The sequence below is a fragment of the Colletes latitarsis genome, chromosome 12 (assembly GCF_051014445.1).
Source record: "Colletes latitarsis isolate SP2378_abdomen chromosome 12, iyColLati1, whole genome shotgun sequence".
Taxonomy (NCBI): Eukaryota; Metazoa; Arthropoda; class Insecta; order Hymenoptera; family Colletidae; genus Colletes; species Colletes latitarsis.
The window spans coordinates 11,017,995-11,162,173 of record NC_135145.1 but is presented as its reverse complement, the minus strand read 5'-3'; positions in this window follow the sequence as shown (position 1 = coordinate 11,162,173).

Here is a 144,179-nt window from a genome sequence, read left to right as displayed (position 1 = left end):
GGCAATGGTCCAGTCGGTGGCCCTATACGGGGCCCCCGTCTGGGCGGACGACCTGGCTGCCTCCCGGCGCGGCATGACTATGCTGCGTCGGGTGCAGAGGCGCATGGCGCTCAGGGTCGTCCGCGGGTATCGGACCATGTCACATGAGGCGGCGACGGTTCTAGCGGGGATGCCGCCCATGGACCTGCTCGCGCGGTCGCACGCGGTGATGTACCGGCACCGCGTCGACCGTCGCGCGGGGGTGGGGGCGGTCCCGGGCGGGCAGGAACCTGCTTGGGGCGATTTGAAGCGCCAGGCCCGGCAGTCCGTGTTGCTCGCGTGGCAGGAGCAGCTCGCTTTGCCAACCGCGGGGCACCGGACTGTCGGGGCGGTTCGGCCACTCCTGAAGGAGTGGCTGGACAGAGGCCATGGCAGCCTCACCTACCGGATGGCACAGGTATTTTCCGGGCATGGCAGCTTCGGAAGATACCTGTGCCGGATAGGGAAGGAGCCGACGGCGCGTTGCTGCCACTGCGACGCTGAGCAGGACACGGCGGATCATACCCTGGAGGTATGCCCCGCGTGGGAGGGGGAGCGCCGTGTCCTGGTCGGCGTCGTCGGGCGGGATGTCTCGCTGCCGGGCGTGGTGCGCGCCATACTCGGCAGCGAGGAGAAGTGGAGGGCCGTGGCCTCCTTCTGCGAGAACGTAATGTTGCAGAAGGAGGCCGCGGGGAGGGAGCGCGAGCTTCAGCGGCGCGCTGAAGCTCGCGCTCGTGCGGTGGCCCGAGGTCGTCGCCCGGTCGCGAGGCGTCGCGGGCGGCCGCCTCGGCGTGGCGGATGACCTAGGCTGGGAGGGGGGTCCTGAGGGGACCCTCCTCCCGCCAGGCGGCGCCGGGTCGGACCGGTTGGGGGTAGGAGTGCCTCCCCCTACCGGTCCGACGCAAGGGGAGGCACCCTCGGCGGTCTGGTGCGGCCATGAGCGCCCGGCCGCCGAGGGGTGGAAACGGGGTCGCGGGCGGTTGCGAGTTGGGGCTCGCAGCCGCCACTAAACGCGGCCCCGGGACGGATAGCGGCGGGATGGAGTGGCCCCGTCCCGCCGCTATGAGGCAGTGTGTCTACTGGGGGGACCGATTGTCCCCCCGGGGGATGGGCGCGAAAGCGCGGGCACGGGGAGGATACCGGAAGAATGCTTCGAGCGATTCCCGGTGTCCTCCCAAAGCGTGCCGAAGGGTCACCGTGGGGTTTTTAGTGGGTAGGTCCCGCGCCTGTCGTTGTACGGGCGCGGGGAATCCCACACACCCCTCCCACCTCTCCCCAAGGAGGTGGGAGGGAGTCTTTCGAAGATTTTCCCCACGACAAAAAAAAAAAAAAAAAAAAAAATCATCAGGCTCATACTTTCGCATTTCTCGCATACTTGATGGCCAGATCCTGGGTTTTTTCTGGTTTGGATCACGTAGTAATATGGTACCACACTGCAACAGTCAATTAAACCTGGATACGATCAATATTTTGGAGGATAGCACAGGTTAGGCCTGGGTTAGGTCTGAGATTTGCCCTTATCTAGCTCATACTTTCGCATTCTTCACATACTTGTTGGCCAGATCCTGGGTTTTTTCAGGTTTGGATCACGTAGTAATGTGGTACCACACTGAAACAGTCGATTAAACCTGGTTTCGATCAATATTTTAGAGGATAACGCCGGTTAGGCCTGGGTTAGGTCTGGGATTTTTCCTCATCTAGCTCATACTTTCGCATTTTTCACATACATGTTGAACAGATCCTGGGTTTTTCCTGTTTTGCATCACGTAGTAATGTGGTACCACACTGAAACTGTCGATTAAACCTGGTTTCGATCAATATTTTAGAGGCTAACGCATGTTAGGTCTGGGTTAGGTCTGGGATTTGCCCAAATCTGGCTCATACTTTCGCATTTTTAGCAAACATGTTGACCAGATCGTGGGTTTTTTCTGGTTTGGATCACGTGGTAATATGGTACCACACTAAAACAGTCGATTAAACCTGGTTTCGATCAATATTTTAGAGGATAACGCATGTTAGGTCTGGGTTAGGTCTGGGATATGCCCTCATCAGACTAATACTTTAGCATTTGTCGCATACTTGTTAGTCAGATCCTGGGCTTTGTCTGGATTGGATCACGTAGTAATGTGGTACCACACTGAAAGAGTCGATTAAACGTGGTCTCGATCAATATTTTAGAGGGGAACGCAAGCTAGGGGTAGGTCTGGGATTTGCTCCCTCAGGGGCTGTGTCCGGCCAGGTGTCCGGCGCAGTACTGCGCAAATACTGCGGCTGCCAGCAAGAGGATGGTTGGTGCTCAGCCTGCGGCGGTCAAGCTACCGAGGCTGCCGAAAAATGCGGCAGTTTCGGTGACCGCCGCCACTGGGCGCGAAAAGGATTTGGGCCCCCTTGTGAATAGGGTGATGCCCGGGATATGCCAGGACCTTGGCATCACCGGGATGCGTCCAACCAGGGCGGTCACCGGGGCGCTCTTGTTAGCGATCCCCGGTGAGAAAGGGAAAGAGAAGGCGACCGCCTTGAGGGCGCGTCTCGAGGGGGCCCTGGAAGTGGAAGGTGTTCGGGTGGCTTGCCCCCAAAAACAGGCCGAGTTGCAGGTGTCTGGCCTGTCGGAGGCAGCCACCCAGCAGGCTGTTAGGGAGGCCGGGGGTTGCGGCGCTGCGGAGGTCAACGTTGGTGACCTCCGCCGGGACAGCTCGGGCATGTTTACTGCCTGGGCCCGCTGTCCCCTTCGCGCCGCAACCAAGCTCGCGAAGTCCGGCCGATTGATGGTCGGCTTCTTCGAGGCCCGGCTAGCGGTGCTTGCCGCGAGGCCGCTGCAGTGTCACCGCTGCCTAGAGTTCGACCATGTCCGGCAGCGGTGTACCAGCACCGTTGATCGCAGCGGCCTCTGCTACCGCTGCGGAGGGGCCTCCCACACCGCAAGGGAGTGCACGGCCGCCCCTAAATGCCCCCTTTGTGTGGGCGTGGGGCGGCCAGCGGATCACCGCATGGGTGGGGCGGCGTGCCGTCCCCCCACGCGGAAGGGGAAGAAGGGGAAGGGTGCGGTTGTGCCACCATCCACGGTGCCGACTGGTGTTGAGCCGGCACCGATGCCCGTCGCAATGGAGGTCTAAGGGGCGGCGTGTCCCCAGCCGTCCCCAGCTGTGGTGTCGGGTGCTATACCCGCCCCAGCCTCCGTTGTGACGGGAGGGGAGGTGGTGGCGGGTGTACCCGCCCCGCAGCCAGTGACGGAGATGATGGAGGTGGATGTGGCGCCTTGCGACTCGGCGCCCTTCACCTCCACGAAATCGGAAGGAGTTTTGTCCGGTGGGGGTGATGCACAGCCCCCACCACGAGCGGCAGACCAGTCGCCGTGCGGGTCAGAGCTCCTTAGTAGGGTGGTGATGTCCTCGTACGGCGGCAAAGATCCGGGACGCACAGAGGCGCCCCTAAGCGCTGAAAGGGGAGGCCTGGAGGAGGCCGCGGCTGAGACCCAATAATGTCTCAACGCCTCCTCCAGGTAAATTTGAACCACTGCCGGGGGGCCCAAGATCTCATGCTCCAAACCCTCCGGCAGTGGAACATCGGGATAGCGGTTATCGCCGAGCCCTATCGTGTCCCCAAACACCCCGCTTGGGTGGGGGACCTTAACGGGGTCTCGGCGATCACTTGGCAGTACGGACGCGGCACGCTGTCGTGCTCCGTAGTTGGGAGGGGCCACGGGATTGTGGTTGGGTGAAGTGGGGGGAACTGCTGGTTGCCGGGTGTTACGCGTCGCCCGCTATGGGCCTCAGCGAATTTGAGGCGTACCTCGACGAGGTGGGGAGATACATCACCCCACATCTCGCCAGTGGGGTACTAGTCCTGGGCGATTTTAATGCCCACGCTGCAGCGTGGGGTTGCCCCAGGACGACCGTGAAGGTCGACGCGATGCTCGTATGGGCGGCGGTCACGGCCTCGTAGTGTTGAATGAGGGGGCCGTGAGCACGTGCGTGCACGCGCGGGGCGAGTCGATCGTCGACATTTCGTTGGCGAGCCCCGCCATAGCGCGCCGTGTGTCCGACTGGAGGGTCGCGGAAGAGGTGGCCACGTTAAGCGACCACCTCTATATTACGTTTTCCGTATCCGCGACCCCCGGTGTAAATGGACCCCGCCAACCGGGCAGGGAGGCACACCCGGCGCCACGCTGGTCCGCCAAAAGGCTGGACCCGGACGCCCTAGCGATGGCAGCCTCCGTTGTGGCATGGCAGGAGATGCCACGCCGGACCCTCGGCAATCCTTCTGCCGGGGCACGTTGGTTCCGCGAGACTATGACGTCGTTGTGTGACGCAGTCATGGCGCGGGCCGCCGCCCCGAGCCGCGGGGTGTCCGTGTACTGGTGGTCGGGCGAGATCGAGGACCTACGCACTCGGTGCGTTGTCGCCCGACGCCGGTACACCCGCGCCAGGAGACGGCGCGGGGCGACGGAGGCAGAGGTGGTGGGGTTGCGCGGGGAATTTTCCCTGGCGCGAAGAACCCTCCGCCGGGCCATCGCGACTGCGAAAGCCCAGGCATGGACGGAGCTCCTCGGCTCTCTGGATGCAAACCCATGGAGGCGCTCCTGTCATATGGTCGCAAGATGCGATCATGGGCGCCCCCGATCACAGAGAGCCCCGACCCCCAGCTGCTCGGGGAAACTATGCGCGTCCTCTTCCCCGTTGGGGGAGAGGCGTTCCTGCATCCCCCCGGGCCACAGCCGGACCACCTGCCTTGGTGATCCGACGAACTGGGGGTCACCGAGGAGGAGCTAGCTAGGGCCGTCCGGAGAATGGCTGCCAAGAAGACGGCGCCAGGGCCGGACGGCATACCTGGCAGGGCCTGGGCTATAGCCGTGGGCTCTCTGGGGGCCGGATTAATATGCGTCTTTGACGCGTGCCTGCGGACCGGTCTGTTCCCCCCCATATGGAAGGTGCTGGAGCCGGGGTGTCCATGAGGATTTCACCACGTTAAAAAAAAGAAAAAAAAAAAAAAAGGTCTGGGATTTGCCCTCATCAGGCTCATACTTTCGCATTCTTCACATACTTGTTGGCCAGATCCTGGGCTTTATCTGGTTTGGGTGACGTAGTAATGTGGTACTACACTGAAACAGTCGATTAAACCTGGACACGATCAATATTCTAGAGGATAACGCATGTTAGGTCTGGGTTAGGTGTGGTATTTGCCATCATCAGGCTCATATTTTCGCATTTTTCGCATAGTCGTTGGCCAGATCCTGGGCTTTGTATGGTTTGGATCACGTAGTAATGTGGTACCACACTGAACCAGTCGATTAAACCTGGATACTATCAATATTTTGGAGGATAGCACAGGCTAGGTCTGGGTTAGGTCTGGGATTTTCCCTCATCTGGCTCATACATTTGCATTTGTCGCACACTTGTTAGCCAGATACTGGGCTTTTTCTGGTTTGGATCACGTAGTAATGTGGTACCACACTGAAACAGTGGATTAAACCTGGTCTCGATGAATATTTTAGAGGGTAACGCATGTTAGGTCTGGGTTAGGTCTCGGATTTGCCCTCATCTGGCTCGTACTTTCGCATTCTTCACATACTTGTTGGCCAGATACTCGGTTTTTTCTGGTTTGGATCGGGTAGTAATATAGTATCACACTGAAACATTCGATTAAACCTGGTCTCGATCAATATTTTAGAGGATAACGCAAGTTAGGTGCGGGGTAGAGGTTTGGGATTTGCCCCCATCAGGCTCATACTTTCGCATTTTTAACATACTTGTTGACCAGATCCTGGGTTTTTTCTGGCTTGGATCACGTGGTAATGTGGTACCACACTGAAACAGTCGATTAAACCGGGTTTCGATGAATATTTTAGAGGATAACGCATGATAGGTCAGGGCTAGGTCTGGTATTTGGCATCATCTGGCTCCTACTTTCACATTTTTCGCATACTTGTTGGCCAGATCCTGGCCTATTTCTGGTTTGGATCACGTTATAATGTGATACCACACTGAAACAGTGAATTAAACCTGGATTCGATCTATATTATAGAGGATAACAACAGTTAGGTCTGGGTGAGGCCTGGGAATCGCCCTCTTACTTTCGCATTTTTCGCATACTTCTTGGCCAGATCCTGGGCATTGTATGGTTTGGATCACGTAGTAACGTGGTACCTCACTGAAACTGTCGATTAAACCTGGTCTCGATCAATATTTTACAGGATAACGCAAGTTAGGTCGGGTGCAAGTCTGGGATTTGCCCTCATCAGGCCCATACTTTCGCATTTTTCGCATAGTCGTTGGCCAGATCCTGGGCTTTGTATGGTTTGGATCACGTAGTAATGTGGTACCACACTGAACCAGTCGAATAAACCTGGTTTCGATCAATATTTTAGAGGCTAACGCATGGTAGGTCTGGGTTAGGTCTGGGATTTACCCAAATCTGGCTGATGCCTTCGAATTTGTCGCATACTTGTTGAGCAGATCCTGGGCTTTTGTTGGATTGTATCACGGAGTAATGTGCTACCACACAGAAACAGCAAATTAAACCTGGTTTCCATGTATATTATAGAGGATACCGCATGATTGGCGGGGGGGGGGGGGGGGGGGGGGGGTCTGGGATTTGCCCTCATATGGCTCATACTTTCGCATTTTTCGCATAGTTGTTGGCCTGATCCTGGGCTCTTTCTCGTTTGCATCACGTAAGGATGTGGTACCACACTGAAACAGTCGACTAAACCTGGTATCGATCAATATTTTAGAGGATGACGCATGTTAGGTCTGGGTTAGGTCTGCGATTTGCCCTCATCTGGCTCATACTTTCGCATTTTTGCACACTTGTTGGCGAGATACTGACCTATTCCTGCTTGGATCATGTTGTAATGAGGTACGACGCTGAAACAGAGAAATAAACCCGGATTCGATCTATACGTTAGAGGACAACACCGGTTAGGTCAGGGTTAGGTCTGGTATTTGCGGTATCTGGCTCATACCATCGCATTTTTCGCATACTTGTTGGCGAGATCCTGACCTATTCCTGCTTGGATCATGTTGTAATGAGGTACGACACTGAAACAGAGAAATAAACCTGGATTCGATCTATAATTTAGAGGACAACACCGGTTAGGACAGGGTTAGGTCTGGTATTTGCCATCGTCAGGCTCATACCTTCGCATTTTTCGCATACTTGTTGGCCAGATCCTGGGCTTTTTCTGGTTTGGATCACGTTGTAATGTGGTACCTCACTGAAACAGTGAATTAAACGTGGATTCGATGTATATTTTAGACGATAACACCGGTTAGGTCTGGTTTAGGTCTGGTATTTGCCGTCATCTGGCTCATACTTTCGCATTTTTCGCATACTGGTTGGACAGATCCTGGCCAATTTCTGGTCTGTATCACGTTGTAATGTGGTACCACACAGTAACAGTCAATTAATCCCTGTTCCGATTAATATTTTACAGGATAACTCCGGTTAGGTGTGGACTAGGTCTGGAATCTGCCATCATCTAGACCATACGTTCGTATTTTTCGCATAATTGTTTGCCAGATCCTGAGCTCGTTCTGGTTTGGGTCACATAGTAATGTGTTACCACACTGAAACAGTGAGTTAAACCTGGGATCAATCAATAACTTAGAGGATAACTCCGGTTTGGTCTGGCTCAGATCCTGTATTTGCCATTATCTGGCTCATACTTCCTCATTTTTCGTATACTTGTTGCCTGATCGTTGGTTTTTTCTGGAATGCATCACTTATATATGTGGTACCACGGTGAAACGGTGAGTTAAGCCAGGATGCGATCAATATTTTAGATGATAAGACCGGTTATGTCTGGGTTAGGTCTGGTATTTGCCGCCATCTGGCTCATAATTTCGCATTTTTCGCATACTTGTTGGCCAGATACTGGGCTTTTTCTGGTTTGGATCACGCTGTAATGTGGTACCACACTGAAACATTGAATTAAACCTGGATTCGATCTATATTAAAGGGGATAACACCAGTTGGGTCTGGTTTTGGCCTGGGGTTTGCCCTCATATGGCTCATACTTTCGCATTTTTCGCACACTTGTTGGCGAGACACTGACCTATTCCTGCTTGGATCATGTTGTAATGTGGTACGACGCTGGAACAGAGAAATAAACCTGGATTCGATCTATAATTTAGAGGACAACACCGGTTAGGTCAGGGTTAGGTCTGGTATTTGCCGTTATCTGGCTCATACCTTCGCATTTTTCGCATACTTGATGGCGTGATCCTGACCTATTCCTGTTTGGATCATGTTGTAATGAGGTACGACGCTGAAACAGAGAAATAAATCTGGATTCGATCTATAATTTAGAGGACAACACCGGTTAGGTCTGGGTTAGGTCTGGTATTTGCCATCATCAGGCTCATACCTTCGCATTTTTCGCATACTTGTTGGCCAGATCCTGGGCTTTTTCTGGTTTGGATCACGTTGTAATGTGGTACCTCATAGAAACAGTGCATTAAACGTGGAGTCGATGTATATTTTAGACGATAACACCGGTTAGTTCAGGATTAGGTCTGGTATTTGCCATCATCAGGCTCATACCTTCGCATTTTTCGCATACTTGTTGTCCAGATCCTGGGCTTTTTCTGGTTTGGATCATTTGTAATGTGGTACCACACTGAAACACTGAATTAAGCCTGGATTCGTGCAATACCTTAGAGGCTAACTCCAGTCAGGTCTGGGTTTGGCCTGGGATTTGCCCTCATCTGGCTCATACTTTCGCATAATTCGCATACTGGTTGGACAGATCCTGGCCAATTTCTGGTCTGGATCACGTTGTAATGTGGTACCACACAGAAACAGTGAATTCCCTTTGGATTCGGTCTATATTATAGAGGATAACGCCAGTTAGGTAAGGGTTAGGTCTGGTATTTGCCATCATCTGGCTCATACTTTCGCATTTTTCGCATACTTGTAGGCCAGATCCTGGCCTATTTCTGGTTTGGATCACGATGTAATGTGGTACCACACTGAAACAGTGAATTAAACCTGGATTCGATCTATATTTTAACGGGTAACACCGGTTAGGTCAGGGTTAGGTCTGGTATTTGCCATCATCTGGCTCATACTTTCGCATTTTTCGCATACTGGTTGGACAGATCCTGGTCAATTTCTGGTCTGGATCACGTTGTAATGTGGTACCACACAGAAACAGTGAATTCCCTTTGGATTCGGTCTATATTTATAGAGGATAACACCAGTTAGGTAGGGGTTAGGTCTGGTATTTGCCATCATCTGGCTTGTACTTTCGCATATTTCGCATACTGGTTGGCCAGATCCTGGGCTTTTTATGGTTTGGCTAATTTGTAATGTGGTACCACACTGAAACACTGAATTAAACCTGTATACGATCTATATTTTAGAGGATAACACCGGTTATGACTGGGTTAGGTCTGGTATTTGCCATCATCAGGCTCATACCTTCGCATTTTTCGTATACTTGTTGGCCAGATCCTGGGCTTTTTCTGGTTTGGATCACGTTGTAATGTGGTACCTCACTGAAACAGTGAATTAAACGTGGATTCGATCTATGTTTTAGAGGATAACACCGATTTGTTCAGGGTTAGGTCTGGTATTTGCCATCATCTGGCACGTACTCTCGCATATTTCGCATACTGGTTGGCCAGATCCTGGGCTTTTTCTGGTTTGGATCATTTGTAATGTGGTACCACACAGAAACACTGAATTAAGCCAGTATTCGATGTATATTTTAGAGGATCACACCGGTAGTGTCTGGGTTAGGTCTGGTACTTGCCGTCATCTGGCTCATACTGTCGCATTTTTCGCATACTTGTTGGCAGGATCCTGGCCTATTTCTAGTTTGGATCACGTTGTAATGTGGAACCACACTGAAACAGTGAATTAAACGAGAATTCGATCTATATTTTAGAGGGTAACACCGGTTAGGTCAGGGTTAGGTCTGGTATTTGCCATCATCTGGCTCATACTTTCGCATTTTTCGCATACTGGTTGGACAGATCCTGGGCTTTTTCTGGTTTGGATCACGTTGTAATGTGGTACCTCACTGAAACAGTGAATTAAACGTGGATTCGATCTATATTTTAGAGGATAACACCGGTTAGGTCTGGTTTAGGTCTGGTATTTGCCGTCATCTGGCTCATACTTTCGCATTTTTCGCATACTGGTTTGCCAGATCCTGGGCATTTTCTGGTTTGGATCATTTGTAATGTGCTACCACACTGCAACACTGAATTAAGCCTGTATTCGATCTATATTTTAGAGGGTAACACCAGTTAGTTCAAGGTTAGGTCTGGTATTTGCCATCATCTGGCTTGTACTTTCGCATATTTCGCATACTGGTTTGCCAGATCCTGGGCTTTTTATGGTTTGGAAAATTTGTAATGTGGTACCACACTGAAACACTGAATTAAACCTGTATACGATCTATATTTTAGAGGATAACACCGGTTATGACTGGGTTAGGTCTGGTATTTGCCATCATCAGGCTCATACCTTCGCATTTTTCGCATACTTGTAGGCCAGATCCTGGCCTATTTCTGGTTTGGATCACGTTGTAATGTGGTACCACACTGAAGCAGTGAATTAAACCTGGATTCGATCTATATTAAAGAGGATAACACCAGTTAGGTCTGGGTTTGGCCTGGTATTTGCCATCATCTGGCCTCTACTTTCGCATATTTCGCATACTGGCTGGCCAGATCCTGGGCTTTTTCTGGTTTGGATCATTTGCAATGTGGTACCACACTGAAACACTGAATTAAGCCTGTATTCGATCTATATTTTAGAGGGTAACACCGGTTAGGTCAGCGTTAGTTCTGGTATTTGCCATCATCTGGCTCGTACTTTCGCATTTTTCGCAAACTTCTTGGCCAGATCCTGGGCTTTTTCCGGTTCGGATCACGTAGTAATGTGTTAGCACACTGAAACAGTGAATATAAACCTTGATTCGATCATTATTAGAGGGGATAACACCAGTTAGTTGAAGGTTAGGTCTGGTACTTGCCATCATCTGGCATGCACATTCGCATATTTCGCATACTGTTTGGCCAGATCCAGGGCTTTTTCTCGTTTGGCTCATTTGTAATGTGGTAACACACAGAAACACTGAATTAAACCAGTATACGATCTATACTTTAGAGGATAACACCGGTTATGTCTGGGTTAGGTCTGGTATTTGCCATTATCTGGCTCATTCTTCCTCATTTTTCGTATACTTCTTGCCTGATCGTTGGTTTTTTCTGGAATGCATCACTTATATATGTGGTACCACGGTAAAGCAGTGAGTTAAACCAGCATTCGATCATTATTTTAGAGGATAAGACCGGTTATGTCTGGGTTAGGTCTGGTATTTGCCGTCATCTGGCTCATACTTTCGCATTTTTGCACACCTGTTGGCGAGATACTGACCTATTCCTGCTTGGATCATGTTGTAATGAGGTACGACGCTGAAACAAAGAAATAATCCTGGATTCGATCTATAATTTAGAGGACAACACCGGTTAGGTCAGGGTTAGGTCTGGTATTTGCCATCATCAGGCTCATACCCTCGCATTTTTCGCATACATATTGGCCAGATCCCGGGCTTTTTCTGGTTTGGATCACGTTGTAATGTGGTACCTCACTGAAACAGTGAATTAAACGTGGATTCGATGTATATTTTAGACAACATCACCGGTTAGTTCAGGGTTAGGTCTGGTATTTGCCATCATCTGGCTCATACTTTCGCATTTTTCGCATACTGGTTGGCCAGATCCTGGGCTTTTTCTGGTTTGGATCATTTGTAATGTGTTACCACACTGAAACACTGAATTAAGCCTGTATTCGATCTATATTTTAGAGGGTAACACTGGTTATGTCTGGGTTAGTTCTGGTATTTGCCGTCATCTGGCTCATACTTTGGCATTTTTCGCATACTTGTTGGCGAGATCCTCGGCTTATTCTGGTTTGGATCATGTTGTAATGTGGCACCACACTGAAACACTGAGTTAAACCTGGATTCGAGCAATATTTTAGAGGCTAACTCCAGTCAGGTCTGGGTTTCGCCTGGGATTGGCCCTCATCTGGCTCATACTTTCGCATTTTTCGCACACTTGGTGGCGAGATACTGACCTATTCCTGGTTTGGATCATGTTGTAATGAAGTACGACACTGAAACAGAGAAATAAACCTGGATTCGGTCTATATTAAAGAGGATAACACCGGTTAGGTCAGGGTTAGGTCAGGTATTTGCCCTCATCTAGCTCATACCTCCGCATTTTTGCACACATTTTGGCGAGATCCTGGGCTTTCTCTGGTTTGGATCACGTTGTAATGTGGTACCTCACTGAAACAGTGAATTAAACGTGGATTCGATGTATATTTTAGACGATAACACAGGTTAGTTCAGGGTTAGGTCTGGTATTTGCCATCATCTGGCTCGTACTTTCGGTTATTTCGCATACTGGTTGGCCAGATCCTGGGCTTTTTCCTGTTCGGATCACGTAGTAATGTGGTACCACACTGAAACAGTGAATAATACCTGGATTCGAACTATATTTTAGAGGATAACACCGGTTAGCCTGGGTGAGGTCTGGTATTTGCCCTCGCCTAGCTCATACATTCGCATTCTTCGCATACTTGTTGGCCATATCCTGGGCTTTTTCTGGTTTGGATCACGTTGTAGTGTGGTACCACACTGAAACAGTGAATTAAACCTGGATTCGGTCAATATTTTAGAGGATAACACCGGTTAGGTAAGGCTTAGGTCTGGGATTTGCCCTCATCTAGCTCATACTTTCGCATTTTTCGCATACTTGTTGGCCAGATCCTGGACTTTCTCTGGTTTAGATCACGTCGTAATGTGGTACCACACTGAAACAGTGAATTAAACCTGGATTCGATCATTATTTTAGAGGATAACACCGGTTAGGTCAGGCTTAGGTCTGGCATTTGCCTTTATCTAGCTGATACTGTCGCATTTTTCGCATACTTGTTGGCCAGATCCTGGGCTTTTTCTGGTTCGGGTCACGTAGTAATTTGGTACCACACTGAAACAGTGAGTAAATCCTAGGTTCGATCTATATCTTAGAGGATAATACCGGTTATGTTTGTGTTAGGTCTGTTATTTGCAATCATCTCGCTCATACTTTCGCATTTTTCCCACACTTGTTGGCGTGATCCTGGGCTTCTTCTGGTTTGGATCACGAAGTAATGTGGCACTACACTGAAACGGTGAATTAAACCTGGATTCGATCTATATTTTAGAGGATAATACCGGTTACGTTTGTGTTAGGTCTGTTATTTGCAATCATCTGGCTCATACTTTCGCATTCTTCGCATACTTGTTGGCCAGATCCTGGGCTTTTTCCTGTTCGGATCAGGTAGTAATGTGGTACCACACTGAAGCAGTGAATTATACCTGGATTCGATCTATATTTTAGAGGATAACACCGGTTAGCCTGGGTTAGGTCTGGTATTTGGCATCATCTCGCTCACACTGACGCATATTTCGCATACTGGTTGGCCAGATCCTGGTCTATTTCTGGTTTGGATCACGTTGTAATGTGGTACCACACTGAAACAGTGAATTAAACCTGGATTCGGTCTATATTATAGAGGATAACACCAGCTACGTCTGGGTTTGGCCTGGGATTTGCCCTCATCTGGCTCATACTTTCGCATTTTTCGCAAACTTGTTGGCCTAATCCTTGGCTTTCTCTGGTTTGGATCACGTTGTAATGTGGTATCACACTGAAACAGTGAATTAAACCTGGATTCGATCTATATTATAGGGGATAAGACCAGTGAGGTCAGGGTCTGGCCTGGGAATTGCCATTATCTGGCACATACTTTCGCATTTTTCGCATACTTGTTGCCAGATCGTGGGTTTTTTCTGGATTGCATCACTTAGTAATGTGTTACCACACTGAAACAGTGAGTAAAACCTGGGCTCGATCAATATTTTAGAGGAAAACAGCGGTTCGGTCTGGCTTAGATCTTGTATTTGCCATTATCATGGTGATACTTCCTCATTCTTCGTATGCTTGTTGCCAGATTGTTGGTTTTTTTCTGGACTGCATCACTTAGATATGTGGTACCACGGTGAAGCAGTGAATTAAACCAGGATTCGATCAATATATTACAGGATAACACCGGTTAGGTCAGGGTTGGGTTTGGTATTTGGCATCATCTGGCTCATACATTCGCATTTTTCGTATACTTCTTGGCCAGATCCTGGACTTTCTCTGGTTTGGATCACGTCGTAGTGTGGACCACACTGAAATAGTGAGTTAAACCTGGTTTCGATCAATATTTTAGAGTATAACACCGGTTATGTCTGGGTTAGGTCTGGGACTTGCACTCATCTGGCTGATACTATCGTATTTTTCGCATACTTGTTGCCAGATCGTGGGTTGTCTCTGGATTGCATTACGAAGTGATGTGGTACCACACCGATACAGTCAATTAATACTTGTGCCGATTGAGATCTTAGAGGATTTCTCCGGTTAGGTGTGAGTTAGGTCTGGTATTTGCCATCATCCAGCTCATACCTTCGCATTGTTCGCATAGTTGTTGGCCATATCCTGGGCTATTTCTGGTTTGGAAGACGTTGTAATGTGGTACCACACTGTAACTGTGAATTAAACCTGGATTCGATCTATATTTTAGCGGATAACACCGGTCATGTCTGAGTTAGGCCTGGTCTTTGCCATTATCTGGCTCACACTTTCCCATTTTTCGCATAAATGTTGGCCATATCCTGGACTTTTTCTGGTTTGGATCACGTTGTAGTGTGGCACCACACTGAAATAGTGAATTATACCTGGATTCGATCTATATTTTAGAGGATAACACCGGTTATCCTGTGTTATGTCTGGTATTTGCCATTATCTGGCTCACACTTTCGCATTTTTCTCATAATTGTTGGCCAGATCCTGGGCTTTTTCTGGTTTGGGTCACGTGGTAATGTGGTACCACACTGAAACAGTGAGTAAATCCTGGATTCGATCTATATTTTAGAGGATAACACCGGTTAGGTCAGGCTAAGGTCTGGTATTTGCCCTCATCTGGCTCATACTTTCGCATCTTTCGCATACATGTTGGCCAGATCCTGGGCTTTTTCTGGTTTTGATGACGTTGTAATGTGGTACCACACTGAAACTGTTAATTAAACCTGGATTCGATCTATATTTTAGCGGAGAACACCGGTTGGGTCAGGCTTAGGTCTGGTATTTGCTATCATCTGGCTCATACTTTCGCATCTTTCGCATACTTGTTGGCCAGATCCTGGGCTTTTTCTGGTTTGGGTCACGTAGTAATGTGGTACCACACTGAAACAGTGAGTAAATCCTGGATTCGATCTTTATTTTAGAGGATAATACCGGTTTTGTTTGTGTTAGGTCTGGTATTTGCAATCATCTGGCTCATACTTTTTTTTTTTTTTTTTTTTTTTTTTTTTTGTCGTGGGGAAAATCTTCGAAAGACTCCCTCCCACCTCCTTGGGGAGAGGTGGGAGGCGTGTGTGGGATTCCCCGCGCCTGTACAACGACAGGCGCGGGACCTACCCACTAAAAACCCCACGGTGACCCTTCGGCACGCTTTGGGAGGATACCGGGAATCGCTCGAAGCATTCTTCCGGTATCCTCCCCGTGCTCGCGCTTTCGCGCCCATCCCCCGGGGGGACAATCGGTCCCCCCAGTAGACACACTGCCTCGTAGCGGCGGGACGGGGCCACTCCATCCCGCCGCTATCCGTTCCGGGGCCGCGTTTAGTGGCGGCTGCGAGCCCCAACTCGCAACCGCCCGCGACCCCGTTTCCATCCCTCGGCGGCCGGGCGTTCATGGCCGCACCAGACCGCCGAGGGTGCCTCCCCTTGCGTCGGACCGGTAGGGGAAGGCACTCCTACCCCCAACCGGTCCGACCCGGCGCCGCCTGGCGGGAGGAGGGTCCCCTCAGGACCCCCCTCCCAGCCTAGGTCATCCGCCACGCCGAGGCGGCCGCCCGCGACGCCTCGCGACCGGGCGACGACCTCGGGCCACCGCACGAGCGCGCGCTTCAGCACGCCGCTGAAGCTCGCGCTCCCTCCCCGCGGCCTCCTTCTGCAACATTACGTTCTCGCAGAAGGAGGCCACGGCCCTCCACTTCTCCTCGCTGCCGAGCATGGCGCGCACCACGCCCGGCAGCGAGACATCCCGCCCGACGACGCCGACCAGGACACGGCGCTCCCCCTCCCACGCGGGGCATACCTCCAGGGTATGATCCGCCGTGTCCTGCTCAGCGTCGCAGTGGCAGCAACGCGCCGTCGGCTCCTTCCCTATCCGGCACAGGTATCTTCCGAAGCTGCCATGCCCGGAAAATACCTGTGCCAGCCGGTAGGTGAGGCTGCCATGGCCTCTGTCCAGCCACTCCTTCAGGAGTGGCCGAACAGCCCCGACAGTCCGGTGCCCCGCGGTTGGCAGAGCCAGCCGCTCCTGCCACGCGAGCAACACGGACTGCCGGGCCTGGCGCTTCAAATCGCCCCAAGCAGGTTCCTGCCCGCCCGGGACCGCCCCCACCCCCGCGCGACGGTCGACGCGGTGCCGGTACATCACCGCGTGCGACCGCGCGAGCAGGTCCATGGGCGGCATCCCCGCTAGAACCGTCGCCGCCTCATGTGACATGGTCCGATACCCGCGGACGACCCTGAGCGCCATGCGCCTCTGCACCCGACGCAACATAGTCATGCTGCGCCGGGAGGCAGCCAGGTCGTCCGCCCAGACGGGGGCCCCGTATAGGGCCACCGACTGGACCATTGCCACATAGAGGCGACGAACTCGGCCCGCCGGGCCCCCCAGGTTGGGCAGGATCCGGCCCAGAGCCGCAACCATCCTTTCCAACCGGGGGACCAGGCAGCGGAAATGCTTCTCGAAACGCCAGTGGCTATCGAGGATCAGCCCTAGATACCTGATCTGGGGCTTCACCTCGATGTCAGCCCCACCCACCCGAATCAGAGGGGGTGGCGGATCCTGCCGAGGTGAATGAAACGCAATCACCTCGGTCTTATGGACCGCCACCGTCATCCCCATCCCCCTGATCCGGTCGACGACGCGTTGCGACCCCTCCTCCGCGCGACGCATGGCCCTCCCCCAGTGCGCCCCGACGGCCAGCACCAGTGTGTCATCCGCATAACACACCGTGCTGACGCCGTCGGGGAGGCCGGCCCGCAACACCGAGTCGTACGCGATGTTCCACAGGAGTGGCCCGAGGACCGACCCCTGCGGAACACCGCAGTACACCTCCCTCCGCATATCACCATCCCGGCCCGGATACTCGATCCACCTGCCGCGGAGATAATCCCCGACGACCGCCCTGAGACAAGGGGGGACTCGATGATATTCGAGCCCCCTCCTTATCTCTTCCCAGGGGAGGGTGTTAAAGGCATTGGCAATATCCAAGGATATTGCCAATGCCACACCTCCCCGGGAGACGGCCGCCTCCGAGAGGGCCCTCACACGACCTATCGCGTCGATAGTCGATCGGCCCCCCCGGAAACCGAACTGGCAGTCGGCCAGACCGGGATCACCCCGCGACAGGTGCTCGACGAGGCGGGCAGCAATCACACGCTCGAAGAGCTTGCCCACCTCGTCGAGGAGACAAATGGGCCGGTATGCGGAGGGAGACTCCGCGGGCCGACCCTCCTTCCGGAGGAGGACCATCCTCGCCACCTTCCAACTGGGGGGGAATCGCCCGTCCCTCAGGCAGCGGTCGAACAACCGCCTGAGGTCGGCCCCAAGGACGCCCTGGGTCAAGACCCAAACCCGGCCGGGCACACCATCCGGACCCGGGGCCGTGTTACGAACCCCGAGCCGTCTGATGGCCGCTGCCAGCTCCTCCTGCGTGACCCCCAGCTCGGCCGTCCACTCCACTGGGACAGCCGCCGCCGCCGGAGGACGCGGTCCCCTCTCCCCAATTGGGAAGAGTGTATTGACCACGTCCTCCAGCAGCCGGGGGTCAAGACCCTCGGTGATGGGGGGCGCCCACGGGCGGAGCTTATTCAGCACCACCTTATATGGGCGCCCCCATGGATCGTCATCAAGGGTCTGGAGGAGCTCCTTCCATGACTGGGTCTTGGCCCGTTTGATGGCGACCTGCAGAGCAACCCGCGCCACGCGGTATGCTCCATACAGGTCATCAGCTGCCCTCGCTCGCGCCACGCCGTCGCCTGTACGTTGACGACGGCGCGCGCGGGTGTACTGGCGTCGGGCGCGGACAGTCGCGACTCGCAACTCCGCGATCGCGTCCGACCACCAGTACACCGCCCGGCGAGGAGAAGCCCGCCCGACCCGAGGCATCGCCGCGTCGCAAATACCCGCGACCAATGCTCCGAGCCGGGCGACCTCCTCCTCTATGCTCGGCAACTCGGCCGCTCCCTGCGGCCAAGTTGCAGCGAGGGCAGCTGCCATCAGGGCGTCCTTGTCCAGGCGCCGAAGCGCCCAGCGGCGCGGTGGGGTGCCACGCAGGCGCCCGTGTCGGGATGCACTCGCGGCGGCAGAGACCTCCATCCGGATGTACCGGTGATCGGAGAGTGTCTCTGCCCCCGCGACCACGTGCCAACCCGACACCATGCGCACGGCGTTGGGGGTCGCGAATCCAACATCCACGATGGACCCCCCATATCGCCGCACGCATGTGTTCTCCGACCCCCGGTTCAATACCCGGAGGTCGAGCCCCGCCGCCCAATCGCCCAGGATCCCGCCGCGAACGGAGGTCCTGGGGGATCCCCAAGCCACCGACTTGGCATTAAAATCCCCCAGGACCAGCACCGGCCGGGCCGCGTAGCGCTGCACGCATGCCGCGACCTCGGCCAAGTACAGCTCGAACGCAGCGTGACCGCTACGGGGCGAAATGTAGCACCCCACCACAGCGACTCCCCCCCAGTCCACGGCGACGAATCCCCGACCGCGCTCCAACAAGGAGAACGGTGGGGACCCGTCGCCCCCTCCCCATACCGTCGCCACCAAGCCGTCCGCGTCGCCCACCCAATGAGGGTGATCAGGGACGCGGTACGGCTCGGCGGCGACCGCCAGGCCAACCCCCCACTCCGCGAGGACTTGGGACATCAAGTCCTGTGCCGCGCGGCAGTGGTTGAGGTTGGCCTGGAGGAGGAGGCGGGGCGGCATTAATTAATGGCCGCGCCAGCCTCCTCCCGGCCGTCCGTCCCCGTAGCACCGTCCACCTCCATGGAGGACGATGCCACCGCCCTCGGCACCGGAGCCGGTGCAGCCCGCCTCTTCCTCTCCTTCCGGGAGGGGGGGGAGCACTTCTTGCTCCCCACCCTGTGATCGGCTGGCCTCCCCATGTCCGCACACAGCGGGCAGTGGGGGGCCGCCGAGCACTGGCTCGCACGGTGCTCTTTGGCACCGCAGCGGTAACACTGACCGCTGCGGTCCACCGGCGAGGTGCACCACTGCCTCACGTGCCCCAATTCGAGGCAGCGGTGACACTGGAGCGGGCGCGGCGCGAGGATTTCCACTCGCGCCGAAACCCACCCCACCAACACCCTCCCGGATTCCGCCACCTTACGGGCGGCGGAGAGGGGGCACCGGGCCCACACCGACCCGAGGCCGGAGGGCGACCTGCGGATCTCTCCGATCCGCAGGTCCTCCACAGGACAGTCCCCCGCCCTCGCAAGGGCACGGGACACATCCTGTGCGCTGACCGAGTCGTCCAGCCCACAAATGCGCATCTCCGTGCGCTTCGTGGGCCGGGCGACCCGGACACCTCGCTCGCCCAGCTGCTCCCGGAGCCTCTGGGCGAGACGATCCGCCTTCGCGCCGCCTTCTGCACCGGGGATCTCCAGCAAGAGACCCCCGGTCACGGCCCTCTTCGCCCTCACGGAGGCGATGCCCAGCTCTTCCAGGGAGATATTCTCCCTGACGAGCCGCATCGCCTCCGCGAGGGTCAGGTCGCCCCCCTGCGCAAGGGTCAGCGTCACCGCTGCCGTTTTTGGGGGACGACCTGGTCGTGCCTTCCCGACCTTCGCGGCCTTTACCTTGGCCGCCGGCGGCGGAGGCGGAGGCTGCGGTTGCGAGGCCTTCCTCGCCGCCCGCTTCGCCTTCCGCCCCACCACCTCACTCCACGCCACCCCCCCTTGGGAGGGTGCTGTGGAGGACGCGACCACCGCGACCACGGGTACACCACCCCCCTTGGGGGTCGCGACCCGGGGCCCTGGTGCCGCAACGCTGGGCGGAGCCTTCACTCCGCCCTTCTTTGCCTTCCCCGACTGTACCGGAACAGGTCGGGGAGGCACCGCCTTCCTGCTGACCGCTCTTCCGGCGAGGAGCTCCTCCCGGAAGGCGGCCAGCTTGTCATCAATCATGTCCCCAATCCTCCTCAGAAGATCGTCTTCTGAGGAGGACGGGGACTTCTTCACGGGCGGAGTGCGGGTGGAGGGGCCCGCGGTGCCCCGCACCACTGCCGCCGCACCCCGTTTATTTACCTCCGCCGAGGGACGCGGCGGTGGAGGAGGAGGGAGGATGGGAGGGAGGGCCGCGCTGTTCCACAGCGCCTCTGCCCTCCTCCTCCCCTGTCGCTCCTCCTCCAACAGGAGCTGCAGACGGGCGTTCCGCCCTCTGAGCTCCCGCGCCGCCTCCCTCATTTCCTCCGCCGCGGCCTTCAGGGCCTCCGCGCCACCGCTTTTCTGCCCCTTAAAGGCGCAGGCAGCGGCGACTTTCTCCACCCGCCTCAGGGACGAGGAGATCCTCTCCGATATCTCCTCGGTCACCTCGTCCCTGAGGCAACTCAGCCTCACCGACGGGCTCATCGCCCCGCCCACCTCGACGACGGCCTGCCCCGTCCTCCCGATCTGGCTCATACTTCCGCATTCTTCGCATACTTGTTGGCCAGATCCTGGGCTTTTTCCGGTTTGGGTCACGTAGTAATGAGGTACCACACTGAAACAGTGAGTAAATCCTGGATTCGATCTATATTTTAGAGGATAACACCGGTTTTGTTTGTGTTAGGTCTGGTATTTGCAATCATCTGGATCATACTTCCGCATTCTTCGCATACTTGTTGGCCAGATACTGGGCTTCTTCTTGTTCGGATCACGTAGTAATGTGGTACCACACTGAAACAGTGAATTAAACCTGGTTTCGATGTATATTTTAGATCATAAGACCGGTTAGGCCAGAGTTAGGTCTGGTTTTTGCCATCATCTGGCTCATACTTTCGCATTTTTCGCATACGTGTTGGCCAGATCCTGGGTTTTCTGTGGTTTGGATCACGTTGTAGAGTGGTACCACACTGAAACAGTGAATTATACCTGGATTCGATGTATATTTTAGAGGATAATACCGTTTGGGTCTGGGTTAGGTATGGTATTTGCCTTTATCTGGCTCACACTTTCCCATTTTTCGCATAATTGTTGGCCATATCGTGGGCTTTTTCTGGTTTGGATGACGTTGTAATGTGGTACCACACTGAAACTGTGAATTAAACCTGGATTCGATCTATATTTTAGCTGATAACACCGGTCATGTCTGAGTTAGGTCTGGTCTTTGCCATTATCTGGCTCACACTTTCCCATTTTTCGCATAAATGTTGGCCATATCCTGGACTTTTTCTGGTTTGGATCATTTGTAATGTGGTACCACACTGAAACACTGAATTAAGCCTGTATTCGATCTATATTTTAGAGGATAACACCGGTTATGTCTGGGTTAGGTCTGGTATTTGCCTTCATCTGGCTCATACTTTCGCATTTTTCGCATACTTGTTGGCCGCATCCTGGGCTTTTTCTGGTTTGGATCACGATGAAATGTGGTACCACACTGAAGCAGTAAATTAAACCTGGATTCGATCTATATTTTAGGGGATAACACCGGTTAGTTCAGGGTTAGGTCTGGTATTTGCCATCATCTGGCTTGTACTTTCGCATATTTCGCATACTGGTTGGCCAGATCCTGGGCTTTTTCTGGTTTGGACCATTTGTAATGTGGTACCACACTGAAATACTGATTTAAATCTATATTCGATCTATATTTTAGAGGATAACACCGGTTATGTCTGGGTTAGGTCTGGTATTTGCCTTCATCTGGCTCATACTTTCGCATTTTTCGCATACTTGTTGGCCGCATCCTGGGCTTTTTCTGGTTTGGATCACGTTGAAATGTGGTACCACACTGAAGCAGTAAATTAAACCTGGATTCGATCTACATTTTAGAGGATAACTCCAGTTAGGTCTGGGTTTGGCCTGTGATTTGCCCTCATCTGGCACATACTTTCGCATTTTTCGCATACTTGTTGCCAGGTCGAGGGTTTTTTCCGCATTGCATCACGAAGTAATGTGGTACCACATCGAGACAGTCAATTAATACTTGTGCCGATTAATATCTTAGAGGATAACTCCGCTTAGGTGTGGGTTAGGTCTGGTATTTGCCATCATCCAGCTCATACTTTCGCATTTTTCGCATACTTGTTGACCAGATCCTGGGCTTTTTATGGTTTGGATAAGGTAGTAATGTGGTACAACAATGAAATAGTGAGTTAAACCTGTATTCGACTAATATTTTACAGGATAAGACCGGTTAGGTCTGGCTTAGGTCTGGTATTTGCGTTCAACCGGCTCATACTTTCGCATTTTTCGCATACTTCTTGGTCAGATCCTGAACTTTCTCTGGTTTGGATCACGATGTAATGTAGTACCACACTGAAACTGTGAATTAGACCTGGATTCGATCTATATTTTAGCGGATAACACCGGTCATGTCTGGGTTAGGGCTGGTATTTGCACTCATCTGGCACATACTTTCGCATATTTCGCATACTTGTTGGCCAGATCCTGGACTTTCTCTGGTTTGGATCACGTCGTAGTGTGGTACCACACTGAAACAGTGAATTAAACCAGGGTTCGATCAATATTTTGGAGGATAACACCGGTTAGGTCAGGCTTAGGTCTGGTATTTGCCCTCATCTGGCACATAGTTTCGAATTTCTCGCATACTTGTTGGCCAGATCCTGGGCTTTTTATGGTTTAGATCACGTAGTAATGTGGTACCACACTGAAACAGTGAGTTAAACCTGGATTCGATCAATATATTACAGGATAACACCGGTTAGGTCAGGGTCAGGTCTGGTATTTGCCATCATATGGCTCATACTTTCACAGTTTTCGCATACTTGTTGGCTAGATCCTGTATTTTTTCTGGTTTGGATATGGTAGTAATGTGGTACCGCACTGAAAGAGTGAATTAAACCTGGGTTCGATCAATATTTTAGAGGATAATACCGGCTATGTTTGTGTTAGGTCTGTTATTTGCAATCATCTGGCTCATACTTTCGCATTCTTCGCATACTTGTTGGCCAGATCCTGGGCTTTTTCCTGTCCGGATCATGTAGTAATGTGGTACCACACTGAAAGAGTGAATTATACCTGGATCCGATCTATATTTTAGAGGATAACACCGGTTAGCCTGGGTTAGGTCTGGCATTTGCCCTTATCTAGCTTATACTTTCGCAATTTTCGCATACTTGTTGGCTAGATCCTGGGTTTTTTCTGGTTTGGATATGGTAGTAATGTGGTACCACACTGAAACAGTGAGTTAATCCTGGATTCGATAAGCATTTCAGAGGATAACACTGTTTAGGTCTGGGTTAGGTCTGGTATTTGCCACTATCTGGCACATACTTTCGTATTTTTCGCAAACTTGTTGGCGAGATCCTCGGCTTTCTCTGGTTTGGATCATGTTGTAATGTGGTACCCCACTGAAACAGTGTTATTTAGCCTGGATTCGAACTATATTTTAGAAGATAACACCGGTTCGGTTTGTGTTAGATCTGGTATTTGCAATGATCTGGCTCATTCATTCGCATACTTCGCATACTTGATGGCCAGGTTCATGGGTTTTTTCTGGTTTGGATGACGTAGTAATGTGGTACCACACTGAAACAGTGAATTAATCCTGTTTTCGATGGATACTTTGGACCATAACACCGGTTAGGCCAGGGTTAGGTCTGGTATTTGCCATCATCTGGCTCATACTTTCGCATTCTTCGCATACTTGTGGGCCAGATCCTGGGCTTTTTCAGGTATGGGTCATGTAATAATATGGTACCTCACTGAAACAGAGAATTAAACCCGGATACGATCAATATTTTACAGGATAACACCGGTTAGGTCTAGGTTAGGTCTGGCATTTCCCATCATCTCGCTCATACTTTGGCATTATTCGCATATTTGTTGGCCAGATCCTGTGCTTTTTCTGGTTTGGATCTCGTTGTAATGTGGTACCACACTGAAACAGTGAGTTAAACCTGGGCTCGATCAATATTTTAGCGGATAACGCCGGTTAGGTCTGGCTTAGATCTTGTATTTGCCATTATCTGGCTCATACTTCCTCATTTTTCGTATACTTGTTGCCTGATCGTTGGTTTTTTCTGGAATGCATCACCTATATATGTGGTACCACGGTGATGCAGTGAGTTAAACCAGCATTCGATCAATATTTTAGAGGATAACACCGGTTAGGTCTGGCATTTGCCATTATCTGGTTCATACTTTCGCATTTTTCGCATACTTGTTGGCGAGATCCTGGGCTTATTCTGGTTTGGATCACGTTGCAATGTGGTAGCACACTGGAACAGTGAACTAAACCTGGATTCGATCAATATTTTAGACGATAACACCGGTTAGGTCAGGGTTAGGTCTGGTATTTGCCATCATCTGGCTCATACTTTCGCATTCTTCGCATACTTGTGGGCCAGATCCTGGGCTTTTTCAGTTATGGGTCATGTAATAAAATGGTACCTCACTGAAACAGAGAATTAAACCCGGATACGATCAATATTTTAAAGGATAACACCGGTTAGGTCTAGGTTAGGTCTGGCATTTGCCATCATCTGACTCATACTTTTGAATTTCTCCATTACTTGTTGGCCAGATCCTGGGCTCTTTCTGGTTTGGATCACGTAGTAATGTGGTACCACACTGAAACTGTCAATTAAACCTGGATTCGATCTATATCTTAGAGGATAACACCGGTCATGTCTGGTTTAGGTCTGGTATTTGCCCTCATCTGGCACATACTTTCGCATATTTCGCATACTTGTTGGCCAGAACCTGGACTTTCTCTGGTTTGGATCACGTGGTAGTGTGGTTCACACTGAAACAGTGAATTAAACCTGGGTTCGATCAATATTTTAGAGGATAATACCGGTTATATTTGTGTTAGGTCTGTTATTTGCAATCATCTGGCTCATACTTTCGCATTCTTCGCATACTTGTTGGCCAGATCCTGGGCTTTTTCCTGTCCGGATCATGGAGTAATGTGGTACGACACTTAAAGAGTGAATTATACCTGGATTCGATGTATATTTTAGAGGATAACACCGGTTAGCCTGGGTTAGGTCTGGTATTTGCCCTAATCTGGCTCATACTTTCGCATTTTTCCCGCACTTGTTGGCGAGATCCTGGGCTTCTTCCGGTGTGCATCACGTTGAAATGTGGTACCACACTGAAACAGTGAATTATACCTGGATTCGATCTATATTTTAGAGGATAACACCGGTTAGCCTGGGTTAGGTCTGGTATTTGGCATTATCTGGCTCATACTATCGCATTTTTCGCATACTTGTTGGCCAGATCCTGGGCTTTTTCTGGTTTGGATCACTTAGTAATGTGGTACCACACTGAAACAGTGAGTTGTACCCGGATTCGATCAATAAATTAGAGGATAACACCGGTTAGGTCAGGGTTAGGTCTGGTATTTGGCATTATCTGGCTCATACTTTCGCATTTTTCGCATACTTGTTGGCCAGATCCTGGGCTTTTTCTGGTTTGGATAACGTAGTAATGCGGTAGCACACTGAAACAGTGAACTAAACCTGGATTCGATCAATATTTTAGACGATAACACCGGTTAGCTCAGGGTTAGGTCTGGTATTTGCCATCATCTGGCTCATGCTTTGGCGTTTTTCGCATACTTGATTGCAAGATCCTGGGCTTTTTCTGGTTTGGATCACGTTGCAATGTAGTACCACACCGAAACAGTCAATTAATCCCTGTTCCGAATAATATTTTAGAGGATATCTCCGGTTAGGTGTGGATTAGGTCTGGAATCTGCCATCATCTAGCTCATACGTTCGCATTTTCCGCATACTTGTTGGCCAGATCATGTGCTTTATCCGGTTTGGATCACTTAGTAATGCGGTACCACACCGAAACAGTGTATCAAACCTGGATTCGATCTATATTTTAGAGGATAACACAGGTTAGGTCTGGGTTAGATCTGGTATTTGCCATCATCTGGCTCATACTTTCACAGTTTTCGCATACTTGTTAGCAAGATGCTGGGTGTTTTCTGGTTTGGATAAGGTAGTAATGTGGTACAACACTAAAACAGTGAGTTAAACCTGTATTCGATCTATATATTACAGGATAACACCGGTTAGGTCTGGGTCAGGTCTGGTATTTGGCATCATCTGGCTCATACTTTCACAGTTTTCGCATACTTGTTAGCAAGATTCTGGGTGTTTCCTGGTTTGGATAAGGTAGTAATGAGATACAACAATGAAATAGTGAGATAAACCTGTATTCGACTAATATTTTACAGAATAACAACGGTTAGGTCTGGGTTTGGTCTGGTATTTGCCCTCATCCGGCTCATACTTTCGCATTTTTCGTATACTTGTTGGCCAAATCCTTTTCCTTCTCTGGCTTGGATCACGTAGTAGTGTTGTACTACACTGATTCAGAGAATTAAACCTGGATTCGATCTATAATTTAGAGGGTAGCACCGGTTAGTTCTGCGTTAGGTCTGGCATTTGCCCTTATCTAGCTGATACTTTCTCATTTTTCGCATACTAGTTGGCCAGATCCTGGGCTTTTTCTGGTTCGGGTCACGCAGCAATGTGGTACCACACTGTAACAGTGAGTAAATCCTGGATTCGACCTATATTTTAGAGGATAATACCGGTTATGTTTGTGTTAGGTCTGTTATTTGCAATCATCTGGCTCAGACTTTCGCATTCTTCGCATACTTGTTGGCCAGATCCTGGGCTTTTTCCTGTTCGGATCACGTAGTAATGTGGTACCACACTGAAACAGTGAATAATACCTGGATTCGAACTATATTTTAGAGGATAACACCGGTTAGCCTGGGTTAGGTCTTAGCATTTTAGGTTAGCATTTGCCCTTATCTAGATTATACTTTCGCATTCTTCGCATACTTGTGGGCCAGATCCTGGGCTTTTTCAGGTATGGGTCATGTAATAATATGGTACCTCACTGAAACAGAGCATTAAACCCGGATACGTTCAATATTTTACAGGATAACACCGGTTAGGTCTAGGTTAGGTCTGGCATTTGCCATCATCTGGCTCATACTTTAGAATTTTTCCATTACTTGTTGGCCACATCCTTGGCTTTTTCTGGTTTGGATCACGTAGTAATGTGGCACCACACTGAAACTGTGAATTAAACTTGGATTCGATCTATATCTTAGAGGATAACACCGTTTAGGTCAGGGTTAGATCTGGCATTTGCCATCATCTGGCTCATGCTTTCACAGTTTTCGCATACTTGTTAGCAAGATGCTGGGTGTTTTCAGGTTTGGATAAGGTAGTAATGTGGTACAACACTAAAACAGTGAATTAAACCTGGTTTCGATGAAAATTTTAGACCATAACACCGGTTAGGTCAGGGTTAGGTCTGATATTTACCATCGTCAGGCTCATACTTTCGCATTCTTCGCATACTTGTTGGCCTGATCCTGGGCTTTTTCTGGTTTGGATAACGTAGTGATGTGGTAGCACACTGAAACAGTGAATTAAACGTGCATTCGATCTATATTTTAGTGGATAACACCGGTTAGTTCAGGGTTAGGTCTGATATTTGCCATCATCTCGCTCATACTTTCTCATATTTCGCATGCTGGTTGGCCAGATCCTGTGCTTTTTCTGGTTTGGATCTCGTTGTAATGTGGTACCACACTGAAACAGTGAGTTAAACCTGGTCTCGATCAATATTTTAGCGGATAACGCCGGTTAGGTCTGGCTTAGATCTTGTATTTGCCATTATCTGGCTCATACTTCCTCATTTTTCGTATACTTGTTGCCTGATCGTTGGTTTTTTCTGGAATGCATCACTTATATATGTGGTACCACGGTGATGCAGTGAGTTAAACCAGCATTCGATCAATATTTTAGAGGATAACACCGGTTAGGTCTGGTTTAGGTCTGGCATTTGCCATTATCTGGTTCATACTTTCGCATTTTTCGCATACTTGTTGGCGAGATCCTGGGCTTATTCTGGTTTGGATCACGTTGCAATGTGGTAGCACACTGGAACAGTGAACTAAACCTGGATTCGATCAATATTTTAGACGATAACACCGGTTAGGTCAGGGTTAGGTCTGGTATTTGCCATCATCTGGCTCATACTTTCGCATTCTTCGCATACTTGTGGGCCAGATCCTGGGCTTTTTCAGTTATGGGTCATGTAATAAAATGGTACCTCACTGAAACAGAGAATTAAACCCGGATACGATCAATATTTTAAAGGATAACACCGGTTAGGTCTAGGTTAGGTCTGGCATTTGCCATCATCTGACTCATACTTTTGAATTTCTCCATTACTTGTTGGCCAGATCCTGGGCTCTTTCTGGTTTGGATCACGTAGTAATGTGGTACCACACTGAAACTGTCAATTAAACCTGGATTCGATCTATATCTTAGAGGATAACACCGGTCATGTCTGGTTTAGGTCTGGTATTTGCCCTCATCTGGCACATACTTTCGCATATTTCGCATACTTGTTGGCCAGAACCTGGACTTTCTCTGGTTTGGATCACGTGGTAGTGTGGTTCACACTGAAACAGTGAATTAAACCTGGGTTCGATCAATATTTTAGAGGATAATACCGGTTATATTTGTGTTAGGTCTGTTATTTGCAATCATCTGGCTCATACTTTCGCATTCTTCGCATACTTGTTGGCCAGATCCTGGGCTTTTTCCTGTCCGGATCATGGAGTAATGTGGTACGACACTTAAAGAGTGAATTATACCTGGATTCGATGTATATTTTAGAGGATAACACCGGTTAGCCTGGGTTAGGTCTGGTATTTGCCCTAATCTGGCTCATACTTTCGCATTTTTCCCGCACTTGTTGGCGAGATCCTGGGCTTCTTCCGGTGTGGATCACGTTGAAATGTGGTACCACACTGAAACAGTGAATTATACCTGGATTCGATCTATATTTTAGAGGATAACACCGGTTAGCCTGGGTTAGGTCTGGTATTTGGCATTATCTGGCTCATACTATCGCATTTTTCGCATACTTGTTGGCCAGATCCTGGGCTTTTTCTGGTTTGGATCACTTAGTAATGTGGTACCACACTGAAACAGTGAGTTGTACCCGGATTCGATCAATACATTAGAGGATAACACCGGTTAGGTCAGGGTTAGGTCTGGTATTTGGCATTATCTGGCTCATACTTTCGCATTTTTCGCATACTTGTTGGCCAGATCCTGGGCTTTTTCTGGTTTGGATAACGTAGTAATGCGGTAGCACACTGAAACAGTGAACTAAACCTGGATTCGATCAATATTTTAGACGATAACACCGGTTAGCTCAGGGTTAGGTCTGGTATTTGCCATCATCTGGCTCATGCTTTGGCGTTTTTCGCATACTTGATTGCAAGATCCTGGGCTTTTTCTGGTTTGGATCACGTTGCAATGTAGTACCACACCGAAACAGTCAATTAATCCCTGTTCCGAATAATATTTTAGAGGATATCTCCGGTTAGGTGTGGATTAGGTCTGGAATCTGCCATCATCTAGCTCATACGTTCGCATTTTCCGCATACTTGTTGGCCAGATCATGTGCTTTATCCGGTTTGGATCACTTAGTAATGCGGTACCACACCGAAACAGTGTATCAAACCTGGATTCGATCTATATTTTAGAGGATAACACAGGTTAGGTCTGGGTTAGATCTGGTATTTGCCATCATCTGGCTCATACTTTCACAGTCTTCGCATACTTGTTAGCAAGATGCTGGGTGTTTTCTGGTTTGGATAAGGTAGTAATGTGGTACAACACTAAAACAGTGAGTTAAACCTGTATTCGATCTATATATTACAGGATAACACCGGTTAGGTCTGGGTCAGGTCTGGTATTTGGCATCATCTGGCTCATACTTTCACAGTTTTCGCATACTTGTTAGCAAGATGCTGGGTGTTTCCTGGTTTGGATAAGGTAGTAATGAGATACAACAATGAAATAGTGAGATAAACCTGTATTCGACTAATATTTTACAGAATAACAACGGTTAGGTCTGGGTTTGGTCTGGTATTTGCCCTCATCCGGCTCATACTTTCGCATTTTTCGTATACTTGTTGGCCAAATCCTTTTCCTTCTCTGGCTTGGATCACGTAGTAGTGTTGTACTACACTGATTCAGAGAATTAAACCTGGATTCGATCTATAATTTAGAGGGTAACACCGGTTAGTTCTGTGTTAGGTCTGGCATTTGCCCTTATCTAGCTGATACTTTCTCATTTTTCGCATACTAGTTGGCCAGATCCTGGGCTTTTTCTGGTTCGGGTCACGTAGCAATGTGGTACCACACTGTAACAGTGAGTAAATCCTGGATTCGACCTATATTTTAGAGGATAATACCGGTTATGTTTGTGTTAGGTCTGTTATTTGCAATCATCTGGCTCATACTTTCGCATTCTTCGCATACTTGTTGGCCAGATCCTGGGCTTTTTCCTGTTCGGATCACGTAGTAATGTGGTACCACACTGAAACAGTGAATAATACCTGGATTCGAACTATATTTTAGAGGATAACACCGGTTAGCCTAAGTTAGGTCTTAGCATTTTAGGTTAGCATTTGCCCTTATCTAGATTATACTTTCGCATTCTTCGCATACTTGTGGGCCAGATCCTGGGCTTTTTCAGGTATGGGTCATGTAATAATATGGTACCTCACTGAAACAGAGCATTAAACCCGGATACGTTCAATATTTTACAGGATAACACCGGTTAGGTCTAGGTTAGGTCTGGCATTTGCCATCATCTGGCTCATACTTTAGAATTTTTCCATTACTTGTTGGCCACATCCTTGGCTTTTTCTGGTTTGGATCACGTAGTAATGTGGCACCACACTGAAACTGTGAATTAAACTTGGATTCGATCTATATCTTAGAGGATAACACCGTTTAGGTCAGGGTTAGATCTGGTATTTGCCATCATCTGGCTCATGCTTTCACAGTTTTCGCATACTTGTTAGCAAGATGCTGGGTGTTTTCAGGTTTGGATAAGGTAGTAATGTGGTACAACACTAAAACAGTGAATTAAACCTGGTTTCGATGAAAATTTTAGACCATAACACCGGTTAGGTCAGGGTTAGGTCTGATATTTACCATCGTCAGGCTCATACTTTCGCATTCTTCGCATACTTGTTGGCCTGATCCTGGGCTTTTTCTGGTTTGGATAACGTAGTGATGTGGTAGCACACTGAAACAGTGAATTAAACGTGCATTCGATCTATATTTTAGTGGATAACACCGGTTAGTTCAGGGTTAGGTCTGATATTTGCCATCATCTCGCTCATACTTTCTCATATTTCGCATGCTGGTTGGCCAGATCCTGGCCTATTTCTGGTTTGGATCACTTTGTAATGTGGTACCACAATGAAACAGTGAATTAAACCTGGATTCGGTGTATATTATAGAGGATAACAACAGTGAGGTCATGGTTAGGTCTGGTATTTGCCCTGATCTGGCTCATACTTTCGCATTTTTCGCATATTTGTTGGCCAGATCCTGGGCTTTTTCTGGTTTGGATAACGTAGTAATGCGGTAGCACACTGAAACAGTGAACTAAACCTGGATTCGATGAATATTTTAGACGATAACACCGGTTAGGTCAGGGTTAGGTCTGGTATTTGCCATCATCTGGCTCATGCTTTCGCATTTCTCGCATACTTGTTATGCAAAATCCTGGGTTCTTTCTGGTTTGAATCACGTTGAAATGTGGTACGACACTGAAACAGAGAAAGAAACCTGGATTCGATCTATATTAAAGAGGATAACACCAGTTAGGACAGGGTTATGTTTGGTATTTGCCATCATCTGGCTCATAGTTTCGCATTTTTCCCATACTTGATTGCAAGATCCTGGGCTTTATCCGGTTTGGATCACTTAGTAATGTGTTACCACACTGAAACAGTGAGTTAAACCTGGGTTCGATCAATATTTTAGAGGATAACACCGGTTAGGTCAGGCTTAGGTCTGGTATTTGCCCTCATCTGCCACATACTTTCGCATTTTTCGCACACCTGTTGGCGATATCCTGGGCTTTTGCTGGCTTGGATCACGTAGTAATGTCGTACTACACTGAAACAGTGAGTTAAACCTGGATTCGATCAATATTTTACAGGATAACACCAGTTAGGTCAGGCTTAGATCTGGTATTTGCAATCATCTGGATCATACATTCGCTTTCTTCGCATACCTGTTGGCCAGATGCTGGGCTTTTTATGGTTTGGATCACGCTGTGATGAGGTACCACACCGAAACAGTGAGTTAAACCTGGATTCGATCAATATATTACAGGATAACACCGGTTTGGTCTGGGTTAGGTCTGGTATTTGCCATCATCTGGCTCATACTTTCGCATTCTTCGCATACTTGTGGGCCAGATCCTGGGCTTTTTCAGGTATGGGTCATGTAATAATATGGTACCTCACTGAAACAGAGAATTAAACCCGGATACGATCAATATTTTACAGGATAACACCGGTTAGGTCTAGGTTAGGTCTGGCATTTCCCATCATCTCGCTCATACTTTGGCATTATTCGCATATTTGTTGGCCAGATCCTGTGCTTTTTCTGGTTTGGATCTCGTTGTAATGTGGTACCACACTGAAACAGTGAGTTAAACCTGGGCTCGATCAATATTTTAGCGGATAACGCCGGTTAGGTCTGGCTTAGATCTTGTATTTGCCATTATCTGGCTCATACTTCCTCATTTTTCGTATACTTGTTGCCTGATCGTTGGTTTTTTCTGGAATGCATCACTTATATATGTGGTACCACGGTGATGCAGTGAGTTAAACCAGCATTCGATCAATATTTTAGAGGATAACACCGGTTAGGTCTGGTTTAGGTCTGGCATTTGCCATTATCTGGTTCATACTTTCGCATTTTTCGCATACTTGTTGGCGAGATCCTGGGCTTATTCTGGTTTGGATCACGTTGCAATGTGGTAGCACACTGGAACAGTGAACTAAACCTAGATTCGATCAATATTTTAGACGATAACACCGGTTAGGTCAGGGTTAGGTCTGGTATTTGCCATCATCTGGCTCATACTTTTTTTTTTTTTTTTTTTTTTTTTTTTTTTTTTTGTCGTGGGGAAAATCTTCGAAAGACTCCCTCCCACCTCCTTGGGGAGAGGTGGGTGGGGTGTGTGGGATTCCCCGCGCCCGTACAACGACAGGCGCGGGACCTACCCACTAAAAACCCCACGGTGACCCTTCGGCACGCTTTGGGAGGATACCGGGAATCGCTCGAAGCATTCTTCCGGTATCCTCCCCGTGCCCGCGCTTTCGCGCCCATCCCCCGGGGGGACAATCGGTCCCCCCAGTAGACACACTGCCTCATAGCGGCGGGACGGGGCCACTCCATCCCGCCGCTATCCGTCCCGGGGCCGCGTTCAGTGGCGGCTGCGAGCCCCAACTCGCAACCGCCCGCGACCCCGTTTCCACCCCTCGGCGGCCGGGCGTTCATGGCCGCACCAGACCGCCGAGGGTGCCTCCCCTTGCGTCGGACCGGTAGGGGGAGGCACTCCTACCCCCAACCGGTCCGACCCGGTGCCGCCTGGCGGGAGGAGGGTCCCCTCAGGACCCCCCTCCCAGCCCAGGTCATCCGCCACGCCGAGGCGGCCGCCCGCGACGCCTCGCGACCGGGCGACGACCTCGGGCCACCGCACGAGCGCGAGCTTCAGCGCGCCGCTGAAGCTCGCGCTCCCTCCCCGCGGCCTCCTTCTGCAACATTACGTTCTCGCAGAAGGAGGCCACGGCCCTCCACTTCTCCTCGCTGCCGAGCATGGCGCGCACCACGCCCGGCAGCGAGACATCCCGCCCGACGACGCCGACCAGGACACGGCGCTCCCCGTCCCACGCGGGGCATACCTCCAGGGTATGATCCGCCGTGTCCTGCTCAGCGTCGCAGTGGCAGCAACGCGCCGTCGGCTCCTTCCCTATCCGGCACAGGTATCTTCCGAAGCTGCCATGCCCGGAAAATACCTGTGCCAGCCGGTAGGTGAGGCTGCCATGGCCTCTGTCCAGCCACTCCTTCAGGAGTGGCCGAACAGCCCCGACAGTCCGGTGCCCCGCGGTTGGCAGAGCCAGCCGCTCCTGCCACGCGAGCAACACGGACTGCCGGGCCTGGCGCTTCAAACCGCCCCAAGGAGGTTCCTGCCCGCCCGGGACCGCCCCCACCCCCGCGCGACGGTCGACGCGGTGCCGGTACATCACCGCGTGCGACCGCGCGAGCAGGTCCATGGGCGGCATCCCCGCTAGAACCGTCGCCGCCTCATGTGACATGGTCCGATACCCGCGGACGACCCTGAGCGCCATGCGCCTCTGCACCCGTCGCAGCATAGTCATGCTGCGCCGGGAGGCAGCCAGGTCGTCCGCCCAGACGGGGGCCCCGTATAGGGCCACCGACTGGACCATTGCCACATAGAGGCGACGAACTCGGCCCGCCGGGCCCCCCAGGTTGGGCAGGATCCGGATCTGGCTCATACTTTCGCATTCTTCGCATACTTGTGGGCCAGATCCTGGGCTTTTTCAGTTATGGGTCATGTAATAAAATGGTACCTCACTGAAACAGAGAATTAAACCCGGATACGATCAATATTTTAAAGGATAACACCGGTTAGGTCTAGGTTAGGTCTGGCATTTGCCATCATCTGACTCATACTTTTGAATTTCTCCATTACTTGTTGGCCAGATCCTGGGCTCTTTCTGGTTTGGATCACGTAGTAATGTGGTACCACACTGAAACTGTCAATTAAACCTGGATTCGATCTATATCTTAGAGGATAACACCGGTCATGTCTGGTTTAGGTCTGGTATTTGCCCTCATCTGGCACATACTTTCGCATATTTCGCATACTTGTTGGCCAGAACCTGGACTTTCTCTGGTTTGGATCACGTGGTAGTGTGGTTCACACTGAAACAGTGAATTAAACCTGGGTTCGATCAATATTTTAGAGGATAATACCGGTTATATTTGTGTTAGGTCTGTTATTTGCAATCATCTGGCTCATACTTTCGCATTCTTCGCATACTTGTTGGCCAGATCCTGGGCTTTTTCCTGTCCGGATCATGGAGTAATGTGGTACGACACTTAAAGAGTGAATTATACCTGGATTCGATGTATATTTTAGAGGATAACACCGGTTAGCCTGGGTTAGGTCTGGTATTTGCCCTAATCTGGCTCATACTTTCGCATTTTTCCCGCACTTGTTGGCGAGATCCTGGGCTTCTTCCGGTGTGGATCACGTTGAAATGTGGTACCACACTGAAACAGTGAATTATACCTGGATTCGATCTATATTTTAGAGGATAACACCGGTTAGCCTGGGTTAGGTCTGGTATTTGGCATTATCTGGCTCATACTATCGCATTTTTCGCATACTTGTTGGCCAGATCCTGGGCTTTTTCTGGTTTGGATCACTTAGTAATGTGGTACCACACTGAAACAGTGAGTTGTACCCGGATTCGATCAATAAATTAGAGGATAACACCGGTTAGGTCAGGGTTAGGTCTGGTATTTGGCATTATCTGGCTCATACTTTCGCATTTTTCGCATACTTCTTGGCCAGATCCTGGACTTTCTCTGGTTTGGATCACGTTGTAATGTGATACCACACTGAAACAGTGAATTAAACCTGGATTCGGTCTATATTATAGAGGATAACACCAGCAAGGTCTGGGTTTGGCCTGGGATTTGCCCTCATCTGGCTCATACTTTCGCATTTTTCGCATACTTGTTGGCCAGATCCTGGGCTTTTTCTGGTTCGGGTCACGTGGTAATGTGGTACCACACTGAAACAGTGAATTAAACCTGGATTCGATCAATATTTTAGACGATAACACCGGTTAGCTCAGGGTTAGGTCTGGTATTTGCCATCATCTGGCTCATGCTTTGGCGTTTTTCGCATACTTGATTGCAAGATCCTGGGCTTTTTCTGGTTTGGATCACGTTGCAATGTAGTACCACACCGAAACAGTCAATTAATCCCTGTTCCGAATAATATTTTAGAGGATATCTCCGGTTAGGTGTGGATTAGGTCTGGAATCTGCCATCATCTAGCTCATACGTTCGCATTTTCCGCATACTTGTTGGCCAGATCATGTGCTTTATCCGGTTTGGATCACTTAGTAATGCGGTACCACACCGAAACAGTGTATCAAACCTGGATTCGATCTATATTTTAGAGGATAACACAGGTTAGGTCTGGGTTAGATCTGGTATTTGCCATCATCTGGCTCATACTTTCACAGTCTTCGCATACTTGTTAGCAAGATGCTGGGTGTTTTCTGGTTTGGATAAGGTAGTAATGTGGTACAACACTAAAACAGTGAGTTAAACCTGTATTCGATCTATATATTACAGGATAACACCGGTTAGGTCTGGGTCAGGTCTGGTATTTGGCATCATCTGGCTCATACTTTCACAGTTTTCGCATACTTGTTAGCAAGATGCTGGGTGTTTCCTGGTTTGGATAAGGTAGTAATGAGATACAACAATGAAATAGTGAGATAAACCTGTATTCGACTAATATTTTACAGAATAACAACGGTTAGGTCTGGGTTTGGTCTGGTATTTGCCCTCATCCGGCTCATACTTTCGCATTTTTCGTATACTTGTTGGCCAAATCCTTTTCCTTCTCTGGCTTGGATCACGTAGTAGTGTTGTACTACACTGATTCAGAGAATTAAACCTGGATTCGATCTATAATTTAGAGGGTAACACCGGTTAGTTCTGTGTTAGGTCTGGCATTTGCCCTTATCTAGCTGATACTTTCTCATTTTTCGCATACTAGTTGGCCAGATCCTGGGCTTTTTCTGGTTCGGGTCACGTAGCAATGTGGTACCACACTGTAACAGTGAGTAAATCCTGGATTCGACCTATATTTTAGAGGATAATACCGGTTATGTTTGTGTTAGGTCTGTTATTTGCAATCATCTGGCTCATACTTTCGCATTCTTCGCATACTTGTTGGCCAGATCCTGGGCTTTTTCCTGTTCGGATCACGTAGTAATGTGGTACCACACTGAAACAGTGAATAATACCTGGATTCGAACTATATTTTAGAGGATAACACCGGTTAGCCTAAGTTAGGTCTTAGCATTTTAGGTTAGCATTTGCCCTTATCTAGATTATACTTTCGCATTCTTCGCATACTTGTGGGCCAGATCCTGGGCTTTTTCAGGTATGGGTCATGTAATAATATGGTACCTCACTGAAACAGAGCATTAAACCCGGATACGTTCAATATTTTACAGGATAACACCGGTTAGGTCTAGGTTAGGTCTGGCATTTGCCATCATCTGGCTCATACTTTAGAATTTTTCCATTACTTGTTGGCCACATCCTTGGCTTTTTCTGGTTTGGATCACGTAGTAATGTGGCACCACACTGAAACTGTGAATTAAACTTGGATTCGATCTATATCTTAGAGGATAACACCGTTTAGGTCAGGGTTAGATCTGGTATTTGCCATCATCTGGCTCATGCTTTCACAGTTTTCGCATACTTGTTAGCAAGATGCTGGGTGTTTTCAGGTTTGGATAAGGTAGTAATGTGGTACAACACTAAAACAGTGAATTAAACCTGGTTTCGATGAAAATTTTAGACCATAACACCGGTTAGGTCAGGGTTAGGTCTGATATTTACCATCGTCAGGCTCATACTTTCGCATTCTTCGCATACTTGTTGGCCTGATCCTGGGCTTTTTCTGGTTTGGATAACGTAGTGATGTGGTAGCACACTGAAACAGTGAATTAAACGTGCATTCGATCTATATTTTAGTGGATAACACCGGTTAGTTCAGGGTTAGGTCTGATATTTGCCATCATCTCGCTCATACTTTCTCATATTTCGCATGCTGGTTGGCCAGATCCTGGCCTATTTCTGGTTTGGATCACTTTGTAATGTGGTACCACAATGAAACAGTGAATTAAACCTGGATTCGGTGTATATTATAGAGGATAACAACAGTGAGGTCATGGTTAGGTCTGGTATTTGCCCTGATCTGGCTCATACTTTCGCATTTTTCGCATATTTGTTGGCCAGATCCTGGGCTTTTTCTGGTTTGGATAACGTAGTAATGCGGTAGCACACTGAAACAGTGAACTAAACCTGGATTCGATGAATATTTTAGACGATAACACCGGTTAGGTCAGGGTTAGGTCTGGTATTTGCCATCATCTGGCTCATGCTTTCGCATTTCTCGCATACTTGTTATGCAAAATCCTGGGTTCTTTCTGGTTTGAATCACGTTGAAATGTGGTACGACACTGAAACAGAGAAAGAAACCTGGATTCGATCTATATTAAAGAGGATAACACCAGTTAGGACAGGGTTATGTTTGGTATTTGCCATCATCTGGCTCATAGTTTCGCATTTTTCCCATACTTGATTGCAAGATCCTGGGCTTTATCCGGTTTGGATCACTTAGTAATGTGTTACCACACTGAAACAGTGAGTTAAACCTGGGTTCGATCAATATTTTAGAGGATAACACCGGTTAGGTCAGGCTTAGGTCTGGTATTTGCCCTCATCTGCCACATACTTTCGCATTTTTCGCACACCTGTTGGCGATATCCTGGGCTTTTGCTGGCTTGGATCACGTAGTAATGTCGTACTACACTGAAACAGTGAGTTAAACCTGGATTCGATCAATATTTTACAGGATAACACCAGTTAGGTCAGGCTTAGATCTGGTATTTGCAATCATCTGGATCATACATTCGCTTTCTTCGCATACCTGTTGGCCAGATGCTGGGCTTTTTATGGTTTGGATCACGCTGTAATGAGGTACCACACCGAAACAGTGAGTTAAACCTGGATTCGATCAATATATTACAGGATAACACCGGTTTGGTCTGGGCTAGGTCTGGTATTTGCCATCATCTGGCTCATACTTTCGCATTCTTCGCATACTTGTGGGCCAGATCCTGGGCTTTTTCAGGTATGGGTCATGTAATAATATGGTACCTCACTGAAACAGAGAATTAAACCCGGATACGATCAATATTTTACAGGATAACACCGGTTAGGTCTAGGTTAGGTCTGGCATTTCCCATCATCTCGCTCATACTTTGGCATTATTCGCATATTTGTTGGCCAGATCCTGTGCTTTTTCTGGTTTGGATCTCGTTGTAATGTGGTACCACACTGAAACAGTGAGTTAAACCTGGGCTCGATCAATATTTTAGCGGATAACGCCGGTTAGGTCTGGCTTAGATCTTGTATTTGCCATTATCTGGCTCATACTTCCTCATTTTTCGTATACTTGTTGCCTGATCGTTGGTTTTTTCTGGAATGCATCACTTATATATGTGGTACCACGGTGATGCAGTGAGTTAAACCAGCATTCGATCAATATTTTAGAGGATAACACCGGTTAGGTCTGGTTTAGGTCTGGCATTTGCCATTATCTGGTTCATACTTTCGCATTTTTCGCATACTTGTTGGCGAGATCCTGGGCTTATTCTGGTTTGGATCACGTTGCAATGTGGTAGCACACTGGAACAGTGAACTAAACCTGGATTCGATCAATATTTTAGACGATAACACCGGTTAGGTCAGGGTTAGGTCTGGTATTTGCCATCATCTGGCTCATACTTTCGCATTCTTCGCATACTTGTGGGCCAGATCCTGGGCTTTTTCAGTTATGGGTCATGTAATAAAATGGTACCTCACTGAAACAGAGAATTAAACCCGGATACGATCAATATTTTAAAGGATAACACCGGTTAGGTCTAGGTTAGGTCTGGCATTTGCCATCATCTGACTCATACTTTTGAATTTCTCCATTACTTGTTGGCCAGATCCTGGGCTCTTTCTGGTTTGGATCACGTAGTAATGTGGTACCACACTGAAACTGTCAATTAAACCTGGATTCGATCTATATCTTAGAGGATAACACCGGTCATGTCTGGTTTAGGTCTGGTATTTGCCCTCATCTGGCACATACTTTCGCATATTTCGCATACTTGTTGGCCAGAACCTGGACTTTCTCTGGTTTGGATCACGTGGTAGTGTGGTTCACACTGAAACAGTGAATTAAACCTGGGTTCGATCAATATTTTAGAGGATAATACCGGTTATATTTGTGTTAGGTCTGTTATTTGCAATCATCTGGCTCATACTTTCGCATTCTTCGCATACTTGTTGGCCAGATCCTGGGCTTTTTCCTGTCCGGATCATGGAGTAATGTGGTACGACACTTAAAGAGTGAATTATACCTGGATTCGATGTATATTTTAGAGGATAACACCGGTTAGCCTGGGTTAGGTCTGGTATTTGCCCTAATCTGGCTCATACTTTCGCATTTTTCCCGCACTTGTTGGCGAGATCCTGGGCTTCTTCCGGTGTGGATCACGTTGAAATGTGGTACCACACTGAAACAGTGAATTATACCTGGATTCGATCTATATTTTAGAGGATAACACCGGTTAGCCTGGGTTAGGTCTGGTATTTGGCATTATCTGGCTCATACTATCGCATTTTTCGCATACTTGTTGGCCAGATCCTGGGCTTTTTCTGGTTTGGATCACTTAGTAATGTGGTACCACACTGAAACAGTGAGTTGTACCCGGATTCGATCAATAAATTAGAGGATAACACCGGTTAGGTCAGGGTTAGGTCTGGTATTTGGCATTATCTGGCTCATACTTTCGCATTTTTCGCATACTTGTTGGCCAGATCCTGGGCTTTTTCTGGTTTGGATAACGTAGTAATGCGGTAGCACACTGAAACAGTGAACTAAACCTGGATTCGATCAATATTTTAGACGATAACACCGGTTAGCTCAGGGTTAGGTCTGGTATTTGCCATCATCTGGCTCATGCTTTGGCGTTTTTCGCATACTTGATTGCAAGATCCTGGGCTTTTTCTGGTTTGGATCACGTTGCAATGTAGTACCACACCGAAACAGTCAATTAATCCCTGTTCCGAATAATATTTTAGAGGATATCTCCGGTTAGGTGTGGATTAGGTCTGGAATCTGCCATCATCTAGCTCATACGTTCGCATTTTCCGCATACTTGTTGGCCAGATCATGTGCTTTATCCGGTTTGGATCACTTAGTAATGCGGTACCACACCGAAACAGTGTATCAAACCTGGATTCGATCTATATTTTAGAGGATAACACAGGTTAGGTCTGGGTTAGATCTGGTATTTGCCATCATCTGGCTCATACTTTCACAGTTTTCGCATACTTGTTAGCAAGATGCTGGGTGTTTTCTGGTTTGGATAAGGTAGTAATGTGGTACAACACTAAAACAGTGAGTTAAACCTGTATTCGATCTATATATTACAGGATAACACCGGTTAGGTCAGGGTCAGGTCTGGTATTTGCCATCATCTGGCTCATACTTTCACAGTTTTCGCATACTTGTTAGCAAGATGCTGGGTGTTTCCTGGTTTGGATAAGGTAGTAATGAGACACAACAATGAAATAGTGAGATAAACCTGTATTCGACTAATATTTTACAGAATAACAACGGTTAGGTCTGGGTTTGGTCTGGTATTTGCCCTCATCCGGCTCATACTTTCGCATTTTTCGTATACTTGTTGGCCAAATCCTTTTCCTTCTCTGGCTTGGATCACGTAGTAGTGTTGTACTACACTGATTCAGAGAATTAAACCTGGATTCGATCTATAATTTAGAGGGTAACACCGGTTAGTTCTGCGTTAGGTCTGGCATTTGCCCTTATCTAGCTGATACTTTCTCATTTTTCGCATACTAGTTGGCCAGATCCTGGGCTTTTTCTGGTTCGGGTCACGTAGCAATGTGGTACCACACTGTAACAGTGAGTAAATCCTGGATTCGACCTATATTTTAGAGGATAATACCGGTTATGTTTGTGTTAGGTCTGTTATTTGCAATCATCTGGCTCAGACTTTCGCATTCTTCGCATACTTGTTGGCCAGATCCTGGGCTTTTCCCTGTTCGGATCACGTAGTAATGTGGTACCACACTGAAACAGTGAATAATACCTGGATTCGAACTATATTTTAGAGGATAACACCGGTTAGCCTGGGTTAGGTCTTAGCATTTTAGGTTAGCATTTGCCCTTATCTAGATTATACTTTCGCATTCTTCGCATACTTGTGGGCCAGATCCTGGGCTTTTTCAGGTATGGGTCATGTAATAATATGGTACCTCACTGAAACAGAGCATTAAACCCGGATACGTTCAATATTTTACAGGATAACACCGGTTAGGTCTAGGTTAGGTCTGGCATTTGCCATCATCTGGCTCATACTTTAGAATTTTTCCATTACTTGTTGGCCACATCCTTGGCTTTTTCTGGTTTGGATCACGTAGTAATGTGGCACCACACTGAAACTGTGAATTAAACTTGGATTCGATCTATATCTTAGAGGATAACACCGTTTAGGTCAGGGTTAGATCTGGTATTTGCCATCATCTGGCTCATGCTTTCACAGTTTTCGCATACTTGTTAGCAAGATGCTGGGTGTTTTCAGGTTTGGATAAGGTAGTAATGTGGTACAACACTAAAACAGTGAATTAAACCTGGTTTCGATGAAAATTTTAGACCATAACACCGGTTAGGTCAGGGTTAGGTCTGATATTTACCATCGTCAGGCTCATACTTTCGCATTCTTCGCATACTTGTTGGCCTGATCCTGGGCTTTTTCTGGTTTGGATAACGTAGTGATGTGGTAGCACACTGAAACAGTGAATTAAACGTGCATTCGATCTATATTTTAGTGGATAACACCGGTTAGTTCAGGGTTAGGTCTGATATTTGCCATCATCTCGCTCATACTTTCTCATATTTCGCATGCTGGTTGGCCAGATCCTGGCCTATTTCTGGTTTGGATCACTTTGTAATGTGGTACCACAATGAAACAGTGAATTAAACCTGGATTCGGTGTATATTATAGAGGATAACAACAGTGAGGTCATGGTTAGGTCTGGTATTTGCCCTGATCTGGCTCATACTTTCGCATTTTTCGCATATTTGTTGGCCAGATCCTGGGCTTTTTCTGGTTTGGATAACGTAGTAATGCGGTAGCACACTGAAACAGTGAACTAAACCTGGATTCGATGAATATTTTAGACGATAACACCGGTTAGGTCAGGGTTAGGTCTGGTATTTGCCATCATCTGGCTCATGCTTTCGCATTTCTCGCATACTTGTTATGCAAAATCCTGGGTTCTTTCTGGTTTGAATCACGTTGAAATGTGGTACGACACTGAAACAGAGAAAGAAACCTGGATTCGATCTATATTAAAGAGGATAACACCAGTTAGGACAGGGTTATGTTTGGTATTTGCCATCATCTGGCTCATAGTTTCGCATTTTTCCCATACTTGATTGCAAGATCCTGGGCTTTATCCGGTTTGGATCACTTAGTAATGTGTTACCACACTGAAACAGTGAGTTAAACCTGGGTTCGATCAATATTTTAGAGGATAACACCGGTTAGGTCAGGCTTAGGTCTGGTATTTGCCCTCATCTGCCACATACTTTCGCATTCTTCGCATACTTGTGGGCCAGATCCTGGGCTTTTTCAGGTATGGGTCATGTAATAATATGGTACCTCACTGAAACAGAGAATTAAACCCGGATACGTTCAATATTTTACAGGATAACACCGGTTAGGTCTAGGTTAGATCTGGTATTTGCAATCATCTGGATCATACATTCGCATTCTTCGCATATGTGTTGGCCAGATCCTCGGCTTTTTCAGGTTTGGATCACATTGAAATGTGGTACCACACTGAAATAGTGAGTTAAACCTGGATTCGATCAATATTTTAGCGGATAACACCGGTCATGTCAGGGTTAGGTCTGGTATTTGCCCTCGCCTAGCTCATACATTCGCATTCTTGGCATACTTGTTGGCCATATCCTGGGCTTTTTCTGGTTTGGATCACGTTGTAGTGTGGTACCACTCTGAAACAGTGAATTAAACCTGGATTCGATCAATATTTTAGAGGATAACTCCGGTTAGGTAAGGCTTAGGTCTGGGATTTGCCCTCATCTAGCTCATACTTTCGCATTACTCGCATACTTGTTGGCCAAATCCTGGGCTTTTTCTGGTTTGGATCACGATGTAATGTAGTACCACACTGAAACTGTGAATTAGACCTGGATTCGATCTATATTTTAGCGGATAACACCGGTCATGTCTGGGTTAGGTCTGTTATTTGCAATCATCTGGCTCATACTTTCGCATTCTTCGCATACTTGTTGGCCAGATCCTGGGCTTTTTCCTGTTTGGATCACGTAGTAATGTGGTACCACACTGAAACAGTGAATTATACCTGGATTCGATCTATATTTTAGAGGATAACACCGGTTAGCCTGAGTTAGGTCTGGTATTTGGTATTATCTGGCTCATACTTTCGCATTTTTCGCATACTTGTTGTCAGATCCGGGGCTTTTTCTGGTTTGGATCACGTTGTTATGTGCTACCACACTGAAACAGTGAATTAAACCTGGATTCGGTGTATATTATAGAGGATAACAACAGTGAGGTCATGGTTAGGTCTGGTATTTGCCTTATCTAGCTTATACTTTCGCATTTTTCGCATGCTTGTTGGCCAGATCCTGGGCTTTTTATGTTTTGGATCACGTAGTAATGTGGTACCACACTGAAACCGTGAGTTAAACCTGTATTCGATCAATATTCTACAGGATAACACCGGTTAGGTCTGGGTCAGGTCTGTTATTTGCCATCATCCGGCTCATACTTTCGCATTTTTGCATACTTCTTGGCCAGATCCTGGACTTTCTCTGGTTTGGATCACGTTGTAATGTGATACCACACTGAAACAGTGAATTAAACCTGGATTCGGTCTATATTATAGAGGATAACACCAGCAAGGTCTGGGTTTGGCCTGGGATTTGCCCTCATCTGGCTCATACTTTCGCATTTTTCGCATACTTGTTGGCCAGATCCTGGGCTTTTTCTGGTTCGGGTCACGTGGTAATGTGGTACCACACTGAAACAGTGAATTAAACCTGGATTCGATCTATATTTTAGAGCATAACACCGGTTAGTTCTGGGTTAGGTCTGTCATTTGCCTTTATCTAGCTGATACATTCGCATTTTTCGCATACTTGTTGGCCAGAACCTGGGCTTTTTCTGGTTCGGGTCACGTAGTAATGTGGTACGACACTGAAACAGTGAGTAAATCCTGGATTCAATCTATATTTTAGAGGACAATACCGGTCATGTCAGGGTTAGGTCTGGTATTTGGCCACGCCTGGCTCATACTTTCGCATTTTTGCGCACTTATTGGCGAGATCCTGACCTATTCATGGTTTGGATCATGTTGTAATGAGGTACGACACTGAAGCAGAGAAATAAACCTGGATTCGATGTATATTAAAGAGGATAACACCAGTTAGGACAGGGATAGGTCTGGTATTTGCCATCATCTGGCTCATACTTTCGCATTTTTCGCATACCTGATTGCGAGGTCCTAGGCTTTCTCTGGTTTGGATCACGTTGTAATGTGGTACCACACCGAAACAGTCAATTAATCCCTGTTCCGATTAATATTTTAGAGGATAACTCCGGTTTCGTGTGGATTAGGTCTGGTATTTGACATCGTCAGGCTCATACTTTCGCATTCTTCGCATACTTGTATGCCTGATCCTGTCTTTTTTCTGGTTTGGATCACGTTGCAATGCGGTACCGCAATGAAACAGTCAACTAAACCAGGTTTCGATGAAAATTTTAAAGTATAACACCGGTTGGCCTGGGTTAGGTCTGGTGTTTGCCTTATCTAGCTTATACTTTCGCATTTTTCGCATACTTGTTGGCCAGATCCTGGGCTTTTTATGTTATGGATCACGTAGTAATGTGGTACCTCACTGAAACCGTGAGTTAAACCTGTATTCGATCAATATCCTACAGGATAACACCGGTTAGGTCTGGGTCAGGTCTGGTATTTGCCATCATCTGGCTCATACTTTCGCATTTTTGCACACTTTTTGGCGAGATCCTGGGCTTTCTCTGGTTCGGATCTCGTTGTAATGTGGTAGCACACTGAAACAGTGAACTAAACCTGGATTCGGTCAATATTTTAGACGATAACACCGGTTAGGTCAGGGTTAAGTCTGGTATTTGCCATCATTTGGCTCATACTTTCGCATTCTTCGCATACTTCTTGGCGAGGTCCTGACCTATTCCTGGTTTGGATCACGTTGTAATGTGGTACCACACTGAAACAGTGAATTAAACGTGCATTCGATCTATATTTTAGTGGATAACACCGGCTAGTCCAGGGTTAGGTCTGGTATTTGGCGTCATCTCGCTCACACTAACGCATATTTCGCATACTGGTTGGCCAGATCCTGGTCTATTTCTGGTTTGGATCACGTTGTAATGTGTTACCACACTCAAACAGTGAATTAAACCTGGATTCGGTCTATATTATAGAGGATAACACCGGTTAGGTCTGGGTCAGGTCTGGTATTTGCCATCATCCGGCTCATACTTTCGCATTTTTGCATACTTCTTGGCCAGATCCTGGACTTTCTCTGGTTTGGATCACGTTGTAATGTAGTACCACACTGAAACAGTGAGTTAAACCTGGATTTGAGCAATATTTTAGAGGATAACTCCAGTTAGGTCTGGGTTAGGTCTGCTTACTGCTCTCATCTTGCTCATACTTTCGCATTTCTCGCATACTTGTTGGCAAAATCCTGGGTTCCTTCTGGTTTGGATCATGTTGAAATGTGGTACCACACTGAAGCAGTAAATTAAACCTGGATTCGATCTATATTTTAGCGGATAACACCGGTCCTGTCAGGGTTAGGTCTGGTATTTGCCCTCGTCTGGCTCATACTTTCGCATTTTTGCACACTTTTTGGCGAGATCCTGGGCTTTCTCTGGTTCAGATCTCGTTGTAATGTGGTAGCACACTGAAACAGTGAACTAAAACTGGATTCGGTCAATATTTTAGACGATAACACCGGTTAGGTCAGGGTTCGGTGTGGTATTTGCCATCATCTGGCTCAGGCTTTCGCAATTTCCGCATACTTGTTGGCCAGATCCGGGGATTTTTCTGGTATGGATCACGTTGTAATGTGGTGCCACACTGAAACAATGAGATAACCTGGGTCCGATCAATATTTTAGGGGATAACACCGATTAGGTTTTTGTTAGGTCTAGTATTTGCAGTCATCTGGCTCATACTCTCACAATCATCGCATACTTGTTGGCCAGATCCTGGGCTTTTTCTGGTTTGGATGAGGTAGTAATGTGGTACCGCATTCAAACAGTGAGTTAAACCTGGTTCCAATCAATATTTAACAGGATAACACCGTTTAGGTCAGGGTTAGGTCTAGTCTTTGCCATCATCTGGCTCATACTTCCTCATTTTTCGTATACTTGTTGCCTGATCGTTGGTTTTTTCTGGAATGCATCACTTATATATGTGGTACCACGGTGATGCAGTGAGTTAAACCAGCATTCGATCAATATTTTAGAGGATAACACCGGTTAGGTCTGGTTTAGGTCTGGCATTTGCCATTATCTGGTTCATACTTTCGCATTTTTCGCATACTTGTTGGCGAGATCCTGGGCTTATTCTGGTTTGGATCACGTTGCAATGTGGTAGCACACTGGAACAGTGAACTAAACCTGGATTCGATCAATATTTTAGACGATAACACCGGTTAGGTCAGGGTTAGGTCTGGTATTTGCCATCATCTGGCTCATACTTTCGCATTCTTCGCATACTTGTGGGCCAGATCCTGGGCTTTTTCAGTTATGGGTCATGTAATAAAATGGTACCTCACTGAAACAGAGAATTAAACCCGGATACGATCAATGTTTTAAAGGATAACACCGGTTAGGTCTAGGTTAGGTCTGGCATTTGCCATCATCTGACTCATACTTTTGAATTTCTCCATTACTTGTTGGCCAGATCCTGGGCTCTTTCTGGTTTGGATCACGTAGTAATGTGGTACCACACTGAAACTGTCAATTAAACCTGGATTCGATCTATATCTTAGAGGATAACACCGGTCATGTCTGGTTTAGGTCTGGTATTTGCCCTCATCTGGCACATACTTTCGCATATTTCGCATACTTGTTGGCCAGAACCTGGACTTTCTCTGGTTTGGATCACGTGGTAGTGTGGTTCACACTGAAACAGTGAATTAAACCTGGGTTCGATCAATATTTTAGAGGATAATACCGGTTATATTTGTGTTAGGTCTGTTATTTGCAATCATCTGGCTCATACTTTCGCATTCTTCGCATACTTGTTGGCCAGATCCTGGGCTTTTTCCTGTCCGGATCATGGAGTAATGTGGTACGACACTTAAAGAGTGAATTATACCTGGATTCGATCTATATTTTAGAGGATAACACCGGTTAGCCTGGGTTAGGTCTGGTATTTGCCCTAATCTGGCTCATACTTTCGCATTTTTCCCGCACTTGTTGGCGAGATCCTGGGCTTCTTCTGGTGTGGATCACGTTGAAATGTGGTACCACACTGAAACAGTGAATTATACCTGGATTCGATCTATATTTTAGAGGATAACACCGGTTAGCCTGGGTTAGGTCTGGTATTTGGCATTATCTGGCTCATACTATCGCATTTTTCGCATACTTGTTGGCCAGATCCTGGGCTTTTTCTGGTTTGGATCACTTAGTAATGTGGTACCACACTGAAACAGTGAGTTGTACACGGATTCGATCAATAAATTAGAGGATAACACCGGTTAGGTCAGGGTTAGGTCTGGTATTTGGCATTATCTGGCTCATACTTTCGCATTTTTCGCATACTTGTTGGCCAGATCCTGGGCTTTTTCTGGTTTGGATAACGTAGTAATGCGGTAGCACACTGAAACAGTGAACTAAACCTGGATTCGATCAATATTTTAGACGATAACACCGGTTAGCTCAGGGTTAGGTCTGGTATTTGCCATCATCTGGCTCATGCTTTGGCGTTTTTCGCATACTTGATTGCAAGATCCTGGGCTTTTTCTGGTTTGGATCACGTTGCAATGTAGTACCACACCGAAACAGTCAATTAATCCCTGTTCCGAATAATATTTTAGAGGATATCTCCGGTTAGGTGTGGATTAGGTCTGGAATCTGCCATCATCTAGCTCATACGTTCGCATTTTCCGCATACTTGTTGGCCAGATCATGTGCTTTATCCGGTTTGGATCACTTAGTAATGCGGTACCACACCGAAACAGTGTATCAAACCTGGATTCGATCTATATTTTAGAGGATAACACAGGTTAGGTCTGGGTTAGATCTGGTATTTGCCATCATCTGGCTCATACTTTCACAGTTTTCGCATACTTGTTAGCAAGATGCTGGGTGTTTTCTGGTTTGGATAAGGTAGTAATGTGGTACAACACTAAAACAGTGAGTTAAACCTGTATTCGATCTATATATTACAGGATAACACCGGTTAGGTCTGGGTCAGGTCTGGTATTTGGCATCATCTGGCTCATACTTTCACAGTTTTCGCATACTTGTTAGCAAGATGCTGGGTGTTTCCTGGTTTGGATAAGGTAGTAATGAGATACAACAATGAAATAGTGAGATAAACCTGTATTCGACTAATATTTTACAGAATAACAACGGTTAGGTCTGGGTTTGGTCTGGTATTTGCCCTCATCCGGCTCATACTTTCGCATTTTTCGTATACTTGTTGGCCAAATCCTTTTCCTTCTCTGGCTTGGATCACGTAGTAGTGTTGTACTACACTGATTCAGAGAATTAAACCTGGATTCGATCTATAATTTAGAGGGTAACACCGGTTAGTTCTGTGTTAGGTCTGGCATTTGCCCTTATCTAGCTGATACTTTCTCATTTTTCGCATACTAGTTGGCCAGATCCTGGGCTTTTTCTGGTTCGGGTCACGTAGCAATGTGGTACCACACTGTAACAGTGAGTAAATCCTGGATTCGACCTATATTTTAGAGGATAATACCGGTTATGTTTGTGTTAGGTCTGTTATTTGCAATCATCTGGCTCATACTTTCGCATTCTTCGCATACTTGTTGGCCAGATCCTGGGCTTTTTCCTGTTCGGATCACGTAGTAATGTGGTACCACACTGAAACAGTGAATAATACCTGGATTCGAACTATATTTTAGAGGATAACACCGGTTAGCCTGGGTTAGGTCTTAGCATTTTAGGTTAGCATTTGCCCTTATCTAGATTATACTTTCGCATTCTTCGCATACTTGTGGGCCAGATCCTGGGCTTTTTCAGGTATGGGTCATGTAATAATATGGTACCTCACTGAAACAGAGCATTAAACCCGGATACGTTCAATATTTTACAGGATAACACCGGTTAGGTCTAGGTTAGGTCTGGCATTTGCCATCATCTGGCTCATACTTTAGAATTTTTCCATTACTTGTTGGCCACATCCTTGGCTTTTTCTGGTTTGGATCACGTAGTAATGTGGCACCACACTGAAACTGTGAATTAAACTTGGATTCGATCTATATCTTAGAGGATAACACCGTTTAGGTCAGGGTTAGATCTGGTATTTGCCATCATCTGGCTCATGCTTTCACAGTTTTCGCATACTTGTTAGCAAGATGCTGGGTGTTTTCAGGTTTGGATAAGGTAGTAATGTGGTACAACACTAAAACAGTGAATTAAACCTGGTTTCGATGAAAATTTTAGACCATAACACCGGTTAGGTCAGGGTTAGGTCTGATATTTACCATCGTCAGGCTCATACTTTCGCATTCTTCGCATACTTGTTGGCCTGATCCTGGGCTTTTTCTGGTTTGGATAACGTAGTGATGTGGTAGCACACTGAAACAGTGAATTAAACGTGCATTCGATCTATATTTTAGTGGATAACACCGGTTAGTTCAGGGTTAGGTCTGATATTTGCCATCATCTCGCTCATACTTTCTCATATTTCGCATGCTGGTTGGCCAGATCCTGGCCTATTTCTGGTTTGGATCACTTTGTAATGTGGTACCACAATGAAACAGTGAATTAAACCTGGATTCGGTGTATATTATAGAGGATAACAACAGTGAGGTCATGGTTAGGTCTGGTATTTGCCCTCATCTGGCTCATACTTTCGCATTTTTCGCATATTTGTTGGCCAGATCCTGGGCTTTTTCTGGTTTGGATAACGTAGTAATGCGGTAGCACACTGAAACAGTGAACTAAACCTGGATTCGATGAATATTTTAGACGATAACACCGGTTAGGTCAGGGTTAGGTCTGGTATTTGCCATCATCTGGCTCATGCTTTCGCATTTCTCGCATACATGTTATGCAAAATCCTGGGTTCTTTCTGGTTTGAATCACGTTGAAATGTGGTACGACACTGAAACAGAGAAAGAAACCTGGATTCGATCTATATTAAAGAGGATAACACCAGTTAGGACAGGGTTATGTTTGCATTTTTGCACACTTTTTGGCGAGATCCTGGGCTTTCTCTGGTTCGGATCTCGTTGTAATGTGGTAGCACACTGAAACAGTGAACTAAACCTGGATTCGGTCAATATTTTAGACGATAACACCGGTTAGGTCAGGGTTAAGTCTGGTATTTGCCATCATTTGGCTCATACTTTCGCATTCTTCGCATACTTCTTGGCGAGGTCCTGACCTATTCCTGGTTTGGATCACGTTGTAATGTGGTACCACACTGAAACAGTGAATTAAACGTGCATTCGATCTATATTTTAGTGGATAACACCGGCTAGTCCAGGGTTAGGTCTGGTATTTGGCGTCATCTCGCTCACACTAACGCATATTTCGCATACTGGTTGGCCAGATCCTGGTCTATTTCTGGTTTGGATCACGTTGTAATGTGTTACCACACTCAAACAGTGAATTAAACCTGGATTCGGTCTATATTATAGAGGATAACACCGGTTAGGTCTGGGTCAGGTCTGGTATTTGCCATCATCCGGCTCATACTTTCGCATTTTTGCATACTTCTTGGCCAGATCCTGGACTTTCTCTGGTTTGGATCACGTTGTAATGTAGTACCACACTGAAACAGTGAGTTAAACCTGGATTTGAGCAATATTTTAGAGGATAACTCCAGTTAGGTCTGGGTTAGGTCTGCTTACTGCTCTCATCTTGCTCATACTTTCGCATTTCTCGCATACTTGTTGGCAAAATCCTGGGTTCCTTCTGGTTTGGATTATGTTGAAATGTGGTACCACACTGAAGCAGTAAATTAAACCTGGATTCGATCTATATTTTAGCGGATAACACCGGTCCTGTCAGGGTTAGGTCTGGTATTTGCCCTCGTCTGGCTCATACTTTCGCATTTTTGCACACTTTTTGGCGAGATCCTGGGCTTTCTCTGGTTCAGATCTCGTTGTAATGTGGTAGCACACTGAAACAGTGAACTAAAACTGGATTCGGTCAATATTTTAGACGATAACACCGGTTAGGTCAGGGTTCGGTGTGGTATTTGCCATCATCTGTCTCAGGCTTTCGCAATTTCCGCATACTTGTTGGCCAGATCCGGGGATTTTTCTGGTATGGATCACGTTGTAATGTGGTGCCACACTGAAACAATGAGATAACCTGGGTCCGATCAATATTTTAGGGGATAACACCGATTAGGTTTTTGTTAGGTCTAGTATTTGCAGTCATCTGGCTCATACTCTCACAATCATCGCATACTTGTTGGCCAGATCCTGGGCTTTTTCTGGTTTGGATGAGGTAGTAATGTGGTACCGCATTCAAACAGTGAGTTAAACCTGGTTCCAATCAATATTTAACAGGATAACACCGTTTAGGTCAGGGTTAGGTCTAGTCTTTGCCATCATCTGGCTCATACTTTCACAGTTTTCGCATACTTGTTAGCTAGATCCTGGGCTTCTTCTGGTTTGGATCACGTAGTAATGTGGTACCACACTGAAACAGTGAATTAAACCTGGTTTCGATCAATATTTTAGAGGATAACACCGGTTAGGTCAGGCTTAGGTCTGGTATTTGCCCTCATCTGGCTCATGCTTTCGCATTTTTCGCACACCTGTTGGCGATATCCTGGGCTATTGCTGGTTTGGGTCACGTAGTATTGTGGTACCACACTGAAACTGTGAGTAAATCCTGGATTCGATCAATATTTTAGAGGATAACACCGGTTAGGTCAGGCTTAGGTCTGGTATTTGCCCTCATCTGGCTCATGCTTTCGCATTTTTCGCACACCTGTTGGCGATATCCTGGGCTATTGCTGGTTTGGGTCACGTAGTATTGTGGTACCTCACTGAAACTGTGAGTAAATCCTGGATTCTGTCAATATTTTACAGGATAACACCGGTTAGGATTGTGTTAGGTCTGACATTTGCCCCTATCTAGCTTATACTTTCGCATTTTTCGCATACTTGTTGGCCAGATCCTGGGCTTTTTATGGTTTGGATCACGCTGTAATGTGGTACCACACTGAAACAGTGAGTTAAACCTGGATTCGATCGATATTTTACAGGATAACACCGGTTAGGTCAGGCTGAGGTCTGGTATTTGCCATCATCAGGCTCATACTTTCGCATTTTTCGCATACTTCTTGGCCAGATCCTGGACTTTCTCTGGTTTGGATCACGCCGTAGTGTGGTACCACACTGGAACAGTGAGATAAACCTGGTTGAGATCAATATTTTAGAGGATAACACCGGTTAGGTCAGGCTTAGGTCTGGTATTTGCCATCATCTGGCTCATACTTTCGCATCTTTCGCATACTTGTTGGCCAGATCCTGGGCTTTCTCTTGTTTGGGTCACGTAGTATTGTGGTACCACACTGAAACAGTGAGTTAAACCTGGACTCGATCAATATTTTACAGGATAACACCGGTTAGGTCAGACTTAGGTCTGGTATTTGCCATCATCTGGCTCATACTTTCGCATCTTTCGCATACTTGTTGGCCAGATCCTGCGCTTTTTCTGGTTTGGGTCACGTAGTAATGTGGTAACACACTGAATCAGTGAGTAAATCCTGGATTCGATCTATGTTTTAGAGGATAATACCGGTTTTGTTTGTGTTAGATCTCGTATTTGCGATCATCTGGCTCATACATTCGCATTCTTCGCATAGTTGTTGGTCAGAGCATGGGTTTTTTCTGGTTTGTATCACTTAGTAATGTGGCACCACACAGAAACAATGAGTTAAACCTGTACTCGATCAATATTTTACAGGATAATACCGGTTTGGTCTGGGGTAGGGCTGGCATTTGCCCTTATCTAGCTTATACTTTCGCATTTTTCGCATACTTGTTGGCCAGATCCTGGACTTTCTCTGGTTTGGATCACGTCGTAGTGTGGTACCACACTGAAACAGCGAGTTAAACCTGGTTTAGATCAATATTTTAGAGGATAACGCCGGTAAGGTCGGGCTTAGGTCTGGTATTTGCCATCATCTGGCTCATAGTTTCGTATCTTTCGCATACTTGTTGGCCAGATCCTGGGCTTTCTCTTGTTGGGGTCACATAGTATTGTGGTACCACACTGAAACTGTCAGTAAATCCTGGATTCGATCAATATTTTAGAGGATAGCACCGGTTAGGTCAGGCTTAGGTCTGGTATTTGCCATCATCTGGCTCATACTTTCGCATCTTTCGCATACTTGTTGGCCAGATCCTGGGCTTTCTCTTGTTTGGGTCACGTAGTATTGTGGTACCACACTGAAACAGTGAGTTAAACCTGGACTCGATCAATATTTTACAGGATAACACCGGTTAGGTCAGACTTAGGTCTGGTATTTGCCATCATCTGGCTCATACTTTCGCATCTTTCGCATACTTGTTGGCCAGATCCTGGGCTTTTTCTGGTTTGGGTCACGTAGTAATGTGGTAACACACTGAAACAGTGAGTAAATCCTGGATTCGATCTATGTTTTAGAGGATAATACCAGTTTTGTTTGTGTTAGATCTCGTATTTGCGATCATCTGGCTCATACATTCGCATTCTTCGCATAGTTGTTGGTCAGAGCATGGGTTTTTTCTGGTTTGTATCACTTAGTAATGTGGCACCACACAGAAACAATGAGTTAAACCTGTACTCGATCAATATTTTAGAGGATAATACCGGTTTGGTCTGGGGTAGGGCTGGCATTTGCCCTTATCTAGCTTATACTTTCGCATTTTTCGCATACTTGTTGGCCAGATCCTGGACTTTCTCTGGTTTGGATCACGTCGTAGTGTGGTACCACACTGAAACAGCGAGTTAAACCTGGTTTAGATCAATATTTTAGAGGATAACGCCGGTAAGGTCAGGCTTAGGTCTGGTATTTGCCATCATCTGGCTCATAGTTTCGTATCTTTCGCATACTTGTTGGCCAGATCCTGGGCTTTCTCTTGTTGGGGTCACATAGTATTGTGGTACCACACTGAAACTGTGAGTAAATCCTGGATTCGATCAATATTTTACAGGATAACACCGGTTAGGTCAGGCTTAGGTCTGGTATTTGCCCTCATCTGGCTCATACTTTCGCATTTTTCGCACACCTGTTGGCGATATCCTGGGCTTTTGCTGGTTTGGATCACGTTGTAATGTGGTACCAGACTGAAACAGTGAGTTAAACCTGGTTTAGATCATTATATTAGAGGATAGCACGGGTTTGGTCAGACTTAGGTCTGGTATTTGCCATCATCTGGCTCATACTTTCGCATTCTTCGCATAGTTGTTGGCCAGATCATGGGTTTTTTTCTGGTTTGTATCACTTAGTAATGTGGCACCACACTGAAACAGTGAGTTAAACCTGGATTCGATCGATATTTTACAGGATAACACCGCTTAGGTCAGGCTGAGGTCTGGTATTTGCCATCATCAGGCTCTTACCTTCGCATTTTTCGCATACTTCTTGGCCAGATCCTGGACTTTCTCTGGTTTGGATCACGTCGTAGTGTGGTACCACACTGAAACAGTGAGTTAAACCTGGTTTAGATCAGTATATTAGAGGATAACACGGGTTTGGTCAGACTTAGGTCTGGTATTTGCCATCATCTGGCTCATACTTTCGCATCTTTCGCATACTTGTTGGCCAGATCCTGGGCTTTCTCTTGTTTGAGTCACGTAGTATTGTGGTACCACACCGAAACAGTGAGTTAAACCTAGTTTGGAACAATATTTTAGAGGATAACACCGGGTAGGTCAGGCTTAGGTCTGGTATTTGCCCTCATCTGGCTGATACTTTCGCATTTTTCGCACACCTGTCGGCGATATCCTGGGCTTTTGCTGGTTTGGTTCACCTGGATTCGATCTTCATTTTAGAGGATAACACCGGTTCGGTTTGTGTTAGATCTGGTATTTGCAATCATCTGGCTCATACATTCGCATTCTTCGCATAGTTGTTGGCCAGATCATGAGTTTTTTTTCTGGTTTGGATCACTTAGTAATGTGGCACCACAGAGAAACAATGAGTTAAACCTGGACTCGATCAATATTTTAGAGGATAACACCGGTTAGGTCAGACTTAGGTCTGGTATTTGCCATCATCTGGCTCATACTTTCGCATCTTTCGCATACTTGTTGGCCAGATCCTGGGCTTTCTCTTGTTTGGATCACGCTGTAATGTGGTTCCACACTGAAACAGTGAGTTAAACCTGGATTCGACCAATATATTACAGGATAACACCGGTTAAGTCAGGGTTAGGTCTGGTATTTGCACTCATCTGGCACATACTTTCGCATTTTTCGCACACCTGTTGGCGATATCCTGGGCTTTTGCTGGTTTGGATCACGTTGTAATGTGGTACCACACTGAAGCAGTGAATTTCACTTGGATTTGATCTTCATTTTAGAGGATAACACCGCTTAGGTCAGGCTGAGGTCTGGTATTTGCCATCATCAGGCTCTTACCTTCGCATTTTTCGCATACTTCTTGGCCAGATCCTGGACTTTCTCTGGTTTGGATCACGTCGTAGTGTGGCACCACACAGAAACAATGAGATAAACCTGTACTCGATCAATATTTTAGAGGATAACACCGGTTAGGTCTGGGGTAGGGCTGGCATTTGCCGTTATCTAGCTTATACTTTCGCATTTTTCGCATACTTGTTGGCCAGATCCTGGACTTTCTCTGGTTTGGATCACGTCGTAGTGTGGTACCACACTGAAACAGTGAGTTGAACCTGGTTTAGATCAATATTTTAGAGGATAACACCGGTTAGGCCAGGCTTAGATCTGGTATTTGCAATCATCTGGATCATACATTCGCTTTCTTCGCATAGTTGTTGGCCAGATCATGAGTTTTTTTCTAGTTTGGATCACTTAGTAATGTGGCACCACACAGAAACAATGAGTTAAACCTAGACTCGATCAATATTTTAGAGCGTAACACCGGTTAGGTCTGGGTTAGGTCTGGTATTTGCCATCATCTGGCTCATACTTTCGCATCTTTCGCATACTTGTCGGCCAGATCCTGGGCTTTTTCTGGTTTGGGTCACGTAGTAATGTGGTACCACACTGAAACAGTGAGTAAATCCTGGATTCGATCTATATTTTGGAGGATAATACCGGTTTTGTTTGTGTTAGGTCTGGTATTTGCAATCATCTGGCTCATACTTTCGCATTTTTCGCATACTTCTTGGCCAGATCCTGGACTTTCTCTGGTTTGGATCACGTCGTAGTGTGGTACCACACTGAAACAGTGAGTTAAACATGGTTTCGATCAATATTTTAGAGGATAACACCGGTTAGGTCAAGCTTAGGTCTGGTATTTGCCCACATCTGGCTCATACTTTTTTTTTTTTTTTTTTTTTTTTTTTGTCGTGGGGAAAATCTTCGAAAGACTCCCTCCCACCTCCTTGGGGAGAGGTGGGAGGGGTGTGTGGGATTCCCCGCGCCCGTACAACGACAGGCGCGGGACCTACCCACTAAAAACCCCACGGTGACCCTTCGGCACGCTTTAGGAGGATACCGGGAATCGCTCGAAGCATTCTTCCGGTATCCTCCCCGTGTCCGCGCTTTCGCGCCCATCCCCCGGGGGGACAATCGGTCCCCCCAGTAGACACACTGCCTCATAGCGGCGGGACGGGGCCACTCCATCCCGCCGCTATCCGTCCCGGGGCCGCGTTTAGTGGCGGCTGCGAGCCCCAACTCGCAACCGCCCGCGACCCCGTTTCCACCCCTCGGCGGCCGGGCGTTCATGGCCGCACCAGACCGCCGAGGGTGCCTCCCCTTGCGTCGGACCGGTAGGGGGAGGCACTCCTACCCCCAACCGGTCCGACCCGGCGCCGCCTGGCCCGAGGACCGACCCCTGCGGAACACCGCAGTACACCTCCCTCCGCATATCACCATCCCGGCCCGGATACTCGATCCACCTGCCGCGGAGATAATCCCCGACGACCGCCCTGAGACAAGGGGGGACTCGATGATATTCGAGCCCCCTCCTTATCCCTTCCCAGGGGAGGGTGTTAAAGGCATTGGCAATATCCAAGGATATTGCCAATGCCACCCCTCCCCGGGAGACGGCCGCCTCCGAGAGGGCCCTCACACGACCTATCGCGTCGATAGTCGATCGGCCCGCCCGGAAACCGAACTGGCAGTCGGCCAGACCGGGATCACCCCGCGACAGGTGCTCGACGAGGCGGGCAGCAATCACACGCTCGAAGAGCTTGCCCACCTCATCGAGGAGACAAATGGGCCGGTATGCGGAGGGAGACTCCGCGGGCCGACCCTCCTTCCGGAGGAGGACCATCCTCGCCACCTTCCAACTGGGGGGGAATCGCCCGTCCCTCAGGCAGCGGTCGAACAACCGCCTGAGGTCGGCCCCAAGGACGCCCTGGGTCAAGACCCAAACCCGGCCGGGCACACCATCCGGACCCGGGGCCGTGTTACGAACCCCGAGCCGTCTGATGGCCGCTGCCAGCTCCTCCTGCGTGACCCCCAGCTCGGCCGTCCACTCCACTGGGACAGCCTCCGCCGCCGGAGGACGCGGTCCCCTCTCCCCAATTGGGAAGAGTGTATTGACCACGTCCTCCAGCAGCCGGGGGTCAAGACCCTCGGTGACGGGTGGCGCCCACGGGCGGAGCTTATTCAGCACCACCTTATATGGGCGCCCCCATGGATCGTCATCAAGGGTCTGGAGGAGCTCCTTCCATGCCTGGGTCTTGGCCCGTTTGATGGCGACCTGCAGAGCAACCCGCGCCACGCGGTATGCTCCATACAGGTCATCAGCTGCCCTCGCTCGCGCCACGCCGTCGCCTGTACGTTGACGACGGCGCGCGCGGGTGTACTGGCGTCGGGCGCGGACAGTCGCGACTCGCAACTCCGCGATCGCGTCCGACCACCAGTACACCGCCCGGCGAGGGGAAGCCCGCCCGACCCGAGGCATCGCCGCGTCGCAAATACCCGCGACCAATGCTCCGAGTCGGGCGACCTCCTCCTCTATGCTCGGCAACTCGGCCGCTCCCTGCGGCCAAGTTGCAGCGAGGGCAGCTGCCATCAGGGCGTCCTTGTCCAGGCGCCGAAGCGCCCAGCGGCGTGGTGGGGTGCCACGCAAGCGGCCGTGTCGGGATGCACTCGCGGCGGCAGAGACCTCCATCCGGATGTACCGGTGATCGGAGAGTGTCTCTGCCCCCGCGACCACGTGCCAACCCGTCACCATGCGCACGGCGTTGGGGGTCGCGAATCCAACATCCACGATGGACTCCCCATATCGCCGCACGCATGTGTGCTCCGACCCCCGGTTCAATACCCGGAGGTCGAGCCCCGCCGCCCAATCGCCCAGGATCCCGCCGCGAACGGTGGTCCTGGGGGACTGTACTGGTGGTCGGACGCGATCGCGGAGTTGCGAGACGCGACTGTCCGCGCCCGACGCCAGTGCACCCGCGCGCGCCGTCGTCAACGTACAGGCGACGGCGTGGCGCGAGCGAGGGCAGCTGATGACCTGTATGGAGCATACCGCGTGGCGCGGGTTGCTCTGCAGGTCGCCATCAAACGGGCCAAGACCCGGGCATGGAAGGAGCTCCTCCAGACCCTTGATGACGATCCATGGGGGCGCCCATATAAGGTGGTGCTGAATAAGCTCCGCCCGTGGGCGCCCCCCGTTACCGAGGGTCTTGACCCCCGGCTGCTGGAGGACGTGGTCAATACACTCTTCCCAATTGGGGAGAGGGGACCGCGTCCTCCGGCGGCGGCGGCTGTCCCAGTGGAGTGGACGGCCGAGCTGGGGGTCACGCAGGAGGAGCTGGCAGCGGCCATCAGACGGCTCGGGGTTCGTAACACGGCCCCGGGTCCGGATGGTGTGCCCGGCCGGGTTTGGGTCTTGACCCAGGGCGTCCTTGGGGCCGACCTCAGGCGGTTGTTCGACCGCTGCCTGAGGGACGGGCGATTCCCCCCCAGTTGGAAGGTGGCGAGGATGGTCCTCCTCCGGAAGGAGGGTCGGCCCGCGGAGTCTCCCTCCGCATACCGGCCCATTTGTCTCCTCGACGAGGTGGGCAAGCTCTTCGAGCGGGTGATTGCTGCCCGCCTCGTCGAGCACCTGTCGCGGGGTGATCCCGGTCTGGCCGACTGCCAGTTCGGTTTCCGGGGGGGCCGATCGACTATCGACGCGATAGGTCGTGTGAGGGCCCTCTCGGGGGCGGCCGTCTCCCGGGGAGGGGTGGCATTGGCAATATCCTTGGATATTGCTAATGCCTTTAACACCCTCCCCTGGGAAGAGATAAGGAGGGGACTCGAATATCATCGGGTCCCCCCTTGTCTCAGGGCGGTCGTCGGGGATTATCTCCGCGGCAGGTGGATCGAGTATCCGGGCCGGGATGGTGATATGCGGAGGGAGGTGTACTGCGGTGTTCCGCAGGGGTCGGTCCTCGGGCCACTCCTGTGGAACATCGCGTACGACTCGGTGTTGCGGGCCGGCCTCCCCGACGGCGTCAGCACGGTGTGTTATGCGGATGACACACTGGTGCTGGCCGTCGGGGCGCACTGGGGGAGGGCCATGCGTCGCGCGGAGGAGGGGTCGCAACGCGTCGTCAACCGGATCAGGGGGATGGGGTTGACGGTGGCGGTCCATAAGACCGAGGTGATTGCGTTTCATTCACCTCGGCAGGATCCGCCACCCCCTCTGATCCGGGTGGGTGGGGCTGACATCGAGGTGAAGCCCCAGATCAGGTATCTAGGGCTGATCCTCGATAGCCACTGGCGCTTCGAGGAGCATTTCCGCTGCCTGGTCCCCCGGTTGGAAAGGATGGTTGCGGCTCTGGGCCGGATCCTGCCCAACCTGGGGGGCCCGGTGGGCCGAGTTCGTCGCCTCTATGTGGCAATGGTCCAGTCGGTGGCCCTATACGGGGCCCCCGTCTGGGCGGACGACCTGGCTGCCTCCCGGCGCGGCATGACTATGCTGCGTCGGGTGCAGAGGCGCATGGCGCTCAGGGTCGTCCGCGGGTATCGGACCGTGTCACATGAGGCGGCGACGGTTCTAGCGGGGATGCCGCCCATGGACCTGCTCGCGCGGTCGCACGCGGTGATGTACCGGCACCGCGTCGACCGTCGCGCGGGGGTGGGGGCGGTCCCGGGCGGGCAGGAACCTGCTTGGAGCGATTTGAAGCGCCAGGCCCGGCAGTCCGTGTTGCTCGCGTGGCAGGAGCGGCTGGCTCTGCCAACCGCGGGGCACCGGACTGTCGGGGCGGTTCGGCCACTCCTGAAGGAGTGGCTGGACAGAGGCCATGGCAGCCTCACCTACCGGATGGCACAGGTATTTTCCGGGCATGGCAGCTTCGGAAGATACCTGTGCCGGATAGGGAAGGAGCCGACGGCGCGTTGCTGCCACTGCGACGCTGAGCAGGACACGGCGGATCATACCCTGGAGGTATGCCCCGCGTGGGAGGGGGAGCGCCGTGTCCTGGTCGGCGTCGTCGGGCGGGATGTCTCGCTGCCGGGCGTGGTGCGCGCCATGCTCGGCAGCGAGGAGAAGTGGAGGGCCGTGGCCTCCTTCTGCGAGAACGTAATGTTGCAGAAGGAGGCCGCGGGGAGGGAGGTGCGGTGGCCCGAGGTCGTCGCCCGGTCGCGAGGCGTCGCGGGCGGCCGCCTCGGCGTGGCGGATGACCTAGGCTGGGAGGGGGGTCCTGAGGGGACCCTCCTCCCGCCAGGCGGCGCCGGGTTGGACCGGTTGGGGGTAGGAGTGCCTCCCCCTACCGGTCCGACGCAAGGGGAGGCACCCTCGGCGGTCTGGTGCGGCCATGAACGCCCGGCCGCCGAGGGGTGGAAACGGGGTCGCGGGCGGTTGCGAGTTAGGGCTCGCAGCCGCCACTAAACGCGGCCCCGGGACGGCTAGCGGCGGGATGGAGTGGCCCCGTCCCGCCGCTATGAGGCAGTGTGTCTACTGGGGGGACCGATTGTCCCCCCGGGGGATGGGCGCGAAAGCGCGGGCACGGGGAGGATACCGGAAGAATGCTTCGAGCGATTCCCGGTATCCTCCCAAAGCGTGCCGAAGGGTCACCGTGGGGTTTTTAGTGGGTAGGTCCCGCGCCTGTCGTTGTACGGGCGCGGGGAATCCCACACACCCCTCCCACCTCTCCCCAAGGAGGTCGGAGGGAGTCTTTCGAAGATTTTCCCCACGACAAAAAAAAAAAAAAAAAAAGAAAAGGTCCTGGGGGATCCCCAAGCCACCGACTTGGCATTAAAATCTCCCAGGACCAGCACCGGCCGGGCCGCGTAGCGCTGCACGCATGCCGCGACCTCGGCCAAGTACAGCTCGAACGCAGCGTGACCGCTACGGGGCGAAATGTAGCACCCCACCACAGCGACTCCCCCCCAGTCCACGGCGACGAATCCCCGACCGCGCTCCAACAAGGAGAACGGTGGGGACCCGTCGCCCCCTCCCCATACCGTCGCCACCAAGCCGTCCGCGTCGCCCACCCAATGAGGGTGATCAGGGACGCGGTACGGCTCGGCGGCGACCGCCAGGCCAACCCCCCACTCCGCGAGGACTTGGGACATCAAGTCCTGTGCCGCGCGGCAGTGGCTGAGGTTGGCCTGGAGGAGGAGGCGGGGCGGCATTAATTAATGGCCGCGCCAGCCTCCTCCCGGCCGTCCGTCCCCGTAGCACCGTCCACCTCCATGGAGGACGATGCCACCGCCCTCGGCACCGGAGCCGGTGCAGCCCGCCTCTTCCTCTCCTTCCGGGAGGGGGGGGGGAGCACTTCTTGCTCCCCACCCTGTGATCGGCTGGCCTCCCCATGTCCGCACACAGCGGGCAGTGGGGGGCCGCCGAGCACTGGCTCGCACGGTGCTCTTTGGCACCGCAGCGGTAACACTGACCGCTGCGGTCCACCGGCGAGGTGCACCACTGCCTCACGTGCCCCAATTCGAGGCAGCGGTGACACTGGAGCGGGCGCGGCGCGAGGATTTCCACTCGCGCCGAAACCCACCCCACCAACACCCTCCCGGATTCCGCCACCTTACGGGCGGCGGAGAGGGGGCACCGGGCCCACACCGACCCGAGGCCGGAGGGCGACCTGCGGATCTCTCCGATCCGCAGGTCCTCCACAGGACAGTCCCCCGCCCTCGCAAGGGCACGGGACACATCCTGTGCGCTGACCGAGTCGTCCAGCCCACAAACGCGCATCTCCGTGCGCTTCGTGGGCCGGGCGACCCGGACACCTCGCTCGCCCAGCTGCTCCCGGAGCCTCTGGGCGAGACGATCCGCCTTCGCGCCGCCTTCTGCACCGGGGATCTCCAGCAAGAGACCCCCGGTCACGGCCCTCTTCGCCCTCACGGAGGCGATGCCCAGCTCTTCCAGGGAGATATTCTCCCTGGCGAGCCGCATCGCCTCCGCGAGGGTCAGGTCGCCCCCCTGCGCAACGGTCAGCGTCACCGCTGCCGTTTTTGGGGGACGACCTGGTCGTGCCTTCCCGACCTTCGCGGCCTTTACCTTGGCCGCCGGCGGCGGAGGCGGAGGCTGCGGTTGCGAGGCCTTCCTCGCCGCCCGCTTCGCCTTCCGCCCCACCACCTCACTCCACGCCACCCCCCCTTGGGAAGGTGCTGTGGAGGACGCGACCACCGCGACCACGGGTACACCACCCCCCTTGGGGGTCGCGACCCGGGGCCCTGGTGCCGCAACGCTGGGCGGAGCCTTCACTCCGCCCTTCTTTGCCTTCCCCGACTGTACCGGAACAGGTCGGGGAGGCACCGCCTTCCTGCTGACCGCTCTTCCGGCGAGGAGCTCCTCCCGGAAGGCGGCCAGCTTGCCATCAATCATGTCCCCAATCCTCCTCAGAAGATCGTCTTCTGAGGAGGACGGGGACTTCTTCACGGGCGGAGTGCGGGTGGAGGGGCCCGCGGTGCCCCGCACCACTGCCGCCGCACTCCGCTTATTTACCTCCGCCGAGGGACGCGGCGGTGGAGGAGGAGGGAGGATGGGAGGGAGGGCCGCGCTGTTCCACAGCGCCTCTGCCCTCCTCCTCCCCTGTCGCTCCTCCTCCAACAGGAGCTGCAGACGGGCGTTCCGCCCTCTGAGCTCCCGCGCCGCCTCCCTCATTTCCTCCGCCGCGGCCTTCAGGGCCTCCGCGCCACCGCTTTTCTGCCCCTTAAAGGCGCAGGCAGCGGCGACTTTCTCCACCCGCCTCAGGGACGAGGAGATCCTCTCCGATATCTCCTCGGTCACCTCGTCCCTGAGGCAACTCAGCCTCACCGACGGGCTCATCGCCCCGCCCACCTCGACGACGGCCTGCCCCGTCCTCTTCCTCTTAGAGCCTATGTGGCTCGTGCTGGAGGAGAAGGACGAGACCGACGCCGTCTCGTCGTCCTCCTCCACCCTCCACGAAGCTGGACCTGGCGCTGAGTGGGGCGCGAGCGCCGCCACCCTAACCCCAACCCCGTCTCCGTCCTCCCCAACCGACAAAACCCGCCCCATCCCCATTTTATTTTCTGTGTCCATAAAAATCCCACGAGATGGTCGGAAATAAAGGTCCACCCGGGCAGAGCCGCCTTACCCGGGTAAGCCTAATACTCCGGGGGTTCGGCAGGTTCCCCGGAGGTGGTCGCTTGGGATTGGGCCTTCTCCCCCAACCATGCATCCCATCGCCGCGCACCATAGCTTAGGATTGGAGGGCGATTTTATAGAGTCGCCATACTCGTGGCCCAGGCGGTTAAGACAAGACCCCCGTTCCTCCTGCCGTCACGTACCATTCACAAAACCAATAGGGAATTGTGAATGGGTCGTTGTGACGACCAACAGGAGGCTTACGGTGTGTGTATGACTCGGGTACCCCGGGTTCGTTAAGCCCGTACTGCAGCTGAAAGGCTGGCAGCCCCTGAGGGAACATCTGGCTCATACTTTCGCATTTTACGCATACTTGTTGGCCAGATCCTGGACTTTCTCTGGTTTGGATCACGACGTAGTGTGGTACCACACTGAAACAGTGAGTTAAACCTGGTTTCGATCAATATTTTAAAGGATAACACCGGTTAGGTCAGGCTTAGGTCTGGTATTTGCAATCATCTGGCTCATACTTTCGCATTCTTCGCATACTTGATGGCCAGATCCTGGGCTTTTTCTTGTTCGGATCACGTAGTAATGTGGTACCACACTGAAACAGTGAATTTAACCTGGTTTCGATGAATATTTTAGATCATAAGACCGGTTAGGCCAGGGTTAGGTCTGGTATTTGCCATCATCTGGCTCATACTTTCGCATTTTTCGCATACGTGTTGGCCAGATTCTCGGCTTTTTCTGGTTTGGATCACGCAGTAATGTCGTAATACACTGAAACAGTGAGTTAAACCTGGATTCGATCAATATTTTACAGGATAACACCGGTTAGGTCAGGCTGAGGTCTGGTATTTGCCATCATCTGGCTCATACTTTCGCATTTTTCGCATACTTGTTGCCAGATCGTGGGTTGTTTCTGGATTGCATCACGAAGTATTGTGGTACCACACCGATACAGTCCATTAATACTTGTGCCGATTAATATCTTAGAGGATAACACTGGTTAGGTCAGGCTTAGGTCTGGTATTTGCCAACATCTTGCTCATACTTTCGCATTTTTCGCCTACGTGTTGGCCAGATCCTGGGCTTTCTGTGGTTTGGATCACGTTGTAGTGTGGTACCACACTGAAGCAGTGAGTTAAACCTGGATTCGATCAATATTTTAGATCATAAGACCGGTTAGGTCTGGGTTAGGTCTGGGATTTGCCGTCATCTGGCCCATAGTATCGCATTTTTCGCATACTTGTTGCCAGATCGTGGGTTGTTTCTGGATTGCATCACGAAGTATTGTGGTACCACACCGATACAGTCCATTAATACTTGTGCCGATTAATATCTTAGAGGATAACACTGGTTAGGTCAGGCTTAGGTCTGGTATTTGCCAACATCTTGCTCATACTTTCGCATTTTTCGCCTACGTGTTGGCCAGATCCTGGGCTTTCTGTGGTTTGGATCACGTTGTAGTGTGGTACCACACTGAAACAGTGAATTATACCTGGATTCGATCTATATTTTAGAGGATATCACCGGTTAGCCTGGGTTAGGTCTGGTATTTGCCCTCATCCGGCTCATACTTTCGCATTTTTCGCACACCTGTTGGCGATATCCTGGGCTTTTGCTTGTTTGGATCACGTTGTTATGTGGTACCACACTGAAGCAGTGAATTTCACCTGGATTCGATCTTCATTTTAGAGGATAACACCGTTTAGGTCTGAGTTAGGTCTGGTATTTGCCATTATCTGGCTCACACTTTCCCATTTTTCGCATAATTGTTGGCCACATCCTGGGCTTTTTCTGGTTTGGATCACTTAGTAATGTGGCACCACACAGAAGCAATGAGTTATACCTGGACTCGATCAATATTTTACAGGATAACACCGGTTAGGTCTGAGATAGGTCTGGCATTTCCCCTTATCTAGCTTATACTTTCGCATTTTTCGCATACTTGGGGCCAGATCCTCGGCTTTTTCTGGGTTGGATCACGTAGTAACGTGGTACTACACTGAAACAGTGAGTTAAACCTGGATTCGATCAATATTTTAAAGGATAACACCGGTTAGGTCAGGCTTAGGTCTGGTATTTGCCATCATCTGGCTCATACTTTCGCATTCTTCGCATAATTGTTGGCGATATCCTGGGCTTTTTCTGGTTTGGATCATGTTGTAATGTCGTGCCACACTGAAACAGTGTTATTAAACCTGGATTCGAGCTATATTTTAGAGGATAACACCGTATAGGTCTGAGTTAGGTCTGGTATTTGCCATCATCGGGCTCATACTTTCGCATTCTTGCATACTTGTTGGCCATATCCCGGGATTTTTCTGGTTCGGATCACGTAGTAATGTGGTACCACACTGATACAGTGAATTAAACCTGGTTTCGATGAATACTTTAGACCATAACACCGGTAAGGCCAGGGTTAGGTCTGGTATTTGCCATTATCTGGCTCACACTTTCCCATTTTTCGCACAATTGTAGGCGAGATCCTGGGCTTCTTCTGGTTTGGATCACGTAGTAATGTCGTACCACACTGAAACAGTGTTATTAAACCTGGATTCGACCTATATTTTAGAAGGTAACACCGGTTCGGTTTGCGTTAGATCTGGTATTTGCAATGATCTGACCCATTCATTCGCATTCTTCGCATACTTGTTGGCCATATCCTGGAATTTTTCTGGTTCGGATCACGTAGTAATGTGGTACCACACCGAAACAGTGAATTAAACCTGGTTTCGATGAATACTTTAGACCATAACACCGGTTAGGCCAGGTATTTGCCATCATCTGGCTCATACTTTCGCATTCTCCGCATACTTGAGGGCCAGATCCTGGGCTTTTTCAGGTATGGATCAGGTAGTAATATAGTGCCTCACTGAAACAGAGAGTTAAACTCGGATTCGATCAATATTTTACAGGATTTCACCGGTTAGGTCTAGGCTAGGTCTGGTATTTGCCAACATCTGGCTCATACTTTTGAATTTTTCCATTATGTGTTGGCCAGATCCTGGGCTTTTTCCGGTTTGGATCACGTAGTAATGTGGCACCACACTGAAACTGTGAATTAAACCTGGATTCGATCTATATTTTAGAGGATAACACCGTTTAGGTCTGGGATAGGTCCGGTATTTGCCGTTATCTGGCTCACACTTTCCCATTTTTCGCATAATTGTTGGCCATATCCTGGGCTTTATCAGGTTTGGATCACGTTGTAATGTGGTACCACACTGAAACTGTGAATTAAACCTGGATTCGATGTATATTTTAGCGGATATCACCGGTCATGTCTGGGTTAGGTCTGGTATTTGCCATCATCTGGCTCATATTTTCGCATTTTGCGCATACTTGTTGGCCAGGTCCTGGGCTCTTTCTGGTTTGGATCACGCTGTAATGTGGTACCACACTGAAACAGTGAAATAAACCTGGATTCGTTGAACATGTTAGAGACAATCACCGGTTAAGTATGGGATAGGTCTGGTATTTGTCCTCATCTGGCTCATACTTTCACAGTTTTCGCATACTTGTTAGCTAGATCCTGGGTTTTGGCTAGTTTGGATAAGGTAGTAATGTGGTACCACACTGAAACAGTGAGTTAAACCTGGATTCGATCAATATATTAAAAAATAACACCGGTTAGGTCAGGGTTAGGAATGGTATTTGGGGTCACCTGGCTCATACTTTTGAATTTTTCCATTACTTGTTAACCAGATCCTGGGCTTTTTCTGGTCTGGATCACGTAGTAATGTGGCACCACACTGAAACTGTGAATTAAACCTGGATTCGATCTATATTTTAGAGGATAACACCGTTTAGGTCTGGGATAGGTCCGGTATTTGCCATTATCTGGCTCACACTTTCCCATTTTTCGCATAATTGTTGGCCATATCCTGGAATTTTTCTGGTTCGGATCAAGTTGTAATGTCGTACCACACTGAAACAGTGTTATTAAACCTGGATTCCAGCTATATTTTAGAGGATAACACCGTTTAGGTCTGAGTTATGTCTGGTATTTGCCATTATCTGGTTCATACTTTCGCATTTTTCGCATACGTGTTGGCCAGATACTGGGCTTTCTGTGGTTTGGATCACGTTGTAGCGTGGTACCACACTGAAACATTGAGTTAAACCTGAATTCGATCAATATTTCACAGGATAACGCCGGTTAGGTCTGGGTTAGGTCTGGCGTTTGCCATCATCTGGCCCATACATTCGCATTTTTCGCATACTTGTTGGCCAGATCCTGGGCTTTATCTGGTTTGGATCACGTTGTAATGTGGTCCCACACTGAAAACTGTTGTGAGTTAAACCTGGATTCGAGCTATATATTAGAGGATAACACCGGTGAGGTATGGGTTAGGTCTGGTATTTGCCATTGCCTGGCTCGTACTTTCGCATTTTTCACATACTTGTTGTCCAGATCCTAACCCAGACATCACCGGTGTTATCCGCTAAAATATAGATCGAATCCAGGTTTAATTCACAGTTTCAGTGTGGTATCACATTACAACATGATCCAAACCAGCAAAAGCCCAGGATATCGCCAACAGGTGTGCGAAAAATGCGAAAGTATGAGCCAGATGAGGGCAAATAACAGACCTAAGCTTGACCTAACCGGTGCTATCCTCTAAAATATTGATCGGACCCTGGTTTAACTCACTGTTTCTGTGTGGTACCACATCACTACGTGATCCACACCTGAAATAGCCCAGGAACTGAACAACAAGTATGTGACAAATGCGAAAGTATAAGACAGATGATGGCAAAGACCAGACAAACCCTGACCTAACCGGTGTTATCCTCTTAAACATTGATCGGACCCATGTTTAGCTCACTGTTTCAATGTGGTACCACATTACTACGTCATCCAATCCGGAAAATCCCAGGATCTGGCCAACAAGTATGCGAAAATTGCGAAAGTATGAGCCAGATGATGACAAATACCAGACCGAAGCCTGACCTAAACGGTGTTATCCTCTAAAATATCGATCGTAACCAGGTTAAATTGCCTGTTTGGGTGTGGTACCACAATACGACATGCACGAAAGCAGTAAATGCCCTGGATCTGGACAACAAGTATGCGAAAAATGCGAAAGTATGAGCCAGATCATGGCACATACCAGACCTAACCGTGACCTAACCTGTGCTATCCTCCCAAATGTTGATCGAAATCAGGTTTAATTGCCTGTTTGGGTGTGGCACCACATTTCAACATGCTCAAAAGCAGAAAATGCCCAGGACCTGGCCGACAAGTATGCGAAGAATGCGAAACTGTGAGCCAGATGAAGGCAAATACCAGACCCTGACCTAAAAGGTGTTACCCTCTAAAATATTGATCGTACCCAGGTGTAACTCACTGTTTCAGTGTGGTACCTCATTACTACGTGGTCCAAACCAGAAAAAGCCAGGACCTGGCCGACAAGTATGCGAAAATTGCGAAAGTATGAGCCAGATGATGGCAAAGACCAGACCTAACCCTGACCTAAACGGTGTTATCCTGTTAAATATTGATTGGAACCAGGTTGAACTCACTGTTTCAATGTGGTACCACATTACTACCTCATCCAAACCAGAAAAAGCCCAGGATCTGGCCAACAAGTATGCGAAAATTGCGAAAGTATGAGCCAGATGATGGCAAAGGCCAGACCTAACCATGACCTAACCTGTGCTATCCTCCCAAATGTTGATCGAAACCAGGTTTTTATTGCCTGTATGGGTGTGGTACCACATTACAACATGCTCAAAAGCAGAAAGTGCCCTGGGTCTGGACAACAAGTATGCGAAAAATGCGAAAGTATGAGCCAGATCATGGCACATACCAGACCAAACCATAACCTAACCTGTGCTATCCTGCCAAATGTTAATCGGAACCAGGTTTAACTCACTGTTTGAATGCGGTACCACATTACTACCTCATCCAAACCAGAAAAAGCCCAGGATCTGGCCAACAAGTATGCGATGAATGTGAGAGTATGAGCCAGATGACTGCAAATACTAGACCTAACAAAAACCTAATCGGTGTTATCCCCTAAAATATTGATCGGACCCAGGTTATCTCATTGTTTCAGTGTGGCACCACATTACAACGTGATCCAAACCAGAAAAATCCCCGGATCTGGCCAACAAGTATGCGAAAATTGCGAAAGTATGAGCCAGATGATGGTAAATACCACACCGAACCCTGACCTAAACGGTGTTATCCACTAAAATATCGATCGAAACCAGGTTTACTTGCCTGTTTGGGTGTGGTACCACATTACAACATGCTCAAAAGCAGAAAATGCCCAGGATCCGGCCAACAAGTATGCGAAAAATGCGAAAGTATGAGACAGATGAAGGCAAATACCAGACCTAACCCTGACCTAACCGGTGCTATCCTCTAAAATATTAATCGAACCCAGGTTTAACTCACTGTTTCAATGTGGTACCACATTACTACGTCATCCAATCCAGATTAAGCCCTGGATCTGGCCAGCAAGTATGCGATGAATGCGAAAGTATGAGCCAGATAATGGCAAAGACCAGACCTAACTCAGACCTAAACGGTGTTATCCTCTAAAATATTGATCGAATCCAGGTTTAACTCACTGCTTCAGTGTGGTACCTCATTACTAGCGTGATCCAAACCAGAAAAAGAACAGGATCTGGCCAACAAGTATGCGAATACTGCGAAAGTGTGGGCCAGGTGATGGCAAATACCAGAACTAACCCTGACCTAACCGGTGTTATCCTCTAAAATATTAATCGAACCCAGGTTTAACTCATTGCTTCAGTGTCCTACCTCATTACTACGTGATCCAAACCAGAAAAAGGACAGGATCTGGCCAGCAAGTATGCGAAAAATGCGAAAGTATGTGCCAGATGATCGCAAATACCAGACCTAACCCTGACCTAACCGGTGCTATCCTCTAAAATATTAATCGAACCCAGGTTTAATTGCCTGTCTCTGTGTGGCACCACATTACCACGTGTTCGAAACCAGAAGAAGCCCAGGATCGGGCCAACAAGTATACGAAAAATCCGAAAGTTATGGCCAGATGATGGCAAATACCAGACCTAACCCTGACCTAACCGGTGTTATCCTCTGAAATATTGATCGAATCCAGGTTTAACTCACTGTTTCTGCATGGTACCTCATTACTACGTGATCCAAACCAGAAAAAGAATGGGATCTGGCCAACAAGTATGCGAAAACTGCGAAAGTGTGGGTCAGGTGATAGCAAATACTAGACCTAACCCTGACCTAACCGGTGTTATCCTCTAAAATATTGATCGAATCCAGGTATAACTCACTATCTCAGTGTGATACCACGTTACTACGTGATCCAAACCAGAAAAAGCCCAGGACCTGGCCAACAAGTATGCGAAAAATGCGAAAATATGAGCCAGATGAAGGCAAATACCAGACCTAACCCGGCCCTAACCGGTGTTATCCTTTACAATATTGATCAAATCCAGGTTTAACGCACTGTTTCTGTGTGGTACCTCATTACTACGTGATCCAAACCAGACAAAACCCAGAACCTGACCAACAGGTATGCGAAAATTGCGAAAGTTTGGGCCAGATGATGGCAAATACCAGACCTAACCCTGACCTAACCGGTGTTATCCTCTAAAATATTGACCGAATCCAGGCTTAACTCACTGTTTCTGTGTGGTACCTCATTACAACGTGTTCCAAACCAGAAGAAGCCCAGGATCGGTCCAACATGTATACGAAAAATGCGAAAGTTTGGGCCAGATGATGGCAAATACCAGACCTAACCCTGACCTAACCGGTGTTATCCTCTAAAATATTAATCGAATCCAGGTATAGCTCACTGTTGCAGTGTGGTACCTCATTAGTACGTGATCCAAACCAGGAAATGGACAGGATCTGGCCAACAAGTTTGAGAAAAATGCCAAAGTATGAGCCAGATGAGGGCAAATCTCAGATCTGACACACACCTAACCGGTGTTATCCTGTAAAATATAGATCGAATCCATGTTTCATTGAGTGCTTCAGTGTGGTACCACATTACAACGTGCCCTAAAGCAGAAAAAGCCCAGAATCTGGCCAACAAGTGTGCGAAAAATGCGGAAGTATGTGCCAGATGATGTCAAATACCAGACCTAGCCCTGACCTAACCGGTGTTATCCTCTAAAATATTGATTGAATCCAGGTTTACCTCACTGTTTCTGTGTGGTACCTCATTACTACGTGATCGAAACCAGAAAACACCCAGGACCTGGCCAACAGGTATGCGAAAACTGCGAAAGTGTGGGCCAGGTGATGGCAAATACCAGACCTAACCCTGACCTAACCGGTGTTATCCTCTAAAATATTGATCGAATTCAGGTTTAACTCACTGTTTCTGTGTGGTACTTCATTACTACGTGTTCCAAACCAGAAGAAGCCCAGGATCGGTCCAACAAGTATACGAAAAATGCGAAAGTTTGGGCCAGATGATGGCAAATACCAGACCTAACCCTGACCTAACCGGTGTTATCCTCTAAAATATTAATCGAATCCAGGTATAGCTCACTGTTGCAGTGTGGTACCTCATTAGTACGTGATCCAAACCAGGAAATGGACAGGATCTGACCAACAAGTTTGAGAAAAATGCCAAAGTATGAGCCAGATGAGGGCCAATCCCAGATCTGACACACACCTAACCGGTGTTATCCTGTAAAATATAGATCGAATCCATGTTTCATTGAGTGCTTCAGTGTGGTACCACATTACAACGTGCCCTAAAGCAGAAAAAGCCCAGAATCTGGCCAACAAGTGTGCGAAAAATGCGAAAGTATGTGTCAGATGATGGCAAATACCAGACCTAACCCGGCCCTAACCGGTGTTATCCTCTACAATATTGATCAAATCCAGGTTTAACTCACTGTTTCAGTGTGATACCTGGTTACTACGTGATCCAAAGCAGAAATAGCCCAGGATCTGGCCAACAAGTATGCGAAAACTGCGAAAGTGTGGGCCAGGTGATGGCAAATACCAGACCAAACCCTGACCTAACCGGTGTTATCCTCTAAAATATTTATCGAACCCAGATTTAGCTCACTGTTTCAGTGTCCTACCTCATTACTACGTGATCGAAACCAGAAAAAGTACAGGATCTGGCCAACAAGTATGCGAAAAATGCGAAAGTATGAGCCAGATGAAGGCAAATACCAGACCTAACCCTGACCTAACCGGTGCTATCCTCTAAAATATTAATCGAACCCAGGTTTAATTGCCTGTTTCTGTGTGGCACCACATTACCACGTGTTCGAAACCAGAAGAAGCCCAGGATCGGGCCAACAAGTATACGAAAAATCCGAAAGTTATGGCCAGATGATGGCAAATACCAGACCTAACCCTGACCTAACCGGTGTTATCCTCTGAAATATTGATCGAATCCAGGTTTAACTCACTGGTTCTGCATGGTACCTCATTACTACGTGATCCAAACCAGAAAAAGAACGGGATCTGGCCAACAAGTATGCGAAAACTGCGAAAGTGTGGGCCAGGTGATAGCAAATACTAGACCTAACCCTGACCTAACCGGTGTTATCCTCTAAAATATTGATCGAATCCAGGTATAACTCACTATCTCAGTGTGATACCACGTTACTACGTGATCCAAACCAGAAAAAGCCCAGGACCTGGCCAACAAGTATGCGAAAAATGCGAAAATATGAGCCAGATGAAGGCAAATACCAGACCTAACCCGGCCCTAACCGGTGTTATCCTTTACAATATTGATCAAATCCAGGTTTAACGCACTGTTTCTGTGTGGTACCTCATTACTACGTGATCCAAACCAGACAAAACCCAGAACCTGACCAACAGGTATGCGAAAATTGCGAAAGTTTGGGCCAGATGATGGCAAATACCAGACCTAACCCTGACCTAACCGGTGTTATCCTCTAAAATATTGACCGAATCCAGGCTTAACTCACTGTTTCTGTGTGGTACCTCATTACAACGTGTTCCAAACCAGAAGAAGCCCAGGATCGGTCCAACATGTATACGAAAAATGCGAAAGTTTGGGCCAGATGATGGCAAATACCAGACCTAACCCTGACCTAACCGGTGTTATCCTCTAAAATATTAATCGAATCCAGGTATAGCTCACTGTTGCAGTGTGGTACCTCATTAGTACGTGATCCAAACCAGGAAATGGACAGGATCTGGCCAACAAGTTTGAGAAAAATGCGAAAGTATGAGCCAGATGAAGGCAAATACCAGACCTAACCCTGACCTAACCGGTGCTATCCTCTAAAATATTAATCGAACCCAGGTTTAATTGCCTGTTTCTGTGTGGCACCACATTACTACGTGTTCGAAACCAGAAGAAGCCCAGGATCGGGCCAACAAGTATACGAAAGATGCGAATGTATGAGCCAGATGATGGCAAATACCAGAGCTGACCCTGACGTAACCGGAGCTATCCTCCAAAATATTGATCGAATCCAGGTTTAACTCACTGTTTCTGCATGGTACCTCAATACTACGTGATCCAAACCAGAAAAAGAACGGGATCTGGCCAACAAGTATACGAAAAATCCGAAAGTTATGGCCAGATGATGGCAAATACCAGACCTAACCCTGACCTAACCGGTGTTATCCTCTGAAATATTGATCGAATCCAAGTTTAACTCACTGTCTTTGTGTGGTACCTCATTACTACATGATCCAAACCAGAAAAAACACAGGACCTGAGCAACAGGTATGCGATAATTGCGAAGGTATGAGCCAAATGATGAAAAATACCAGACCCAACCGGTGTTATCCACTACAATATTGATCGAATCCAGGTTTAACTCACTGTTTCAGTGTGATACCTCATTACTACGTGATCCAAACCAGAAAAAGAACGGGATCTGGCCAACAAGTATGCGAAAACTACGAAAGTGTGGCCAGGTGATGGCAAATACCAGACCTAACCCGGCCCTAACCGGTGTTATCCTCTACAATATTGATCGAATCCAGGTTTAACTCACTGCTTCAGTGTGGTACCTCATTACTACGTGATCCAAACCAGAAAAAGAACGGGATCTGGCCAACAAGTATGCGAAAACTGCGAAAGTGTGGGCCAGGTGATGGCAAATACCAGACCTAACCCTGACCTAACCGGTGTTATCCTCTAAAATATTATCGAATCCAGGTTTAACTCACTGTTTCAGTGTGATACCTCGTTACTACGTGATCCAAACCAGAAAAAGCCCAGGATCTGGCCAACAAGTATGCGAAAACTGCGAAAGTGTGGCCAGGTGATGGCAAATACCAGACCTAACCCTGACCTAACCGGTGTTATCCTCTAAAATATTAATCGAACCCAGGTTTAACTCACTGTTTCAGTGTTCTACCTCATTATTACGAGATCCAAACCAGAAAAAGAACAGGATCTGGCCAACAAGTATGCGAAAAATGCGAAAGTATGAGCCAGATGAAGGCAAATACCAGACCTAACCCCGACCTAACCGGTGCTATCCTCTAAAATATTAATCGAACCCAGGTTTAACTCACTGTTTCTGTGTGGTACCTCATTACTACGTGATCCAAACCAGAAAAAACCATGGACCTGGCCAACAGGTATGCGAAAATTGCGAAAGTGTGGGCCAGATGATGGCAAATACCAGACCTAACCCTGACCTAACCGGTGTTATCCTCTAAAATATTGATCGAATCCAGGTTTAACTCACTGTTTCTGTATGGTACCTCATTACTACGTGATCCAAACCAGTAACAGCCCAGGATCTGGCCAACAAGTATGCGAAAAATGCGAAAATATGAGCCAGATGAAGGCAATTACCAGACCTGACCCTGACGTAACCGGAGCCATCCTCCAAAATATTGATCGAATCCAGGTTTAACTCACTGTTTCTGTATGGTACCTCATTACTACGTGATCCAAACCAGAAAAAACCTAGGACCTGGCCAACAGGTATGCGAAGATTACGAAAGTATGAGCCAGATGATGGCAAATACCAGACCTAACCCTGACCTAACCGGTGTTATCCTCTAAAATATTGATCGAATCCAGGTTTAACTCACTGCTTCAGTGTGGTACCTCATTACTAGCGTGATCCAAACCAGAAAAAGGACAGGATCTGGCCAACAAGTATGCGAAAAATGTGAATGTATGTGCCACATGATGGCAAATACCAGACCTAACCCTGACCTAACCGGTGTTATCCTCTAAAATATTGATCGAATCCAGGTTTAACTCACTGTTTCAGTGTGATACCTCGTTACTACGTGATCCAAACCAGAAACAGCCCAGGATCTGGCCAACAAGTATGCGAAAACTGCGAAAGTGTGGGCCAGATGATGGCAAATACCAGACCTAACCCTGACCTAACCGGTGTTATCCTCTAAAATATTAATCGAACCCAGGTTTAACTCACTGCTTCAGTGTGGTACCTCATTACTACGTGATCCACACCAGAAAAAGCCAAGGACCTGGCCAACAAGTATGCGAAAAATGCGAAAATATGAGCCAGATGGAGGCAAATACCAGACCTAACCCTGACCTAACCGGAGCTATCCTCTAAAATATTAATCGAACCTAGGTTTAATACCTGTTTCTGTGTGGCACCACGTTACTACGTGATCCAAACCAGATAAAGCCCAGAATCTGGCCAACAAGTATGCGAAAAATGCGGAAGTATGTGCCAGATGATGGCAAATACCAGACCTAGCCCTGACCTAACCGGTGTTATCCTCTAAAATATTGATTGAATCCAGGTTTAACTCACTGTTTCTGTGTGGTACCTCATTACTACGTGATCGAACCCAGAAAACACCCAGGACCTGGCCAACAGGTATGCGAAAACTGCGAAAGTGTGGGCCAGGTGATGGCAAATACCAGACCTAACCCTGACCTAACCGGTGTTATCCTCTAAAATATTGATCGAATTCAGGTTTAACTCACTGTTTCTGTGTGGTACCTCATTACTACGTGTTCCAAACCAGAAGAAGCCCAGGATCGGTCCAACAAGTATACGAAAAATGCGAAAGTTTGGGCCAGATGGTGGCAAATACCAGACCTAACCCTGACCTAACCGGTGTTATCCTCTAAAATATTAATCGAATCCAGGTATAGCTCACTGTTGCAGTGTGGTACCTCATTAGTACGTGATCCAAACCAGGAAATGGACAGGATCTGCCCAACAAGTTTGAGAAAAATGCCAAAGTATGAGCCAGATGAGGGCCAATCCCAGATCTGACACACACCTAACCGGTGGTATCCTGTAAAATATAGATCGAATCCATGTTTCATTGAGTGCTTCAGTGTGGTACCACATTACAACGTGCCCTAAAGCAGGAAAAGCCCAGAATCTGGCCAACAAGTGTGCGAAAAATGCGAAAGTATGTGTCAGATGATGGCAAATACCAGACCTAACCCGGCCCTAACCGGTGTTATCCTCTACAATATTGATCAAATCCAGGTTTAACTCACTGTTTCAGTGTGATACCTGGTTACTACGTGATCCAAAGCAGAAATCGCCCAGGATCTGGCCAACAAGTATGCGAAAACTGCGAAAGTGTGGGCCAGGTGATGGCAAATACCAGACCAAACCCTGACCTAACCGGTGTTATCCTCTAAAATATTTATCGAACCCAGATTTAGGTCACTGTTTCAGTGTCCTACCTCATTACTACGTGATCGAAACCAGAAAAAGTACAGGATCTGGCCAACAAGTATGCGAAAAATGCGAAAGTATGAGCCAGATGAAGGCAAATACCAGACCTAACCCTGACCTAACCGGTGCTATCCTCTAAAATATTAATCGAACCCAGGTTTAATTGCCTGTTTCTGTGTGGCACCACATTACCACGTGTTCGAAACCAGAAGAAGCCCAGGATCGGGCCAACAAGTACACGAAAAATCCGAAAGTTATGGCCAGATGATGGCAAATACCAGACCTAACCCTGACCTAACCGGTGTTATCCTCTGAAATATTGATCGAATCCAAGTTTAACTCACTGTCTCTGTGTGGTACCTCATTACTACGTGATCCAAACCAGAAAAAACCCAGGACCTGAGCAACAGGTATGCGAAAATTGCGAAGGTATGAGCCAAATGATGAAAAATACCAGACCCAACCGGTGTTATCCACTACAATATTGATCGAATCCAGGTTTGACTCACTGTTTCAGTGTGATACCACGTTACTACGTGACACAAGCCAGAGAAAGCCCAGAATCTGGCCAACAAGTATGCGAAAAATGCGAAAGTATGAGCCAGATGGTGGCAAATACCAGACCTAACCCGGCCCTAACCGGTGTTATCCTCTACAATATTGATCGAATCCAGGTTTAACTCACTGCTTCAGTGTGGTACCTCATTACTACGTGATCCAAACCAGAAAAAGAACGGGATCTGGCCAACAAGTATGCGAAAACTGCGAAAGTGTGGGTCAGGTGATAGCAAATACTAGACCTAACCCTGACCTAACCGGTGTTATCCTCTAAAATATTGATCGAATCCAGGTATAACTCACTATCTCAGTGTGATACCACGTTACTAAGTGATCCACACCAGAAAAAGCCCAGGACCTGGCCAACAAGTATGCGAAAAATGCGAAAGTATGAGCCAGATGATGGCAAATACCAGACCTAACCCTGACCTAACCGGTGATATCCTCTAAAATATTGATCGAATCTAGGTTTAACTCACTGCTTCAGTGTGGTACCTCATTACTACGTGATCCAAACCAGAAAAAGAACAGGATCTGGCCAACAAGTATGCGAAAAATGCGAAAGTATGTGCCAGATTATGGCAAATACCAGACCTAACCCTGACCTAACCGGTGTTATCCTCTAAAATATTGATCGAATCCAGGTTTAACTCACTGTTTCAGTGTGATACCTCGTTACTACGTGATCCAAACCAGAAAAAGCCCAGGATCTGGCCAACAAGTATGCGAAAACTGCGAAAGTGTGGCCAGGTGATGGCAAATACCAGACCTAACCCTGACCTAACCGGTGTTATCCTCTAAAATATTAATCGAACCCAGGTTTAACTCACTCTTTCAGTGTCCTACCTCATTACTACGTGATCCAAACCAGAAAAAGAACAGGATCTGGCCAACAAGTATGCGAAAAATGCGAAAATATGAGCCAGATGAAGGCAAATACCAGACCTAACCCGGCCCTAACCGGTGTTATCCTCTACAATATTGATCAAATCCAGGTTTAACGCACTGTTTCTGTGTGGTACCTCATTACTACGTGATCCAAACCAGACAAAACCCAGAACCTGACCAACAGGTATGCGAAAATTGCGAAAGTATGAGCCAGATGATGGCAAATACCAGACCTAACCCTGACCTAACCGGTGTTATCCTCTAAAATATTAATCGAATCCAGGTATAGCTCACTGTTGCAGTGTGATACCTGGTTACTACGTGATCCAAAGCAGAAATAGCCCAGGATCTGGCCAACAAGTATGCGAAAACTGCGAAAGTGTGGGCCAGATGATGGCAAATACCAGATCTGACACACACCTAACCGGTGTTATCCTGTGAAATATTGATCGAATCTAGGTTTAACTCACTGCTTCAGTGTGATACCTCGTTACTACGTGATCCAAACCAGAAAAAGCCCTGGATCTGGCCAACAAGTATGCGAAAACTGCGAAAGTGTGGCCAGGTGATGGCAAATACCAGACCTAACCCTGAACTAACCGGTGTTATCCTCTAAAATATTAATCGAACCCAGGTTTAACTCACTGCTTCAGTGTCCTACCTCATTACTACGTGATCGAAACCAGAAAAAGAACAGGATCTGGCCAACAAGTATGCGAAAAATGCGAAAGTATGAGCCAGATGAAGGCAAATACCAGACCTAACCCTGACCTAACCGGTGCTATCCTCTAAAATATTAATCGAACCCAGGTTTAATTGCCTGTTTCTGTGTGGCACCACATTACTACGTGTTCGCAACCCGAAGAAGCCCAGGATCGGGCCAACAAGTATACGAAAGATGCGAATGTATGAGCCAGATGATGGCAAATACCAGACCTGACCCTGACGTAACCGGAGCTATCCTCCAAAATATTGATCGAATCCAGGTTTAACTCACTGTTTCTGCATGGTACTTCATTACTACGTGATCCAAACCAGAAAAAGAATGGGATCTGGCCAACAAGTATACGAAAAATCCGAAAGTTATGGCCAGATGATGGCAAATACCAGACCTAACCCTGACCTAACCGGTGTTATCCTCTGAAATATTGATCGAATCCAAGTTTAACTCACTGTCATTGTGTGGTACCTCATTACTACATGATCCAAACCAGAAAAAACACAGGACCTGAGCAACAGGTATGCGAAAATTGCGATGGTATGAGCCAAATGATGAAAAATACCAGACCCAACCGGTGTTATCCACTACAATATTGATCGAATCCAGGTTTAACTCACTGTTTCAGTGTGATACCACGTTACTACGTGATACAAGCCAGAGAAAGCCCAGAATCTGGCCAACAAGTATGCGAAAAATGCGAAAGTATGAGCCAGATGGTGGCAAATACCAGACCTAACCCGGCCCTAACCGGTGTTATCCTCTACAATATTGATCGAATCCAGGTTTAACTCACTGCTTCAGTGTGGTACCTCATTACTACGTGATCCAAACCAGAAAAAGAACGGGATCTGGCCAACAAGTATGCGAAAACTGCGGAAGTGTGGGCCAGGTGATGGCAAATACCAGACCTAACCCTGACCTAACCGGTGTTATCCTCTAAAATATTATCGAATCCAGGTTTAACTCACTGTTTCAGTGTCCTACCTCATTATTACGAGATCCAAACCAGAAAAAGAACAGGATCTGGCCAACAAGTATGCGAAAAATGCGAAAGTGTGGGCCAGATGATGGCAAATACCAGACCTAACCCTCACCTAACCGGTGTTATCCTCTAAAATATTATCGAATCCAGGTTTAACTCACTGTTTCAGTGTCCTACCTCATTATTACGAGATCCAAACCAGAAAAAGAACAGGATCTGGCCAACAAGTATGCGAAAAATGCGAAAGTGTGGGCCAGATGATGGCAAATACCAGACCTAACCCCGACCTAACCGGTGCTATCCTCTAAAATATTAATCGAACCCAGCTTTAACTCACTGTTTCTGTGGGGTACCTCATTACTACGTGATCCAAACCAGAAAAAACCATGGACCTGGCCAACAGGTATGCGAAAATTGCGAAAGTGTGGGCCAGATGATGGCAAATACCAGACCTAACCCTCACCTAACCGGTGTTATCCTCTAAAATATTGATCGAATCCAGGTTTAACTCACTGTTTCTGTATGGTACCTCATTACTACGTGATCCAAACCAGTAACAGCCCAGGATCTGGCCAACAAGTATGCGAAAAATGCGAAAATATGAGCCAGATGAAGGCAAATACCAGACCTGACCCTGACGTATCCGGAGCTATCCTCCAAAATATTGATCGAATCCAGGTTTAACTCACTGTTTCTGTATGGTACCTCATTACTACGTGATCCAAACCAGAAAAAACCTAGGACCTGGCCAACAGGTATGCGAAAATTGCGAAAGTATGAGCCAGATGATGGCAAATACCAGACCTAACCCTGACCTAACCGGTGTTATCCTCTAAAATATTGATCGAATCCAGATTTAACTCACTGCTTCAGTGTGGTACCTCATTACTACGTGATCCAAACCAGAAAAAGGACAGGATCTGGCCAACAAGTATGCGAAAAATGTGAATGTATGTGCCACATGATGGCAAATACCAGACCTAACCCTGACCTAACCGGTGTTATCCTCTAAAATATTGATCGAATCCAGGTTTAACTCACTGTTTCAGTATGATACCTCGTTACTACGTGATCCAAACCAGAAACAGCCCAGGATCTGGCCAACAAGTATGCGAAAACTGCGAAAGTGTGGGCCAGATGATGGCAAATACCAGACCTAACCCTGACCTAACCGGTGTTATCCTCTAAAATATTGATCGAATCCAGGTTTAACTCACTGTTTCAGTGTGATACCTCGTTACGACGTGATCCGAACCAGAGAAAGCCCAGGTTCTGTCCAACAAGTATGCGAAAACTGCGAAAGTGTGGGCCAGGTTATGGCAAATACCAGAACTAACCCTGACCTAACCGGTGTTATCCTCTAAAATATTAATCGAACCCAGGTTTAACTCACTGCTTCAGTGTGGTACCTCATTACTACGTGATCCACACCAGAAAAAGCCAAGGACCTGGCCAACAAGTATGCGAAAGATGCGAAAATATGAGCCAGATGGAGGCAAATACCAGACCTAACCCTGACCTAACCGGAGCTATCCTCTAAAATATTAATCGAACCCAGGTTTAATACCTGTTTCTGTGTGGCACCACATTACTACGTGTTCCAAACCAGAAGAAGCCCAGGATCGGGCCAACAAGTATGCGAAAATTGCGAAAATATGAGCCAGATGATGGCAAATACCAGACCTAACCCTGACCTAACCGGTGTTATCCTCTAAAATATTGATTGAATCCAGGTTTAACTCACTGTTTCTGTGTGGTACCTCATTACTACGTGATCGAAACCAGAAAAAACCCAGGACCTGGCCGACAGGTATGCGAAAATTGCGAAAGTATGAGCCAGATGATGGCAAATACCAGTCCTAACCCTGACCTAACCGGTGTTATCCTCTAAAATATTTGATCGAATCCTGGTTTAACTCACTATCTCAGAGTGATACAACGTTACTACGTGATCCAAACCAGAGATAGCCCAGGATCTGTCCAACAAGTATGCGAAAACTGCGAAAGTGTGGGCCAGGTAATGGCAAATACCAGAACTAACCCTGACCTAACCGGTGTTATCCTCTAAAATATTAATCGAACCCAGGTTTAACTCACTGCTTCAGTGTGGTACCTCATTACTGCGTGATCCAAACCAGAAAAAGAACAGGATCTGGCCAACAAATATGCGAAAAATGCGGAAGTATGTGCCAGATGATGGCAAATACCAGACCTAGCCCTGACCTAACCGGTGTTATCCTCTAAAATATTGATTGAATCCAGGTTTACCTCACTGTTTCTGTGTGGTACCTCATTACTACGTGATCGAAACCAGAAAACACCCAGGACCTGGCCAACAGGTATGCGAAAACTGCGAAAGTGTGGGCCAGGTGATGGCAAATACCAGACCTAACCCTGACCTAACCGGTGTTATCCTCTAAAATATTGATCGAATTCAGGTTTAACTCACTGTTTCTGTGTGGTACCTCATTACTACGTGATCCAAACCAGAAAAAACCCAGGACATGGGCAACAGGTCTGCGAAAATTGCGAAGGTATGAGCCAAATGATGGCAAATACCAGACCTATCCGGTGTTATCCTCTACAATATTGATCGAATCCAGGTTTAACTCACTGTTTCAGTGTGATACCACGTTACTACGTGATCCAACCCAGAGAAAGCCCAGGATCTGGCCAACAAGTATGCGAAAACTGCGAAAGTGTGGGCCAGGTGATGGGAAATACCAGACCTAACCCTGACCTAACCGGTGTTATCCTCTAAAATATTAATCGAACCCAGGTTTAACTCACTGCTTCAATGTTGTACCTCATTACTACGTGATCCAAACCAGAAAAAGAACAGGTTCTGGCCAACAAGTATGCGAAAAATGCGAAAGTATGTGCCAGATGATGGCAATTACCAGACCTAACCCTGACCTAACCGGTGTAATCCTCTAAAATATTGATTGATTCCAGGTTTAACTCACTGTTTCTGTGTGGTACCTCATTACTACGTGATCCAAACCAGAAAAAGAACAGGATCTGGCCAACAAGTATGCAAAAAATGCGAAAGTATGTGCCAGATGATGGCAATTACCAGACCTAACCCTGGCCTAACCGATGTTATCCTCTAAAATATTAATCGAATCCAGGTAGAACTCATTATCTCAGAGTGATACCACGTTACTACGTGATCCAAACCAGAAAAAGCCCAGAACCTGGCCAACAAGTATGCGAAAAATGCGAAAGTGTGGGCCAGGTGATGGCAAATACCAGACCTAACCCTGACCTAACCGGTGTTATCCTCTAAAATATTAATCGTACCCAGGTTTAATTGCCTGTTTCTGTGTGGCACCACATGACTACGTGTTCCAAACCAGAAGAAGCCCAGGATCGGGCCAACAAGTATGCGAAAAATGCGAAGGTATGTGCCAGATGATGGCAAATACCAGACCTAACCCTGGCCTAACCGGTGTTATCCTCTAAAATATTAATCGAATCCAGGTATAACTCATTATCTCAGAGTGATACCACGTTACTACGTGATCCAAACCAGAAAAAGGCCAGGGCCTGGCCAGCAAGTATGCGAAAAATGCGAAAATATGAGCCAGATGAAGGCAAATACCAGACCTAACCCTGACCTAGCCGGAGCTATCCTCTAAAATATTAAACGAACCCAGGTTTAGTACCTGTTTCTGTGTGGCACCACATTACTACGTGTTCCAAACCAGAAGAAGCCCAGGATCTGGCCAACAAGTATACGAAATATGCGAAAGTATGAGCCAGATGATGGCAAATACCAGACCTAACCCTGACCTAACCGGTGTTATCCTCTAAAATATTGATCGAATCCAGGTTTAACTCACTGTTTCAGTGTGATACCACGTTACTACGTGATCCAAACCAGAGAAAGCCCAGGATCTGCCCAACAAGTATGCGAAAACTGCGAAAGTGTGGGCCAGGTGATGACAAATACCAGAACTAACCCTGACCTAACCGGTGTTATCCTCTAAAATATTGATCGAATCCAGGTTTAACTCACTGTTTCAGTGTGATACCACGTTACTACGTGATCCAAACCAGAGAAAGCCCAGGATCTGCCCAACAAGTATGCGAAAACTGCGAAAGTGTGGGCCTGGTGATGACAAATACCAGAACTAACCCTGACCTAACCGGTGATATTCTCTAAAATATTAATCGAACCCAGGTTTAACTCACTGCTTCAGTGTGGTACCTCATTACTACGTGATCCAAACCAGAAAAAACCCAGAACCTGGCCAACAAGTGTGCGAAAAATGCGAAAGTGTGGGCCAGGTGATGGCAAATACCAGACCTAACCCTGACCTAACCGGTGTTATCCTCTAAAATATTAATCGAACCCAGGTTTAACTCACTGTTTCAGTGTCTTACCTCATTACTACGTGATCCAAACCTGAAAAAGAACAGGATCTGGCTAACGAGTATGTGAAAAATGCGAAAGTGTGGGCCAGGTGATGGCAAATACCAGACCTAACCCTGACCTAACCGGTGTTATCCTCTAAAATATTAATCGTACCCAGGTTTAATTGCTTGTTTCAGTGTGGCACCACATGACTACGTGTTCCAAACCAGAAGAAGCCCAGGATCGGGCCAACAAGTATGCGAAAAATGCGAAGGTATGTGCCAGATGATGGCAAATACCAGACCTAACCCTGGCCTAACCGGTGTTATCCTCTAAAATATTAATCGAATCCAGGTATAACTCATTATCTCAGAGTGATACCACGTTACTACGTGATCCAAACCAGAAAAAGGCCAGGGCCTGGCCAGCAAGTATGCGAAAAATGCGAAAATATGAGCCAGATGAAGGCAAATACCAGACCTAACCCTGACCTAGCCGGAGCTATCCTCTAAAATATTAAACGAACCCAGGTTTAGTACCTGTTTCTGTGTGGCACCACATTACTACGTGTTCCAAACCAGAAAAAGCCCAGGATCAGGCCAACAAGTATACGAAATATGCGAAAGTATGAGCCAGATGATGGCTAATACCATACCTAACCCTGACCTAACCGGTGTTATCCTCTAAAATATTGATCGAAACCAGGATTAACTCACTGTTTCAGTGTCGTACCTCATTACTACGTGATTCAAACCAGAAAAAACCCAGGACCTGGCCAACAGGTATGCGAAAATTGCGAAAGTATGGGCCAGGTGATGGCAAATACCAGACTTAACCCTGACCTAACCGGTGTTATCCTCTAAAATATTAATCGAACCCAGGTTTAACTCACTGCTTCAGTGTGGTACCTCATTACTACGTGATCCAAACCAGAAAAAGAACAGGATCTGGCCAACAAGTATGCAAAAAATGCGAAAGTATGTGCCAGATGATGGCAATTACCAGACCTAACCCTGGCCTAACCGATGTTATCCTCTAAAATATTAATCGAATCCAGGTATAACTCATTATCTCAGAGTGATTCCACGTTACTACGTGATCCAAACCAGAAAAAGGCCAGGGCCTGGCCAGCAAGTATGCGAAAAATGCGAAAGTATGTGCCAGGTGCTGGCAAATACCAGACCTAACCCTGACCTAACCGGTGTTATCCTCTAAAATATTGATCAAAACCAGTGTTAACTCACTGTTTCAGTGTCCTACCTCATTACTACGTGATCCAAACCAGAAAAAGCCCAGAACCTGGCCAACAAGTATGCGAAAAATGCGAAAGTGTGGGCCATGTGATGGCAAATACCAGACCTAACCCTGACCTAACCGGTGTTATCCTCTAAAATATAAATCGTACCCAGGTTTAATTGCCTGTTTCTGTGTGGCACCACATGACTACGTGTTCCAAACCAGAAGAAGCCCAGGATCGGGCCAACAAGTATGCGAAAAATGCGAAGGTATGTGCCAGATGATGGCAAATACCAGACCTAACCCTGGCCTAACCGGTGTTATCCTCTAAAATATTAATCGAATCCAGGTATAACTCATTATCTCAGAGTGATACCACGTTACTACGTGATCCAAACCAGAAAAAGGCCAGGGCCTGGCCAGCAAGTATGCGAAAAATGCGAAAATATGAGCCAGATGAAGGCAAATACCAGACCTAACCCTGACCTAGCCGGAGCTATCCTCTAAAATATTAAACGAACCCAGGTTTAGTACCTGTTTCTGTGTGGCACCACATTACTACGTGTTCCAAACCAGAAGAAGCCCAGGATCTGGCCAACAAGTATACGAAATATGCGAAAGTATGAGCCAGATGATGGCAAATACCAGACCTAACCCTGACCTAACCGATGTTATCCTCTAAAATATTAATCGAATCCAGGTATAACTCATTATCTCAGAGTGATACCACGTTACTACGTGATCCAAACCAGAAAAAGGCCAGGGCCTGGCCAGCAAGTATGCGAAAAATGCGAAAGTATGTGCCAGGTGCTGGCAAATACCAGACCTAACCCTGACCTAACCGGTGTTATCCTCTAAAATATTGATCAAAACCAGTGTTAACTCACTGTTTCAGTGTCCTACCTCATTACTACGTGATCCAAACCAGAAAAAGCCCAGAACCTGGCCAACAAGTATGCGAAAAATGCGAAAGTGTGGGCCAGGTGATGGCAAATACCAGACCTAACCCTGACCTAACCGGTGTTATCCTCTAAAATATTAATCGTACCCAGGTTTAATTGCCTGTTTCTGTGTGGCACCACATGACTACGTGTTCCAAACCAGAAGAAGCCCAGGATCGGGCCAACAAGTATGCGAAAAATGCGAAGGTATGTGCCAGAAGATGGCAAATACCAGACCTAACCCTGGCCTAACCGGTGTTATCCTCTAAAATATTAATCGAATCCAGGTATAACTCATTATCTGAGAGTGACACCACGTTACTACGTGATCCAAACCAGAAAAAGGCCAGGGCCTGGCCAGCAAGTATGCGAAAAATGCGAAAATATGGGCCAGATGATGGCAAATACCAGACCTAACCCTGACCTAACCGGTGTTATCCTCTAAAATATTGATCAAATCCACGTTTAACTCACTGTTTCAGTGTGATACCACGTTACTACGTGATCCAAACCAGAGAAAGCCCAGGATCTGCCCAACAAGTATGCGAAAACTGCGAAAGTATGTGCCAGGTGATGGCAAATACCAGACCTAACCCTGACCTAACCGGTGTTATCCTCTAAAATATTGATCGAAACCAGGATTAACTCACTGTTTCAGTGTCCTACCTCATTACTACGTGATCCAAACCAGAAAAAGCCCAGAACCTGGCCAACAAGTATGCGAAAAATGCGAAAGTGTGGGCCTGGTGATGGCAAATACCAGACCTAACCCTGACCTAACCGGTGTTATCCTCTAAAATATTAATCGAACCCAGGTTTAACTCACTGTTTCAGTGTCTTACCTCATTACTACGTGATCCAAACCTGAAAAAGAACAGGATCTGGCCAACGAGTATGCGAAAAATGCGAAAGTGTGGGCCCGGTGATGGCAAATACCAGACCTAACCCTGACCTAACCGGTGTTATCCTCTAAAATATTAATCGTACCCAGGTTTAATTGCCTGTTTCTGTGTGGCACCACATGACTACGTGTTCCAAACCAGAAGAAGCCCAGGATCGGGCCAACAAGTATGCGAAAAATGCGAAAATATGAGCCAGATAAAGGCAAACACCAGACCTAACCCTGACCTAGCCGGAGCTATCCTCTAAAATATTAAACGAACCCAGGTTTAGTACCTGTTTCTGTGTGGCACCACATTACTACGTGTTCCAAACCAGAAGAAGCCCAGGATCGGGCCAACAAGTATACGAAATATGCGAAAGTATGAGCCAGATAAGGGCAAATCCGAGATCTGACACACACCTAACCGGTGTTATCCTGCAAAATATAGATCGAATCCATGTTTAATTGAGTGTTTCAGTGTGGTACCACGTTACTACGTGGTCGAAACCAGAAAAAGCCCAGGATCTGGCCAACAAGTATGCGAAAACTGTGAAATTATGGGCCAGATGAAGGCAAATACCAGACCTAACCGGTGCTATCCTCTAAAATATTAATCGAACCCTGGTTTAATTGCCTGTTTCTGTGTGGCACCACATTACTACGTGTTCCAAACCAGAAGAAGCCCAGGATCGGGCCAACAAGTATGCGAAAAATGCGAAAGTATGTGCCAGATGAAGGCAAATACCAGACCTAACCCTGACCTAACCGGTGTTATCCTTTAAAATATTGATCGAATCCAGGTATAACTCACTATCTCAGTGTGATACTACGTTACTACGTGATCCAAACCAGAAAAAGGCCAGGACCTGGCCAACAAGTATGCGAAAAATGCGAAAGTATGTGCCAGATGATGGTAAATACCAGACCTAACCCTGACCTAACCGGTGTTATCCTCTAAAATATTGATCGAATCCAGGTTTAGCTCACTGTTTCAGTGTGATACCTCGTTACTACGTGATCCAAACCAGAAAAAGCCCAGGATCTGGCCAACAAGTATGCGAAAACTGCGAAAGTGTGGGCCAGGTGATGGTAAATACCAGACCTAACCCTGTCCTAACTGGTGTTATCCTCTAAAATATTAATCGAACCCAGGTTTAACTCACTGTTTCAGTGTCCTACATCATTACTACGTGATCCAAACCAGAGAACGAACAGGATGTGGCCAACAAGTATGCGAAAAATGCGAAAGTGTGGGCCAGATGATAGCAAATACCAGACTTAACCCTGACCTAACCGGTGTTATCCTCTAAAATATTAATCGAACCCAGGTTTAACTCACTGCTTCAGTGTGGTACCTCATTACTACGTGATCCAAACCAGAAAAAGAACAGGATCTGGCCAACAAGTATGCAAAAAATGCGAAAGTATGTGCCAGATGATGGCAATTACCAGACCTAACCCTGGCCTAACCGATGTTATCCTCTAAAATATTAATCGAATCCAGGTATAACTCATTATCTCAGAGTGATACCACGTTACTACGTGATCCAAACCAGAAAAAGGCCAGGGCCTGGCCAGCAAGTATGCGAAAAATGCGAAAGTATGTGCCAGGTGCTGGCAAATACCAGACCTAACCCTGACCTAACCGGTGTTATCCTCTAAAATATTGATCAAAACCAGTGTTAACTCACTGTTTCAGTGTCCTACCTCATTACTACGTGATCCAAACCAGAAAAAGCCCAGAACCTGGCCAACAAGTATGCGAAAAATGCGAAAGTGTGGGCCAGGTGATGGCAAATACCAGACCTAACCCTGACCTAACCGGTGTTATCCTCTAAAATATTAATCGTACCCAGGTTTAATTGCCTGTTTCTGTGTGGCACCACATGACTACGTGTTCCAAACCAGAAGAAGCCCAGGATCGGGCCAACAAGTATGCGAAAAATGCGAAGGTATGTGCCAGATGATGGCAAATACCAGACCTAACCCTGGCCTAACCGGTGTTATCCTCTAAAATATTAATCGAATCCAGGTATAACTCATTATCTCAGAGTGATACCACGTTACTACGTGATCCAAACCAGAAAAAGGCCAGGGCCTGGCCAGCAAGTATGCGAAAAATGCGAAAATATGAGCCAGATGAAGGCAAATACCAGACCTAACCCTGACCTAGCCGGAGCTATCCTCTAAAATATTAAACGAACCCAGGTTTAGTACCTGTTTCTGTGTGGCACCACATTACTACGTGTTCCAAACCAGAAGAAGCCCAGGATCTGGCCAACAAGTATACGAAATATGCGAAAGTATGAGCCAGATGATGGCAAATACCAGACCTAACCCTGACCTAACCGGTGTTATCCTCTAAAATATTGATCGAATCCAGGTTTAACTCACTGTTTCAGTGTGATACCACGTTACTACGTGATCCAAACCAGAGAAAGCCCAGGATCTGCCCAACAAGTATGCGAAAACTGCGAAAGTGTGGGCCAGGTGATGACAAATACCAGAACTAACCCTGACCTAACCGGTGTTATCCTCTAAAATATTGATCGAATCCAGGTTTAACTCACTGTTTCAGTGTGATACCACGTTACTACGTGATCCAAACCAGAGAAAGCCCAGGATCTGCCCAACAAGTATGCGAAAACTGCGAAAGTGTGGGCCTGGTGATGACAAATACCAGAACTAACCCTGACCTAACCGGTGATATTCTCTAAAATATTAATCGAACCCAGGTTTAACTCACTGCTTCAGTGTGGTACCTCATTACTACGTGATCCAAACCAGAAAAAACCCAGAACCTGGCCAACAAGTGTGCGAAAAATGCGAAAGTGTGGGCCAGGTGATGGCAAATACCAGACCTAACCCTGACCTAACCGGTGTTATCCTCTAAAATATTAATCGAACCCAGGTTTAACTCACTGTTTTAGTGTCTTACCTCATTACTACGTGATCCAAACCTGAAAAAGAACAGGATCTGGCTAACGAGTATGTGAAAAATGCGAAAGTGTGGGCCAGGTGATGGCAAATACCAGACCTAACCCTGACCTAACCGGTGTTATCCTCTAAAATATTAATCGTACCCAGGTTTAATTGCCTGTTTCAGTGTGGCACCACATGACTACGTGTTCCAAACCAGAAGAAGCCCAGGATCGGGCCAACAAGTATGCGAAAAATGCGAAGGTATGTGCCAGATGATGGCAAATACCAGACCTAACCCTGGCCTAACCGGTGTTATCCTCTAAAATATTAATCGAATCCAGGTATAACTCATTATCTCAGAGTGATACCACGTTACTACGTGATCCAAACCAGAAAAAGGCCAGGGCCTGGCCAGCAAGTATGCGAAAAATGCGAAAATATGAGCCAGATGAAGGCAAATACCAGACCTAACCCTGACCTAGCCGGAGCTATCCTCTAAAATATTAAACGAACCCAGGTTTAGTACCTGTTTCTGTGTGGCACCACATTACTACGTGTTCCAAACCAGAAAAAGCCCAGGATCGGGCCAACAAGTATACGAAATATGCGAAAGTATGAGCCAGATGATGGCTAATACCATACCTAACCCTGACCTAACCGGTGTTATCCTCTAAAATATTGATCGAAACCAGGATTAACTCACTGTTTCAGTGTCGTACCTCATTACTACGTGATTCAAACCAGAAAAAACCCAGGACCTGGCCAACAGGTATGCGAAAATTGCGAAAGTATGGGCCAGGTGATGGCAAATACCAGACTTAACCCTGACCTAACCGGTGTTATCCTCTAAAATATTAATCGAACCCAGGTTTAACTCACTGCTTCAGTGTGGTACCTCATTACAACGTGATCCAAACCAGAAAAAGAACAGGATCTGGCCAACAAGTATGCAAAAAATGCGAAAGTATGTGCCAGATGATGGCAATTACCAGACCTAACCCTGGCCTAACCGATGTTATCCTCTAAAATATTAATCGAATCCAGGTATAACTCATTATCTCAGAGTGATTCCACGTTACTACGTGATCCAAACCAGAAAAAGGCCAGGGCCTGGCCAGCAAGTATGCGAAAAATGCGAAAGTATGTGCCAGGTGCTGGCAAATACCAGACCTAACCCTGACCTAACCGGTGTTATCCTCTAAAATATTGATCAAAACCAGTGTTAACTCACTGTTTCAGTGTCCTACCTCATTACTACGTGATCCAAACCAGAAAAAGCCCAGAACCTGGCCAACAAGTATGCGAAAAATGCGAAAGTGTGGGCCAGGTGATGGCAAATACCAGACCTAACCCTGACCTAACCGGTGTTATCCTCTAAAATATTAATCGTACCCAGGTTTAATTGCCTGTTTCTGTGTGGCACCACATGACTACGTGTTCCAAACCAGAAGAAGCCCAGGATCGGGCCAACAAGTATGCGAAAAATGCGAAGGTATGTGCCAGATGATGGCAAATACCAGACCTAACCCTGGCCTAACCGGTGTTATCCTCTAAAATATTAATCGAATCCAGGTATAACTCATTATCTCAGAGTGATACCACGTTACTACGTGATCCAAACCAGAAAAAGGCCAGGGCCTGGCCAGCAAGTATGCGAAAAATGCGAAAATATGAGCCAGATGAAGGCAAATACCAGACCTAACCCTGACCTAGCCGGAGCTATCCTCTAAAATATTAAACGAACCCAGGTTTAGTACCTGTTTCTGTGTGGCACCACATTACTACGTGTTCCAAACCAGAAGAAGCCCAGGATCTGGCCAACAAGTATACGAAATATGCGAAAGTATGAGCCAGATGATGGCAAATACCAGACCTAACCCTGACCTAACCGGTGTTATCCTCTAAAATATTGATCGAATCCAGGTTTAACTCACTGTTTCAGTGTGATACCACGTTACTACGTGATCCAAACCAGAGAAAGCCCAGGATCTGCCCAACAAGTATGCGAAAACTGCGAAAGTGTGGGCCAGGTGATGACAAATACCAGAACTAACCCTGACCTAACCGGTGTTATCCTCTAAAATATTGATCGAATCCAGGTTTAACTCACTGTTTCAGTGTGATACCACGTTACTACGTGATCCAAACCAGAGAAAGCCCAGGATCTGCCCAACAAGTATGCGAAAACTGCGAAAGTGTGGGCCTGGTGATGACAAATACCAGAACTAACCCTGACCTAACCGGTGATATTCTCTAAAATATTAATCGAACCCAGGTTTAACTCACTGCTTCAGTGTGGTACCTCATTACTACGTGATCCAAACCAGAAAAAACCCAGAACCTGGCCAACAAGTGTGCGAAAAATGCGAAAGTGTGGGCCAGGTGATGGCAAATACCAGACCTAACCCTGACCTAACCGGTGTTATCCTCTAAAATATTAATCGAACCCAGGTTTAACTCACTGTTTCAGTGTCTTACCTCATTACTACGTGATCCAAACCTGAAAAAGAACAGGATCTGGCTAACGAGTATGTGAAAAATGCGAAAGTGTGGGCCAGGTGATGGCAAATACCAGACCTAACCCTGACCTAACCGGTGTTATCCTCTAAAATATTAATCGTACCCAGGTTTAATTGCCTGTTTCAGTGTGGCACCACATGACTACGTGTTCCAAACCAGAAGAAGCCCAGGATCGGGCCAACAAGTATGCGAAAAATGCGAAGGTATGTGCCAGATGATGGCAAATACCAGACCTAACCCTGGCCTAACCGGTGTTATCCTCTAAAATATTAATCGAATCCAGGTATAACTCATTATCTCAGAGTGATACCACGTTACTACGTGATCCAAACCAGAAAAAGGCCAGGGCCTGGCCAGCAAGTATGCGAAAAATGCGAAAATATGAGCCAGATGAAGGCAAATACCAGACCTAACCCTGACCTAGCCGGAGCTATCCTCTAAAATATTAAACGAATCCAGGTTTAGTACCTGTTTCTGTGTGGCACCACATTACTACGTGTTCCAAACCAGAAAAAGCCCAGGATCGGGCCAACAAGTATACGAAATATGCGAAAGTATGAGCCAGATGATGGCTAATACCATACCTAACCCTGACCTAACCGGTGTTATCCTCTAAAATATTGATCGAAACCAGGATTAACTCACTGTTTCAGTGTCGTACCTCATTACTACGTGATTCAAACCAGAAAAAACCCAGGACCTGGCCAACAGGTATGCGAAAATTGCGAAAGTATGGGCCAGGTGATGGCAAATACCAGACCTAACCCTGACCTAACCGGTGTTATCCTCTAAAATATTAATCTAATCCAGGTATAACTCACTGTTTCAGTGTGGTACCTCATTACTACGTGATCCAAACCAGGAAATGGACAGGATCTGGCCAACAAGTATGAGAAAAATGCCAAAGTATGAGCCAGATGAGGGCAAATCCCAGATCTGACACACACCTAACCGGTGTTATCCTGTAAAATATAGATCGAATCCAGGTTTAACTCACTGTTTCAGTGTGATACCACGTTACTACGTGATCCAAACCAGAAAAAGAACAGGATCTGGCCAACAAGTATGAGAAAAATGCCAAAGTATGAGCCAGATGAGGGCAAATCCCAGATCTGACACACACCTAACCGGTGTTATCCTGTAAAATATAGATCGAATCCAGGTTTAACTCACTGTTTCAGTGTGATACCACGTTACTACGTGATCCAAACCAGAGAAAGCCCAGGACCTGGCCAACAAGTATGCGAAAAATGCGAAAATATGAGCCAGATGAAGGCAAATACCAGACCTGACCCTGACCTAACCGGAGCTATCCCCTAAAATATTAATCGAACCCAGGCTTAATACCTGTTTCTGTGTGGCACCACATTACTACGTGTTCCAATCCAGAAGAAGCCCAGAATCGGGCCAACTAGTATACGAAGAATGCGAAAGTATGAGCAAGATGGTGGCAAATACCAGACCTATCCCTGACCTAACCGGTGTTATCCTCTAAAATATTGATCGAATCCAGGTTTAACTCACTGTTTCTGTGTGGTACCTCATTACTACATGATCCAAACCAGAAAAAAACCCAGGACCTGGCTAACAGGTATGCGAAAATTGCGAAAGTATGAGCCAGATGATGGGAAATACCAGACCTAACCGGTGTTATCCTCTACAATATTAATCGAATCCAGGTTTAACTCACTGCTTCAGTGTGATACCACGTTACTACGTGATCCATACCAGAAAAAGCCCAGGACCTGGCCAACAAGTATGCGAAAAATGCGAAAATATGAACCAGATGAAGGCAAATACCAGACCTGACCCTGACCTAACCGGAGCTATCCCCTAAAATATTAATCGAACCCAGGCTTAATACCTGTTTCTGTGTGGCACCACATTACTACGTGTTCCAATCCAGAAGAAGCCCAGAATCGGGCCAACTAGTATACGAAGAATGCGAAAGTATGAGCAAGATGGTGGCAAATACCAGACCTAACCCTGACCTAACCGGTGTTATCCTCTACAATATTGATCGAATCCATGTTTAATTGACTGTTTCAGTGTGGTACCACGTTACTACGTGATCCAAACCAGAAAAAGCCCAGGACCTGACCAACAAGTATGCGGAAACTGCGAAAGTATGAGCCCGATGAGGACAAATCCCAGAGCTACCCCAGACCTAACCGGCGTTATCCTCTAAAATATTGATCGAAACCAGGTTTAATTGACTGTTTCAATGCGGTACCACATTACAACGTGATCCAAACCTGAAAATGCCGAGGGTCTGACCAACAAGTATGCGAAAATTGCGAAAGTATGAGCCAGATGATGGCAAATACCAGACCTATCCCTGACCTAACCGGTGTTATCCCCTACAATATTGATCGAATCCATGTTTAATTGACTGTTTCAGTGTGGTACCACGTTACTACGTGATCCAAACCAGAAAAAGCCCAGGACCTGGCCAACAAGTATGCGAAGAATGCGAAAGTATGAACCAGATGACTGGAGATACCAGACCTAACAAAAACCTAATCGAGGTTATCCCCTAAAATATTGATCGGACCCAGGTTATCTCATTGTTTCAGTGTGGCGCCACATTACAACATGCTCAAAAAGAGAAAATGACCAGGATCTGGACAACAAGTATGCGAAAAATGCGAAAGAATGAGCCAGATGAAGGCAAATACCAGACCTAACCCTGACCTAACCGGAGCTATCCTCTAAAATATTAATCGAACCCAGGATTAATTGCCTGTTTCTGTGTGGCACCACATTACTACGTGTTCCAAACCAGAAGAAGCCCAGGACCTGGCCAACAGGTATGCGAAAATTGCGAAAGTATGAGCCAGATGATGGCAAAAACCAGACCTAACCGGTGTTATCCTCTACAATATTGATCGAATCCAGGATTAACTCACTGTTTCTGTGTGGTACCGCATTACTACGTGATCCAAACCAGAAAAATCCAAGGACCTGGCCAACAGGTATGCGAAAATTGCGAAAGTATGAGCCAGATGGTGGCAAATACCAGACCTAACCGGTGTTATCCTCTACAATATTGATCGAATCCAGGTTTAATTTACTGTTTCAGTGTGATACCACGTTACTACGTGATCCACACCAGAAAAAGCCCAGCATCTGGCCAACAGGTATGCGAACAATGCGAAAGTATGAGCCAGATGATGGCAAATCCCAGATATGACACATACCTATCCGGAGTTATCCTGTAAAATATTGATCGAATCCAGGTTTAACTCACTGTTTCTGTGTGGTACCTCATTGCTAAATGATCCAAACCAGAAAAAGGACAGGATCTGGCCAACAAGTATGCGAAGAATGCGAATGTATGAGCCCGATGAGGACAAATCCCAGAGCTACCCCAGACCTAACCGGCGTTATCCTCTAAAATATTGATCGAAACCAGGTTTAATTGACTGTTTCAATGCGGTACCACATTACTACGTGATCCAAACCTGAAAATGCCGAGGGTCTGACCAACAAGAATGCGAAGAATGCGAAAGCATGAGCCAGATGATGGCAATTACCAGACCTACTCCTGACCTAACCGGTGTTATCCTCTAAAATATTTATCGAAACTAGGTTTAATTGCCTGTTTCTGTATGGCACCACATTACTACGTGATCCAAACCCGAAAATGCCCAGGACCTGGCCAACAAGTATGCGAAGAATGCGAAAGTATGAACCAGATGACTGGAGATACCAGACCTAACAAAAACCTAATCGAGGTTATCCCCTAAAATATTGATCGGACCCAGGTTATCTCATTGTTTCAGTGTGGCGCCACATTACAACATGCTCTAAAAGAGAAAATGACCAGGATCTGGACAACAAGTATGCGAAAGATGCGAAAGTATGAGCCAGATGAGGGCAAATCCCAGATCTGACGCACACCTAACCCGTGTTATCCTGTAAAATATGGATCGAATACATGTTTAATTGTGTGTTTCAGTGTGGTACCACATTACTACGTGTTCCAAACCAGAAGAAGACCAGGACCGGGCCAACAGGTATGCGAAAATTGCGAAAGTATGGGCCAGGTGAAGGCAAATACCAGACCTAACCCTGACCTAACCGGTGCTGTCGTCTAAAATATTAATCGAACCCAGGTTTAATTGCCTGTTTCTGTGTGGCACCACATTACTACGTGTTCCAAACCAGAAGAAGTCCAGGATCGGTCCAACAAGTATGCGAAAAATGCGAAAGTATGTGCCGGGTGTTGGCAAATGCCAGACCTAATCCTGACCTAACCGGTGTTATCCTCTAAAATATTGATTGAATCCAGGTTTAGCTCACTGTTTCTGTGTGGTACCTCGTTACTACGTGATCCAAACCAGAAAAAGCCCAGAATCTGGTCAACAAGTATGCGAAAAATGCGAAAGTATGTGCCGGGTGTTGGCAAATACCAGACCTAATCCTGACCTAACCGGTGTTATCCTCTAAAATATTGATTGAATCCAGGTTTAACTCACTGTTTCTGTGTGGTACCTCGTTACTACGTGATCGAAGCCAGCAAAAGCCCAGGAACTGGCCAACAAGTATGCGAAGAATGCGAATGTATGAGCCCGATGAGGACAAATCCCAGAGCTACCCCAGACCTAACCGGCGTTATCCTCTAAAATATTGATCGAAACCAGGTTTAATTGACTGTTACAATGCGGTACCACATTACTACGTGATCCAAACCTGAAAATGCCGAGGGTCTGACCAACAAGTATGCGAAGAATGCGAAAGCATGAGCCAGATGATGGCAATTACCAGACCTAACCCTGACCTAACCGGTGTTATCCTCTAAAATATTTATCGAAACTAGGTTTAATTGAATGTTTCAGTGTGGTACCACATTACTACGTGATCGAAGCCAGCAAAAGCCCAGGACCTGGCCAACAGGTATGCGAAGAATGCGAAAGTATGATCCAGATGACTGGAGATACCAGACCTAACATAAACCTAATCGAGGTTATCCCCTAAAATATTGATCGGACCCAGGTTATCTCATTGTTTCAGTGTGGCGCCACATTACAACATCGTCAAAAAGAGAAAATGCCCAGGATCTGGACAACAAGTATGCGAAAAATGCGAAAGAATTAGCCAGATGAAGGCAAATACCAGAACTAACCCTGACCTAACCGGTGCTATCCTCTAAAATATTAATCGAACCCAGGTTTAACACACTGTTTCAGTGTGGTACCTCATTACTACGTGATCCAAACCAGAAAAAGCCCAGGATCTGAACAACATGTATGTGACAAATGCGAAAGTATGAGCAAGATGATGGCAAATGCCAGACCTGACCCAGACCTATCCGGCGTTATCCCCTAAAATATTAATCGGAACCAGATTTAATTGCCTGTTTCTGTGTGGCACCACATTACTACGTGATCCAGACCAAAAGAAGCCCAGGATCAGGCGAACAAGTATGCGAAAAATGCGAAAGTATGAGCTAGATGATGGCGAATACCAGACCTAACCCTGACCTAACCGGTGCTATCCTCTAAAATATTAATCGGACCCAGGTTTAACTCACTGTTTCATTGCGGTAACGCATTACTACGTGATCGGAACCAGAAAAAGGACAGGGTCTGGCCAACAAGTATGCGAAAAATGCGAAAGTATGAGCCACTTGAGGGCAAATCCCAGATCTGACACACACCTAACCGATGTTATACTGTAAAATATAGATCGAATCCATGTTTAATTGATTGTTTCAGTGTGGTGCCACATTGCAACGTGCTCCAAAGCAGAAAAAGCCCAGAATCTGGCCAACAAGTATGCGAAGAATGTGAAAGTATGAGCCAGATGATGGCAAATACCAGACCTAATCCTGACCTAACCGGTGTTACCCACTAAAATATTGATCGAATCCAGGTTTAACCCACTGTTTCTGTGTTGTACCCCATTTCTACGTGATCCAATCCAGAAAAAGCCCAGGACCTGGCCAACAAGTATGCGAAAATTGCGAAAGTATGAGCCAGATGATGGCAAATACCAGACCTAACCCTGACCTAACCGGCGTTATCCTCTAAAATATTGATCGAATCCAGGTTTAACCTACAATTTCTGTGTGGTACCTCATTACTACGTGATCCCAACCAGAAGAAGCCCAGGACCTGGCCAACAAGTATGCGAAAAATGCGAAAGTATGAGCCAGATGATGGCAAATACCAGACCTATCACTGACCTAACCGCCGTTATTCTCTAAAATATTGATGGAATCCAGGTTTAACCCACTATTTCTGTGTGGTACCTCATTACTACGTGATCCAAACAAGAGAAAGCCCAGGACCTGGCCAACAAGTATTCGAAAATTGCGAAAGCATGAGCCAGATGATGGGAAATACCAGACCCAACCCTGACCTAACCGGTGTTATCCTCTGAAATGTTGATCGAAACCAGGTTTAATTGACAGGTTTCATTGCGCTACCACATTACTACGTGATCCAAGCCAGAAAAAGCCCAGGATCTGGCCAAAAAGTATGCGAAAAATGCGAAAGTATGAGCTAGATGATGGCAAATGCCAGACCTAACCCTGACCTAACCGGTGTTATCCTCTAAAATATTGATCGAATCCAGGTTTAATTGACTGATTCATTGCGGTATCGCATTACAAAGTGATCCAAACTAGAAAAAGCCCAGGATATGGCCAATAAGTATGCGAAAAATGCGGAAGTATGAGCCAGATGATGGCAAATGCCAGACCTAACCCTGACCTAACCGGCGTTATCCTCTAAAATGTTGATCGAATCCAGGTTTAGTACCTGTTTCTGTGTGGCACCACATTACTACGTGTTCCAATCCAGAAGAAGCCCAGGATCGGGCCAACAAGTATACGAAATGTGCGAAAGTATGAGCCAGATGATGGCAAATACCAGACGTAACACTGACCTAACCGGTGTAATCCTCTAAAATATTGATCGAACCCAGGTTTACCTCACTGTTTCTGTGTGGTACCTCATTACTACGTGATCCAAACCAGAAAAAACCCAGGATCTGGGCAACAGGTATGCGAAAATTGCGAAAGTATGAGCCAAATGATGACAAATACTAGACCCAACCGGTGTTATCCTCTACAATATTGATCGAATCCAGGTTTAACTCACTGTTTCAGTGTCATTCCACGTTACTACGTGATCCAAACCAGAGAGAGCCCAGCATCTGCCCAACAAGTATGCGAAAACTGCGAAAGTGTGGGCCAGGTGATGGCAAATACCAGAACTAACCCTCACCTAACCGGTGTTATCCTCCAAAATATTAATCGAACCCAGGTTTAACTCACTGCTTCAGTGTGGTACCTCATTACTACGTGATCCAAACCAGAAAAAGAACAGGATCTGGCCAACAAGTATGCGAAAAATGCGAAAGTATGTGCCAGATGATGGCAAATACCAGATCTAACCCTGACCTAACCGGTGTTATCCTCTAAAATATTGATCGAATCCAGGTTTAACTCACTGTTTCAGTGTGATACCTCGTTACTACGTGATCCAAACCAGAAAAAGCCCAGGATCTGGGCAACAGGTATGCGAAAATTGCGAAAGTATGAGCCAAATGATGACAAATACTAGACCCAACCGGTGTTATCCTCTACAATATTGATCGAATCTAGGTTTAACTCACAGTTTCAGCGTGATACCACGTTACTACGTGATCCAAACCAGAGAAAGCCCAGGACCTGGCCAACAAGTATGCGAAAAATGCGAAAGTATGTGCCAGATGATGGCAAATACCAGATCTAACCCTGACCTAACCGGTGTTATCCTCTAAAATATTGATCGAATCCAGGTTTAACTCACTGTTTCAGTGTGATACCTCGTTACTACGTGATCCAAACCAGAAAAAGCCCAGGATCTGGCCAACAAGTATGCGAAAATTGCGAAAGTATGAGCCAAATGATGACAAATACCAGACCAAACCGGTGTTATCCTCTACAATATTGATCGAATCTAGGTTTAACTCACAGTTTCAGCGTGATACCACGTTACTACGTGATCCAAACCAGAGAAAGCCCAGGACCTGGCCAACAAGTATGCGAACAATGCGAAAGTATGAGCCAGATGATGGCAAATCCCAGATATGACACATACCTATCCGGAGTTATCCTGTAAAATATTGATCGAATCCAGGTTTAACTCACTGTTTCTGTGTGGTACCTCATTGCTAAATGATCCAAACCAGAAAAAGGACAGGATCTGGCCAACAAGTATGCGAAGAATGCGAATGTATGAGCCCGATGAGGACAAATCCCAGAGCTACCCCAGACCTAACCGGCGTTATCCTCTACAATATTGATCGAATCCATGTTTAATTGACTGTTTCAGTGTGGTACCACGTTACTACGTGATCCAAACCAGAAAAAGCCCAGGACCTGGCCAACAAGTATGCGAAGAATGCGAAAGTATGAACCAGATGACTGGAGATACCAGACCTAACAAAAACCTAATCGAGGTTATCCCCTAAAATATTGATCGGACCCAGGTTATCTCATTGTTTCAGTGTGTCGCCACATTACAACATGCTCAAAAAGAGAAAATGACCAGGATCTGGACAACAAGTATGGGAAAGATGCGAAAGTATGAGCCAGATGAAGGCAAATACCAGACCTAACCCTGACCTAACCGGTGTTATCCTCTACAATATTGATCAAATCCATGTTTAATTGACTGTTTCAGTGTGGTACCACGTTACTACGTGATCCAAACCAGAAAAAGCCCAGGACCTGGCCAACAAGTATGCGGAAACTGCGAAAGTATGAGCCCGATGAGGACAAATCCCAGAGCTACCCCAGACCTAACCGGCGTTATCCTCTAAAATATTGATCGAAACCAGGTTTAATTGACTGTTTCAATGCGGTACCACATTACTACGTGATCCAAACCTGAAAATGCCGAGGGTCTGACCAACAAGTATGCGAAAATTGCGAAAGTATGAGCCAGATGATGGCAAATACCAGACCTATCCCTGACCTAACCGGTGTTATCCTCTACAATATTGATCGAATCCATGTTTAATTGACTGTTTCAGTGTGGTACCACGTTACTACGTGATCCAAACCAGAAAAAGCCCAGGACCTGGCCAACAAGTATGCGAAGAATGCGAAAGTATGAACCAGATGACTGGAGATACCAGACCTAACAAAAACCTAATCGAGGTTATCCCCTAAAATATTGATCGGACCCAGGTTATCTCATTGTTTCAGTGTGGCGCCACATTACAACATGCTCAAAAAGAGAAAATGACCAGGATCTGGACAACAAGTATGCGAAAAATGCGAAAGAATGAGCCAGATGAAGGCAAATACCAGACCTAACCCTGACCTAACCGGAGCTATCCTCTAAAATATTAATCGAACCCAGGATTAATTGCCTGTTTCTGTGTGGCACCACATTACTACGTGTTCCAAACCAGAAGAAGCCCAGGACCTGGCCAACAGGTATGCGAAAATTGCGAAAGTATGAGCCAGATGATGGCAAAAACCAGACCTAACCGGTGTTATCCTCTACAATATTGATCGAATCCAGGATTAACTCACTGTTTCTGTGTGGTACCGCATTACTACGTGATCCAAACCAGAAAAATCCAAGGACCTGGCCAACAGGTATGCGAAAATTGCGAAAGTATGAGCCAGATGGTGGCAAATACCAGACCTAACCGGTGTTATCCTCTACAATATTGATCGAATCCAGGTTTAATTTACTGTTTCAGTGTGATACCACGTTACTACGTGATCCACACCAGAAAAAGCCCAGCATCTGGCCAACAGGTATGCGAACAATGCGAAAGTATGAGCCAGATGATGGCAAATCCCAGATATGACACATACCTATCCGGAGTTATCCTGTAAAATATTGATCGAATCCAGGTTTAACTCACTGTTTCTGTGTGGTACCTCATTGCTAAATGATCCAAACCAGAAAAAGGACAGGATCTGGCCAACAAGTATGCGAAGAATGCGAATGTATGAGCCCGATGAGGACAAATCCCAGAGCTACCCCAGACCTAACCGGCGTTATCCTCTAAAATATTGATCGAAACCAGGTTTAATTGACTGTTTCAATGCGGTACCACATTACTACGTGATCCAAACCTGAAAATGCCGAGGGTCTGACCAACAAGAATGCGAAGAATGCGAAAGCATGAGCCAGATGATGGCAATTACCAGACCTACTCCTGACCTAACCGGTGTTATCCTCTAAAATATTTATCGAAACTAGGTTTAATTGCCTGTTTCTGTATGGCACCACATTACTACGTGATCCAAACCCGAAAATGCCCAGGACCTGGCCAACAAGTATGCGAAGAATGCGAAAGTATGAACCAGATGACTGGAGATACCAGACCTAACAAAAACCTAATCGAGGTTATCCCCTAAAATATTGATCGGACCCAGGTTATCTCATTGTTTCAGTGTGGCGCCACATTACAACATGCTCTAAAAGAGAAAATGACCAGGATCTGGACAACAAGTATGCGAAAGATGCGAAAGTATGAGCCAGATGAGGGCAAATCCCAGATCTGACGCACACCTAACCCGTGTTATCCTGTAAAATATGGATCGAATACATGTTTAATTGTGTGTTTCAGTGTGGTACCACATTACTACGTGTTCCAAACCAGAAGAAGACCAGGACCGGGCCAACAGGTATGCGAAAATTGCGAAAGTATGGGCCAGGTGAAGGCAAATACCAGACCTAACCCTGACCTAACCGGTGCTGTCGTCTAAAATATTAATCGAACCCAGGTTTAATTGCCTGTTTCTGTGTGGCACCACATTACTACGTGTTCCAAACCAGAAGAAGTCCAGGATCGGTCCAACAAGTATGCGAAAAATGCGAAAGTATGTGCCGGGTGTTGGCAAATGCCAGACCTAATCCTGACCTAACCGGTGTTATCCTCTAAAATATTGATTGAATCCAGGTTTAGCTCACTGTTTCTGTGTGGTACCTCGTTACTACGTGATCCAAACCAGAAAAAGCCCAGAATCTGGTCAACAAGTATGCGAAAAATGCGAAAGTGTGGGCCAGGTGATGGCAAATACCAGACCTAACCCTGACCTAACCGGTGTTATCCTCTAAAATATTAATCGAATCCAGGTATAACTCATTATCTCAGAGTGATTCCACGTTACTACGTGATCCAAACCAGAAAAAGGCCAGGGCCTGGCCAGCAAGTATGCGAAAAATGCGAAAGTATGTGCCAGGTGCTGGCAAATACCAGACCTAACCCTGACCTAACCGGTGTTATCCTCTAAAATATTGATCAAAACCAGTGTTAACTCACTGTTTCAGTGTCCTACCTCATTACTACGTGATCCAAACCAGAAAAAGCCCAGAACCTGGCCAACAAGTATGCGAAAAATGCGAAAGTGTGGGCCAGGTGATGGCAAATACCAGACCTAACCCTGACCTAACCGGTGTTATCCTCTAAAATATTAATCGTACCCAGGTTTAATTGCCTGTTTCTGTGTGGCACCACATGACTACGTGTTCCAAACCAGAAGAAGCCCAGGATCGGGCCAACAAGTATGCGAAAAATGCGAAGGTATGTGCCAGATGATGGCAAATACCAGACCTAACCCTGGCCTAACCGGTGTTATCCTCTAAAATATTAATCGAATCCAGGTATAACTCATTATCTCAGAGTGATACCACGTTACTACGTGATCCAAACCAGAAAAAGGCCAGGGCCTGGCCAGCAAGTATGCGAAAAATGCGAAAATATGAGCCAGATGAAGGCAAATACCAGACCTAACCCTGACCTAGCCGGAGCTATCCTCTAAAATATTAAACGAACCCAGGTTTAGTACCTGTTTCTGTGTGGCACCACATTACTACGTGTTCCAAACCAGAAGAAGCCCAGGATCTGGCCAACAAGTATACGAAATATGCGAAAGTATGAGCCAGATGATGGCAAATACCAGACCTAACCCTGACCTAACCGGTGTTATCCTCTAAAATATTGATCGAATCCAGGTTTAACTCACTGTTTCAGTGTGATACCACGTTACTACGTGATCCAAACCAGAGAAAGCCCAGGATCTGCCCAACAAGTATGCGAAAACTGCGAAAGTGTGGGCCAGGTGATGACAAATACCAGAACTAACCCTGACCTAACCGGTGTTATCCTCTAAAATATTGATCGAATCCAGGTTTAACTCACTGTTTCAGTGTGATACCACGTTACTACGTGATCCAAACCAGAGAAAGCCCAGGATCTGCCCAACAAGTATGCGAAAACTGCGAAAGTGTGGGCCTGGTGATGACAAATACCAGAACTAACCCTGACCTAACCGGTGATATTCTCTAAAATATTAATCGAACCCAGGTTTAACTCACTGCTTCAGTGTGGTACCTCATTACTACGTGATCCAAACCAGAAAAAACCCAGAACCTGGCCAACAAGTGTGCGAAAAATGCGAAAGTGTGGGCCAGGTGATGGCAAATACCAGACCTAACCCTGACCTAACCGGTGTTATCCTCTAAAATATTAATCGAACCCAGGTTTAACTCACTGTTTCAGTGTCTTACCTCATTACTACGTGATCCAAACCTGAAAAAGAACAGGATCTGGCTAACGAGTATGTGAAAAATGCGAAAGTGTGGGCCAGGTGATGGCAAATACCAGACCTAACCCTGACCTAACCGGTGTTATCCTCTAAAATATTAATCGTACCCAGGTTTAATTGCCTGTTTCAGTGTGGCACCACATGACTACGTGTTCCAAACCAGAAGAAGCCCAGGATCGGGCCAACAAGTATGCGAAAAATGCGAAGGTATGTGCCAGATGATGGCAAATACCAGACCTAACCCTGGCCTAACCGGTGTTATCCTCTAAAATATTAATCGAATCCAGGTATAACTCATTATCTCAGAGTGATACCACGTTACTACGTGATCCAAACCAGAAAAAGGCCAGGGCCTGGCCAGCAAGTATGCGAAAAATGCGAAAATATGAGCCAGATGAAGGCAAATACCAGACCTAACCCTGACCTAGCCGGAGCTATCCTCTAAAATATTAAACGAATCCAGGTTTAGTACCTGTTTCTGTGTGGCACCACATTACTACGTGTTCCAAACCAGAAAAAGCCCAGGATCGGGCCAACAAGTATACGAAATATGCGAAAGTATGAGCCAGATGATGGCTAATACCATACCTAACCCTGACCTAACCGGTGTTATCCTCTAAAATATTGATCGAAACCAGGATTAACTCACTGTTTCAGTGTCGTACCTCATTACTACGTGATTCAAACCAGAAAAAACCCAGGACCTGGCCAACAGGTATGCGAAAATTGCGAAAGTATGGGCCAGGTGATGGCAAATACCAGACCTAACCCTGACCTAACCGGTGTTATCCTCTAAAATATTAATCTAATCCAGGTATAACTCACTGTTTCAGTGTGGTACCTCATTACTACGTGATCCAAACCAGGAAATGGACAGGATCTGGCCAACAAGTATGAGAAAAATGCCAAAGTATGAGCCAGATGAGGGCAAATCCCAGATCTGACACACACCTAACCGGTGTTATCCTGTAAAATATAGATCGAATCCAGGTTTAACTCACTGTTTCAGTGTGATACCACGTTACTACGTGATCCAAACCAGAAAAAGAACAGGATCTGGCCAACAAGTATGAGAAAAATGCCAAAGTATGAGCCAGATGAGGGCAAATCCCAGATCTGACACACACCTAACCGGTGTTATCCTGTAAAATATAGATCGAATCCAGGTTTAACTCACTGTTTCAGTGTGATACCACGTTACTACGTGATCCAAACCAGAGAAAGCCCAGGACCTGGCCAACAAGTATGCGAAAAATGCGAAAATATGAGCCAGATGAAGGCAAATACCAGACCTGACCCTGACCTAACCGGAGCTATCCCCTAAAATATTAATCGAACCCAGGCTTAATACCTGTTTCTGTGTGGCACCACATTACTACGTGTTCCAATCCAGAAGAAGCCCAGAATCGGGCCAACTAGTATACGAAGAATGCGAAAGTATGAGCAAGATGGTGGCAAATACCAGACCTATCCCTGACCTAACCGGTGTTATCCTCTAAAATATTGATCGAATCCAGGTTTAACTCACTGTTTCTGTGTGGTACCTCATTACTACATGATCCAAACCAGAAAAAAACCCAGGACCTGGCTAACAGGTATGCGAAAATTGCGAAAGTATGAGCCAGATGATGGGAAATACCAGACCTAACCGGTGTTATCCTCTACAATATTAATCGAATCCAGGTTTAACTCACTGCTTCAGTGTGATACCACGTTACTACGTGATCCATACCAGAAAAAGCCCAGGACCTGGCCAACAAGTATGCGAAAAATGCGAAAATATGAACCAGATGAAGGCAAATACCAGACCTGACCCTGACCTAACCGGAGCTATCCCCTAAAATATTAATCGAACCCAGGCTTAATACCTGTTTCTGTGTGGCACCACATTACTACGTGTTCCAATCCAGAAGAAGCCCAGAATCGGGCCAACTAGTATACGAAGAATGCGAAAGTATGAGCAAGATGGTGGCAAATACCAGACCTAACCCTGACCTAACCGGTGTTATCCTCTACAATATTGATCGAATCCATGTTTAATTGACTGTTTCAGTGTGGTACCACGTTACTACGTGATCCAAACCAGAAAAAGCCCAGGACCTGACCAACAAGTATGCGGAAACTGCGAAAGTATGAGCCCGATGAGGACAAATCCCAGAGCTACCCCAGACCTAACCGGCGTTATCCTCTAAAATATTGATCGAAACCAGGTTTAATTGACTGTTTCAATGCGGTACCACATTACAACGTGATCCAAACCTGAAAATGCCGAGGGTCTGACCAACAAGTATGCGAAAATTGCGAAAGTATGAGCCAGATGATGGCAAATACCAGACCTATCCCTGACCTAACCGGTGTTATCCCCTACAATATTGATCGAATCCATGTTTAATTGACTGTTTCAGTGTGGTACCACGTTACTACGTGATCCAAACCAGAAAAAGCCCAGGACCTGGCCAACAAGTATGCGAAGAATGCGAAAGTATGAACCAGATGACTGGAGATACCAGACCTAACAAAAACCTAATCGAGGTTATCCCCTAAAATATTGATCGGACCCAGGTTATCTCATTGTTTCAGTGTGGCGCCACATTACAACATGCTCAAAAAGAGAAAATGACCAGGATCTGGACAACAAGTATGCGAAAAATGCGAAAGAATGAGCCAGATGAAGGCAAATACCAGACCTAACCCTGACCTAACCGGAGCTATCCTCTAAAATATTAATCGAACCCAGGATTAATTGCCTGTTTCTGTGTGGCACCACATTACTACGTGTTCCAAACCAGAAGAAGCCCAGGACCTGGCCAACAGGTATGCGAAAATTGCGAAAGTATGAGCCAGATGATGGCAAAAACCAGACCTAACCGGTGTTATCCTCTACAATATTGATCGAATCCAGGATTAACTCACTGTTTCTGTGTGGTACCGCATTACTACGTGATCCAAACCAGAAAAATCCAAGGACCTGGCCAACAGGTATGCGAAAATTGCGAAAGTATGAGCCAGATGGTGGCAAATACCAGACCTAACCGGTGTTATCCTCTACAATATTGATCGAATCCAGGTTTAATTTACTGTTTCAGTGTGATACCACGTTACTACGTGATCCACACCAGAAAAAGCCCAGCATCTGGCCAACAGGTATGCGAACAATGCGAAAGTATGAGCCAGATGATGGCAAATCCCAGATATGACACATACCTATCCGGAGTTATCCTGTAAAATATTGATCGAATCCAGGTTTAACTCACTGTTTCTGTGTGGTACCTCATTGCTAAATGATCCAAACCAGAAAAAGGACAGGATCTGGCCAACAAGTATGCGAAGAATGCGAATGTATGAGCCCGATGAGGACAAATCCCAGAGCTACCCCAGACCTAACCGGCGTTATCCTCTAAAATATTGATCGAAACCAGGTTTAATTGACTGTTTCAATGCGGTACCACATTACTACGTGATCCAAACCTGAAAATGCCGAGGGTCTGACCAACAAGAATGCGAAGAATGCGAAAGCATGAGCCAGATGATGGCAATTACCAGACCTACTCCTGACCTAACCGGTGTTATCCTCTAAAATATTTATCGAAACTAGGTTTAATTGCCTGTTTCTGTATGGCACCACATTACTACGTGATCCAAACCCGAAAATGCCCAGGACCTGGCCAACAAGTATGCGAAGAATGCGAAAGTATGAACCAGATGACTGGAGATACCAGACCTAACAAAAACCTAATCGAGGTTATCCCCTAAAATATTGATCGGACCCAGGTTATCTCATTGTTTCAGTGTGGCGCCACATTACAACATGCTCTAAAAGAGAAAATGACCAGGATCTGGACAACAAGTATGCGAAAGATGCGAAAGTATGAGCCAGATGAGGGCAAATCCCAGATCTGACGCACACCTAACCCGTGTTATCCTGTAAAATATGGATCGAATACATGTTTAATTGTGTGTTTCAGTGTGGTACCACATTACTACGTGTTCCAAACCAGAAGAAGACCAGGACCGGGCCAACAGGTATGCGAAAATTGCGAAAGTATGGGCCAGGTGAAGGCAAATACCAGACCTAACCCTGACCTAACCGGTGCTGTCGTCTAAAATATTAATCGAACCCAGGTTTAATTGCCTGTTTCTGTGTGGCACCACATTACTACGTGTTCCAAACCAGAAGAAGTCCAGGATCGGTCCAACAAGTATGCGAAAAATGCGAAAGTATGTGCCGGGTGTTGGCAAATGCCAGACCTAATCCTGACCTAACCGGTGTTATCCTCTAAAATATTGATTGAATCCAGGTTTAGCTCACTGTTTCTGTGTGGTACCTCGTTACTACGTGATCCAAACCAGAAAAAGCCCAGAATCTGGTCAACAAGTATGCGAAAAATGCGAAAGTATGTGCCGGGTGTTGGCAAATACCAGACCTAATCCTGACCTAACCGGTGTTATCCTCTAAAATATTGATTGAATCCAGGTTTAACTCACTGTTTCTGTGTGGTACCTCGTTACTACGTGATCGAAGCCAGCAAAAGCCCAGGAACTGGCCAACAAGTATGCGAAGAATGCGAATGTATGAGCCCGATGAGGACAAATCCCAGAGCTACCCCAGACCTAACCGGCGTTATCCTCTAAAATATTGATCGAAACCAGGTTTAATTGACTGTTACAATGCGGTACCACATTACTACGTGATCCAAACCTGAAAATGCCGAGGGTCTGACCAACAAGTATGCGAAGAATGCGAAAGCATGAGCCAGATGATGGCAATTACCAGACCTAACCCTGACCTAACCGGTGTTATCCTCTAAAATATTTATCGAAACTAGGTTTAATTGAATGTTTCAGTGTGGTACCACATTACTACGTGATCGAAGCCAGCAAAAGCCCAGGACCTGGCCAACAGGTATGCGAAGAATGCGAAAGTATGATCCAGATGACTGGAGATACCAGACCTAACATAAACCTAATCGAGGTTATCCCCTAAAATATTGATCGGACCCAGGTTATCTCATTGTTTCAGTGTGGCGCCACATTACAACATCGTCAAAAAGAGAAAATGCCCAGGATCTGGACAACAAGTATGCGAAAAATGCGAAAGAATTAGCCAGATGAAGGCAAATACCAGAACTAACCCTGACCTAACCGGTGCTATCCTCTAAAATATTAATCGAACCCAGGTTTAACACACTGTTTCAGTGTGGTACCTCATTACTACGTGATCCAAACCAGAAAAAGCCCAGGATCTGAACAACATGTATGTGACAAATGCGAAAGTATGAGCAAGATGATGGCAAATGCCAGACCTGACCCAGACCTATCCGGCGTTATCCCCTAAAATATTAATCGGAACCAGATTTAATTGCCTGTTTCTGTGTGGCACCACATTACTACGTGATCCAGACCAAAAGAAGCCCAGGATCAGGCGAACAAGTATGCGAAAAATGCGAAAGTATGAGCTAGATGATGGCGAATACCAGACCTAACCCTGACCTAACCGGTGCTATCCTCTAAAATATTAATCGGACCCAGGTTTAACTCACTGTTTCATTGCGGTAACGCATTACTACGTGATCGGAACCAGAAAAAGGACAGGGTCTGGCCAACAAGTATGCGAAAAATGCGAAAGTATGAGCCACTTGAGGGCAAATCCCAGATCTGACACACACCTAACCGATGTTATACTGTAAAATATAGATCGAATCCATGTTTAATTGATTGTTTCAGTGTGGTGCCACATTGCAACGTGCTCCAAAGCAGAAAAAGCCCAGAATCTGGCCAACAAGTATGCGAAGAATGTGAAAGTATGAGCCAGATGATGGCAAATACCAGACCTAATCCTGACCTAACCGGTGTTACCCACTAAAATATTGATCGAATCCAGGTTTAACCCACTGTTTCTGTGTTGTACCCCATTTCTACGTGATCCAATCCAGAAAAAGCCCAGGACCTGGCCAACAAGTATGCGAAAATTGCGAAAGTATGAGCCAGATGATGGCAAATACCAGACCTAACCCTGACCTAACCGGCGTTATCCTCTAAAATATTGATCGAATCCAGGTTTAACCTACAATTTCTGTGTGGTACCTCATTACTACGTGATCCCAACCAGAAGAAGCCCAGGACCTGGCCAACAAGTATGCGAAAAATGCGAAAGTATGAGCCAGATGATGGCAAATACCAGACCTATCACTGACCTAACCGCCGTTATTCTCTAAAATATTGATGGAATCCAGGTTTAACCCACTATTTCTGTGTGGTACCTCATTACTACGTGATCCAAACAAGAGAAAGCCCAGGACCTGGCCAACAAGTATTCGAAAATTGCGAAAGCATGAGCCAGATGATGGGAAATACCAGACCCAACCCTGACCTAACCGGTGTTATCCTCTGAAATGTTGATCGAAACCAGGTTTAATTGACAGGTTTCATTGCGCTACCACATTACTACGTGATCCAAGCCAGAAAAAGCCCAGGATCTGGCCAAAAAGTATGCGAAAAATGCGAAAGTATGAGCTAGATGATGGCAAATGCCAGACCTAACCCTGACCTAACCGGTGTTATCCTCTAAAATATTGATCGAATCCAGGTTTAATTGACTGATTCATTGCGGTATCGCATTACAAAGTGATCCAAACTAGAAAAAGCCCAGGATATGGCCAATAAGTATGCGAAAAATGCGGAAGTATGAGCCAGATGATGGCAAATGCCAGACCTAACCCTGACCTAACCGGCGTTATCCTCTAAAATGTTGATCGAATCCAGGTTTAGTACCTGTTTCTGTGTGGCACCACATTACTACGTGTTCCAATCCAGAAGAAGCCCAGGATCGGGCCAACAAGTATACGAAATGTGCGAAAGTATGAGCCAGATGATGGCAAATACCAGACGTAACACTGACCTAACCGGTGTAATCCTCTAAAATATTGATCGAACCCAGGTTTACCTCACTGTTTCTGTGTGGTACCTCATTACTACGTGATCCAAACCAGAAAAAACCCAGGATCTGGGCAACAGGTATGCGAAAATTGCGAAAGTATGAGCCAAATGATGACAAATACTAGACCCAACCGGTGTTATCCTCTACAATATTGATCGAATCCAGGTTTAACTCACTGTTTCAGTGTCATTCCACGTTACTACGTGATCCAAACCAGAGAGAGCCCAGCATCTGCCCAACAAGTATGCGAAAACTGCGAAAGTGTGGGCCAGGTGATGGCAAATACCAGAACTAACCCTCACCTAACCGGTGTTATCCTCCAAAATATTAATCGAACCCAGGTTTAACTCACTGCTTCAGTGTGGTACCTCATTACTACGTGATCCAAACCAGAAAAAGAACAGGATCTGGCCAACAAGTATGCGAAAAATGCGAAAGTATGTGCCAGATGATGGCAAATACCAGATCTAACCCTGACCTAACCGGTGTTATCCTCTAAAATATTGATCGAATCCAGGTTTAACTCACTGTTTCAGTGTGATACCTCGTTACTACGTGATCCAAACCAGAAAAAGCCCAGGATCTGGGCAACAGGTATGCGAAAATTGCGAAAGTATGAGCCAAATGATGACAAATACTAGACCCAACCGGTGTTATCCTCTACAATATTGATCGAATCTAGGTTTAACTCACAGTTTCAGCGTGATACCACGTTACTACGTGATCCAAACCAGAGAAAGCCCAGGACCTGGCCAACAAGTATGCGAAAAATGCGAAAGTATGTGCCAGATGATGGCAAATACCAGATCTAACCCTGACCTAACCGGTGTTATCCTCTAAAATATTGATCGAATCCAGGTTTAACTCACTGTTTCAGTGTGATACCTCGTTACTACGTGATCCAAACCAGAAAAAGCCCAGGATCTGGCCAACAAGTATGCGAAAATTGCGAAAGTATGAGCCAAATGATGACAAATACCAGACCAAACCGGTGTTATCCTCTACAATATTGATCGAATCTAGGTTTAACTCACAGTTTCAGCGTGATACCACGTTACTACGTGATCCAAACCAGAGAAAGCCCAGGACCTGGCCAACAAGTATGCGAACAATGCGAAAGTATGAGCCAGATGATGGCAAATCCCAGATATGACACATACCTATCCGGAGTTATCCTGTAAAATATTGATCGAATCCAGGTTTAACTCACTGTTTCTGTGTGGTACCTCATTGCTAAATGATCCAAACCAGAAAAAGGACAGGATCTGGCCAACAAGTATGCGAAGAATGCGAATGTATGAGCCCGATGAGGACAAATCCCAGAGCTACCCCAGACCTAACCGGCGTTATCCTCTACAATATTGATCGAATCCATGTTTAATTGACTGTTTCAGTGTGGTACCACGTTACTACGTGATCCAAACCAGAAAAAGCCCAGGACCTGGCCAACAAGTATGCGAAGAATGCGAAAGTATGAACCAGATGACTGGAGATACCAGACCTAACAAAAACCTAATCGAGGTTATCCCCTAAAATATTGATCGGACCCAGGTTATCTCATTGTTTCAGTGTGTCGCCACATTACAACATGCTCAAAAAGAGAAAATGACCAGGATCTGGACAACAAGTATGGGAAAGATGCGAAAGTATGAGCCAGATGAAGGCAAATACCAGACCTAACCCTGACCTAACCGGTGTTATCCTCTACAATATTGATCAAATCCATGTTTAATTGACTGTTTCAGTGTGGTACCACGTTACTACGTGATCCAAACCAGAAAAAGCCCAGGACCTGGCCAACAAGTATGCGGAAACTGCGAAAGTATGAGCCCGATGAGGACAAATCCCAGAGCTACCCCAGACCTAACCGGCGTTATCCTCTAAAATATTGATCGAAACCAGGTTTAATTGACTGTTTCAATGCGGTACCACATTACTACGTGATCCAAACCTGAAAATGCCGAGGGTCTGACCAACAAGTATGCGAAAATTGCGAAAGTATGAGCCAGATGATGGCAAATACCAGACCTATCCCTGACCTAACCGGTGTTATCCTCTACAATATTGATCGAATCCATGTTTAATTGACTGTTTCAGTGTGGTACCACGTTACTACGTGATCCAAACCAGAAAAAGCCCAGGACCTGGCCAACAAGTATGCGAAGAATGCGAAAGTATGAACCAGATGACTGGAGATACCAGACCTAACAAAAACCTAATCGAGGTTATCCCCTAAAATATTGATCGGACCCAGGTTATCTCATTGTTTCAGTGTGGCGCCACATTACAACATGCTCAAAAAGAGAAAATGACCAGGATCTGGACAACAAGTATGCGAAAAATGCGAAAGAATGAGCCAGATGAAGGCAAATACCAGACCTAACCCTGACCTAACCGGAGCTATCCTCTAAAATATTAATCGAACCCAGGATTAATTGCCTGTTTCTGTGTGGCACCACATTACTACGTGTTCCAAACCAGAAGAAGCCCAGGACCTGGCCAACAGGTATGCGAAAATTGCGAAAGTATGAGCCAGATGATGGCAAAAACCAGACCTAACCGGTGTTATCCTCTACAATATTGATCGAATCCAGGATTAACTCACTGTTTCTGTGTGGTACCGCATTACTACGTGATCCAAACCAGAAAAATCCAAGGACCTGGCCAACAGGTATGCGAAAATTGCGAAAGTATGAGCCAGATGGTGGCAAATACCAGACCTAACCGGTGTTATCCTCTACAATATTGATCGAATCCAGGTTTAATTTACTGTTTCAGTGTGATACCACGTTACTACGTGATCCACACCAGAAAAAGCCCAGCATCTGGCCAACAGGTATGCGAACAATGCGAAAGTATGAGCCAGATGATGGCAAATCCCAGATATGACACATACCTATCCGGAGTTATCCTGTAAAATATTGATCGAATCCAGGTTTAACTCACTGTTTCTGTGTGGTACCTCATTGCTAAATGATCCAAACCAGAAAAAGGACAGGATCTGGCCAACAAGTATGCGAAGAATGCGAATGTATGAGCCCGATGAGGACAAATCCCAGAGCTACCCCAGACCTAACCGGCGTTATCCTCTAAAATATTGATCGAAACCAGGTTTAATTGACTGTTTCAATGCGGTACCACATTACTACGTGATCCAAACCTGAAAATGCCGAGGGTCTGACCAACAAGAATGCGAAGAATGCGAAAGCATGAGCCAGATGATGGCAATTACCAGACCTACTCCTGACCTAACCGGTGTTATCCTCTAAAATATTTATCGAAACTAGGTTTAATTGCCTGTTTCTGTATGGCACCACATTACTACGTGATCCAAACCCGAAAATGCCCAGGACCTGGCCAACAAGTATGCGAAGAATGCGAAAGTATGAACCAGATGACTGGAGATACCAGACCTAACAAAAACCTAATCGAGGTTATCCCCTAAAATATTGATCGGACCCAGGTTATCTCATTGTTTCAGTGTGGCGCCACATTACAACATGCTCTAAAAGAGAAAATGACCAGGATCTGGACAACAAGTATGCGAAAGATGCGAAAGTATGAGCCAGATGAGGGCAAATCCCAGATCTGACGCACACCTAACCCGTGTTATCCTGTAAAATATGGATCGAATACATGTTTAATTGTGTGTTTCAGTGTGGTACCACATTACTACGTGTTCCAAACCAGAAGAAGACCAGGACCGGGCCAACAGGTATGCGAAAATTGCGAAAGTATGGGCCAGGTGAAGGCAAATACCAGACCTAACCCTGACCTAACCGGTGCTGTCGTCTAAAATATTAATCGAACCCAGGTTTAATTGCCTGTTTCTGTGTGGCACCACATTACTACGTGTTCCAAACCAGAAGAAGTCCAGGATCGGTCCAACAAGTATGCGAAAAATGCGAAAGTATGTGCCGGGTGTTGGCAAATGCCAGACCTAATCCTGACCTAACCGGTGTTATCCTCTAAAATATTGATTGAATCCAGGTTTAGCTCACTGTTTCTGTGTGGTACCTCGTTACTACGTGATCCAAACCAGAAAAAGCCCAGAATCTGGTCAACAAGTATGCGAAAAATGCGAAAGTATGTGCCGGGTGTTGGCAAATACCAGACCTAATCCTGACCTAACCGGTGTTATCCTCTAAAATATTGATTGAATCCAGGTTTAACTCACTGTTTCTGTGTGGTACCTCGTTACTACGTGATCGAAGCCAGCAAAAGCCCAGGAACTGGCCAACAAGTATGCGAAGAATGCGAATGTATGAGCCCGATGAGGACAAATCCCAGAGCTACCCCAGACCTAACCGGCGTTATCCTCTAAAATATTGATCGAAACCAGGTTTAATTGACTGTTACAATGCGGTACCACATTACTACGTGATCCAAACCTGAAAATGCCGAGGGTCTGACCAACAAGTATGCGAAGAATGCGAAAGCATGAGCCAGATGATGGCAATTACCAGACCTAACCCTGACCTAACCGGTGTTATCCTCTAAAATATTTATCGAAACTAGGTTTAATTGAATGTTTCAGTGTGGTACCACATTACTACGTGATCGAAGCCAGCAAAAGCCCAGGACCTGGCCAACAGGTATGCGAAGAATGCGAAAGTATGATCCAGATGACTGGAGATACCAGACCTAACATAAACCTAATCGAGGTTATCCCCTAAAATATTGATCGGACCCAGGTTATCTCATTGTTTCAGTGTGGCGCCACATTACAACATCGTCAAAAAGAGAAAATGCCCAGGATCTGGACAACAAGTATGCGAAAAATGCGAAAGAATTAGCCAGATGAAGGCAAATACCAGAACTAACCCTGACCTAACCGGTGCTATCCTCTAAAATATTAATCGAACCCAGGTTTAACACACTGTTTCAGTGTGGTACCTCATTACTACGTGATCCAAACCAGAAAAAGCCCAGGATCTGAACAACATGTATGTGACAAATGCGAAAGTATGAGCAAGATGATGGCAAATGCCAGACCTGACCCAGACCTATCCGGCGTTATCCCCTAAAATATTAATCCAGACCAAAAGAAGCCCAGGATCAGGCGAACAAGTATGCGAAAAATGCGAAAGTATGAGCTAGATGATGGCGAATACCAGACCTAACCCTGACCTAACCGGTGCTATCCTCTAAAATATTAATCGGACCCAGGTTTAACTCACTGTTTCATTGCGGTAACGCATTACTACGTGATCGGAACCAGAAAAAGGACAGGGTCTGGCCAAGAAATATGCGAAAAATGCGAAAGTATGAGCCACTTGAGGGCAAATCCCAGATCTGACACACACCTAACCGATGTTATACTGTAAAATATAGATCGAATCCATGTTTAATTGATTGTTTCAGTGTGGTGCCACATTGCAACGTGCTCCAAAGCAGAAAAAGCCCAGAATCTGGCCAACAAGTATGCGAAGAATGTGAAAGTATGAGCCAGATGATGGCAAATACCAGACCTAATCCTGACCTAACCGGTGTTACCCACTAAAATATTGATCGAATCCAGGTTTAACCCACTGTTTCTGTGTTGTACCGCATTACTACGTGATCCAAACCAGAAAAATCCAAGGACCTGGCCAACAGGTATGCGAAAATTGCGAAAGTATGAGCCAGATGGTGGCAAATACCAGACCTAACCGGTGTTATCCTCTACAATATTGATCGAATCCAGGTTTAATTTACTGTTTCAGTGTGATACCACGTTACTACGTGATCCACACCAGAAAAAGCCCAGCATCTGGCCAACAGGTATGCGAACAATGCGAAAGTATGAGCCAGATGATGGCAAATCCCAGATATGACACATACCTATCCGGAGTTATCCTGTAAAATATTGATCGAATCCAGGTTTAACTCACTGTTTCTGTGTGGTACCTCATTGCTAAATGATCCAAACCAGAAAAAGGACAGGATCTGGCCAACAAGTATGCGAAGAATGCGAATGTATGAGCCCGATGAGGACAAATCCCAGAGCTACCCCAGACCTAACCGGCGTTATCCTCTAAAATATTGATCGAAACCAGGTTTAATTGACTGTTTCAATGCGGTACCACATTACTACGTGATCCAAACCTGAAAATGCCGAGGGTCTGACCAACAAGAATGCGAAGAATGCGAAAGCATGAGCCAGATGATGGCAATTACCAGACCTACTCCTGACCTAACCGGTGTTATCCTCTAAAATATTTATCGAAACTAGGTTTAATTGCCTGTTTCTGTATGGCACCACATTACTACGTGATCCAAACCCGAAAATGCCCAGGACCTGGCCAACAAGTATGCGAAGAATGCGAAAGTATGAACCAGATGACTGGAGATACCAGACCTAACAAAAACCTAATCGAGGTTATCCCCTAAAATATTGATCGGACCCAGGTTATCTCATTGTTTCAGTGTGGCGCCACATTACAACATGCTCTAAAAGAGAAAATGACCAGGATCTGGACAACAAGTATGCGAAAGATGCGAAAGTATGAGCCAGATGAGGGCAAATCCCAGATCTGACGCACACCTAACCCGTGTTATCCTGTAAAATATGGATCGAATACATGTTTAATTGTGTGTTTCAGTGTGGTACCACATTACTACGTGTTCCAAACCAGAAGAAGACCAGGACCGGGCCAACAGGTATGCGAAAATTGCGAAAGTATGGGCCAGGTGAAGGCAAATACCAGACCTAACCCTGACCTAACCGGTGCTGTCGTCTAAAATATTAATCGAACCCAGGTTTAATTGCCTGTTTCTGTGTGGCACCACATTACTACGTGTTCCAAACCAGAAGAAGTCCAGGATCGGTCCAACAAGTATGCGAAAAATGCGAAAGTATGTGCCGGGTGTTGGCAAATGCCAGACCTAATCCTGACCTAACCGGTGTTATCCTCTAAAATATTGATTGAATCCAGGTTTAGCTCACTGTTTCTGTGTGGTACCTCGTTACTACGTGATCCAAACCAGAAAAAGCCCAGAATCTGGTCAACAAGTATGCGAAAAATGCGAAAGTATGTGCCGGGTGTTGGCAAATACCAGACCTAATCCTGACCTAACCGGTGTTATCCTCTAAAATATTGATTGAATCCAGGTTTAACTCACTGTTTCTGTGTGGTACCTCGTTACTACGTGATCGAAGCCAGCAAAAGCCCAGGAACTGGCCAACAAGTATGCGAAGAATGCGAATGTATGAGCCCGATGAGGACAAATCCCAGAGCTACCCCAGACCTAACCGGCGTTATCCTCTAAAATATTGATCGAAACCAGGTTTAATTGACTGTTACAATGCGGTACCACATTACTACGTGATCCAAACCTGAAAATGCCGAGGGTCTGACCAACAAGTATGCGAAGAATGCGAAAGCATGAGCCAGATGATGGCAATTACCAGACCTAACCCTGACCTAACCGGTGTTATCCTCTAAAATATTTATCGAAACTAGGTTTAATTGAATGTTTCAGTGTGGTACCACATTACTACGTGATCGAAGCCAGCAAAAGCCCAGGACCTGGCCAACAGGTATGCGAAGAATGCGAAAGTATGATCCAGATGACTGGAGATACCAGACCTAACATAAACCTAATCGAGGTTATCCCCTAAAATATTGATCGGACCCAGGTTATCTCATTGTTTCAGTGTGGCGCCACATTACAACATCGTCAAAAAGAGAAAATGCCCAGGATCTGGACAACAAGTATGCGAAAAATGCGAAAGAATTAGCCAGATGAAGGCAAATACCAGAACTAACCCTGACCTAACCGGTGCTATCCTCTAAAATATTAATCGAACCCAGGTTTAACACACTGTTTCAGTGTGGTACCTCATTACTACGTGATCCAAACCAGAAAAAGCCCAGGATCTGAACAACATGTATGTGACAAATGCGAAAGTATGAGCAAGATGATGGCAAATGCCAGACCTGACCCAGACCTATCCGGCGTTATCCCCTAAAATATTAATCCAGACCAAAAGAAGCCCAGGATCAGGCGAACAAGTATGCGAAAAATGCGAAAGTATGAGCTAGATGATGGCGAATACCAGACCTAACCCTGACCTAACCGGTGCTATCCTCTAAAATATTAATCGGACCCAGGTTTAACTCACTGTTTCATTGCGGTAACGCATTACTACGTGATCGGAACCAGAAAAAGGACAGGGTCTGGCCAAGAAGTATGCGAAAAATGCGAAAGTATGAGCCACTTGAGGGCAAATCCCAGATCTGACACACACCTAACCGATGTTATACTGTAAAATATAGATCGAATCCATGTTTAATTGATTGTTTCAGTGTGGTGCCACATTGCAACGTGCTCCAAAGCAGAAAAAGCCCAGAATCTGGCCAACAAGTATGCGAAGAATGTGAAAGTATGAGCCAGATGATGGCAAATACCAGACCTAATCCTGACCTAACCGGTGTTACCCACTAAAATATTGATCGAATCCAGGTTTAACCCACTGTTTCTGTGTTGTACCCCATTTCTACGTGATCCAATCCAGAAAAAGCCCAGGACCTGGCCAACAAGTATGCGAAAATTGCGAAAGTATGAGCCAGATGATGGCAAATACCAGACCTAACCCTGACCTAACCGGCGTTATCCTCTAAAATATTGATCGAATCCAGGTTTAACCTACAATTTCTGTGTGGTACCTCATTACTACGTGATCCCAACCAGAAGAAGCCCAGGACCTGGCCAACAAGTATGCGAAAAATGCGAAAGTATGAGCCAGATGATGGCAAATACCAGACCTATCACTGACCTAACCGCCGTTATTCTCTAAAATATTGATGGAATCCAGGTTTAACCCACTATTTCTGTGTGGTACCTCATTACTACGTGATCCAAACAAGAGAAAGCCCAGGACCTGGCCAACAAGTATTCGAAAATTGCGAAAGCATGAGCCAGATGATGGGAAATACCAGACCCAACCCTGACCTAACCGGTGTTATCCTCTGAAATGTTGATCGAAACCAGGTTTAATTGACAGGTTTCATTGCGCTACCACATTACTACGTGATCCAAGCCAGAAAAAGCCCAGGATCTGGCCAAAAAGTATGCGAAAAATGCGAAAGTATGAGCTAGATGATGGCAAATGCCAGACCTAACCCTGACCTAACCGGTGTTATCCTCTAAAATATTGATCGAATCCAGGTTTAATTGACTGATTCATTGCGGTATCGCATTACAAAGTGATCCAAACTAGAAAAAGCCCAGGATATGGCCAATAAGTATGCGAAAAATGCGGAAGTATGAGCCAGATGATGGCAAATGCCAGACCTAACCCTGACCTAACCGGCGTTATCCTCTAAAATGTTGATCGATTCCAGGTTTAGTACCTGTTTCTGTGTGGCACCACATTACTACGTGTTCCAATCCAGAAGAAGCCCAGGATCGGGCCAACAAGTATACGAAATGTGCGAAAGTATGAGCCAGATGATGGCAAATACCAGACGTAACACTGACCTAACCGGTGTAATCCTCTAAAATATTGATCGAACCCAGGTTTACCTCACTGTTTCTGTGTGGTACCTCATTACTACGTGATCCAAACCAGAAAAAACCCAGGATCTGGGCAACAGGTATGCGAAAATTGCGAAAGTATGAGCCAAATGATGACAAATACTAGACCCAACCGGTGTTATCCTCTACAATATTGATCGAATCCAGGTTTAACTCACTGTTTCAGTGTCATTCCACGTTACTACGTGATCCAAACCAGAGAGAGCCCAGCATCTGCCCAACAAGTATGCGAAAACTGCGAAAGTGTGGGCCAGGTGATGGCAAATACCAGAACTAACCCTCACCTAACCGGTGTTATCCTCCAAAATATTAATCGAACCCAGGTTTAACTCACTGCTTCAGTGTGGTACCTCATTACTACGTGATCCAAACCAGAAAAAGAACAGGATCTGGCCAACAAGTATGCGAAAAATGCGAAAGTATGTGCCAGATGATGGCAAATACCAGATCTAACCCTGACCTAACCGGTGTTATCCTCTAAAATATTGATCGAATCCAGGTTTAACTCACTGTTTCAGTGTGATACCTCGTTACTACGTGATCCAAACCAGAAAAAGCCCAGGATCTGGGCAACAGGTATGCGAAAATTGCGAAAGTATGAGCCAAATGATGACAAATACTAGACCCAACCGGTGTTATCCTCTACAATATTGATCGAATCTAGGTTTAACTCACAGTTTCAGCGTGATACCACGTTACTACGTGATCCAAACCAGAGAAAGCCCAGGACCTGGCCAACAAGTATGCGAAAAATGCGAAAGTATGTGCCAGATGATGGCAAATACCAGATCTAACCCTGACCTAACCGGTGTTATCCTCTAAAATATTGATCGAATCCAGGTTTAACTCACTGTTTCAGTGTGATACCTCGTTACTACGTGATCCAAACCAGAAAAAGCCCAGGATCTGGCCAACAAGTATGCGAAAATTGCGAAAGTATGAGCCAAATGATGACAAATACCAGACCAAACCGGTGTTATCCTCTACAATATTGATCGAATCTAGGTTTAACTCACAGTTTCAGCGTGATACCACGTTACTACGTGATCCAAACCAGAGAAAGCCCAGGACCTGGCCAACAAGTATGCGAACAATGCGAAAGTATGAGCCAGATGATGGCAAATCCCAGATATGACACATACCTATCCGGAGTTATCCTGTAAAATATTGATCGAATCCAGGTTTAACTCACTGTTTCTGTGTGGTACCTCATTGCTAAATGATCCAAACCAGAAAAAGGACAGGATCTGGCCAACAAGTATGCGAAGAATGCGAATGTATGAGCCCGATGAGGACAAATCCCAGAGCTACCCCAGACCTAACCGGCGTTATCCTCTACAATATTGATCGAATCCATGTTTAATTGACTGTTTCAGTGTGGTACCACGTTACTACGTGATCCAAACCAGAAAAAGCCCAGGACCTGGCCAACAAGTATGCGAAGAATGCGAAAGTATGAACCAGATGACTGGAGATACCAGACCTAACAAAAACCTAATCGAGGTTATCCCCTAAAATATTGAACGGACCCAGGTTATCTCATTGTTTCAGTGTGTCGCCACATTACAACATGCTCAAAAAGAGAAAATGACCAGGATCTGGACAACAAGTATGGGAAAGATGCGAAAGTATGAGCCAGATGAAGGCAAATACCAGACCTAACCCTGACCTAACCGGTGTTATCCTCTACAATATTGATCAAATCCATGTTTAATTGACTGTTTCAGTGTGGTACCACGTTACTACGTGATCCAAACCAGAAAAAGCCCAGGACCTGGCCAACAAGTATGCGGAAACTGCGAAAGTATGAGCCCGATGAGGACAAATCCCAGAGCTACCCCAGACCTAACCGGCGTTATCCTCTAAAATATTGATCGAAACCAGGTTTAATTGACTGTTTCAATGCGGTACCACATTACTACGTGATCCAAACCTGAAAATGCCGAGGGTCTGACCAACAAGTATGCGAAAATTGCGAAAGTATGAGCCAGATGATGGCAAATACCAGACCTATCCCTGACCTAACCGGTGTTATCCTCTACAATATTGATCGAATCCATGTTTAATTGACTGTTTCAGTGTGGTACCACGTTACTACGTGATCCAAACCAGAAAAAGCCCAGGACCTGGCCAACAAGTATGCGAAGAATGCGAAAGTATGAACCAGATGACTGGAGATACCAGACCTAACAAAAACCTAATCGAGGTTATCCCCTAAAATATTGATCGGACCCAGGTTATCTCATTGTTTCAGTGTGGCGCCACATTACAACATGCTCAAAAAGAGAAAATGACCAGGATCTGGACAACAAGTATGCGAAAAATGCGAAAGAATGAGCCAGATGAAGGCAAATACCAGACCTAACCCTGACCTAACCGGTGTTATCCTCTACAATATTGATCAAATCCATGTTTAATTGCCTGTTTCTGTGTGGCACCACATTACTACGTGTTCCAAACCAGAAGAAGCCCAGGACCTGGCCAACAGGTATGCGAAAATTGCGAAAGTATGAGCCAGATGATGGCAAAAACCAGACCTAACCGGTGTTATCCTCTACAATATTGATCGAATCCAGGTTTAACTCACTGTTTCTGTGTGATACCAAGTTACTACGTGATCCAAACAAGAAAAAGCCCAGGACCTGGCCAACAGGTATACGAAAAATGCGAAAGTATGAGCCAGATGATGGCAATTACCAGACCTAACACTGACCTAACCGGTGTTATCCTCTAAAATATTGATCAAATCCAGGATTAACTCACTGTTTCTGTGTGGTACCGCATTACTACGTGATCCAAACCAGAAAAATCCCAGGACCTGGCCAACAGGTATGCGAAAATTGCGAAAGTATGAGCCAGATGGTGGCAAATACCAGACCTAACCGGTGTTATCCTCTACAATATTGATCGAATCCAGGTTTAACTTACTGTTTCAGTGTGATACCACGTTACTACGTGATCCACACCAGAAAAAGCCCAGCATCTGGCCAACAAGTATGCGAACAATGCGAAAGTATGAGCCAGATGATGGCAAATCCCAGATATGACACATACCTATCCGGAGTTATCCTGTAAAATATTGATCGAATCCAGGTTTAACTCACTGTTTCTGTGTGGTACCTCATTGCTAAATGATCCAAACCAGAAAAAGGACAGGATCTGGCCTACAAGTATGCGAAGAATGCGAATGTATGAGCCCGATGAGGACAAATCCCAGAGCTACCCCAGACCTAACCGGCGTTATCCTCTAAAATATTGATCGAAACCAGGTTTAATTGACTGTTTCAATGCGGTACCACATTACTACGTGATCCAAACCTGAAAATGCCGAGGGTCTGACCAACAAGAATGCGAAGAATGCGAAAGCATGAGCCAGATGATGGCAATTACCAGACCTAGTCCTGACCTAACCGGTGTTATCCTCTAAAATATTTATCGAAACTAGGTTTAATTGCCTGTTTCTGTATGGCACCACATTACTACGTGATCCAAACCCGAAAATGCCCAGGACCTGGCCAACAAGTATGCGAAGAATGCGAAAGTATGAACCAGATGACTGGAGATACCAGACCTAACAAAAACCTAATCGAGGTTATCCCCTAAAATATTGATCGGACCCAGGTTATCTCATTGTTTCAGTGTGGCGCCACATTACAACATGCTCCAAAAGAGAAAATGACCAGGATCTGGACAACAAGTATGCGAAAGATGCGAAAGTATGAGCCAGATGAGGGCAAATCCCAGATCTGACGCACACCTAACCGGTGTTATCCTGTAAAATATAGATCGAATACATGTTTAATTGTGTGTTTCAGTGTGGTACCACATTACTACGTGTTCCAAACCAGAAGAAGACCAGGACCGGGCCAACAGGTATGCGAAAATTGCGAAAGTATGGGCCAGGTCCCCTCAGGGGCTGCCAGCCTTTCAGCTGTAGTACGGGCTTAACGAACCCGGGGTACCCGAGTCATACACACACCGTAAGCCTCCTGTTGGTCGTCACAACGACCCATTCACAATTCCCTATTGGTTTTGTGAATGGTACGTGACGGCAGGAGGAACGGGGGTCTTGGCTTAACCGCCTGGGCCACGAGTATGGCGACTCTATAAAATCGCCCTCCAATCCTAAGCTATGGTGCGCGGCGATGGGATGCATGGTTGGGGGAGAAGGCCCAATCCCAAGCGACCACCTCCGGGGAACCTGCCGAACCCCCGGAGTATTAGGCTTACCCGGGTAAGGCGGCTCTGCCCGGGTGGACCTTTATTTCCGACCATCTCGTGGGATTTTTATGGACACAGAAAATAAAATGGGGATGGGGCGGGTTTTGTCGGTTGGGGAGGACGGAGACGGGGTTGGGGTTAGGGTGGCGGCGCTCGCGCCCCACTCAGCGCCAGGTCCGGCTTCGTGGAGGGTGGAGGAGGACGACGAGACGGCGTCGGTCTCGTCCTTCTCCTCCAGCACGAGCCACATTGGCTCTAAGAGGAAGAGGACGGGGCAGGCCGTCGTCGAGGTGGGCGGGGCGATGAGCCCGTCGGTGAGGCTGAGTTGCCTCAGGGACGAGGTGACCGAGGAGATATCGGAGAGGATCTCCTCGTCCCTGAGGCGGGTGGAGAAAGTCGCCGCTGCCTGCGCCTTTAAGGGGCAGAAAAGCGGTGGCGCGGAGGCCCTGAAGGCCGCGGCGGAGGAAATGAGGGAGGCGGCGCGGGAGCTCAGAGGGCGGAACGCCCGTCTGCAGCTCCTGTTGGAGGAGGAGCGACAGGGAAGGAGGAGGGCAGAGGCGCTGTGGAACAGCGCGGCCCTCCCTCCCATCCTCCCTCCTCCTCCACCGCCGCGTCCCTCGGCGGAGGTAAATAAGCGGAGTGCGGCGGCAGTGGTGCGGGGCACCGCGGGCCCCTCCACCCGCACTCCGCCCGTGAAGAAGTCCCCGTCCTCCTCAGAAGACGATCTTCTGAGGAGGATTGGGGACATGATTGATGGCAAGCTGGCCGCCTTCCGGGAGGAGCTCCTCGCCGGAAGAGCGGTCAGCAGGAAGGCGGTGCCTCCCCGACCTGTTCCGGTACAGTCGGGGAAGGCAAAGAAGGGCGGAGTGAAGGCTCCGCCCAGCGTTGCGGCACCAGGGCCCCGGGTCGCGACCCCCAAGGGGGGTGGTGTACCCGTGGTCGCGGTGGTCGCGTCCTCCACAGCACCCTCTCAAGGGGGGGTGGCGTGGAGTGAGGTGGTGGGGCGGAAGGCGAAGCGGGCGGCGAGGAAGGCCTCGCAACCGCAGCCTCCGCCTCCGCCGCCGGCGGCCAAGGTAAAGGCCGCGAAGGTCGGGAAGGCACGACCAGGTCGTCCCCCTAAAACGGCAGCGGTGACGCTGACCGTTGCGCAGGGGGGCGAGCTGACCCTCGCGGAGGCGGTGCGGCTCGCCAGGGAGAATATCTCCCTGGAAGAGCTGGGCATCGCCTCCGTGAGGGCGAAGAGGGCCGTGAACGGGGGTCTCTTGCTGGAGATCCCCGGTGCAGAAGGCGGCGCGAAGGCGGATCGTCTCGCCCAGAGGCTCCGGGAGCAGCTGGGCGAGCGAGGTGTCCGGGTCGCCCGGCCCACGAAGCGCACGGAGATGCGCGTTTGTGGGCTGGACGACTCGGTCAGCGCACAGGATGTGTCCCGTGCCCTTGCGAGGGCGGGGGACTGTCCTGTGGAGGACCTGCGGATCGGAGAGATCCGCAGGTCGCCCTCCGGCCTCGGGTCGGTGTGGGCCCGGTGCCCCCTCTCCGCCGCCCGTAAGGTGGCGGAATCCGGGAGGGTGTTGGTGGGGTGGGTTTCGGCGCGAGTGGAAATCCTCGCGCCGCGCCCGCTCCAGTGTCACCGCTGCCTCGAATTGGGGCACGTGAGGCAGTGGTGCACCTCGCCGGTGGACCGCAGCGGTCAGTGTTACCGCTGCGGTGCCAAAGAGCACCGTGCGAGCCAGTGCTCGGCGGCCCCCCACTGCCCGCTGTGTGCGGACATGGGGAGGCCAGCCGATCACAGGGTGGGGAGCAAGAAGTGCTCCCCCCCCTCCCGGAAGGAGAGGAAGAGGCGGGCTGCACCGGCTCCGGTGCCGAGGGCGGTGGCATCGTCCTCCATGGAGGTGGACGGTGCTACGGGGACGGACGGCCGGGAGGAGGCTGGCGCGGCCATTAATTAATGCCGCCCCGCCTCCTCCTCCTCCAGGCCAACCTCAACCACTGCCGCGCGGCACAGGACTTGATGTCCCAAGTCCTCGCGGAGTGGGGGGTTGGCCTGGCGGTCGCCGCCGAGCCGTACCGCGTCCCTGATCACCCTCATTGGGTGGGCGACGCGGACGGCTTGGTGGCGACGGTATGGGGAGGGGGCGACGGGTCCCCACCGTTCTCCTTGTTGGAGCGCGGTCGGGGATTCGTCGCCGTGGACTGGGGGGGAGTCGCTGTGGTGAGGTGCTACATTTCGCCCCGTAGCGGTCACGCTGCGTTCGAGCTGTACTTGGCCGAGGTCGCGGCATGCGTGCAGCGCTACGCGGCCCGGCCGGTGCTGGTCCTGGGGGATTTTAATGCCAAGTCGGTGGCTTGGGGATCCCCCGGGACCTCCGTTCGCGGCGGGATCCTGGGCGATTGGGCGGCGGGGCTCGACCTCCGGGTATTGAACCGGGGGGGGGGAGCACACATGCGTGCGGCGATATGGAGGGTCCATCGTGGATGTTGGATTCGCGACCCCTAACGCCGTGCGCATGGTGTCGGGTTGGCAAGTGGTCACGGGGGCAGAGACACTCTCCGATCAACGGTACATCCGGATGGAGGTCTCTGCCGCCGCGAGTGCATCCCGACACGGCCGCCTGCGTGGCACCCCACCACGCCGCTGGGCGCTTCGGCGCCTGGACAAGGACGCCCTGATGGCAGCTGCCCTCGCTGCAACTTGGCCGCAGGGAGCGGCCGAGTTGCCGAGCATAGAGGAGGAGGTCGCCCGGCTCGGAGCATTGGTCGCGGGTATTTGCGACGCGGCGATGCCTCGGGTCGGGCGGGCTTCTCCTCGCCGGGCGGTGTACTGGTGGTCGGACGCGATCGCGGAGTTGCGAGTCGCGACTGTCCGCGCCCGACGCCAGTACACCCGCGCGCGCCGTCGTCAACGTACAGGCGACGGCGTGGCGCGAGCGAGGGCAGCTGATGACCTGTATGGAGCATACCGCGTGGCGCGGGTTGCTCTGCAGGTCGCCATCAAACGGGCCAAGACCCAGGCATGGAAGGAGCTCCTCCAGACCCTTGATGACGATCCATGGGGGCGCCCATATAAGGTGGTGCTGAATAAGCTCCGCCCGTGGGCGCCCCCCGTCACCGAGGGTCTTGACCCCCGGCTGCTGGAGGACGTGGTCAATACACTCTTCCCAATTGGGGAGAGGGGACCGCGTCCTCCGGCGGCGGCGGCTGTCCCAGTGGAGTGGACGGCCGAGCTGGGGGTCACGCAGGAGGAGCTGGCAGCGGCCATCAGACGGCTCGGGGTTCGTAACACGGCCCCGGGTCCGGATGGTGTGCCCGGCCGGGTTTGGGTCTTGACCCAGGGCGTCCTTGGGGCCGACCTCAGGCGGTTGTTCGACCGCTGCCTGAGGGACGGGCGATTCCCCCCCAGTTGGAAGGTGGCGAGGATGGTCCTCCTCCGGAAGGAGGGTCGGCCCGCGGAGTCTCCCTCCGCATACCGGCCCATTTGTCTCCTCGACGAGGTGGGCAAGCTCTTCGAGCGGGTGATTGCTGCCCGCCTCGTCGAGCACCTGTCGCGGGGTGATCCCGGTCAGGCCGACTGCCAGTTCGGTTTCCGGGGGGGCCGATCGACTATCGACGCGATAGGTCGTGTGAGGGCCCTCTCGGGGGCGGCCGTCTCCCGGGGAGGGGTGGCATTGGCAATGTCCTTGGATATTGCCAATGCCTTTAACACCCTCCCCTGGGAAGAGATAAGGAGGGGACTCGAATATCATCGAGTCCCCCCTTGTCTCAGGGCGGTCGTCGGGGATTATCTCCGCGGCAGGTGGATCGAGTATCCGGGCCGGGATGGTGATATGCGGAGGGAGGTGTACTGCGGTGTTCCGCAGGGGTCGGTCCTCGGGCCACTCCTGTGGAACATCGCGTACGACTCGGTGTTGCGGGCCGGCCGCCCCGACGGCGTCAGCACGGTGTGTTATGCGGATGACACACTGGTGCTGGCCGTCGGGGCGCACTGGGGGAGGGCCATGCGTCGCGCGGAGGAGGGGTCGCAACGCGTCGTCGACCGGATCAGGGGGATGGGGATGACGGTGGCGGTCCATAAGACCGAGGTGATTGCGTTTCATTCACCTCGGCAGGATCCGCCACCCCCTCTGATCCGGGTGGGTGGGGCTGACATCGAGGTGAAGCCCCAGATCAGGTATCTAGGGCTGATCCTCGATAGCCACTGGCGTTTCGAGGAGCATTTCCGCTGCCTGGTCCCCCGGTTGGAAAGGATGATTGCGGCTCTGGGCCGGATCCTGCCCAACCTGGGGGGCCCGGCGGGCCGAGTTCGTCGCCTCTATGTGGCAATGGTCCAGTCGGTGGCCCTATACGGGGCCCCCGTCTGGGCGGACGACCTGGCTGCCTCCCGGCGCAGCATGACTATGCTGCGTCGGGTGCAGAGGCGCATGGCGCTCAGGGTCGTCCGCGGGTATCGGACCATGTCACATGAGGCGGCGACGGTTCTAGCGGGGATGCCGCCCATGGACCTGCTCGCGCGGTCGCACGCGGTGATGTACCGGCACCGCGTCGACCGTCGCGCGGGGGTGGGGGCGGTCCCGGGCGGGCAGGAACCTGCTTGGGGCGATTTGAAGCGCCAGGCCCGGCAGTCCGTGTTGCTCGCGTGGCAGGAGCGGCTGGCTCTGCCAACCGCGGGGCACCGGACTGTCGGGGCTGTTCGGCCACTCCTGAAGGAGTGGCTGGACAGAGGCCATGGCAGCCTCACCTACCGGCTGGCACAGGTATTTTCCGGGTATGGCAGCTTCGGAAGATACCTGTGCCGGATAGGGAAGGAGCCGACGGCGCGTTGCTGCCACTGCGACGCTGAGCAGGACACGGCGGATCATACCCTGGAGGTATGCCCCGCGTGGGAGGGGGAGCGCCGTGTCCTGGTCGGTGTCGTCGGGCGGGATGTCTCGCTGCCGGGCGTGGTGCGCGCCATGCTCGGCAGCGAGGAGAAGTGGAGGGCCGTGGCCTCCTTCTGCGAGAACGTAATGTTGCAGACGGAGGCCGCGGGGAGGGAGCGCGAGCTTCAGCGCGCCGAAGCTCGTGCAGTGGCCCGAGGTCGTCGCCCGGTCGCGAGGCGTCGCGGGCGGCCGCCTCGGCGTGGCGGATGACCTAGGCTGGGAGGGGGGTCCTGAGGGGACCCTCCTCCCGCCAGGCGGCGACGGGTCGGACCGGTTGGGGGTAGGAGTGCCTCCCCCTACCGGTCCGACGCAAGGGGAGGCACCCTCGGCGGTCTGGTGCGGCCATGAACGCCCGGCCGCCGCGGGGTGGAAACGGGGTCGCGGGCGGTTGCGAGTTGGGGCTCGCAGCCGCCACTAAACGCGGCCCCGGGACGGATAGCGGCGGGATGGAGTGGCCCCGTCCCGCCGTTATGAGGCAGTGTGTCTACTGGGGGGACCGATTGTCCCCCCGGGGGATGGGCGCGAAAGCGCGGGCACGGGGAGGATACCGGAAGAATGCTTCGAGGGATTCCCGGTATCCTCCCAAAGCGTGCCGAAGGGTCACCGTGGGGTTTTTAGTGGGTAGGTCCCGCGCCTGTCGTTGTACGGGCGCGGGGAATCCCACACACCCCTCCCACCTCTCCCCAAGGACGTGGGAGGGAGTCTTTCGAAGATTTTCCCCACGACAAAAAAAAAAAAAAAAAAAAAAAAAAAAAAAAAAAAAAGTATGAGACTGATGATGGCAAATTCCAGACCTAACACAAACATAACCTGTGTTATCCTCTAAAATATAGATCGAATCCAGGTGTAACCCACTTTTTCAGTGTGGTACCACATTACTACGTGATCCAAACCAGAAAAAGCCCAGCATCTGGCCAACAAGTATGCGAACAATGCGAAAGTATGAGCCAGATGATGGCAAATCCCAGATATGACACATACCTATCCGGAGTTATCCTGTAAAATATTGATCGAATCCAGGTTTAACTCACTGTTTCTGTGTGGTACCTCATTGCTAAATGATCCAAACCAGAAAAAAGACAGGATCTGGCCTACAAGTATGCGAAGAATGCGAATGTATGAGCCCGATGAGGACAAATCCCAGAGCTACCCCAGACCTAACCGGCGTTATCCTCTAAAATATTGATCGAAACCAGGTTTAATTGACTGTTTCAATGCGGTACCACATTACTACGTGATCCAAACCTGAAAATGCCGAGGGTCTGACCAACAAGAATGCGAAGAATGCGAAAGCATGAGCCAGATGATGGCAATTACCAGACCTAGTCCTGACCTAACCGGTGTTATCCTCTAAAATATTTATCGAAACTAGGTTTAATTGCCTGTTTCTGTATGGCACCACATTACTACGTGATCCAAACCCGAAAATGCCCAGGACCTGGCCAACAAGTATGCGAAGAATGCGAAAGTATGAACCAGATGACTGGAGATACCAGACCTAACAAAAACCTAATCGAGGTTATCCCCTAAAATATTGATCGGACCCAGGTTATCTCATTGTTTCAGTGTGGCGCCACATTACAACATGCTCTAAAAGAGAAAATGACCAGGATCTGGAAAACAAGTATGCGAAAGATGCGAAAGTATGAGCCAGATGAGGGCAAATCCCAGATCTGACGCACACCTAACCGGTGTTATCCTGTAAAATATAGATCGAATACATGTTTAATTGTGTGTTTCAGTGTGGTACCACATTACTACGTGTTCCAAACCAGAAGAAGACCAGGACCGGGCCAACAGGTATGCGAAAATTGCGAAAGTATGGGCCAGATGAAGGCAAATACCAGACCTAACCCTGACCTAACCGGTGCTGTCGTCTAAAATATTAATCGAACCCAGGTTTAATTGCCTGTTTCTGTGTGGCACCACATTACTACGTGTTCCAAACCAGAAGAAGTCCAGGATCGGTCCAACAAGTATGCGAAAAATGCGAAAGTATGTGCCAGGTGTTGGCAAATGCCAGACCGAATCCTGACCTAACCGGTGTTATCCTCTAAAATATTGATTGAATCCAGGTTTAACTCACTGTTTCTGTGTGGTACCTCGTTACTACGTGATCCAAACCAGAAAAAGCCCAGAATCTGGTCAACAAGTATGCGAAAAATGCGAAAGTATGTGCCAGGTGTTGGCAAATACCAGACCTAATCCTGACCTAACCGGTGTTATCCTCTAAAATATTGATTGAATCCAGGTTTAACTCACTGATTCTGTGTGGTACTTCGTTACTACGTGATCGAAGCCAGCAAAAGCCCAGGACCTGGCCAACAAGTATGCGAAGAATGCGAAAGCATGAGCCAGATGATGGCAATTACCAGACCTAACCCTGACCTAACCGGTGTTATCCTCTAAAATATTTATCGAAACTAGGTTTAATTGAATGTTTCAGTGTGGTACCACATTACTACGTGATCGAAGCCAGCAAAAGCCCAGGACCTGGCCAACAGGTATGCGAAGAATGCGAAAGTATGATCCAGATGACTGGAGATACCAGACCTAACAAAAACCTAATCGAGGTTATCCCCTAAAATATTGATCGGACTCAGGTTATCTCATTGTTTCAGTGTGGCGCCACATTACAACATCGTCAAAAAGAGAAAATGCCCAGGATCTGGACAACAAGTATGCGAAAAATGCGAAAGAATTAGCCAGATGAAGGCAAATACCAGAACTAACCCTGACCTAACCGGTGCTATCCTCTAAAATATTAATCGAACCCAGGTTTAACACACTGTTTCAGTGTGGTACCTCATTACTACGTGATCCAAACCAGAAAAAGCCCAGGATCTGAACAACATGTATGTGACAAATGCGAAAGTATGAGCAAGATGATGGCAAATGCCAGACCTGACCCAGACCTATCCGGCGTTATCCTCTAAAATATTAATCGGAACCAGATTTAATTGCCTGTTTCTGTGTGGCACCACATTACTACGTGATCCAGACCAAAAGAAGCCCAGGATCAGGCGAACAAGTATGCGAAAAATGCGAAAGTATGAGCTAGATGATGGCGAATACCAGACCTAACCCTGACCTAACCGCCGTTATCCACTAAAATATTGATCGGACCCAGGTTTAACTCACTGTTTCATTGCGGTAACGCATTACTACGTGATCGGAACCAGAAAAAGGACAGGGTCTGGCCAACAAGTATGCGAAAAATGCGAAAGTATGAGCCAGTTGAGGGCAAATCCCAGATCTGACACACACCTAACCGATGTTATACTGTAAAATATAGATCGAATCCATGTTTAATTGATTGTTTCAGTGTGGTGCCACATTGCAACGTGCTCCAAAGCAGAAAAAGCCCAGAATCTGGCCAACAACTATGCGAAGAATGTGAAAGTATGAGCCAGATGATGGCAAATACCAGACCTAATCCTGACCTAACCGGTGTTATCCACTAAAATATTGATCGAATCCAGGTTTAACCCACTGTTTCTGTGTTGTACCCCATTTCTACGTGATCCAATCCAGAAAAAGCCCAGGACCTGGCCAACAAGTATGCGAAAATTGCGAAAGTATGAGCCAGATGATGGCAAATACCAGACCTAACCCTGACCTAACCGGCGTTATCCTCTAAAATATTGATCGAATCCAGGTTTAACCTACAATTTCTGTGTGGTACCTCATTACTACGTGATCCCAACCAGAAGAAGCCCAGGACCTGGCCAACAAGTATTCGAAAATTGCGAAAGCATGAGCCAGATGATGGGAAATACCAGACCTAACCCTGACCTAACCGGTGTTATCCTCTGAAATGTTGATCGAAACCAGGTTTAATTGACAGGTTTCATTGCGCTACCACATTACTACGTGATCCAAGCCAGAAAAAGCCCAGGATCTGGCCAAAAAGTATGCGAAAAATGCGAAAGTATGAGCTAGATGATGGCAAATGCCAGACCTAACCCTGACCTAACCGGTGTTATCCTCTAAAATATTGATCGAATCCAGGTTTAATTGACTGATTCATTGCGGTATCGCATTACAAAGTGATCCAAACTAGAAAAAGCCCAGCATATGGCCAACAAGTATGCGAAAAATGCGAAAGTATGAGCCAGATGATGGCAATTGCCAGACCTAACCCTGACCTAACCGGCGTTATCCTCTAAAATGTTGATCGAATCCAGGTTTAACCCACTGTTTCTGTGTTGTACCACATTACTACGTGATCCAAACAAGAAAAAGCCCAGGACCTGGCCAACAAGTATGCGAAAATTGCGAAAGCATGAGCCAGATGATGGGAAATACCAGACCTAACCCTGACCTAACCGGTGCTATCCTCTAAAAGATTAATCGCACCCAGGTTTAACTCACTGTTTCAGTGTGGTACCTCATTACTACGTGGTCCAAACCAGAAAAAGCCCAGGATCTGGCGAACAAGAATTGCGAAAATAGCGAAAGTGTGACCCAGGTGATGTCAAATACCAGACCTAACCCTGACCTAACCGGTGTTATCCTCTACAATATTAATCGAACCCAGGTTTAAATCACTGTTTCAGTGTGGTACCTCATTACTACGAGATCCAAACCAGAAAAAGGACAGGATCTGTCCAACAAGTATGCGAAAAATGCGAAAGTATGAGCCAGATGAGGGCAAATCCCAGATCTGACGCACACCTAACCGGTGTTATCCTGTAAAATATAGATCGAATCCATGTTTAATTGAGTGTTTCAGTGTGGTACCACGTTACTACGTGATGCAAACCAGAAAAAGCCCAGGATCTGGCCAACAAGTATGCGAATACTGCGAAAGTATGGGCCAGATGAAGGCAAATACCAGACCTAACCCTGACCTAACCGGTGCTGTCCTCTATAATATTAATCGAACCCAGGTTTAATTGCCTGTTTCTGTGTGGCACCACATTACTACGTGTTCCAAACCAGAAGAAGTCCCGGATCGGTCCAACAAGTATGCGAAAAATGCGAAAGAATTAGCCAGATGAAGGCAAATACCAGAACTAACCCTGACCTAACCGGTGCTATCCTCTAAAATATTAATCGAACACAGGTGTAACACACTGTTTCAGTGTGGTACCTCATTACTACGTGATCCAAACCAGAAAAAGCCCAGGATCTGAACAACATGTATGTGACAAATGCGAAAGTATGAGCAAGATGATGGCAAATGCCAGACCTGACCCAGACCTATCCGGCGTTATCCTCTAAAATATTAATCGGAACCAGATTTAATTGCCTGTTTCTGTGTGGCACCACATTACTACGTGATCCAGACCAAAAGAAGCCCAGGATCAGGCGAGCAAGTATGCGAAAAATGCGAAAGTATGAGCTAGATGATGGCGAATACCAGACCTAACCCTGACCTAACCGCCGTTATCCACTAAAATATTGATCGGACCCAGGTTTAACTCACTGTTTCATTGCGGTAACGCATTACTACGTGATCGGAACCAGAAAAAGGACAGGGTCTGGCCAACAAGTATGCGAAAAATGCGAAAGTATGAGCCAGTTGAGGGCAAATCCCAGATCTGACACACACCTAACCGATGTTATACTGTAAAATATAGATCGAATCCATGTTTAATTGATTGTTTCAGTGTGGTGCCACATTGCAACGTGCTCCAAAGCAGAAAAAGCCCAGAATCTGGCCAACAAGTATGCGAAGAATGTGAAAGTATGAGCCAGATGATGGCAAATACCAGACCTAATCCTGACCTAACCGGTGTTATCCACTAAAATATTGATCGAATCCAGGTTTAACCCACTGTTTCTGTGTTGTACCCCATTTCTACGTGATCCAATCCAGAAAAAGCCCAGGACCTGGCCAACAAGTATGCGAAAATTGCGAAAGTATGAGCCAGATGATGGCAAATACCAGACCTAACTCTGACCTAACCGGCGTTATCCTCTAAAATATTGATCGAATCCAGGTTTAACCTACAATTTCTGTGTGGTACCTCATTACTACGTGATCCCAACCAGAAGAAGCCCAGGACCTGGCCAACAAGTATGCGAAAAATGCGAAAGTATGAGCCAGATGATGGCAAATACCAGACCTATCACTGACCTAACCGCCGTTATTCTCTAAAATATTGATGGAATCCAGGTTTAACCCACTATTTCTGTGTGGTACCTCATTACTACGTGATCCAAACAAGAGAAAGCCCAGGACCTGGCCAACAAGTATTCGAAAATTGCGAAAGCATGAGCCAGATGATGGGAAATACCAGACCCAACCCTGACCTAACCGGTGTTATCCTCTGAAATGTTGATCGAAACCAGGTTTAATTGACAGGTTTCATTGCGCTACCACATTACTACGTGATCCAAGCCAGAAAAAGCCCAGGATCTGGCCAAAAAGTATGCGAAAAATGCGAAAGTATGAGCTAGATGATGGCAAATGCCAGACCTAACCCTGACCTAACCGGTGTTATCCTCTAAAATATTGATCGAATCCAGGTTTAATTGACTGATTCATTGCGGTATCGCATTACAAAGTGATCCAAACTAGAAAAAGCCCAGAATCTGGCCAACAAGTATGCGAAGAATGTGAAAGTATGAGCCAGATGATGGCAAATACCAGACCTAATCCTGACCTAACCGGTGTTATCCACTAAAATATTGATCGAATCCAGGTTTAACCCACTGTTTCTGTGTTGTACCCCATTTCTACGTGATCCAATCCAGAAAAAGCCCAGGACCTGGCCAACAAGTATGCGAAAATTGCGAAAGTATGAGCCAGATGATGGCAAATACCAGACCTAACCCTGACCTAACCGGCGTTATCCTCTAAAATATTGATCGAATCCAGGTTTAACCTACAATTTCTGTGTGGTACCTCATTACTACGTGATCCCAACCAGAAGAAGCCCAGGACCTGGCCAACAAGTATGCGAAAAATGCGAAAGTATGAGCCAGATGATGGCAAATACCAGACCTATCACTGACCTAACCGCCGTTATTCTCTAAAATATTGATGGAATCCAGGTTTAACCCACTATTTCTGTGTGGTACCTCATTGCTACGTGATCCAAACAAGAGAAAGCCCAGGACCTGGCCAACAAGTATTCGAAAATTGCGAAAGCATGAGCCAGATGATGGGAAATACCAGACCCAACCCTGACCTAACCGGTGTTATCCTCTGAAATGTTGATCGAAACCAGGTTTAATTGACAGGTTTCATTGCGCTACCACATTACTACGTGATCCAAGCCAGAAAAAGCCCAGGATCTGGCCAAAAAGTATGCGAAAAATGCGAAAGTATGAGCTAGATGATGGCAAATGCCAGACCTAACCCTGACCTAACCGGTGTTATCCTCTAAAATATTGATCGAATCCAGGTTTAATTGACTGATTCATTGCGGTATCGCATTACAAAGTGATCCAAACTAGAAAAAGCCCAGGATATGGCCAACAAGTATGCGAAAAATGCGGAAGTATGAGCCAGATGATGGCAAATGCCAGACCTAACCCTGACCTAACCGGCGTTATCCTCTAAAATGTTGATCGAATCCAGGTTTAACCCACTGTTTCTGTGTTGTACCACATTACTACGTGATCCAAACAAGAAAAAGCCCAGGACCTGGCCAACAAGTATGCGAAAATTGCGAAAGCATGAGCCAGATGATTGGAAATACCAGACCTAACCCTGACCTAACCGGTGCTATCCTCTAAAATATTAATCGCACCCAGGTTTAACTCACTGTTTCAGTGTGGTACCTCATTACTACGTGGTCCAAACCAGAAAAAGCCCAGGATCTGGCGAACAAGAATTGCGAAAATAGCGAAAGTGTGACCCAGGGGAAGGCAAATACCAGCCCTAACCCTGACCTAACCGGTGTCATCCTCTAAAATATTAATCGAACGCAGGTTTAACTCACTGTTTCATTGTGGTACCACATTACTACGTGTTCCAAACCAGAAGAAGACCAGGACCTGGCCAACAGGTATGCGAAAATTGCGAAAGTGTGGGCCAGGTGATGTCAAATACCAGACCTAACCCTGACCTAACCGGTGTTATCCTCTAAAATATTAATCGAACCCAGGTTTAAATCACTGTTTCAGTGTGGTACCTCATTACTACGAGATCCAAACCAGAAAAAGGACAGGATCTGTCCAACAAGTATGCGAAAAATGCGAAAGTATGAGCTAGATGAGGGCAAATCCCAGATCTGACGCACACCTAACCGGTGTTATCCTGTAAAATATAGATCGAATCCATGTTTAATTGAGTGTTTCAGTGTGGTACCACGTTACTACGTGATGCAAACCAGAAAAAGCCCAGGATCTGGCCAACAAGTATGCGAATACTGCGAAAGTATGGGCCAGATGAAGGCAAATACTAGACCTAACCCTGACCTAACCGGTGCTGTCCTCTATAATATTAATCGAACCCAGGTTTAATTGCCTGTTTCTGTGTGGCACCACATTACTACGTGTTCCAAACCAGAAGAAGTCCCGGATCGGTCCATCAAGTATGCGAAAAATGCGAAAGTATGTGCCAGATGATGGCAAACACCAGACCTTTTTTTTTTTTTTTTTTTTTTTTAAAGACCCTCCACTGACCCCCACACCGCAGGGCGGAACTGCTTTCCGCATTACTTCGCCCCGCGGAGGTCACCAGGGAAGTCCTGGTGACAAATGGGCACACAAACTTCCCACAGTCGGGAGAATCCCGAGGGTGGGGTATCACAATAGGTCGGGGTTAGTTCCCCGCTTGTCTTTATTATCCTAATACTTATACATATATATATACAAAGTATAACCGAACATCTAGGATAAGACCTACCGTGACATAAACATGAACATAAAAAGGAAATAATAATAAAGAAAGAAATAATAATAATACAAATAATAGCGCAATGAAAATAATGAAAGTCTAGGTAGTATTGTAGCACAATGAAGATGATAAAAGTAAAGGTGATATTGTAGCACAATGAAAATGATAGAAATAAATATGTGATGATAGAATAAAACAGTGTATAAAAATAATAACAATAATAATATAAGGCGCTGTCAAATAAGATAAAATAAGATAAAACAAAGTAGTATAAAATATTAAAAGTAAAATAACATAACTGTCAAACTAATAAAATAAAATAAATAGGGGAGGCGTGTAAAGTCACCATCCCGTCAGTAAAATAACAATAAATAAAATAACAGTGAGTAAATAGATAAATAAATAAATAAGTGAATAAATAAATAAGTAAATAAGTATATAAATATTGAGGCAAAACGCAGTAAATAAATAAGTAAGTGACGAATAAGTTATTAAAGTAATAAGTAAATGTTTATGAAAGCCACTAATAAATAATTAAATACATAAATAATAAACAGTTAAATAAATTCGATAAGTTGTACACATGGGTGTGTCCAGTCAGTAATGAAATAAATCATTCCGCCATTTTTGCTACTATCTCTGTTTCTATGTTCTAGTACGTCTACGTCTAGCCTCTCTATCCATCTCTCTTTCCGTTCCGGCCTTCCCAATCATGATCTCCGTAATGAACGACAGTATCGCACTCCATTGATCGTGTCCTTGAATCATCCTGGTACCCAGATCTTCAATACTAATTTCCTCTTCTAATTGTAGTTCTTCACGGAGTCTCTCACGTTGTCCCATCCACTTCTTACATCGAGTGATGATGTGCTCTGCCGTGTCCGCGACCGCGCACCCGTACCAGCATAACTCACTCTGCGCTTTTCCAATCCTTTTTCTAGACGTGGCAAAGGATCCATGTCCTGTAAGCGCCTGTGTCAAATAATAATTCACCTGACCTACAGGTCTTTTGAGCCATGCCTCAATATTCGGGATCCAACGATAGGTTAGTTTCTCCCTTCTTTCCTGATCCCATGCATCCTGCCATTCCTCTAGGGTCTCCTCTCTTACCCTCTTTCTTTCCGCGAGGATGGTGGCATGAAGATCCTGATGGTCCGCCCCCAGCATCTCCCTTACCTCCTCTTCTGCCTGCTGGATCCGACCTCTCTCCTTGATCTTCAGCGCAATCGGAATGACGCCCGCTATCACCGGTAAGACGATTCGCGCAACCGTGCGGTACGCCTTGGTAACCCTAATCAATCCTAGACTCTGCGCGCTTTCAAGCCTTTTCAGGTTGGCCCCGACGCTAGTCCATCGTGCCCAAATTGGCGCCGCGTACAGCAGGATGGATTCCAGGACGTAATAAAAAAGAAGGCTCGTCTTATGCCCCGGTCCTCCAACATTCGGCATAATCCTACCGAGCGCTGCCATCGTCTTGATGCCCTTGCTGGTCACGTTCTCAATGTGCTTCTTGAATATTTGGCTCTTATCGAACGTGAGACCCAAATAATTAACCTCCGTCCCTGCACGGATCCTCTGGTGTAAGACGTCGATCGCGAACTCGGGGCCCCTATGCCTCTTCTTGTTGAGGAACATCAGTTCCGTCTTCTCGGGCGCGATTTTAAGCCCGTTCTCCTCAAACCATTTGAGTATCCCTTTTGTACTAACCTCCGTTTTCTTTTTCAGGTTCAGCTCGTCAGGGCTCATGGCTACCAACGCCAGATCGTCAGCGAAGCCGATGCTCTCACAGCCCTTCGGAAGCTTCACCCTCAGGACTCCGTCATAGGCGATGTTCCAAAGAAGCGGCCCGATGACGGATCCCTGCGGAACACCCATATCCATCCATCTCCAGCACCAGGTATCATCTACTTTATAATAAATTTTTCTTCCTTTCAGGTAATCGTCGATTATCTTGACAAGGTAGGGTGGGAACCCCCTCCTAGTCATTTCCTCTATTATCAAGCGGAATGGGACCGTGTTAAATGCATTCTTCACATCAAAGGTGAGTAACAAGCAATAATTTCGTTTTTTCTTAGCCTCTTCAGCCATTTTCTGTACTTCTGACAGCGCCTGCAGGGTGCTATATCCCTTACGGAACCCAAACTGTCGTCTGGACAACCCCTCAGGGCCCAGGGCTTCCAATATGCGCTGCCTAAGGACGCATTCAAACAATTTAGCCCAGTGGCTAATTAGGCATAAGGGCCTATATGCCGACGCAAGGTTGGGGTCCCTGCCATCCTTGTGCAGTAGTACTAACCTCTGCTCTTTCCATCTCGCTGGTACCGTCCCTTGCACAATACATCCATTGAGGAGGCTCTTAACTAGTTCCAGTCTATTTTCTACTATTATTTTTACTGTCTCCCCAGGTATTAGGTCTCGTCCGGGTGCCTTCGCGAACTTTAC